The 110,000-nt window shown below is 43.3% G+C and overlaps 2 protein-coding genes and 1 long non-coding RNA gene across 3 annotated transcripts; 2 read left to right on the plus strand and 1 right to left on the minus strand.

Moving 5' to 3' along the window:
* Window positions 1-15: 15 nt before the first annotated feature.
* Window positions 16-8,041, plus strand: LOC307027161. The gene is made up of 3 exons (XR_013804560.1): window positions 16-251; window positions 7,059-7,094; window positions 7,194-8,041. It is a non-coding gene; the product is annotated as an uncharacterized lncRNA (long non-coding RNA).
* An 18,748-nt stretch (window positions 8,042-26,789) lies between these two features.
* Window positions 26,790-69,586, minus strand: LOC307027158 (isocitrate dehydrogenase [NAD] subunit alpha, mitochondrial-like). Its single transcript, XM_079695351.1, has 11 exons — window positions 69,481-69,586; window positions 65,279-65,338; window positions 61,456-61,539; window positions 60,642-60,756; window positions 58,540-58,727; window positions 55,898-56,031; window positions 50,090-50,192; window positions 38,879-38,943; window positions 36,757-36,841; window positions 32,822-32,974; window positions 26,790-27,256 (listed from the first exon to the last, which is right to left on the minus strand). The coding sequence occupies exons 1-11, from the start codon at window positions 69,505-69,507 to the stop codon at window positions 27,176-27,178; spliced, it is 1,095 nt and encodes a 364-aa protein (XP_079551477.1). The 5' UTR covers window positions 69,508-69,586; the 3' UTR covers window positions 26,790-27,175.
* A 3,862-nt stretch (window positions 69,587-73,448) lies between these two features.
* LOC307027159 (calcium and integrin-binding family member 2-like) lies at window positions 73,449-78,043 on the plus strand. Its single transcript, XM_079695352.1, has 6 exons — window positions 73,449-73,751; window positions 74,059-74,093; window positions 74,421-74,532; window positions 74,914-75,061; window positions 77,094-77,289; window positions 77,757-78,043. Exons 1-6 carry the CDS (start codon window positions 73,701-73,703, stop codon window positions 77,776-77,778), a joined length of 564 nt encoding a protein of 187 aa, XP_079551478.1. The 5' UTR covers window positions 73,449-73,700; the 3' UTR covers window positions 77,779-78,043.
* Window positions 78,044-110,000: the final 31,957 nt, after the last annotated feature.

Below are 110,000 nucleotides of genomic sequence, written 5' to 3' on the forward strand. Positions count from 1 at the left end.
TGGAAGAGAGGGGGGGGGTTTGGAGCAGGACACTTCAGAGACATGTCCTTATATCTGAGACCTGTATTATCTGCCTATAATCAGATCAATAGGAACTCTGTAATGTGATCAATAATCTCCCCTCAGCCACAGAGAGCTCCGGGTCCACCGGCTCAGACTCCGGCTGCCCCCCCTCCAGCCGGCAGGACGACGGCCCCCCCCAGCAGCCCCCCCCCTCCAGCCGGCAGCTGACCGCCTGCAGACCCCCTGCTGTGAGTACATCTTAAACATCTATGATTTACACCTACGTGACCCGCTCTATGGAAATCAGTCGGAAGTCTCAACGGCTCGTTTCAAAATAAACGTGGATCTGCGTAAAAAAAATGTTTTTCGGGGTTCGGGTGTTTGCTTTGATTTTAAATAAACAAAGTCTTGGCTTTCAGAACATTCCATCTCATTCCATCTCATTCCATCTCATTACATCTCATTCCATCTCATTACATCTCGTTCCATCTCGTTCCATCTCGTTCCATCTCGTTCCATCTCGTTACATCTCGTTCCATCTCGTTCCATCTCGTTCCATCTCATTCCATCTCGTTACATCTCATTACATCTCATTACATCTCATTACATCTCGTTCCATCTCATTACATCTCATTACATCTCATTACATCTCATTCCATCTCGTTACATCTCATTACATCTCATTACATCTCATTACATCTCATTCCATCTCGTTACATCTCATTACATCTCATTACATCTCGTTACATCTCATTACATCTCGTTACATCTCATTACATCTCATTACATCTCATAACATCTCATAACATCTCATTCCATCTCGTTACATCTCATTACATCTCATTACATCTCATTACATCTCGTTACATCTCATTCCATCTCATTACATCTGATTACATCTCGTTCCATCTCGTTCCATCTCGTTCCATCTCGTTACATCTCGTTCCATCTCGTTACATCTCATTACATCTCATTACATCTCATAACATCTCATTACATCTCATTACATCTCATTACATCTCATTACATCTCGTTACATCTCATTACATCTCATTACATCTCATTACATCTCATTACATCTCGTTACATCTCATTACATCTCGTTACATCTCATTACATCTCATTACATCTCATAACATCTCATTACATCTCATTACATCTCGTTACATCTCATTACATCTCGTTACATCTCATTACATCTCATTACATCTCATTACATCTCATTCCATCTCGTTACATCTCATTACATCTCATTACATCTCGTTACATCTCATTACATCTCGTTACATCTCATTCCATCTCATTACATCTGATTACATCTCGTTCCATCTCGTTACATCTCGTTACATCTCGTTCCATCTCGTTACATCTCGTTCCATCTCGTTACATCTCGTTACATCTCATTCCATCTCATTCCATCTCATTACATCTCATTCCATCTCATTCCATCTCATTACATCTGATTACATCTCATTCCATCTCATTCCATCTCGTTACATCTCATTCCATCTCATTCCATCTCATTCCATCTCATTCCATCTCATTACATCTGATTACATCTCGTTCCATCTCGTTACATCTCATTACATCTCATTCCATCTCGTTACATCTCATTCCATCTCATTCCATCTCATTACATCTCATTCCATCTCATTCCATCTCGTTACATCTCATTCCATCTCATTCCATCTCATTCCATCTCATTCCATCTCATTACATCTGATTACATCTCGTTCCATCTCGTTACATCTCGTTACATCTCGTTCCATCTCGTTACATCTCGTTCCATCTCGTTACATCTCGTTACATCTCGTTCCATCTCATTCCATCTCATTACATCTCATTACATCTGATTACATCTCGTTCCATCTCATTCCATCTCATTACATCTGATTACATCTCGTTCCATCTCGTTACATCTCGTTCCATCTCGTTACATCTCGTTACATCTCATTCCATCTCATTACATCTCGTTCCATCTCGTTACATCTCGTTACATCTCATTCCATCTCATTACATCTCGTTCCATCTCGTTACATCTCGTTACATCTCATTCCATCTCATTCCATCTCATTCCATCTCATTCCATCTCATTCCATCTCATTACATCTGATTACATCTCGTTCCATCTCGTTACATCTCGTTACATCTCGTTCCATCTCGTTACATCTCGTTCCATCTCGTTACATCTCGTTCCATCTCGTTACATCTCGTTACATCTCATTCCATCTCATTACATCTCATTACATCTGATTACATCTCGTTCCATCTCATTCCATCTCATTACATCTGATTACATCTCGTTCCATCTCGTTCCATCTCGTTCCATCTCGTTACATCTCGTTCCATCTCGTTACATCTCGTTACATCTCGTTCCATCTCATTCCATCTCATTACATCTCATTACATCTGATTCCATCTCATTCCATCTCATTCCATCTCATTACATCTGATTACATCTCGTTCCATCTCGTTACATCTCGTTCCATCTCGTTACATCTCATTACATCTCGTTCCATCTCGTTACATCTCATTCCATCTCGTTACATCTCGTTACATCTCGTTACATCTCGTTCCATCTCGTTACATCTCGTTACATCTCATTCCATCTCGTTACATCTCGTTACATCTCATTCCATCTCGTTCCATCTCGTTCCATCTCGTTCCATCTCGTTACATCTCGTTACATCTCGTTCCATCTCGTTCCATCTCATTCCATCTCGTTACATCTCGTTACATCTCATTCCATCTCATTACATCTCATTACATCTCATAACATCTGATTCCATCTCATTCCATCTCGTTCCATCTCATTCCATCTCATTACATCTCATTCCATCTGATTACATCTCATTCCATCTCATTCCATCTCGTTCCATCTCATTACATCTCATTCCATCTGATTACATCTCATTCCATCTCATTCCATCTCATTCCATCTCATTCCATCTGATTACATCTCGTTCCATCTCATTCCATCTCATTCCATCTCATTCCATCTCATTACATCTCATTCCATCTCATTACATCTCATTCCATCTCATTCCATCTCATTCCATCTCGTTCCATCTCATTACATCTGATTCCATCTCATTCCATCTCGTTCCATCTCATTACATCTGATTCCATCTCATTCCATCTCATTACATCTCATTACATCTCATTCCATCTCGTTCCATCTCATTACATCTGATTCCATCTCATTCCATCTCGTTCCATCTCGTTCCATCTCATTACATCTCATTCCATCTCGTTCCATCTCGTTCCATCTCATTCCATCTGATTACATCTCATTCCATCTGATTACATCTCATTCCATCTCATTACATCTCATTCCATCTCATTCCATCTCATTACATCTCATTCCATCTCATTCCATCTCGTTCCATCTCGTTCCATCTCATTACATCTGATTCCATCTCATTCCATCTCGTTCCATCTCGTTACATCTCGTTCCATCTCGTTCCATCTCGTTCCATCTCGTTCCATCTCGTTCCATCACGTTCCATCTCGTTCCATCTCGTTCCATCTCGTTCCATCTCGTTCCATCTCATTCCATCTCATTACTAAAACTAAAAAGGAAATTCAACACAGGACTAAAACTAATATAAAAATAGTTGACAAAATGAAAACTAGTTTATATACACACACACACACACACACACACACACACACACACATACACACATACACACATACACACATACACACATACACACATACACACACACACACACATACACATACACACACACACACACAAGCTTCCCCCAGACCAGTAATCCAAAAAAAAATATCTTCCCTCTGTAGTATTTTGATCATTTGCTAATAACCAATGAGATCGATGGATTCCAGAGAGGAGGAAACTTTGAAGGCCTTTTTCTCAGAATGATGACTCGGTGACGGTCACTGTCGTGGCTTCCTTCCTTGTTTTTCCATCGAGCCACTAGACGCCTCAAACAGACCGTTCTAACTCGTTTCCTTAAATGACTCACAGTGTGAAGTGCTGCTTGGCCTCCGATGGTTTAGAAGATGTTGCGATGTGTTTGCTCAAAATAAAATAACAAACTTTTGCACATGCAACAAAGAAAATAGGCCTTTACGATATTCAAAAGAAATAGGCAGAACTCAAATAAAACAACAAACAACTTAGTTATTCTTTCTTTCGTGATAATGCTTATAACTTCACAACTTAAAGGGTACTTGTACGGTTTGTGTGTTCGTGTACGGTACGAGTACGTTACGGTTAAAAACTGTTCCTCGACGGTAGTAGATACTGCAGGAGCACAGACACTCTCTTCCTGTTGCTCTCAGAGAGTTACTTCCTGTTGCTCTCAGACCCTCACTTCCTGTTGCTCTCAGAGAGTCACTTCCGGTTGCTCTCAGACCCTCACTTCCTGTTGCTCTCAGACACTCACTTCCTGTTGCTCTCAGAGAGTCACTTCCGGTTGCTCTCAGACCCTCACTTCCTGTTGCTCTCAGACACTCACCTCCTGTTGCTCTCAGACACTCACTTCCTGTTGCTCTCAGACACTCACTTCCTGTTGCTCTCAGACACTCACTTCCGGTTGCTCTCAGACCCTCACTTCCTGTTGCTCTCAGACACTCACTTCCTGTTGCTCTCAGAGAGTCACTTCCTGTTGCTCTCATACCCTCACTTCCTGTTGCTCTCATACCCTCACTTCCTGTTGCTCTCATACCCTCACTTCCTGTTGCTCTCATACCCTCACTTCCTGTTGCTCTCATACCCTCACTTCCTGTTGCTCTCATACCCTCACTTCCTGTTGCTCTCAGACACTCACCTCCTGTTGCTCTCAGACACTCACTTCCTGTTGCTCTCAGACCCTCACTTCCTGTTGCTCTCAGACACTCACTTCCTGTTGCTCTCAGACCCTCACTTCCTGTTGCTCTCATACCCTCACTTCCTGTTGCTCTCAGAGAGTCACTTCCTGTTGCTCTCATACCCTCACTTCCTGTTGCTCTCAGACACTCACTTCCTGTTGCTCTCAGAGAGTCACTTCCTGTTGCTCTCATACCCTCACTTCCTGTTGCTCTCATACCCTCACTTCCTGTTGCTCTCAGAGAGTCACTTCCTGTTGCTCTCATACCCTCACTTCCTGTTGCTCTCAGACACTCACTTCCTGTTGCTCTCAGAGAGTCACTTCCTGTTGCTCTCAGAGAGTCACTTCCTGTTGCTCTCAGACCCTCACTTCCTGTTGCTCTCATACCCTCACTTCCTGTTGCTCTCAGAGAGTCACTTCCTGTTGCTCTCATACCCTCACTTCCTGTTGCTCTCAGACACTCACTTCCTGTTGCTCTCAGAGAGTCACTTCCTGTTGCTCTCATACCCTCACTTCCTGTTGCTCTCATACCCTCACTTCCTGTTGCTCTCAGAGAGTCACTTCCTGTTGCTCTCATACCCTCACTTCCTGTTGCTCTCATACCCTCACTTCCTGTTGCTCTCATACCCTCACTTCCTGTTGCTCTCAGACACTCACCTCCTGTTGCTCTCAGACACTCACTTCCTGTTGCTCTCAGACCCTCACTTCCTGTTGCTCTCAGACACTCACTTCCTGTTGCTCTCAGACACTCACTTCCTGTTGCTCTCATACTCTCACTTCCTGTTGCTCTCAGAGAGTCACTTCCTGTTGCTCTCATACCCTCACTTCCTGTTGCTCTCAGACACTCACCTCCTGTTGCTCTCAGACACTCACTTCCTGTTGCTCTCAGACCCTCACTTCCTGTTGCTCTCAGAGAGTCACTTCCGGTTGCTCTCAGACCCTCACTTCCTGTTGCTCTCAGACACTCACCTCCTGTTGCTCTCAGACACTCACTTCCGGTTGCTCTCAGACCCTCACTTCCTGTTGCTCTCAGACACTCACTTCCTGTTGCTCTCAGAGAGTCACTTCCTGTTGCTCTCATACCCTCACTTCCTGTTGCTCTCATACCCTCACTTCCTGTTGCTCTCAGAGAGTCACTTCCTGTTGCTCTCATACCCTCACTTCCTGTTGCTCTCATACCCTCACTTCCTGTTGCTCTCATACCCTCACTTCCTGTTGCTCTCATACCCTCACTTCCTGTTGCTCTCAGACACTCACTTCCTGTTGCTTTCAGACCCTCACTTCCTGTTGCTCTCAGACACTCACTTCCTGTTGCTCTCAGACCCTCACTTCCTGTTGCTCTCATACCCTCACTTCCTGTTGCTCTCAGAGAGTCACTTCCTGTTGCTCTCATACCCTCACTTCCTGTTGCTCTCAGACACTCACCTCCTGTTGCTCTCAGACACTCACTTCCTGTTGCTCTCAGACCCTCACTTCCTTTTGCTCTCATACCCTCACTTCCTGTTGCTCTCAGAGAGTCACTTCCGGTTGCTCTCAGACCCTCACTTCCGGTTGCTCTCAGACCCTCACTTCCTGTTGCTCTCAGACACTCACTTCCTGTTGCTCTCAGAGAGTCAGTTCCTGTTGCTCTCATACCCTCACTTCCTGTTGCTCTCATACCCTCACTTCCTGTTGCTCTCAGAGAGTCACTTCCTGTTGCTCTCATACCCTCACTTCCTGTTGCTCTCATACCCTCACTTCCTGTTGCTCTCAGACACTCACCTCCTGTTGCTCTCAGACACTCACTTCCTGTTGCTCTCAGACCCTCACTTCCTGTTGCTCTCAGACACTCACTTCCTGTTGCTCTCAGACCCTCACTTCCTGTTGCTCTCAGACACTCACTTCCTGTTGCTCTCAGACCCTCACTTCCTGTTGCTCTCAGACACTCACTTCCTGTTGCTCTCAGACCCTCACTTCCTGTTGCTCTCATACCCTCACTTCCTGTTGCTCTCAGAGAGTCACTTCCTGTTGCTCTCATACCCTCACTTCCTGTTGCTCTCATACCCTCACTTCCTGTTGCTCTCAGACACTCACTTCCTGTTGCTCTCAGATACAGAGACTGTTCAGAGATATAGATTGATAGATATATAATTAAAACTGATTATTAACTTAAAATAATTAAACAGATTATCCTCTTCTCTGAACTTTAATATAATTGTGTTTCTGTTTCTTCAGAATTCGATCGGCCCGTCCACCGTCGTCTGATCAGCTGTGAGTCCAACATTAATAACACGTAATAAACATCTGTCATTATATACATATATTCAATAACCCCCCCCCCCCCCCTCCCCGCTCTCTCTCTGTCCGCAGGTTTCTTCTCCTTCACTTCCTGAGAGCAGGTTATCTACGGTGCGTTCAGGGACTGTAGTCGGTTCGAGAGAGAGGAGCCCAGATGAACTGCAGTTTATCTACGGTGCGTTCAGGGACTGTAGTCGGTTCGAGAGAGAGGAGCCCAGATGAACTGCAGTTTATCTACGGTGCGTTCAGGGACTGTAGTCGGTTCGAGAGAGAGGAGCCCAGATGAACTGCAGTTTATCTACGGTGCGTTCATGGACTGTAGTCGGTTCGAGGGAGAGGAGCCCAGATGAACTGCAGTTTATCTACGGTGCGTTCAGGAACAGGAGCCCAGATGAACTGCAGTTTATCTACGGTGCGTTCAGGAACAGGAGCCCAGATGAACTGCAGTTTATCTACGGTGCGTTCAGGGACTGTAGTCGGTTCGAGAGAGAGGAGCCCAGATGAACTGCAGTTTATCTACGGTGCGTTCAGGGACTGTAGTCGGTTCGAGAGAGAGGAGCCCAGATGAATTGCAGTTTATCTACGGTGCGTTCAGGGACTGTAGTCGGTTCGAGAGAGAGGAGCCCAGATGAATTGCAGTTTATCGACGGTCCGTTCAGGGACAGGAGCCCAGATGAACTGCAGTTTATCGACGGTGCGTTCAGGGACAGGAGCCCAGATGAACTGCAGTTTATCGACGGTGCGTTCAGGGACAGGAGCCCAGATGAACTGCAGTTTATCGACGGTGCGTTCAGGGACAGGAGCCCAGATGAACTGCAGTTTATCGATGGTGCGTTCAGGGACTGTAGTCAGTCTGTGTAAATAAGTTAGCGTTAGCTTGTCACTTTTCCTGTGTAAATAAAGTTTATACTGACAATAAACTCGTTGTTCTCTGACGTCTGTTTTCTGATCAAACTGTACATTATTAAATACATCTAAATGATATCTACAAGTGTCTCTTGTGTTTCCTGTCCTCAAAGTGTCTCTTGTGTGTCCTGTCCTCAAAGTGTCCCTCTTGTTGTGTGTCCTGTCTTCAAAGTCAGGGTATATGCAGGAGTCCTGAAGTGAGATGGAAGACCTTTTAAGACCTCACATTGACTACAGTATATACAGTATAACTAAACAGCTTGTGATCATAATCCAGATGGAACAAAGCACAAGAGAATGAGTTGTGTGACCGACCCAATGCAAGGTTTATTAGAAAAAGAAACTATTAGAAAGTAGTATTTGATTTAGGCATTGTTCCCAAGAGATGAGACGGACCACTGAAGCCCCCCTCTCCACATGGACTCCAACCTCTCTGTGAAGGTCAGGCTTCATGCTGCTTTGTTGCTTCTGTGCTCACGCTTTGGAAGAACTCCACAGAAAACACTATTTGACCAAACTTTGGTGAGCTTCAGCGGGGTCCAGCCATATAGGAGCCCCCTCACAAATACCCAGGGTTAAATTGGGCTGGGGCTGGACGACGCTCTGACGTCATCACCCTCGTACATTTGTCATATTTTTACAAAAAACGATAAATATGTTAAGACTCCAGCGTGTCCAGAACGCAGCCAGACTCCTCCCCCACACCGAACCACCCGGTCCTCAAAGAACTCCACTGGTTCCCCGTCTCTCACCGCATCCACTACAAACTCCTGGTCCTCACTTTCAAAGCCCTCCACCGTCTGCCCCCCCCTACCTCACTGACCTCCTCATCCTCTACCAACCACCCCGGACCCTCAGATCCACCTCAGCCGGTTTGCTCTCAATCCCCAAGGCCAAACTCTGGAACTCCCTCCCCCAAGACCTCCGTGAGTCTGAGTCCCTCACCCTGTTCCAGTCCCGCCACAAAACCCACCTCTTCAACTAACTTCCTCCTGACGGCTTTTCTGTTTTGGTTTGCTTGTCTACCCTCCCTCCCAAATGTAAAGCGTCTTTGGGTTCAAGAAAAACGCTATAGAAATCAAATGTATTATTATTTCAGACTTTTCTGATTCTTAAGATAGACCACATTCAGGGTCCATATGAGATAGACCACATTCAGGGTCCATATGAGATAGACCACATTCAGGGTCCATATGAGATAGACTACATTCAGGGTCCATATGAGATAGACTACATTCAGGGTCCATATGAGATAGACCACATTCAGGGTCCATATGAGATAGACTACATTCAGGGTCCATATGAGATAGACTACATTCAGGGTCCATATGAGATAGACTACATTCAGGGTCCATATGAGATAGACCACATTCAGGGTCCATATGAGATAGACCACATTCAGGGTCCATATGAGATAGACTACATTCAGGGTCCATATGAGATAGACCACATTCAGGGTCCATATGAGATAGACTACATTCAGGGTCCATATGAGATAGACTACATTCAGGGTCCATATGAGATAGACTACATTCAGGGTCCATATGAGATAGACTACATTCAGGGTCCATATGAGATAGACTACATTCAGGGTCCATATGAGATAGACTACATTCAGGGTCCATATGAGATAGACTACATTCAGGGTCCATATGAGATAGACTACATTCAGGGTCCATATGAGGTAGACTACATTCAGGGTCCATATGAGATAGACTACATTCAGGGTCCATATGAGATAGACTACATTCAGGGTCCATATGAGATAGACTATATTCAGGGTCCATATGAGATAGACTATATTCAGGGTCCATATGAGGTAGACTACATTCAGGGTCCATATGAGATAGACTACATTCAGGGTCCATATGAGGTAGACTACATTCAGGGTCCATATGAGATAGACTACATTCAGGGTCCATATGAGGTAGACTACATTCAGGGTCCATATGAGATAGACTACATTCAGGGTCCATATGAGATAGACTACATTCAGGGTCCATATGAGATAGACTACATTCAGGGTCCATATGAGATAGACTACATTCAGGGTCCATATGAGGTAGACTACATTCAGGGTCCATATGAGATAGACTACATTCAGGGTCCATATGAGATAGACTACATTCAGGGTCCATATGAGGTAGACTACATTCAGGGTCCACATGAGATAGACTACATTCAGGGTCCATATGAGATAGACTACATTCAGGGTCCATATGAGGTAGACTACATTCAGGGTCCACATGAGATAGACTACATTCAGGGTCCACATGAGATAGACTACATTCAGGGTCCACATGAGATAGACTACATTCAGGGTCCACATGAGATAGACTACATTCAGGGTCCATATGAGATAGACTACATTCAGGGTCCATATGAGATAGACTACATTCAGGGTCCATATGAGGTAGACTACATTCAGGGTCCATATGAGATAGACTACATTCAGGGTCCATATGAGATAGACTACATTCAGGGTCCATATGAGATAGACTACATTCAGGGTCCATATGAGGTAGACTACATTCAGGGTCCATATGAGGTAGACTACATTCAGGGTCCATATGAGATAGACTACATTCAGGGTCCATATGAGATAGACTACATTCAGGGTCCATATGAGATAGACTACATTCAGGGTCCATATGAGGTAGACTACATTCAGGGTCCATATGAGGTAGACTACATTCAGGGTCCATATGAGATAGACTACATTCAGGGTCCATATGAGATAGACTACATTCAGGGTCCATATGAGATAGACTACATTCAGGGTCCACATGAGGTAGACTACATTCAGGGTCCATATGAGATAGACTACATTCAGGGTCCACATGAGATAGACTACATTCAGGGTCCATATGAGGTAGACTACATTCAGGGTCCATATGAGGTAGACTACATTCAGGGTCCATATGAGATAGACTACATTCAGGGTCCATATGAGGTAGACTACATTCAGGGTCCATATGAGATAGACTACATTCAGGGTCCATATGAGATAGACTACATTCAGGGTCCGTATGAGATAGACTACATTCAGGGTCCATATGAGGTAGACTACATTCAGGGTCCATATGAGATAGACTACATTCAGGGTCCATATGAGGTAGACTACATTCAGGGTCCATATGAGATAGACTACATTCAGGGTCCATATGAGATAGACTACATTCAGGGTCCACATGAGATAGACTACATTCAGGGTCCACATGAGATAGACTACATTCAGGGTCCATATGAGATAGACTACATTCAGGGTCCACATGAGGTAGACTACATTCAGGGTCCATATGAGATAGACTACATTCAGGGTCCATATGAGATAGACTACATTCAGGGTCCATATGAGATAGACTACATTCAGGGTCCATATGAGGTAGACTACATTCAGGGTCCATATGAGATAGACTACATTCAGGGTCCATATGAGATAGACTACATTCAGGGTCCATATGAGATAGACTACATTCAGGGTCCATATGAGATAGACTACATTCAGGGTCCATATGAGATAGACTACATTCAGGGTCCATATGAGATAGACTACATTCAGGGTCCATATGAGGTAGACTACATTCAGGGTCCATATGAGGTAGACTACATTCAGGGTCCATATGAGATAGACTACATTCAGGGTCCATATGAGATAGACTACATTCAGGGTCCATATGAGGTAGACTACATTCAGGGTCCATATGAGATAGACTACATTCAGGGTCCATATGAGATAGACTACATTCAGGGTCCACATGAGATAGACTACATTCAGGGTCCATATGAGGTAGACCACATTCAGGGTCCATATGAGATAGACTATATTCAGGGTCCATATGAGGTAGACTACATTCAGGGTCCATATGAGGTAGACTACATTCAGGGTCCATATGAGATAGACTACATTCAGGGTCCATATGAGGTAGACTACATTCAGGGTCCATATGAGATAGACTACATTCAGGGTCCATATGAGATAGACTACATTCAGGGTCCACATGAGATAGACTACATTCAGGGTCCATATGAGGTAGACCACATTCAGGGTCCATATGAGATAGACTATATTCAGGGTCCATATGAGGTAGACTACATTCAGGGTCCATATGAGGTAGACTACATTCAGGGTCCACATGAGATAGACTACATTCAGGGTCCATATGAGATAGACTACATTCAGGGTCCATATGAGATAGACTACATTCAGGGTCCATATGAGGTAGACTACATTCAGGGTCCACATGAGATAGACTACATTCAGGGTCCATATGAGGTAGACTACATTCAGGGTCCACATGAGATAGACTACATTCAGGGTCCACATGAGGTAGACTATATTCAGGGTCCATATGAGGTAGACTACATTCAGGGTCCATATGAGGTAGACTACATTCAGGGTCCACATGAGATAGACTACATTCAGGGTCCACATGAGGTAGACTACATTCAGGGTCCATATGAGATAGACTACATTCAGGGTCCATATGAGATAGACTACATTCAGGGTCCATATGAGGTAGACTACATTCAGGGTCCATATGAGGTAGACTATATTCAGGGTCAAGATGAGATCGACTACATTCAGGGTCCAGATGAGATAGACTACATTCAGGGTCCATATGAGGTAGACTACATTCAGGGTCCACATGAGGTAGACTACATTCAGGGTCCATATGAGGTAGACTACATTCAGGGTCCATATGAGGTAGACTACATTCAGGGTCCAGATGAGATAGACTACATTCAGGGTCCATATGAGGTAGACTACATTCAGGGTCCACATGAGGTAGACTACATTCAGGGTCCATATGAGGTAGACTACATTCAGGGTCCATATGAGGTAGACTACATTCAGGGTCCAGATGAGATAGACTACATTCAGGGTCCATATGAGGTAGACTACATTCAGGGTCCACATGAGGTAGACTACATTCAGGGTCCACATGAGGTAGACTACATTCAGGGTCCACATGAGGTAGACTACATTCAGGGTCCACATGAGGTAGACTACATTCAGGGTCCATATGAGATAGACTACATTCAGGGTCCATATGAGATAGACTACATTCAGGGTCCATATGAGATAGACTACATTCAGGGTCCATATGAGGTAGACTACATTCAGGGTCCATATGAGATAGACTACATTCAGGGTCCATATGAGATAGACTACATTCAGGGTCCATATGAGGTAGACTACATTCAGGGTCCATATGAGATAGACTACATTCAGGGTCCATATGAGGTAGACTACATTCAGGGTCCATATGAGGTAGACTACATTCAGGGTCCATATGAGATAGACTACATTCAGGGTCCATATGAGGTAGACTACATTCAGGGTCCATATGAGGTAGACTACATTCAGGGTCCATATGAGATAGACTACATTCAGGGTCCATATGAGGTAGACTACATTCAGGGTCCATATGAGATAGACTACATTCAGGGTCCATATGAGGTAGACTACATTCAGGGTCCATATGAGATAGACTACATTCAGGGTCCATATGAGATAGACTACATTCAGGGTCCATATGAGGTAGACTACATTCAGGGTCCACATGAGATAGACTACATTCAGGGTCCATATGAGATAGACTACATTCAGGGTCCACATGAGGTAGACTACATTCAGGGTCCATATGAGATAGACTACATTCAGGGTCCATATGAGATAGACTACATTCAGGGTCCATATGAGATAGACTACATTCAGGGTCCATATGAGGTAGACTACATTCAGGGTCCGTATGAGATAGACTACATTCAGGGTCCATATGAGATAGACTACATTCAGGGTCCGTATGAGATAGACTACATTCAGGGTCCATATGAGATAGACTACATTCAGGGTCCATATGAGGTAGACTACATTCAGGGTCCATATGAGATAGACTACATTCAGGGTCCATATGAGGTAGACTACATTCAGGGTCCGTATGAGATAGACTACATTCAGGGTCCATATGAGATAGACTACATTCAGGGTCCGTATGAGGTAGACTACATTCAGGGTCCATATGAGATAGACTACATTCAGGGTCCATATGAGGTAGACTACATTCAGGGTCCATATGAGATAGACTACATTCAGGGTCCATATGAGGTAGACTACATTCAGGGTCCATATGAGGTAGACTACATTCAGGGTCCATATGAGATAGACTACATTCAGGGTCCATATGAGATAGACTACATTCAGGGTCCATATGAGATAGACTACATTCAGGGTCCATATGAGATAGACTACATTCAGGGTCCATATGAGATAGACTACATTCAGGGTCCATATGAGGTAGACTACATTCAGGGTCCATATGAGGTAGACTACATTCAGGGTCCATATGAGGTAGACTACATTCAGGGTCCACATGAGGTAGACTACATTCAGGGTCCATATGAGATAGACTACATTCAGGGTCCATATGAGGTAGACTACATTCAGGGTCCATATGAGATAGACTACATTCAGGGTCCATATGAGGTAGACTACATTCAGGGTCCATATGAGATAGACTACATTCAGGGTCCATATGAGATAGACTACATTCAGGGTCCATATGAGGTAGACTACATTCAGGGTCCATATGAGATAGACTACATTCAGGGTCCATATGAGGTAGACTACATTCAGGGTCCGTATGAGATAGACTACATTCAGGGTCCATATGAGATAGACTACATTCAGGGTCCACATGAGGTAGACTACATTCAGGGTCCATATGAGATAGACTACATTCAGGGTCCACATGAGATAGACTACATTCAGGGTCCATATGAGATAGACTACATTCAGGGTCCATATGAGATAGACTACATTCAGGGTCCATATGAGGTAGACTACATTCAGGGTCCATATGAGGTAGACTACATTCAGGGTCCATATGAGGTAGACTACATTCAGGGTCCATATGAGATAGACTACATTCAGGGTCCATATGAGATAGACTACATTCAGGGTCCATATGAGATAGACTACATTCAGGGTCCATATGAGATAGACTACATTCAGGGTCCATATGAGGTAGACTACATTCAGGGTCCATATGAGATAGACTACATTCAGGGTCCATATGAGGTAGACTACATTCAGGGTCCATATGAGGTAGACTACATTCAGGGTCCATATGAGATAGACTACATTCAGGGTCCATATGAGATAGACTACATTCAGGGTCCATATGAGGTAGACTACATTCAGGGTCCATATGAGGTAGACTACATTCAGGGTCCATATGAGGTAGACTACATTCAGGGTCCATATGAGATAGACTACATTCAGGGTCCATATGAGATAGACTACATTCAGGGTCCATATGAGATAGACTATATTCAGGGTCCATATGAGGTAGACTACATTCAGGGTCCATATGAGGTAGACTATATTCAGGGTCCATATGAGGTAGACTACATTCAGGGTCCATATGAGGTAGACCACATTCAGGGTCCATATGAGATAGACTACATTCAGGGTCCATATGAGATAGACCACATTCAGGGTCCATATGAGATAGACTACATTCAGGGTCCATATGAGGTAGACTACATTCAGGGTCCATATGAGATAGACTACATTCAGGGTCCATATGAGATAGACTACATTCAGGGTCCATATGAGATAGACTACATTCAGGGTCCATATGAGGTAGACTACATTCAGGGTCCATATGAGATAGACTACATTCAGGGTCCATATGAGATAGACTACATTCAGGGTCCATATGAGATAGACTACATTCAGGGTCCATATGAGGTAGACTACATTCAGGGTCCATATGAGATAGACTACATTCAGGGTCCATATGAGATAGACTACATTCAGGGTCCACATGAGATAGACTACATTCAGGGTCCACATGAGGTAGACTACATTCAGGGTCCATATGAGATAGACTACATTCAGGGTCCACATGAGATAGACTACATTCAGGGTCCACATGAGGTAGACTACATTCAGGGTCCATATGAGATAGACTACATTCAGGGTCCACATGAGATAGACTATATTCAGGGTCCATATGAGATAGACTACATTCAGGGTCCATATGAGATAGACTACATTCAGGGTCCACATGAGATAGACTACATTCAGGGTCCATATGAGATAGACTACATTCAGGGTCCATATGAGATAGACTACATTCAGGGTCCATATGAGGTAGACTACATTCAGGGTCCATATGAGGTAGACTACATTCAGGGTCCATATGAGATAGACTACATTCAGGGTCCATATGACGTAGACTACATTCAGGGTTCATATGAGATAGACTACATTCAGGGTCCATATGAGGTAGACTACATTCAGGGTCCATATGAGATAGACTACATTCAGGGTCCATATGAGATAGACTACATTCAGGGTCCATATGAGATAGACTACATTCAGGGTCCATATGAGATAGACTACATTCAGGGTCCATATGAGGTAGACTACATTCAGGGTCCATATGAGATAGACTACATTCAGGGTCCATATGAGGTAGACTACATTCAGGGTCCATATGAGGTAGACTACATTCAGGGTCCATATGAGATAGACTACATTCAGGGTCCATATGAGGTAGACTACATTCAGGGTCCATATGAGGTAGACTACATTCAGGGTCCATATGAGATAGACTACATTCAGGGTCCATATGAGATAGACTACATTCAGGGTCCATATGAGATAGACTACATTCAGGGTCCATATGAGATAGACTACATTCAGGGTCCATATGAGGTAGACTACATTCAGGGTCCATATGAGATAAACTACATTCAGGGTCCACATGAGATAGACTACATTCAGGGTCCACATGAGGTAGACTACATTCAGGGTCCACATGAGATAGACTACATTCAGGGTCCACATGAGATAGACTACATTCAGGGTCCATATGAGATAGACTACATTCAGGGTCCATATGAGGTAGACTACATTCAGGGTCCATATGAGATAAACTACATTCAGGGTCCACATGAGATAGACTACATTCAGGGTCCACATGAGGTAGACTACATTCAGGGTCCATATGAGATAGACTACATTCAGGGTCCATATGAGATAGACTACATTCAGGGTCCATATGAGGTAGACTACATTCAGGGTCCATATGAGATAGACTACATTCAGGGTCCATATGAGATAGACTACATTCAGGGTCCATATGAGATAGACTACATTCAGGGTCCATATGAGGTAGACTACATTCAGGGTCCATATGAGATAAACTACATTCAGGGTCCACATGAGATAGACTACATTCAGGGTCCACATGAGGTAGACTACATTCAGGGTCCACATGAGATAGACTACATTCAGGGTCCACATGAGATAGACTACATTCAGGGTCCATATGAGATAGACTACATTCAGGGTCCATATGAGGTAGACTACATTCAGGGTCCATATGAGATAGACTACATTCAGGGTCCATATGAGATAGACTACATTCAGGGTCCATATGAGGTAGACTACATTCAGGGTCCATATGAGGTAGACTACATTCAGGGTCCATATGAGGTAGACTATATTCAGGGTCCATATGAGATAGACTACATTCAGGGTCCATATGAGATAGACTACATTCAGGGTCCATATGAGGTAGACTACATTCAGGGTCCATATGAGGTAGACTACATTCAGGGTCCATATGAGATAGACTACATTCAGGGTCCATATGAGATAGACTACATTCAGGGTCCATATGAGGTAGACTACATTCAGGGTCCATATGAGATAGACTACATTCAGGGTCCATATGAGGTAGACTACATTCAGGGTTCATATGAGATAGACTACATTCAGGGTCCATATGAGATAGACTACATTCAGGGTCCATATGAGATAGACTACATTCAGGGTCCATATGAGATAGACTACATTCAGGGTCCATATGAGATAGACTACATTCAGGGTTCATATGAGATAGACTACATTCAGGGTCCATATGAGATAGATTACATTCAGGGTCCATATGAGGTAGACTACATTCAGGGTCCATATGAGATAGACTACATTCAGGGTCCATATGAGATAGACTACATTCAGGGTCCATATGAGGTAGACTACATTCAGGGTCCATATGAGATAGACTACATTCAGGGTCCATATGAGATAGACTACATTCAGGGTCCATATGAGGTAGACTACATTCAGGGTCCATATGAGGTAGACTACATTCAGGGTCCATATGAGGTAGACTATATTCAGGGTCCATATGAGATAGACTACATTCAGGGTCCATATGAGATAGACTACATTCAGGGTCCATATGAGATAGACTACATTCAGGGTCCATATGAGATAGACTACATTCAGGGTCCATATGAGGTAGACTACATTCAGGGTCCATATGAGGTAGACTACATTCAGGGTCCATATGAGGTAGACTACATTCAGGGTCCATATGAGGTAGACTACATTCAGGGTCCATATGAGATAGACTACATTCAGGGTCCATATGAGATAGACTACATTCAGGGTCCATATGAGGTAGACTACATTCAGGGTCCATATGAGATAGACTACATTCAGGGTCCATATGAGGTAGACTACATTCAGGGTCCATATGAGATAGACTACATTCAGGGTCCATATGAGGTAGACTACATTCAGGGTCCATATGAGGTAGACTACATTCAGGGTCCATATGAGGTAGACTACATTCAGGGTCCATATGAGGTAGACTACATTCAGGGTCCATATGAGATAGACTACATTCAGGGTCCATATGAGGTAGACTACATTCAGGGTCCATATGAGGTAGACTACATTCAGGGTCCAGATGAGATAGACTACATTCAGGGTCCAGATGAGATAGACTACATTCAGGGTCCATATGAGATAGACTACATTCAGGGTCCATATGAGGTAGACTACATTCAGGGTCCATATGAGATAAACTACATTCAGGGTCCACATGAGATAGACTACATTCAGGGTCCACATGAGGTAGACTACATTCAGGGTCCACATGAGGTAGACAACATTCAATCAATCAATCAATCAATGTTTATTTATATAGCCCAATATCACAAATGTTACATTTGTCTCAGTGGACTTCACAGTTTGTGCAGAATATCAGTATGACAATACGACAGCCTCTGTCCTTAGACCGTCTGTCCTCAGACCCTCTGTCCTTAGACCCTCTGTCCTTAGACCCTCACATCGTACAAGGAAAAACTTCCAGAGAAAACCCCACAGTTTAAAGGGAAAAATGGGAGAAACCTCAGGGAGAGCAACAGAGGAGGGATCCCTCTCCCAGGACGGACAGACGTGCAATAGATGCCGTGTGGAAATTGAAAAGATAATACATTTACAACATAGGTAGACCAAATGTTTGGAAATGCATGTGTGTATAATAAGAAGATGAATCCACGAGTATATCCATCCAGGACTTATGATCCAGGACCGCAGCCACGACTCAAGATCCAGGACTCGCGATCCATGACACAGGACCGCAGGATCATCCATGACTCCGGATCCCGGCGTATATAGACACCAAAAAGAAAGAACTTTGGGGAAGCTGGGTTAATCGGAACATGAGAGTACACAGGTACAGACAGAGAGAAGGAAGAAGTAAGATGTCCCCCAACAAACTAAGCCTATATCAGCAAAACTAGGGGCTGAATCTAATCAGCCCTAACTATAAGCTTTATCAAAAAGGAAGGTCTTAAGCGCACTCTTAAAAACGGATAGGGTGTCTGCCGTCCGAACACAAACTGGAAGCTGATTCCACAAAAGTGGAGCTTGATAAGAAAAGGCTCTGGCTCCCATTGTACTTTTAGAGACTCTAGGAACAACCAACAACCCTGCATTCTTGGAACGCAATGCCCTAGTAGGCCAGTAGGGTATAATGAGTTCTTTAAGGTAAGATGGCGCCTGCCCATTAAGGGCTTTGTAGGCGAGAAGAAGAATTTTAAATTCTATCCTGTGTTCTATAGGGAGCCAGTGTAAGGCAGCCAGAACAGGAGTAATGTGGTCCCTTTTCCTAACTCTGGTTAGTACACGAGCTGCAGCATTTTGAATCAGCTGAAGCGACTTGACTGACTTCTTGGTACACCCTGATAATAAGGAGTTACAATAATCCAGCCTTGAAGTAACAAATGCATGGACTAGTTTCTCTGCATCGTTTTGAGGCAAGATATGCCTGATTTTTGCAATGTTACGTAGATGGAAGTAGGCGGTCCTTGAAATGGATTTTATGTGGGCGTTAAAGGATAAATCCTGATCAAATATAACACCAAGATTCCTTACAGTCTCACTGGAGGCCAAATTAATGCCATCCATAGTTAGTATATCTTTAGATCATTTGTTTCGTAGATTCTTTGGGCCAAGTACAATAACTTCAGTTTACAAAGTGTCTCTTGTTGTTGTGTGTCCTGTCTTCAAAGTGTCTCTTGTTGTTGTGTGTCCTGTCTACAAAGTGTCTCTTGTTGTTGTGTGTCCTGTCTTCAAAGTGTCTCTTGTTGTTGTGTGTCCTGTCTCCAAAGTGTCTCTTGTTGTTGTGTGTCCTGTCTACAAAGTGTCTCTTGTGTGTCCTGTCTCCAAAGTGTCTCTTGTTGTTGTGTGTCCTGTCGACAAAGTGTCTCTTGTGTGTCCTGTCTACAAAGTGTCTCTTGTTGTTGTGGGTCCTGTCTACAAAGTGTCTCTTGTTGTTGTGTGTCCTGTCTACAAAGTGTCTCTTGTTGTTGTGTGTCCTGTCTTCAAAGTGTCTCTTGTGTGTCCTGTCTTCAAAGTGTCTCTTGTGTGTCCTGTCTTCAAAGTGTCTCTTGTTGTTGTGTGTCCTGTCTTCAAAGTGTCTCTTGTTGTTGTGTGTCCTGTCTACAAAGTGTCTCTTGTTGTTGTGTGTCCTGTCTCCAAAGTGTCTCTTGTTGTTGTGTGTACTGTCTTCAAAGTGTCTCTTGTTGTTGTGTGTCCTGTCTACAAAGTGTCTCTTGTTGTTGTGTGTCCTGTCTTCAAAGTGTCTCTTGTGTGTCCTGTCTTCAAAGTGTCTCTTGTGTGTCCTGTCTCCAAAGTGTCTCTTGTTGTTGTGTGTCCTGTCTACAAAGTGTCTCTTGTGTGTCCTGTCTCCAAAGTGTCTCTTGTTGTTGTGTGTCCTGTCTACAAAGTGTCTCTTGTGTGTCCTGTCTTCAAAGTGTCTCTTGTTGTTGTGTGTCCTGTCTCCAAAGTGTCTCTTGTTGTTGTGTGTCCTGTCTACAAAGTGTCTCTTGTTGTTGTGTGTCCTGTCTACAAAGTGTCTCTTGTTGTTGTGTGTCCTGTCTTCAAAGTGTCTCTTGTTGTTGTGTGTCCTGTCTTCAAAGTGTCTCTTGTGTGTCCTGTCTTCAAAGTGTCTCTTGTTGTTGTGTGTCCTGTCTACAAAGTGTCTCTTGTTGTTGTGTGTCCTGTCTACAAAGTGTCTCTTGTTGTTGTGTGTCCTGTCTACAAAGTGTCTCTTGTTGTTATGTGTCCTGTCTACAAAGTGTCTCTTGTTGTTGTGTGTCCTGTTTACAAAGTGTCTCTTGTTGTTGTGTGTCCTGTTTACAAAGTGTCTCTTCTGTGTCCTGTCTCCAAAGTGTCTCTTGTTGTTGTGTGTCCTGTCTTCAAAGTGTCTCTTGTTGTTGTGTGTCCTGTCTACAAAGTGTCTCTTGTTGTTGTGTGTCCTGTCTACAAAGTGTCTCTTGTTGTTGTGTGTCCTGTCTTCAAAGTGTCTCTTGTTGTTGTGTGTCCTGTCTTCAAAGTGTCTCTTGTGTGTCCTGTCTTCAAAGTGTCTCTTGTTGTTGTGTGTCCTGTCTACAAAGTGTCTCTTGTTGTTGTGTGTCCTGTCTACAAAGTGTCTCTTGTTGTTGTGTGTCCTGTCTACAAAGTGTCTCTTGTTGTTGTGTGTCCTGTCTACAAAGTGTCTCTTGTTGTTGTGTGTCCTGTTTACAAAGTGTCTCTTGTGTGTCCTGTCTCCAAAGTGTCTCTTGTTGTTGTGTGTCCTGTCTTCAAAGTGGCTCTTGTTGTTGTGTGTCCTGTCTTCAAAGTATCTCTTGTTGTTGTGTGTCCTGTCTTCAAAGTGTCTCTTGTTGTTGTGTGTCCTGTCTCCAAAGTGTCTCTTGTTGTTGTGTGTCCTGTCTACAAAGTGTCTCTTGTTGTTCTGTGTCCTGTCTACAAAGTGTCTCTTGTGTGTCCTGTCTACAAAGTGTCTCTTGTGTGTCCTGTCTACAAAGTGTCTCTTGTGTGTCCTGTCTACAAAGTGTCTCTTGTTGTTGTTTCTTCTGTCTACAAAGTGTCTCTTGTGTGTCCTGTCTTCAAAGTGTCTCTTGTTGTTGTGTGTCCTGTCTCCAAAGTGTCTCTTGTGTGTCCTGTCTACAAAGTGTCTCTTGTTGTTGTGTGTCCTGTCTTCAAAGTGTCTCTTGTTGTTGTGTGTCATGTCTCCAAAGTGTCTCTTGTTGTTGTGTGTCCTGTCTTCAAAGTGTCTCTTGTTGTTGTGTGTCCTGTCTCCAAAGTGTCTCTTGTTGTTGTGTGTCCTGTCTCCAAAGTGTCTCTTGTTGTTGTGTGTCCTGTCTCCAAAGTGTCTCTTGTTGTTGTGTGTCCTGTCTTCAAAGTGTCTCTTGTTGTTGTGTGTCCTGTCTCCAAAGTGTCTCTTGTTGTTGTGTGTCCTGTCTCCAAAGTGTCTCTTGTTATTGTGTGTCCTGTCTTCAAAGTGTGTCTTGTGTGTCCTGTCTTCAAAGTGTCTCTTGTTGTTGTGTGTCCTGTCTTCAAAGTGTGTCTTGTGTGTCCTGTCTTCAAAGTGTCTCTTGTTATTGTGTGTCCTGTCTTCAAAGTGTCTCTTGTGTGTCCTGTCTCCAAAGTGTCTCTTGTTGTTGTGTGTCCTGTCTCCAAAGTGTCTCTTGTTGTTGTGTGTCCTGTCTCCAAAGTGTCTCTTGTTGTTGTGTGTCCTGTCTTCAAAGTGTCTCTTGTTGTTGTGTGTCCTGTCTCCAAAGTGTCTCTTGTTGTTGTGTGTCCTGTCTCCAAAGTGTCTCTTGTTATTGTGTGTCCTGTCTTCAAAGTGTGTCTTGTGTGTCCTGTCTTCAAAGTGTCTCTTGTTGTTGTGTGTCCTGTCTTCAAAGTGTCTCTTGTTGTTGTGTGTCCTGTCTCCAAAGTGTCTCTTGTTATTGTGTGTCCTGTCTTCAAAGTGTCTCTTGTGTGTCCTGTCTTCAAAGTGTCTCTTGTTGTTGTGTGTCCCGTCTTCAAAGTGTCTCTTGTTATTGTGTGTCCTGTCTCCAAAGTGTCTCTTGTTGTTGTGTGTCCTGTCTCCAAAGTGTCTCTTGTTGTTGTGTGTCCTGTCTTCAAAGTGTCTCTTGTTGTTGTGTGTCCTGTCTTCAAAGTGTCTCTTGTTGTTGTGTGTCCTGTCTACAAAGTGTCTCTTGTTGTTGTGTGTCCCGTCTTCAAAGTGTCTCTTGTTGTTGTGTGTCCTGTCTTCAAAGTGTCTCTTGTGTGTCCCGTCTTCAAAGTGTCTCTTTTTGTTGTGTGTCCTGTCTTCAAAGTGTATCTTGTTGTTGTGTGTCCTGTCTCCAAAGTGTATCTTGTTGTTGTGTGTCCTGTCTCCAAAGTGTCTCTTGTTGTTGTGTGTCCTGTCTACAAAGTGTCTCTTGTTGTTGTGTGTCCTGTCTTCAAAGTGTCTCTTGTTGTTGTGTGTCCTGTCTACAAAGTGTCTCTTGTTGTTGTGTGTCCTGTCTACAAAGTGTCTCTTGTGTGTCCTGTCTTCAAAGTGTCTCTTGTTGTTGTTGTTGTTGTTGTGTGTCCTGTCTACAAAGTGTCTCTTGTGTGTCCTGTCTCCAAAGTGTCTCTTGTTGTTGTGTGTCCTGTCTTCAAAGTGTATCTTGTTGTTGTGTGTCCTGTCTCCAAAGTGTCTCTTGTTGTTGTGTGTCCTGTCTACAAAGTGTCTCTTGTTGTTGTGTGTCCTGTCTTCAAAGTGTCTCTTGTTGTTGTGTGTCCTGTCTTCAAAGTGTCTCTTGTTGTTGTGTGTCCTGTCTACAAAGTGTCTCTTGTTGTTGTGTGTCCCGTCTTCAAAGTGTCTCTTGTTGTTGTGTGTCCTGTCTTCAAAGTGTCTCTTGTGTGTCCCGTCTTCAAAGTGTCTCTTTTTGTTGTGTGTCCTGTCTTCAAAGTGTATCTTGTTGTTGTGTGTCCTGTCTCCAAAGTGTATCTTGTTGTTGTGTGTCCTGTCTCCAAAGTGTCTCTTGTTGTTGTGTGTCCTGTCTACAAAGTGTCTCTTGTTGTTGTGTGTCCTGTCTTCAAAGTGTCTCTTGTTGTTGTGTGTCCTGTCTACAAAGTGTCTCTTGTTGTTGTGTGTCCTGTCTACAAAGTGTCTCTTGTGTGTCCTGTCTTCAAAGTGTCTCTTGTTGTTGTTGTTGTTGTTGTGTGTCCTGTCTACAAAGTGTCTCTTGTGTGTCCTGTCTCCAAAGTGTCTCTTGTTGTTGTGTGTCCTGTCTTCAAAGTGTATCTTGTTGTTGTGTGTCCTGTCTCCAAAGTGTCTCTTGTTGTTGTGTGTCCTGTCTACAAAGTGTCTCTTGTCTCTTGTGTGTCCTGTCTACAAAGTGTCTCTTGTTGTTGTGTGTCCTGTCTACAAAGTGTCTCTTGTGTGTCCTGTCTTCAAAGTGTCTCTTGTTGTTGTTGTTGTTGTTGTGTGTCCTGTCTACAAAGTGTCTCTTGTTGTTGTTGTTGTTGTTGTTGTTGTGTGTCCTGTCTACAAAGTGTCTCTTGTTGTTGTTGTGTGTCCTGTCTACAAATTGTCTCTTGTGTGTCCTGTCTTCAAAGTGTCTCTTGTTGTTGTTGTTGTTGTGTGTCCTGTCTACAAAGTGTCTCTTGTTGTTGTGTGTCCTGTCTCCAAAGTGTCTCTTGTTGTTGTTGTTGTGTGTCCTGTCTACAAAGTGTCTCTTGTTGTTGTGTGTCCTGTCTACAAAGTGTCTCTTGTTGTTGTTGTGTGTCCTGTCTCCAAAGTGTCTCTTGTGTGTCCTGTCTCCAAAGTGTCTCTTGTTGTTGTTGTGTGTCCTGTCTACAAAGTGTCTCTTGTTGTTGTGTGTCCTGTCTACAAAGTGTCTCTTGTTGTTGTTGTTGTTGTGTGTCCTGTCTTCAAAGTGTCTCTTGTGTGTCCTGTCTTCAAAGTGTATCTTGTTGTTGTGTGTCCTGTCTCCAAAGTGTCTCTTGTTGTTGTTGTTGTTGTTGTTGTTGTTGTTGTGTGTCCTGTCTTCAAAGTGTCTCTTGTGTGTCCTGTCTTCAAAGTGTATCTTGTTGTTGTGTGTCCTGTCTTCAAAGTGTCTCTTGTGTGTCCTGTCTTCAAAGTGTCTCTTGTTGTTGTGTGTCCTGTCTACAAAGTATCTCTTGTTGTTGTGTGTCCTGTCTACAAAGTGTCTCTTGTGTGTCCTGTCTTCAAAGTGTCTCTTGTTGTTGTGTGTCCTGTCTCCAAAGTGTCTCTTGTTGTTGTGTGTCCTGTCTCCAAAGTGTCTCTTGTTGTTGTGTGTCCTGTCTACAAAGTGTCTCTTGTGTGTCCTGTCTCCAAAGTGTCTCTTGTTGTTGTGTGTCCTGTCTTCAAAGTGTCTCTTGTGTGTCCTGTCTTCAAAGTGTCTCTTGTGTGTCCTGTCTCCAAAGTGTCTCTTGTTGTTGTGTGTCCTGTCTACAAAGTGTCTCTTGTTGTGTGTCCTGTCTACAAAGTGTCTCTTGTGTGTCCTGTCTACAAAGTGTCTCTTGTTGTTGTGTGTCCTGTCTACAAAGTGTCTCTTGTGTGTCCTGTCTCCAAAGTGTCTCTTGTTGTTGTGTGTCCTGTCTACAAAGTGTCTCTTGTGTGTCCTGTCTACAAAGTGTCTCTTGTTGTTGTGTGTCCTGTCTACAAAGTGTCTCTTGTGTGTCCTGTCTACAAAGTGTCTCTTGTGTGTCCTGTCTACAAAGTGTCTCTTGTTGTTGTGTGTCCTGTCTACAAAGTGTCTCTTGTGTGTCCTGTCTCCAAAGTGTCTCTTGTTGTTGTGTGTCCTGTCTACAAAGTGTCTCTTGTTGTTGTGTGTCCCGTCTACAAAGTGTCTCTTGTTGTTGTGGGTCCTGTCTACAAAGTGTCTCTTGTTGTTGTGTGTCCTGTCTCCAAAGTGTCTCTTGTTGTTGTGTGTCCTGTCTACAAATTGTCTCTTGTGTGTCCTGTCTTCAAAGTGTCTCTTGTTGTTGTTGTTGTTGTTGTTGTTGTGTGTCCTGTCTACAAAGTGTCTCTTGTTGTTGTGTGTCCTGTCTTCAAAGTGTCTCTTGTTGTTGTTGTGTTTCCTGTCTACAAAGTGTCTCTTGTTGTTGTGTGTCCTGTCTCCAAAGTGTCTCTTGTTGTTGTGTGTCCTGTCTACAAAGTGTCTCTTGTGTGTCCTGTCACCAAAGTGTCTCTTGTTGTTGTGTGTCCTGTCTTCAAAGTGTCTCTTGTGTGTCCTGTCTTCAAAGTGTCTCTTGTGTGTCCTGTCTCCAAAGTGTCTCTTGTTGTTGTGTGTCCTGTCTTCAAAGTGTCTCTTGTGTGTCCTGTCTTCAAAGTGTCTCTTGTGTGTCCTGTCTCCAAAGTGTCTCTTGTTGTTGTGTGTCCTGTCTACAAAGTGTCTCTTGTTGTTGTGTGTCCTGTCTCCAAAGTGTCTCTTGTTGTTGTGTGTCCTGTCTCCAAAGTGTCTCTTGTTGTTGTGTGTCCTGTCTCCAAAGTGTCTCTTGTTGTTGTGTGTCCTGTCTCCAAAGTGTCTCTTGTTGTTGTGTGTCCTGTCTCCAAAGTGTCTCTTGTTGTTGTGTGTCCTGTCAGGAAAGAGACACAGAGCTCAGATCTCTCCACAGTCTTTATTAATGTAGAAACAGAAGGAGCAGAATAAATAAGTTACACCAGACGACCGTTAGAAACAGATCCATCATCGAGCTATCATCAGGGGAGTGCTGGAAACTAAAATAACTATGATCAGAATGATATCTGAGTAAACTCTTGGTCGTGTGACATTGTGCGTATCTTGGTTGTGAATGTTTCATCGTGTTGGTCGACAGGAAGCTGCTGCAGGAAAACCCCCAAACACCCCGATATGGACAGGAAGCAGGACGTCTCCATGGAAACATACAAGAGATCAGGTGTTTCTCCATTTCAAACAGAAAACAATACATGAAGATAATCAGGTGTGTTCGGGGTCTCTCTGCTCAGCGGCGCCCCCTGCTGGGATCACATGTCTTGGATGCGACGGCAGATATCATCTGTGAACTCTGAACATTTAGAGTTTCCTCCGAGGTCCTTGGTCAGCACCTGACACACACACACACACACACACACACACACACACACACACACACACACACACACACACACACACACACACACACACACACACACACACACACACACACACACACACACACACACACACACACACACACACACACACACACACACACACACACACACACACACACACACACAATCAGCTCCATGGTGCAAACAGTAGTATAGTAAAATGGGGCTAAGATGACTCCCTGTCTCACCTTCTAGTCCCAGATACTGTCTCACCTTCTAGTCCCAGATACTGTCTCACCTTCTAGTCCCAGATACTGTCTCACCTTCTAGTCCCAGATACTGTCTCACCTTCTAGTCCCAGATACTGTCTCACCTTCTAGTCCCATATAATGTCTCACCTTCTAGTCCCAGATACTGTCTCACCTTTTAGTCCCTGATGGTGTCTCACTCCCTGTCTCACCTTCTAGTCCCTCTCCCTGTCTCACCTTCTTGTCCCCGATAGTTTCTCACATTCTAGTCCCTGATAGTGTCTCACTCCCTGTCTCACCTTCTAGTCCCTGATAGTGTCTCACTCCCTGTCTCACCTTCTAGTCCCTGATAGTGTCTCACCTTCTTGTCTCTGATGGTGTCTCACTCCTCGTCTCACCTTCTTGTCCCCGATAGTGTCTCACATTCTAGTCCCTGATAGTGTCTCACTCCCTGTCTCACCTTCTAGTCCCTGATAGTGTCTCACTCCCTGTCTCACCTTCTAGTCCCTGATAGTGTCTCACTCCCTGTCTCACCTTCTTGTCCCCGATAGTGTCTCACATTATAGTCCCTGATAGTGTCTCACTCCCTGTCTCACCTTCTTGTCCCCGATAGTGTCTCACATTCTAGTCCCTGATAGTGTCTCACTCCCTGTCTCACCTTCTAGTCCCTGATAGTGTCTCACTCCCTGTCTCACCTTCTAGTCCCTGATAGTGTCTCACCTTCTTGTCTCTGATGGTGTCTCACTCCTCGTCTCACCTTCTTGTCCCCGATAGTGTCTCACATTCTAGTCCCTGATAGTGTCTCACTCCCTGTCTCACCTTCTAGTCCCTGATAGTGTCTCACTCCCTGTCTCACCTTCTAGTCCCTGATAGTGTCTCACTCCCTGTCTCACCTTCTAGTCCCTGATAGTGTCTCACTCCCTGTCTGTCTCACCTTCTAGTCCCTGATAGTGTCTCACCTTCTTGTCCCTGATGGTGTCTCACCTTCTAGTCCCTGATAGTGTCTCACTCCCTGTCTCACCTTCTTGTCCCCGATAGTGTCTCACATTCTTGTCCCTGATAGTGTCTCACTCCCTGTTTCACCTTCTAGTCCCTGATAGTGTCTCACTCCCTGTCTGTCTCACCTTCTAGTCCCTGATAGTGTCTCACCTTCTTGTCCCTGATGGTGTCTCACTCCCCGTCTCACCTTCTAGTCCCTGATAGTGTCTCACTCCCTGTCTCACCTTCTTGTCCCCGATAGTGTCTCACATTCTAGTCCCTGATAGTGTCTCACTCCCTGTTTCACCTTCTAGTCCCTGATAGTGTCTCACTCCCTGTCTCACCTTATTTTCCCTGATAGTGTCTCACTCCCTGTTTCACCTTCTAGTCCCTGATAGTGTCTCACATTCTAGTCCCTGATGGTGTCTCACCTTCTAGTCCCTGATAGTGTCTCACTCCCTGTCTCACCTTATTTTCCCTGATAGTGTCTCACTCCCTGTTTCACCTTCTAGTCCCTGATAGTGTCTCACCTTCTTGTCCCCGATAGTGTCTCACCTTCTAATCCCTGATAGTGTCTCACTCCCTGTCTCACCTTCTAGTCCCTGATAGTGTCTCACATTCTAGTCCCTGATGGTGTCTCACCTTCTAGTCCCTGATAGTGTCTCACCTTCTAGTCCCCGATAGTGTCTCACCTTATTTTCCCTGATAGTGTCTCACTCCCTGTCTCACCTTCTTGTCCCTGATGGTGTCTCACTCCCCGTCTCACCTTCTAGACCCTGATAGTGTCTCACTCCCTGTCGCACCTTCTTGTCCCCGATAGTGTCTCACATTATAGTCCCTGATAGTGTCTCACTCCCTGGCTCACCTTCTAGTCCCTGATAGTTTCTCACTCCCTGTCTCACCTTCTTGTCCCTGATGGTGTCTCACTCCCCGTCTCACCTTCTAGTCCCTGATAGTGTCTCACTCCCTGTCTCACCTTCTAGTCCCTGATAGTGTCTCACCTTCTTGTCCCTGATGGTGTCTCACTCCGTCTCACCTTCTAGTCCCTGATAGTGTCTCACCTTCTAGTCCCTGATAGTGTCTCACCTTCTAGTCCCTGATAGTATCTCACTCCCTGTCTCACCTTCTAGTCCCTGATAGTGTCTCACCTTCTTGTCCCTGATAGTGTCTCTCTCACCTTCTTGTCCCTGATGGTGTCTCACTCCCTGTCTCACCTTCTAGTCCCTGATAGTGTCTCACTCCCTGTCTCACCTTCTAGTCCCTGATAGTGTCTCACTCCGTCTCACCTTCTAGTCCCTGATAGTGTCTCTCTCACTTTCTTGTCCCTGATGGTGTCTCACTCCCTGTCTCACCTTCTAGTCCCTGATAGTGTCTCACTCCCTGTCTCACCTTCTAGTCCCTGATAGTGTCTCACTCCCTGTCTCACATTCTAGTCCCTGATGGTGTCTCACATTCTAGTCCCTGATGGTGTCTCACCTTCTAGTCACTGATAGTGTCTCACTCCCTGTCTCACATTCTAGTCCCTGATGGTGTCTCACCTTCTAATCCCTGATAGTGTCTCACTCCCTGTCTCACCTTCTAGTCCCTGATAGTGTCTCACATTCTAGTCCCTGATGGTGTCTCACCTTCTAGTCCCTGATAGTGTCTCACCTTCTAGTCCCCGATAGTGTCTCACCTTCTAGTCCCTGATAGTTTCTCACTCCCTGTCTCACATTCTAGTCCCTGATGGTGTCTCACCTTCTAGTCCCTGATGGTGTCTCACTCCCTGTCTCACATTCTAGTCCCTGATGGTGTCTCACCTTGTAGTCCCTGATAGTGTCTCACTCCCTGTCTCACATTTTAGTCCCTGAGGGTGTCTCACCTTCTAGTCCCTGATAGTGTCTCACTCCCTGTCTCACCTTCTAGTCCCTGATGGTGTCTCACCTTCTAGTCCCTGATGGTGTCTCACTCCCTGTCTCACATTCTAGTCCCTGATGGTGTCTCACCTTGTAGTCCCTGATAGTGTCTCACTCCCTGTCTCACATTTTAGTCCCTGAGGGTGTCTCACCTTCTAGTCCCTGATAGTGTCTCACTCCCTGTCTCACCTTCTAGTCCCTGATGGTGTCTCACTCCCTGTCTCACCTTCTAGTCCCTGATGGTGTCTCACTCCCTGTCTCACCTTCTTGTCCCTGATGGTGTCTCACTCCCTGTCTCACATTCTATTCCCTGATGGTGTCTCACCTTCTTGTCCCTGATGGTGTCTCACCTTCTAGTCCCTGATAGTGTCTCACTCCCTGTCTCACCTTCTAGTCCCTGATAGTGTCTCACCTTCTAGTCCCTGATAGTGTCTCACTCCCTGTCTCACATTATATTCCCTGATAGTGTCTCACCTTCTAGTCCCTGATAGTGTCTCACTCCCTGTCTCACCTTCTTGTCCCTGATGGTGTCTCACTCCCTGTCTCACCTTCTTGTCCCTGATGGTGTCTCACTCCCTGTCTCACCTTCTTGTCCCTGATGGTGTCTCACCTTCTTGTCCCTGATGGTGTCTCACCTTCTAGTCCCTGATAGTGTCTCACTCCCTGTCTCACATTCTAGTCCCTGATAGTGTCTCACATTCTAGTCCCTGATGGTGTCTCACCTTCTAGTCCCTGATAGTGTCTCACCTTCTAGTCCCCGATGGTGTCTCACCTTCTAGTCCCTGATAGTTTCTCACTCCCTGTCTCACATTCTAGTCCCTGATGGTGTCTCACTCCCTGTCTCACATTCTAGTCCCTGATGGTGTCTCACCTTGTAGTCCCTGATAGTGTCTCACTCCCTGTCTCACATTTTAGTCCCTGAGGGTGTCTCACCTTCTAGTCCCTGATAGTGTCTCACTCCCTGTCTCACCTTCTTGTCCCTGATGGTGTTTCACTCCCTGTCTCACATTCTATTCCCTGATGGTGTCTCACCTTCTTGTCCCTGATAGTGTCTCACTCCCTGTCTCACATTATATTCCCTGATAGTGTCTCACCTTCTAGTCCCTGATAGTGTCTCACTCCCTGTCTCACCTTCTAGTCCCTGATAGTGTCTCACTCCCTGTCTCACCTTCTTGTCCCTGATGGTGTCTCACCTTCTTGTCCCTGATGGTGTCTCACCTTCTTGTCCCTGATGGTGTCTCACTCCCTGTCTCACCTTCTAGTCCCTGATAGTGTCTCACCTTCTTGTCCCTGATAGTGTCTCACTCCCTGTCTCACCTTCTAGTTCCTGATAGTGTCTCACTCCCTGTCTCACCTTCTTGTCCCTGATGGTGTCTCACCTTCTAGTCCTTGATACTGTCTCACTCCCTGTCTCACCTTCTAGTCCCTGATAGTGTCTCACTCCCTGTCTCACCTTCTAATCCCTGATAGTGTCTCACTCCCCGTCTCACCTTCTATTCCCTGATAGTGTCTCACCTTCTTGTCCCTGATAGTGTCTCACCTTATTGTCCCTGATGGTGTCTCACTCCATGTCTCACCTTCTAGTCCCTGATAGTGTCTCACTCCATGTCTCACCTTCTAATCCCTGATAGTGTCTCACTCCCTGTCTCACCTTCTAGTCCCTGATAGTGTCTCACTCCCTGTCTCACCTTATAGTCCCTGATAGTGTCTCACTCCCTGTCTCACCTTCTAATCCCTGATAGTGTCTCACTCCCCGTCTCACCTTCTATTCCCTGATAGTGTCTCACTCCCTGTCTCACCTTATAGTCCCTGATAGTGTCTCACTCCCTGTCTCACCTTCTAATCCCTGATAGTGTCTCACTCCCCGTCTCACCTTCTATTCCCTGATAGTGTCTCACCTTCTTGTCCCTGATAGTGTCTCACTCCCTGTCTCACATTATATTCCCTGATAGTGTCTCACCTTCTAGTCCCTGATAGTGTCTCACCTTCTTGTCCCTGATGGTGTCTCACTCCATGTCTCACCTTCTAATCCCTGATAGTGTCTCACTCCCTGTCTCACCTTCTATTCCCTGATAGTGTCTCACTCCCTGTCTCACCTTCTATTCCCTGATAGTGTCTCACCTTCTTGTCCCTGATAGTGTCTCACTCCCTGTCTCACCTTCTATTCCCTGATAGTGTCTCACCTTCTTGTCCCTGATAGTGTCTCACTCCCTGTCTCACATTTTATTCCCTGATAGTGTCTCACCTTCTTGTCCTTGATAGTGTCTCACTCCCTGTCTCACATTTTATTCCCTGATAGTGTCTCACCTTCTATTCCCTGATAGTGTCTCACTCCCTGTCTCACCTTCTAGTCCCTGATAGTGTCTCACCTTCTAGTCCCTGATAGTGTCTCACCTTCTAGTCCCTGATAGTGTCTCACTCCCTGTCTCACCTTCTAGTCCCTGATAGTGTCTCACCTTCTTGTCCCTGATGGTGTCAAAGCAGGCCTTCTGGATGTTGTTCCCGATGTCGTGCAGTCCCATGTGACGCAGCATCATCACCGCGCTGAGAATAAGAGCCGTTGGGTTCGCCATGTCGAGTCCTGCAATGTCCGGGGCAGTGCCGTGCACCTGAACACACCACAACATTTTTATATATACTATAATGTACTTGAACACACCGTTATATTAACATAATGCACCTGAACACACCGTTATATTAATATAATGCACCTGAACACATCGTTATATTAATATAATGCACCTGAACACACCGTTATATTAATATAATGCACCTGAACACACCGTTATATTAATATAATGCACCTGAACACACCGTTATATTAATATAATATAATATATATATATAATAACTAGTCCATGCATTTGTCACTTCAAGGCTGGATTATTGTAACTCCTTATTATCAGGGTGTACCAAGAAGTCAGTCAAGTCTCTTCAGCTGATTCAAAATGCTGCAGCTCGTGTACTAACCAGAGTTAGGAAAAGGGACCACATTACTCCTGTTCTGGCTGCCTTACACTGGCTCCCTATAGAACACAGGATAGAATTTAAAATTCTTCTTCTCGCCTACAAAGCCCTTAATGGGCAGGCGCCATCTTACCTTAAAGAACTCATTATACCCTACTGTCCTACTAGGGCATTGCGTTCCAAGAATGCAGGGTTGTTGGTTGTTCCTAGAGTCTCTAAAAGTACAATGGGAGCCAGAGCCTTTTCTTATCAAGCTCCACTTTTGTGGAATCAGCTTCCAGTTTGTGTTCGGGCGGCAGACACCCTATCCGTTTTTAAGAGTGCGCTTAAGACCTTCCTTTTTGATAAAGCTTATAGTTAGGGCTGATTAGATTCAGCCCCTAGTTTTGCTGATATAGGCTTAGTTTGTCGGGGGACATCTTACTTCTTCCTTCTCTCTGTCTATACCTGTGTACTCTCATGTTCCCATTAACCCAGCTTCCCCAAATGTCTTTCTTTTTGGTGTCTATATACGCCGGGATCCGGAGTCATGGATGATCCTGCGGTCCTGTGTCATGGATTGCGAGTCCTGGATCTTGAGTCGTGGCTGTGGTCCTGGATCATAAGTCCTGGATGGATATCCTCGTGGATTCATCTTCTTATTATACACACATGCATTTCCAAACATTTGGACTACCTATGTTTCAAATGTATTATCTTTTCAATTTACACACGGCATCTATTGCACGTCTGTCCGTCCTGGGAGAGGGATCCCTCCTCTGTTGCTCTCCCTGAGGTTTCTCCATGTTCCCCTTTAAACTGTGGGTTTCTCTGGAAGTTTTTCCATGTACGATGTGAGGGTCTAAGGACAGAGGGTCTAAGGACAGAGGGTCTAAAGACAGAGGGTCTAAAGACAGAGGGTGCCATATTGTCATACTGATATTCTGTACAAACTGTGAAGTCCACTGAGACAAATGTAACATTTGTGATATTGGGCTATATAAATAAACATTGATTGATTGATTGATTGATATACCTGAACACACCGTTATATTAATATAATGCACCTGAACACACCGTTATATTAATATAATGCACCTGAACACACCGTTATATTAACATAATGCACCTGAACACACCGTTATATTAACATAATGCACCTGAACACACCGTTATATTAATATAATGCACCTGAACACACCGTTATATTAATATAATGCACCTGAACACACCGTTATATATATATATTACATTACATTTACAATAAGTTCATCAGGTTTCATAGAGCTAAACATTTCAAGTGTTACTCAACTGGCTTTAGATAAGCCAGTCCTTTATTAGTATATAAGTGCTTTGTTAGTAATTCTATCTCTCGAAGTGGAGTCTAAAGAGATGCGCGACCGATAAACCTGCGAAACACACACAAAACAGGGAAAACGACCGGCAAAAGCACAGAAAAGGTTCGGAAATCATGACGGGTGATAGGCCGCGTGAGCCCAGTCATGTGGCGAAGCCCACGTGACTGCAACTCGCATGATTGATATCGGTAGGATCAATTTAGTCGCTCGCAACGCGAGCGATAACCATGCAAAACCCACACAAAACAGGGCAAAAGACGGGCAAAAGTGGCCTAAATCATGACAGTAGGTAGCCCACGCCAACCGAGTCACATGGGCGCGAGCCATCCTAGGCCGTCCATAAACATGATTGATATCGGTAGGATATTATTATTATTATTCTTATTCTTCTTCTGATTATTATTTGAATACATTGCGCGCACTTTTGACCCCCGCAACATATGTGAAAACTCAAAAATTTCGCATGCGCATCACAAGTCGTGAAAATAGCGATGTGTAATTGGTACCGGAACTTTGCGTAAAAAATTGCGTAGACCACGCCCACTTCCGTTTTTAACGTTAACTCCCCCTACTTTAACTTTCACGTAAACCAACGAAACTCGCTACGCATATCTAGGGTGCGGAGACGAGCAAAAAAGCATCTTGGAGGGGTATAAAATAACGTACAGCAAGTCGGCCATTTTGAATTTGGCGTTGGGAAAAACGCGATTTATCGCGTTTTTCGTCCTCCGCACTTTAACGAACTCCTCCTAGGGGCTTTATCCGTACGACTCCAAATTCGTCGGGTAGCTTCTCGACAAATGGGCGATCTAAAGTTATCACGGAACTTCTTTTCTTTCGCACGGCGCAGCCGTGATTTGGCGCCAAAGTTCGCGTTCGCTCGATGCTAGGCCATCCCTCGCCATGGAACACGATGATGTCATAATTCAAACTGACATGCTCAGAACGCCACCAAACTTCACATGATGATTAACACTGCGGCCCTGAACAGCTCTACATCAAATCCGATGTTACTTAATATGGTGTTACCATGGCAACGGATCCCTTGCCATAACACACGGTGTCGCTGTAACTCCAATGGACACGGTCCCATCGTCCCCCAATCTTCACTTTTATATCACCGGTGAATGCCTCAACAGCTCTACATGAAATCTGAGATCTCATCGTATGCCGTTTCCATGGCAACGAATCCCTCGCCAAAAAACACGATGTTCTGTTAACTCAATGGAAAATCGTCCAAACGGCACCAGACTTCATATGATGGGTGATGGTCAGGCCCTAAACAGCTCTATGCCAATTATGGGATGTCATCGTATGCCGTTTCCATGGCAACGCATCCCCCTCCATAAAATCCAATGTTGTCTTAACTCAATGGAAAATGGTCCAAACGGCACCAGACTTCAGATCACAGTTAATGGTCCGGCCCTCAACACCTCAATGTGACAATAGTGAGTTTTCCTCAAAAGCTGTTGCCATGGCAACGCACCCCTCGCCGTTAAGCACGATATTGCTAAAACTCCTGTTTAAATGTTCAAAAAGTGTTCAAATTTCACATGTGTGCTAACGGTCAACCCCTCGAGACATATATGTGTCAGTTTTGAGATTTCGTCAAATGTCGTTGCTATGGTAACTAAATGGTCGCCGTGAAACACGGTTCTCTCATAACTCCAGTTAACTTGCTCCAAACGGCCCAAAACTTCACAGGTTTGATAACGATGCAGCCCTCAACACATCTAGGCGTATTATGGGGTGTCATCAAATTCCGTTGCCATGGCGACAGATCACTCCCCATCAAACACAATGTTTGTGATACTGCTGTAACTCCTGTGTACGTTGTCCGATCGGCCTGAAACTTCCCACGTTTGCCAACGGCCGAGTCCTCGAGACATCTGCCTGACGTCGACGTGCGGACAACAGCCTGCGGAGCGTCGAAGACCCGCTCAATGCTGCTCGCAGCTTTAATTAATGATTATTTTTGAAAGAAAGCATTTTTAATTAGTTTTCTTCTGTGCTAAAGGTTTAATATCCAATTCATGTTAAAATGAATGTAAAAATATAAAAGTTAAATAAATGGAAGGAAAACGAACCGATTCAAAGATGGCGACTCCGTTGGCTCCGATGTTTCCGCTGGGCGTCACTCCGAGTCCTCCGATCAGCCCGGCACACAGATCACTGGGACCAACACATCAGGTGTTAGATTACACTGATCACTGGGACCGACACATCAGGTGTTAGATTACACTGATCACTGGGACCAACGCATCAGGTGTTAGATTACACTGATCACTGGGACCGACACATCAGGTGTTAGATTACACTGATCACTGGGACCAACGCATCAGGTGTTAGATTACACTGATCACTGGGACCAACGCATCAGGTGTTAGATTACACTGATCACTGGGACCAACGCATCAGGTGTTAGATTACACTGATCACTGGGACCAACACATCAGGTGTTAGATTACACTGATCACTGGGACCAACACATCAGGTGTTAGATTACACTGATCACTGGGACCAACACATCAGGTGTTAGATTACACTGATCACTGGGACCAACACATCAGGTGTTAGATTACACAGACGGAGAGAGAGAGCAGCTCCAGGGGAGTATACTACGAAGCAGGATTTTCTCTTAGCGGCTAACTTCAGGGAAAACTCTGGGTAACCTGGTCCGGAGCAGGCTAAGAGCTCAACTCAGTGAAAGCACTGCCTGCTGACCAATCAGAGCTCAGTGTGCGGAGTTTAAAGCGATCAAGTCATATTACAGGAGAAAGGAAAAACAGAAAAGCTGCCGTTGCAGGAAAGACGGCCGGCAGAAATCAGCGACTGTGTGAACGTGAACATGAATAGAATATCACCTCCCATCTTCAGAGCAATCTGACTATTAGAACATTAGCATTAAGAAAGCTTACTTAAATATCTGCCACAACATAAGTAACCGGATCAGAGTAACATTAAGTACAGTCCGCGGCATATCACATCATAATGTATCATCTCCTTATCTGAGTCAGCTGAGCCGTATCTGGCCGTGCAACACTCACAGTGTCACATACTGTATGCAGAAGGATTATTTGAAGCAACACATTAAGTTGAGGAAACACTCGAGTCAAATGTAATGAAAGTCAGATGGTGTCTTAGACGGGGCAGTGATATCATAAACCTGTTCATGTACGCATTCAAACACTTGTTCTGTTACCAGCTGTATTCACCTTGCAGGTGCAGCTATGTGGCTTTGATCCTGGATCAAGTGTTTAAGTCATGGATGTTTAAAGTTTAACTTCTTCATATGTCTAATATTATAGTTGACTTTTCATTCAGGAAGTATGACGCTGCGCTGTCAGTACGCTTCTCCATGTTTGTGATTGGTCGAATGCTCCAGATACCACCCCTTTCATGTGAACGCGCTCCTAACTAGATAGGACACGGCTGGCTTGAGTGATCCACTTGATAACCCGCGTCGTAGGACCGTTTAGCGAGAGCGCGTATGTTCTGGATTAGGCTAACCGGCTAACTCCAACATATCCAGGTTAGGTTGAACCAGCTTCGTAGTACAGGCTCCAGAACTCTCTCAATCACACACACTCAGGTTCATCTGCAGCCCTCACACACTTCTGTATTGAATACCCTACTTTGTATCTGGTTTTGGTTATTGTTGATTTGTAAATGCAACTTGTATATTTTCTACTTTTGTTTATTTCTAGTCTTTTATTTTTTATTGTACAATGCCATTTATTTTAATGCTGCTGTAACACACACGTTTACCAAATTGGGATCAATAAAGTACTTCTTATCTCTTATCTGATCACAAAGGAATCAACTGGAGCTGTGAACCTGACAGGATGTGTGATTACCTAGCAGAGCATCAGGACTGTTTGAGGCATATGATAGCTATGTGATTAACATGATGATGACAAATATGACAAGCATGATCATTTCTGACGTGGAGCTAATCTGAAGTAAACATTGAATACTGCTTTCTATTCCTCCATCTTGTGACTGAGTAACTCCCTCTCTTGGATATCAGCATGTGAAGGACACTGTTCAGGAACTAGTTGATGCTCTCTATGTGATGACTACTACCATTCTGGAGAGGATCACAGATACATGGATCCTGAGGTTCAAGCTCAAGCCGGGGACCAGAGAGAGTTTTCTAACAGTTATCAAACATATCTTTAGTGAGAGGGTTATTATTAAAGATCTGACCTGAGGATGTCTCCGTACAGGTTCGGCATCACGAGCACGTCGAACTGAGTGGGATCCTGAACCATCTGAAATATCATCAATACATCATCAATACATCTGTTCAAACCATTAACATACTGTCATTCTTAATATCTACTTTAAAGAGTCCTCTCCTGCTGATGTTCAGGTGTATATCAGTATGTAGAGTCTCTACTTTAAAGAGTCCTCTCCTGCTGATGTTCAGGTGTATATCAGTATGTAGTGTCTCTACTTTAAAGAGTCCTCTCCTGCTGATGTTCAGGTGTATATCAGTATGTAGTTTCTCTACTTTAAAGAGTCCTCTCCTGCTGATGTTCAGGTTGATATCAGTATGTAGTGTCTCTACTTTAAAGAGTCCTCTCCTGCTGATGTTCAGGTGTATATCAGTATGTAGTGTCTCTACTTTAAAGAGTCCTCTCCTGCTGATGTCCAGGTGTATATCAGTATGTAGTGTCTCTACTTTAAAGAGTCCTCTCCTGCTGATGTTCAGGTGTATATCAGTATGTAGTGTCTCTACTTTAAAGAGTCCTCTCCTGCTGATGTCCAGGTGTATATCAGTATGTAGTGTCTCTACTTTAAAGAGTCCTCTCCTGCTGATGTTCAGGTGTATATCAGTATGTAGTTTCTCTACTTTAAAGAGTCCTCTCCTGCTGATGTCCAGGTGTATATCAGTATGTAGTGTCTCTACTTTAAAGAGTCCTCTCCTGCTGATGTTCAGGTGTATATCAGTATGTAGTGTCTCTACTTTAAAGAGTCCTCTCCTGCTGATGTCCAGGTGTATATCAGTATGTAGTGTCTCTACTTTAAAGAGTCCTCTCCTGCTGATGTCCAGGTGTATATCAGTATGTAGTGTCTCTACTTTAAAGAGTCCTCTCCTGCTGATGTTCAGGTGTATATCAGTATGTAGTGTCTCTACTTTAAAGAGTCCTCTCCTGCTGATGTTCAGGTTGATATCAGTATGTAGTGTCTCTACTTTAAAGAGTCCTCTCCTGCTGATGTCCAGGTGTATATCAGTATGTAGTGTCTCTACTTTAAAGAGTCCTCTCCTGCTGATGTTCAGGTGTATATCAGTATGTAGTGTCTCTACTTTAAAGAGTCCTCTCCTGCTGATGTTCAGGTTGATATCAGTATGTAGTGTCTCTACTTTAAAGAGTCCTCTCCTGCTGATGTTCAGGTGTATATCAGTATGTAGTGTCTCTACTTTAAAGAGTCCTCTCCTGCTGATGTCCAGGTGTATATCAGTATGTAGTGTCTCTACTTTAAAGAGTCCTCTCCTGCTGATGTTCAGGTGTATATCAGTATGTAGTTTCTCTACTTTAAAGAGTCCTCTCCTGCTGATGTTCAGGTTGATATCAGTATGTAGTGTCTCTACTTTAAAGAGTCCTCTCCTGCTGATGTTCAGGTGTATATCAGTATGTAGTGTCTCTACTTTAAAGAGTCCTCTCCTGCTGATGTCCAGGTGTATATCAGTATGTAGTGTCTCTACTTTAAAGAGTCCTCTCCTGCTGATGTTCAGGTGTATATCAGTATGTAGTGTCTCTACTTTAAAGAGTCCTCTCCTGCTGATGTCCAGGTGTATATCAGTATGTAGTGTCTCTACTTTAAAGAGTCCTCTCCTGCTGATGTTCAGGTGTATATCAGTATGTAGTTTCTCTACTTTAAAGAGTCCTCTCCTGCTGATGTTCAGGTTGATATCAGTATGTAGTGTCTCTACTTTAAAGAGTCCTCTCCTGCTGATGTTCAGGTGTATATCAGTATGTAGTGTCTCTACTTTAAAGAGTCCTCTCCTGCTGATGTTCAGGTGTATATCAGTATGTAGTGTCTCTACTTTAAAGAGTCCTCTCCTGCTGATGTTTAGATGTATATCAGTATGTAGTGTCTCTACTTTAAAGAGTCCTCTCCTGCTGATGTTCAGGTGTATATCAGTATGTATTGTCTCTACTTTAAAGAGTCCTCTCCTGCTGATGTTTAGATGTATATCAGTATGTAGTGTCTCTACTTTAAAGAGTCCTCTCCTGCTGATGTTCAGGTGTATATCAGTATGTAGTGTCTCTACTTTAAAGAGTCCTCTCCTGCTGATGTTCAGGTGTATATCAGTATGTAGTTTCTCTACTTTAAAGAGTCCTCTCCTGCTGATGTTCAGGTGTATATCAGTATGTAGTGTCTCTACTTTAAAGAGTCCTCTCCTGCTGATGTTCAGGTGTATATCAGTATGTAGTGTCTCTACTTTAAAGAGTCCTCTCCTGCTGATGTTCAGGTGTATATCAGTATGTAGTGTCTCTACTTTAAAGAGTCCTCTCCTGCTGATGTTCAGGTGTATATCAGTATGTAGTGTCTCTACTTTAAAGAGTCCTCTCCTGCTGATGTTCAGGTGTATATCAGTATGTAGTGTCTCTACTTTAAAGAGTCCTCTCCTGCTGATGTTCAGGTGTATATCAGTATGTAGTGTCTCTACTTTAAAGAGTCCTCTCCTGCTGATGTTCAGGTGTATATCAGTATGTAGTGTCTCTACTTTAAAGAGTCCTCTCCTGCTGATGTTCAGGTGTATATCAGTATGTAGTGTCTCTACTTTAAAGAGTCCTCTCCTGCTGATGTTCAGGTGTATATCAGTATGTAGTGTCTCTACTTTAAAGAGTCCTCTCCTGCTGATGTTCAGGTGTATATCAGTATGTAGTGTCTCTACTTTAAAGAGTCCTCTCCTGCTGATGTTCAGGTGGATATCAGTATGTAGTGTCTCTACTTTAAAGAGTCCTCTCCTGCTGATGTTCAGGTGTATATCAGTATGTAGTGTCTCTACTTTAATGAGTCCTCTCCTGCTGATGTCCAGGTGTATATCAGTATGTAGTGTCTCTACTTTAAAGAGTCCTCTCCTGCTGATGTTCAGGTGTATATCAGTATGTAGTGTCTCTACTTTAAAGAGTCCTCTCCTGCTGATGTTCAGGTGTATATCAGTATGTAGTGTCTCTACTTTAAAGAGTCCTCTCCTGCTGATGTTCAGGTGTATATCAGTATGTAGTTTCTCTACTTTAAAGAGTCCTCTCCTGCTGATGTTCAGGTTGATATCAGTATGTAGTGTCTCTACTTTAAAGAGTCCTCTCCTGCTGATGTTCAGGTGTATATCAGTATGTAGTGTCTCTACTTTAAAGAGTCCTCTCCTGCTGATGTTCAGGTGTATATCAGTATGTAGTGTCTCTACTTTAAAGAGTCCTCTCCTGCTGATGTTCAGGTGTATATCAGTATGTATTGTCTCTACTTTAAAGAGTCCTCTCCTGCTGATGTTTAGGTGTATATCAGTATGTAGTGTCTCTACTTTAAAGAGTCCTCTCCTGCTGATGTTCAGGTGTATATCAGTATTTAGTGTCTCTACTTTAAAGAGTCCTCTCCTGCTGATGTTCAGGTGTATATCAGTATGTATTGTCTCTACTTTAAAGAGTCCTCTCCTGCTGATGTTTAGATGTATATCAGTATGTAGTGTCTCTACTTTAAAGAGTCCTCTCCTGCTGATGTTCAGGTGTATATCAGTATGTATTGTCTCTACTTTAAAGAGTCCTCTCCTGCTGATGTTTAGGTGTATATCAGTATGTAGTGTCTCTACTTTAAAGAGTCCTCTCCTGCTGATGTTCAGGTGTATATCAGTATTTAGTGTCTCTACTTTAAAGAGTCCTCTCCTGCTGATGTTCAGGTGTATATCAGTATGTAGTGTCTCTACTTTAAAGAGTCCTCTCCTGCTGATGTTCAGGTGTATATCAGTATGTAGTTTCTCTACTTTAAAGAGTCCTCTCCTGTTGATGTTCAGGTGTATATCAGTATGTAGTGTCTCTACTTTAAAGAGTCCTCTCCTGCTGATGTTCAGGTGTATATCAGTATGTAGTTTCTCTACTTTAAAGAGTCCTCTCCTGCTGATGTTCAGGTTGATATCAGTATGTAGTGTCTCTACTTTAAAGAGTCCTCTCCTGCTGATGTTCAGGTGTATATCAGTATGTAGTGTCTCTACTTTAAAGAGTCCTCTCCTGCTGATGTTCAGGTGTATATCAGTATGTAGTGTCTCTACTTTAAAGAGTCCTCTCCTGCTGATGTTCAGGTGTATATCATTATGTATTGTCTCTACTTTAAAGAGTCCTCTCCTGCTGATGTTTAGATGTATATCAGTATGTAGTGTCTCTACTTTAAAGAGTCCTCTCCTGCTGATGTTCAGGTGTATATCAGTATTTAGTGTCTCTACTTTAAAGAGTCCTCTCCTGCTGATGTTCAGGTGTATATCAGTATGTATTGTCTCTACTTTAAAGAGTCCTCTCCTGCTGATGTTTAGGTGTATATCAGTATGTAGTGTCTCTACTTTAAAGAGTCCTCTCCTGCTGATGTTCAGGTGTATATCAGTATGTATTGTCTCTACTTTAAAGAGTCCTCTCCTGCTGATGTTTAGGTGTATATCAGTATGTAGTGTCTCTACTTTAAAGAGTCCTCTCCTGCTGATGTTCAGGTGTATATCAGTATTTAGTGTCTCTACTTTAAAGAGTCCTCTCCTGCTGATGTTCAGGTGTATATCAGTATGTAGTGTCTCTACTTTAAAGAGTCCTCTCCTGCTGATGTTCAGGTGTATATCAGTATGTAGTGTCTCTACTTTAAAGAGTCCTCTCCTGTTGATGTTCAGGTGTATATCAGTATGTAGTGTCTCTACTTTAAAGAGTCCTCTCCTGCTGATGTTCAGGTGTATATCAGTATGTAGTGTCTCTACTTTAAAGAGTCCTCTCCTGCTCTGATGTTCAGGTGTATATCAGTATGTAGTGTCTCTACTTTAAAGAGTCCTCTCCTGCTGATGTTCAGGTGTATATCAGTATGTAGTGTCTCTACTTTAAAGAGTCCTCTCCTGCTCTGATGTTCAGGTGTATATCAGTATTTAGTGTCTCTACTTTAAAGAGTCCTCTCCTGCTGATGTTCAGGTGTATATCAGTATGTATTGTCTCTACTTTAAAGAGTCCTCTCCTGCTGATGTTTAGGTGTATATCAGTATGTAGTGTCTCTACTTTAAAGAGTCCTCTCCTGCTGATGTTCAGGTGTATATCAGTATGTATTGTCTCTACTTTAAAGAGTCCTCTCCTGCTGATGTTTAGGTGTATATCAGTATGTAGTGTCTCTACTTTAAAGAGTCCTCTCCTGCTGATGTTCAGGTGTATATCAGTATTTAGTGTCTCTACTTTAAAGAGTCCTCTCCTGCTGATGTTCAGGTGTATATCAGTATGTAGTGTCTCTACTTTAAAGAGTCCTCTCCTGTTGATGTTCAGGTGTATATCAGTATGTAGTGTCTCTACTTTAAAGAGTCCTCTCCTGCTGATGTTCAGGTGTATATCAGTATGTAGTGTCTCTACTTTAAAGAGTCCTCTCCTGCTCTGATGTTCAGGTGTATATCAGTATGTAGTGTCTCTACTTTAAAGAGTCCTCTCCTGCTGATGTTCAGGTGTATATCAGTATGTAGTGTCTCTACTTTAAAGAGTCCTCTCCTGCTGATGTTCAGGTGTATATCAGTATGTAGTGTCTCTACTTTAAAGAGTCCTCTCCTGCTGATGTCCAGGTGTATATCAGTATGTAGTGTCTCTACTTTAAAGAGTCCTCTCCTGCTGATGTTCAGGTGTATATCAGTATGTAGTTTCTCTACTTTAAAGAGTCCTCTCCTGCTGATGTTCAGGTTGATATCAGTATGTAGTGTCTCTACTTTAAAGAGTCCTCTCCTGCTGATGTTCAGGTGTATATCAGTATGTAGTGTCTCTACTTTAAAGAGTCCTCTCCTGCTGATGTTCAGGTGTATATCAGTATGTAGTGTCTCTACTTTAAAGAGTCCTCTCCTGCTGATGTTCAGGTGTATATCAGTATGTATTGTCTCTACTTTAAAGAGTCCTCTCCTGCTGATGTTTAGATGTATATCAGTATGTAGTGTCTCTACTTTAAAGAGTCCTCTCCTGCTGATGTTCAGGTGTATATCAGTATTTAGTGTCTCTACTTTAAAGAGTCCTCTCCTGCTGATGTTCAGGTGTATATCAGTATGTAGTGTCTCTACTTTAAAGAGTCCTCTCCTGCTGATGTTCAGGTGTATATCAGTATGTAGCGTCTCTACTTTAAAGAGTCCTCTCCTGCTGATGTTCAGGTGTATATCAGTATGTAGTGTCTCTACTTTAAAGAGTCCTCTCCTGCTGATGTTCAGGTGTATATCAGTATGTAGTGTCTCTACTTTAAAGAGTCCTCTCCTGCTGATGTTCAGGTGTATATCAGTATGTATTGTCTCTACTTTAAAGAGTCCTCTCCTGCTGATGTTTAGATGTATATCAGTATGTAGTGTCTCTACTTTAAAGAGTCCTCTCCTGCTGATGTTCAGGTGTATATCAGTATGTAGTTTCTCTACTTTGAAGAGTCCTCTCCTGCTGATGTTCAGGTGTATATCAGTATGTAGTGTCTCTACTTTAAAGAGTCCTCTCCTGCTGATGTTCAGGTGTATATCAGTATGTAGTGTCTCTACTTTAAAGAGTCCTCTCCTGCTGATGTTCAGGTGTATATCAGTATGTAGTTTCTCTACTTTAAAGAGTCCTCTCCTGCTGATGTTCAGGTGTATATCAGTATGTAGTGTCTCTACTTTAAAGAGTCCTCTCCTGCTGATGTTCAGGTGTATATCAGTATGTAGTGTCTCTACTTTAAAGAGTCCTCTCCTGCTGATGTTCAGGTGTATATCAGTATGTAGTGTCTCTACTTTAAAGAGTCCTCTCCTGCTGATGTTCAGGTGTATATCAGTATGTAGTGTCTCTACTTTAAAGAGTCCTCTCCTGCTGATGTTCAGGTGTATATCAGTATGTAGTGTCTCTACTTTAAAGAGTCCTCTCCTGCTGATGTTCAGGTGTATATCAGTATGTAGTGTCTCTACTTTAAAGAGTCCTCTCCTGCTGATGTTCAGGTGTATATCAGTATGTAGTTTCTCTACTTTAAAGAGTCCTCTCCTGCTGATGTTCAGGTGTATATCAGTATGTAGTGTCTCTACTTTAAAGAGTCCTCTCCTGCTGATGTTCAGGTGTATATCAGTATGTAGTGTCTCTACTTTAAAGAGTCCTCTCCTGCTGATGTTCAGGTGTATATCAGTATGTAGTGTCTCTACTTTAAAGAGTCCTCTCCTGCTGATGTTCAGGTGTATATCAGTATGTAGTGTCTCTACTTTAAAGAGTCCTCTCCTGCTGATGTTCAGGTGTATATCAGTATGTAGTGTCTCTACTTTAAAGAGTCCTCTCCTGCTGATGTTCAGGTTGATTTCAGTATGTAGTGTCTCTACTTTAAAGAGTCCTCTCCTGCTGATGTTCAGGTGTATATCAGTATGTAGTGTCTCTACTTTAAAGAGTCCTCTCCTGCTGATGTCCAGGTGTATATCAGTATGTAGTGTCTCTACTTTAAAGAGTCCTCTCCTGCTGATGTTCAGGTGTATATCAGTATGTAGTTTCTCTACTTTAAAGAGTCCTCTCCTGCTGATGTTCAGGTTGATATCAGTATGTAGTGTCTCTACTTTAAAGAGTCCTCTCCTGCTGATGTTCAGGTGTATATCAGTATGTAGTGTCTCTACTTTAAAGAGTCCTCTCCTGCTGATGTTCAGGTGTATATCAGTATGTAGTGTCTCTACTTTAAAGAGTCCTCTCCTGCTGATGTTCAGGTGTATATCAGTATGTAGTGTCTCTACTTTAAAGAGTCCTCTCCTGCTGATGTTCAGGTGTATATCAGTATGTATTGTCTCTACTTTAAAGAGTCCTCTCCTGCTGATGTTCAGATGTATATCAGTATGTAGTGTCTCTACTTTAAAGAGTCCTCTCCTGCTGATGTTCAGGTGTATATCAGTATTTAGTGTCTCTACTTTAAAGAGTCCTCTCCTGCTGATGTTCAGGTGTATATCAGTATGTAGTGTCTCTACTTTAAAGAGTCCTCTCCTGCTGATGTTCAGGTGTATATCAGTATGTAGCGTCTCTACTTTAAAGAGTCCTCTCCTGCTGATGTTCAGGTGTATATCAGTATGTAGTGTCTCTACTTTAAAGAGTCCTCTCCTGCTGATGTTCAGGTGTATATCAGTATATAGTGTCTCTACTTTAAAGAGTCCTCTCCTGCTGATGTTCAGGTGTATATCAGTATGTATTGTCTCTACTTTAAAGAGTCCTCTCCTGCTGATGTTTAGATGTATATCAGTATGTAGTGTCTCTACTTTAAAGAGTCCTCTCCTGCTGATGTTCAGGTGTATATCAGTATGTAGTGTCTCTACTTTAAAGAGTCCTCTCCTGCTGATGTTCAGGTGTATATCAGTATGTAGTTTCTCTACTTTAAAGAGTCCTCTCCTGCTGATGTTCAGGTGTATATCAGTATGTAGTGTCTCTACTTTAAAGAGTCCTCTCCTGCTGATGTTCAGGTGTATATCAGTATGTAGTGTCTCTACTTTAAAGAGTCCTCTCCTGCTGATGTTCAGGTGTATATCAGTATGTAGTGTCTCTACTTTAAAGAGTCCTCTCCTGCTGATGTTCAGGTGTATATCAGTATGTAGTGTCTCTACTTTAAAGAGTCCTCTCCTGCTGATGTTCAGGTGTATATCAGTATGTAGTGTCTCTACTTTAAAGAGTCCTCTCCTGCTGATGTTCAGGTGTATATCAGTATGTAGTGTCTCTACTTTAAAGAGTCCTCTCCTGCTGATGTTCAGGTGTATATCAGTATGTAGTGTCTCTACTTTAAAGAGTCCTCTCCTGCTGATGTTCAGGTGTATATCAGTATGTAGTGTCTCTACTTTAAAGAGTCCTCTCCTGCTGATGTTCAGGTGTATATCAGTATGTAGTGTCTCTACTTTAAAGAGTCCTCTCCTGCTGATGTTCAGGTGTATATCAGTATGTAGTGTCTCTACTTTAAAGAGTCCTCTCCTGCTGATGTTCAGGTTGATATCAGTATGTAGTGTCTCTACTTTAAAGAGTCCTCTCCTGCTGATGTCCAGGTGTATATCAGTATGTAGTGTCTCTACTTTAAAGAGTCCTCTCCTGCTGATGTTCAGGTGTATATCAGTATGTAGTGTCTCTACTTTAAAGAGTCCTCTCCTGCTGATGTTCAGGTGTATATCAGTATGTAGTGTCTCTACTTTAAAGAGTCCTCTCCTGCTGATGTTCAGGTGTATATCAGTATGTAGTGTCTCTACTTTAAAGAGTCCTCTCCTGCTGATGTTCAGGTGTATATCAGTATGTAGTGTCTCTACTTTAAAGAGTCCTCTCCTGCTGATGTCCAGGTGTATATCAGTATGTAGTGTCTCTACTTTAAAGAGTCCTCTCCTGCTGATGTTCAGGTGTATATCAGTATGTAGTTTCTCTACTTTAAAGAGTCCTCTCCTGCTGATGTTCAGGTTGATATCAGTATGTAGTGTCTCTACTTTAAAGAGTCCTCTCCTGCTGATGTTCAGGTGTATATCAGTATGTAGTGTCTCTACTTTAAAGAGTCCTCTCCTGCTGATGTTCAGGTGTATATCAGTATGTAGTGTCTCTACTTTAAAGAGTCCTCTCCTGCTGATGTTCAGGTGTATATCAGTATGTAGTGTCTCTACTTTAAAGAGTCCTCTCCTGCTGATGTTCAGGTGTATATCAGTATGTATTGTCTCTACTTTAAAGAGTCCTCTCCTGCTGATGTTTAGATGTATATCAGTATGTAGTGTCTCTACTTTAAAGAGTCCTCTCCTGCTGATGTTCAGGTGTATATCAGTATTTAGTGTCTCTACTTTAAAGAGTCCTCTCCTGCTGATGTTCAGGTGTATATCAGTATGTATTGTCTCTACTTTAAAGAGTCCTCTCCTGCTGATGTTTAGGTGTATATCAGTATGTAGTGTCTCTACTTTAAAGAGTCCTCTCCTGCTGATGTTCAGGTGTATATCAGTATGTATTGTCTCTACTTTAAAGAGTCCTCTCCTGCTGATGTTTAGATGTATATCAGTATGTAGTGTCTCTACTTTAAAGAGTCCTCTCCTGCTGATGTTCAGGTGTATATCAGTATTTAGTGTCTCTACTTTAAAGAGTCCTCTCCTGCTGATGTTCAGGTGTATATCAGTATGTAGTGTCTCTACTTTAAAGAGTCCTCTCCTGCTGATGTTCAGGTGTATATCAGTATGTAGTTTCTCTACTTTAAAGAGTCCTCTCCTGTTGATGTTCAGGTGTATATCAGTATGTAGTGTCTCTACTTTAAAGAGTCCTCTCCTGCTGATGTTCAGGTGTATATCAGTATGTAGTGTCTCTACTTTAAAGAGTCCTCTCCTGCTCTGATGTTCAGGTGTATATCAGTATGTAGTGTCTCTACTTTAAAGAGTCCTCTCCTGCTGATGTTCAGGTGTATATCAGTATGTAGTGTCTCTACTTTAAAGAGTCCTCTCCTGCTCTGATGTTCAGGTGTATATCAGTATGTAGTGTCTCTACTTTAAAGAGTCCTCTCCTGCTGATGTTCAGGTGTATATCAGTATGTAGTGTCTCTACTTTAAAGAGTCCTCTCCTGCTGATGTTCAGGTTGATATCAGTATGTAGTGTCTCTACTTTAAATAGTCCTCTCCTGCTGATGTTCAGGTGTATATCAGTATGTAGTGTCTCTACTTTAAAGAGTCCTCTCCTGCTGATGTCCAGGTGTATATCAGTATGTAGTGTCTCTACTTTAAAGAGTCCTCTCCTGCTGATGTTCAGGTGTATATCAGTATGTAGTTTCTCTACTTTAAAGAGTCCTCTCCTGCTGATGTTCAGGTTGATATCAGTATGTAGTGTCTCTACTTTAAAGAGTCCTCTCCTGCTGATGTTCAGGTGTATATCAGTATGTAGTGTCTCTACTTTAAAGAGTCCTCTCCTGCTGATGTTCAGGTGTATATCAGTATGTAGTGTCTCTACTTTAAAGAGTCCTCTCCTGCTGATGTTCAGGTGTATATCATTATGTATTGTCTCTACTTTAAAGAGTCCTCTCCTGCTGATGTTTAGATGTATATCAGTATGTAGTGTCTCTACTTTAAAGAGTCCTCTCCTGCTGATGTTCAGGTGTATATCAGTATGTAGTGTCTCTACTTTAAAGAGTCCTCTCCTGCTGATGTTCAGGTGTATATCAGTATGTAGTGTCTCTACTTTAAAGAGTCCTCTCCTGCTGATGTTCAGGTGAAAACAAAAGGTGAAATTCTGCCAGACTCACGTTGAGGCACACGGTGTCCAGGTACATCTCAGTGAACTTGATGTCTTTGTAGTTCTCAGCAACTTCCCGACACTTCCTGAGAAACAGACCGTCTGACATCCGCCTACACACACACACACACACACCCCTCTTTAAGCGTTTATTACATGGCTTAGTTGAATACTCGATTCTGATTGGTCAATTCAGAACACGTGACACGTTGTTAATCCAGAAGTACAGACCGCTGTCAAGGACTTATTAGCTGCTTTCACACCAAGTACTTTGCCGCACTTAGTACCCAGCACTTAGTACCCAGCACTTAGTACCCAGCACCCCCATGGAACTAAAGAGCCGATCGTGTTCACACCGGAATAAGTTGTGCAAATGAAGCCGCTGACGTCACTTCTTCTGCCGGCCGGAAGTCCCCGGAGTTGGGGAAGGCTTCAGTAGAAGCTGCTGGGACCCCCAGCAGCTTCTACTGAAGCCTTCCGAGTAAATCCCCAGAACGCCGACTCCCCCTTATCTCCACCGCTCCCAAGTTTTATTTTGTGTTGTCATAAATGAGTTTCTCTCCTTTGGTGCGCAGGGCTAATGCTAATAATGCTAATGCCAGCAAATACAATGGCGGCTTCAACATTTTATTTTTTTCCGCTGCCCGTTATTTTGACGGACAGGATCGTAACATTTCCGTCAAAATTCAGTATTACCCGTCCGCTTTCACACTCTGGGGGAGGGGGGGGGGGCGCACGCTCGTGAACTGTTGGCGCCGTGTTATGCATGCCCACTGCACCTAGCGGGTGTGCGCACAGCGTAAAGCCAAAACTCAGATGTTTCAATGGCTTGTACGGCACGGTTCGGTTTGGAAACGGTATCATTTCCTTTTTGGCCGGCATGCTTAACACCGGAGCCTCGCTGCGGGGACACTTTGGCGTCATAGACGGAAAATATTCGGTTAACGCGACCTCTGATCGGAATTAAACGGGAAAAGTACTCCGGTGTGAAAGCGCCTATTGAGCGTTGCTAAGGATCTGCAGAAAGTAGTCCTGTCGATCTAACTCCAGACGGTCAGTTCACGGCTCGCTGTCTTTAGTGTCCCGTTGTCTCCCGTCTGAGAGAAACATGGAGACCTTTCATATTCATTTACATATATTTAGAGAGCAGAGGATGAACAGCTGGTGACTGCTGAGTCCCCAGAGGACATAAAAAGACAAGAGGGACAATTGATGATATTATTGATTGTTTCTCTTGATGCTAACCCAGTATTGATGATATTATTGATTGTCTCTCTCTCATGATGCTAACCCAGTATTGATGATATTATTGATTGTCTCTCTCTTGATGCTAACCCAGTATTGATGATATTATTGATTGTCTCTCTCATGATGCTAACCCAGTATTGATGATATTATTGATTGTCTCTCTCATGATGCTAACCCAGTATTGATGATATTATTGATTGTCTCTCTCTCATGATGCTAACCCAGTATTGATGATATTATTGATTGTCTCTCTTGATGCTAACCCAGTATTGATGATATTATTGATTGTCTCTCTCTCATGATGCTAACCCAGTATTGATGATATTATTGATTGTCTCTCTCATGATGCTAACCCAGTATTGATGATATTATTGATTGTCTCTCTTGATGCTAACCCAGTATTGATGATATTATTGATTGTTTCTCTCTCTCATGATGCTAACCCAGTATTGATGATATTATTGATTGTCTCTCTCTCATGATGCTAACCCAGTATTGATGATATTATTGATTGTCTCTCTCTCATGATGCTAACCCAGTATTGATGATATTATTGATTGTCTCTCTCATGACGCTAACCCAGTATTGATGATATTATTGATTGTCTCTCTCTCTTGATGCTAACCCAGTATTGATGATATTATTGATTGTCTCTCTCTCATGATGCTAACCCAGTATTGATGATATTATTGATTGTCTCTCTCATCATGCTAACCCAGTATTGATGATATTATTGATTGTCTCTCTTGATGCTAACCCAGTATTGATGATATTATTGATTGTCTCTCTTGATGCTAACCCAGTATTGATGATATTATTGATTGTCTCTCTCATGATGCTAACCCAGTATTGATGATATTATTGATTGTCTCTCATGATGCTAACCCAGTATTGATGATATTATTGATTGTCTCTCTCTCTTGATGCTAACCCAGTATTGATGATATCATTGATCGTCTCTCTCTCATGATGCTAACCCAGTATTGATGATATTATTGATTGTCTCTCTCTCATGATGCTAACCCAGTATTGATGATATTATTGATTGTCTCTCTCATGATGCTAACCCAGTATTGATGATATTATTGATTGTCTCTCTCATGATGCTAACCCAGTATTGATGATATTATTGATTGTCTCTCTCTCATGATGCTAACCCAGTATTGATGATATTATTGATTGTCTCTCTTGATGCTAACCCAGTATTGATGATATTATTGATTGTCTCTCTCTCATGATGCTAACCCAGTATTGATGATATTATTGATTGTCTCTCTCTCATGATGCTAACCCAGTATTGATGATATTATTGATTGTCTCTCTCATGATGCTAACCCAGTATTGATGATATTATTGATTGTCTCTCTTGATGCTAACCCAGTATTGATGATATTATTGATTGTTTCTCTCTCTCATGATGCTAACCCAGTATTGATGATATTATTGATTGTCTCTCTCTCATGATGCTAACCCAGTATTGATGATATTATTGATTGTCTCTCTCATGACGCTAACCCAGTATTGATGATATTATTGATTGTCTCTCTCTCTTGATGCTAACCCAGTATTGATGATATTATTGATTGTCTCTCTCTCATGATGCTAACCCAGTATTGATGATATTATTGATTGTCTCTCTCATGATGCTAACCCAGTATTGATGATATTATTGATTGTCTCTCTCATGATGCTAACCCAGTATTGATGATATTATTGATTGTCTCTCTCATGATGCTAACCCAGTATTGATGATATTATTGATTGTCTCTCTCATGATGCTAACCCAGTATTGATGGTATTATTGATTGTCTCTCTCATGATGCTAACCCAGTATTGATGATATTATTGATTGTCTCTCTCTCTTGATGCTAACCCAGTATTGATGATATTATTGATTGTCTCTCTCATGATGCTAACCCAGTATTGATGATATTATTGATTGTCTCTCTCATGATGCTAACCCAGTATTGATGATATTATTGATTGTCTCTCTCATGATGCTAACCCAGTATTGATGATATTATTGATTGTCTCTCTCTTGATGCTAACCCAGTATTGATGATATTATTGATTGTCTCTCTCATGATGCTAACCCAGTATTGATGATATTATTGATTGTCTCTCTCTCATGATGCTAACCCAGTATTGATGATATTATTGATTGTCTCTCTCATGATGCTAACCCAGTATTGATGATATTATTGATTGTCTCTCTCATGATGCTAACCCAGTATTGATGATATTATTGATTGTCTCTCTCTCTTGATGCTAACCCAGTATTGATGATGTTATTGATTGTCTCTCTCTCATGATGCTAACCCAGTATTGATGATATTATTGATTGTCTCTCTCTCTCTCATGATGCTAACCCAGTATTGATGATATTATTGATTGTCTCTCTCATGATGCTAACCCAGTATTGATGATATTATTGATTGTCTCTCTCTCTTGATGCTAACCCAGTATTGATGATGTTATTGATTGTCTCTCTCTCATGATGCTAACCCAGTATTGATGATATTATTGATTGTCTCTCTCTCATGATGCTAACCCAGTATTGATGATATTATTGATTGTCTCTCTCTCATGATGCTAACCCAGTATTGATGATATTATTGATTGTCTCTCTCATGATGCTAACCCAGTATTGATGATATTATTGATTGTCTCTCTCTCATGATGCTAACCCAGTATTGATGATATTATTGATTGTCTCTCTCTCATGATGCTAACCCAGTATTGATGATATTATTGATTGTCTCTCTCATGATGCTAACCCAGTATTGATGATATTATTGATTGTCTCTCTCTCATGATGCTAACCCAGTATTGATGATATTATTGATTGTCTCTCTCATGATGCTAACCCAGTATTGATGATATTATTGATTGTCTCTCTTGATGCTAACCCAGTATTGATGATATTATTGATTGTCTCTCTCTCATGATGCTAACCCAGTATTGATGATATTATTGATTGTCTCTCTCTTGATGCTAACCCAGTATTGATGATATTATTGATTGTCTCTCTCTCATGATGCTAACCCAGTATTGATGATATCATTGATTGTCTCTCTCATGATGCTAACCCAGTATTGATGATATTATTGATTGTCTCTCTCATGATGCTAACCCAGTATTGATGATATTATTGATTGTCTCTCTCTCATGATGCTAACCCAGTATTGATGATATTATTGATTGTCTCTCTCTCATGATGCTAACCCAGTATTGATGATATTATTGATTGTCTCTCTCTCATGATGCTAACCCAGTATTGATGATATTATTGATTGTCTCTCTCTCATGATGCTAACCCAGTATTGATGATATTATTGATTGTCTCTCTCATGATGCTAACCCAGTATTGATGATATTATTGATTGTCTCTCTCTCATGATGCTAACCCAGTATTGATGATATTATTGATTGTCTCTCTTGAGGCTAACCCAGTATTGATGATATTATTGATTGTCTCTCTCATGATGCTAACCCAGTATTGATGATATTATTGATTGTCTCTCTCATGATGCTAACCCAGTATTGATGATATTATTGATTGTCTCTCTCTTGATGCTAACCCAGTATTGATGATATTATTGATTGTCTCTCTCATGATGCTAACCCAGTATTGATGATATTATTGATTGTCTCTCTCATGATGCTAACCCAGTATTGATGATATTATTGATTGTCTCTCTCTTGATGCTAACCCAGTATTGATGATATTATTGATTGTCTCTCTCTTGATGCTAACCCAGTATTGATGATATTATTGATTGTCTCTCTCTCATGATGCTAACCCAGTATTGATGATATTATTGATTGTCTCTCTCTCTCATGATGCTAACCCAGTATTGATGATATTATTGATTGTCTCTCTCATGATGCTAACCCAGTATTGATGATATTATTGATTGTCTCTCTCATGATGCTAACCCAGTATTGATGATATTATTGATTGTCTCTCTCTCATGATGCTAACCCAGTATTGATGATATTATTGATTGTCTCTCTCTCTTGATGCTAACCCAGTATTGATGATATTATTGATTGTCTCTCTCTCTCATGATGCTAACCCTGTATTGATGATATTATTGATTGTCTCTCTCTCATGATGCTAACCCAGTATTAATGATATTATTGATTGTCTCTCTCTCATGATGCTAACCCAGTATTGATGATATTATTGATTGTCTCTCTCTCATGATGCTAACCCAGTATTGATGATATTATTGATTGTCTCTCTCTTGATGCTAACCCAGTATTGATGATATTATTGATTGTCTCTCTCATGATGCTAACCCAGTATTGATGATATTATTGATTGTCTCTCTCTCATGATGCTAACCCAGTATTGATGATATTATTGATTGTCTCTCTCTCATGATGCTAACCCAGTATTGATGATATTATTGATTGTCTCTCTCTCTCATGATGCTAACCCAGTATTGATGATATTATTGATTGTCTCTCTCTCATGATGCTAACCCAGTATTGATGATATTATTGATTGTCTCTCTCATGATGCTAACCCAGTATTGATGATATTATTGATTGCTTCTCTCACATGATGTTAGCCTTATGAACGGCCGTCACGCTGCTCCTCTGATTGTTTCGGGCGTATTCGAAGGCGTATTCTGCGATGCGTCGACTGGCGTCCTCCGTGATCAGTTTGATGCTCTGAACCACGCCTTCCACGATCTGAGGAACAAGAGGAGAAGAAGATGAAGAGGAGGAAGAGGAAGTGGAGGAGGAAGAGGAGGAGATGCATCTGAAGAGTAACGAAAAGTGTTCATTCCAAAAAGGGAAAAACAACAGGAATGAAGACGGACTTCAAAAAGAACATCAGGGATCAGACAGGAAGTGACATCACCATCACAGCCACAGGAAGTGACATCACATCCACAGACTGCCAGCTGATCTTCAGGTTTATTATTCAGAGCGACACGCTGAGCTCAGATCAGAGGGATGTCAATCATATAAAGACTAGAAATGAACAGAAATACTTTGATTTTAATTCATATTTAAATGTCGGAGAAAAAAATAAATTTTATATTAAATTAAAGTTTGAAATCAAAGACAAACATAATTAAATATTTTCTAAAAAAGAATTTAGAAATGTAAGAAAAAAAATCTAAAATATTCTCTGAAATAAAATTGAAAACAATTTTAATATTTACTTAAAGTTGTAAATAAATACTCAAATAAGAATTCATACATTTAAAAAAGCCAAATTACACTTAAGACATATACAACTGCAACGAAAGTCACACACACAATGCAATATCCTTTTCAATTTCAAAGAACACAAATGATATACATTAATATATACAGGGTATCCGCGGGGTCTTAAAAAGTATTAAAAGTTGATAAATCAATTTAGCGAAAATTAAGGCTTTTAAAAAGTATTAAAAAGTATTAAATGGCATTTTCCAAGGTATTAAGAAGGTCCACAGCAACGACAACATGAAACACCCTTTAATTTACTGAAACGACATGTCGGGAAACCCCACAAGGCGGCCCCATGCATAGCGCGCCGTTTCGTTGCCTTGCTCCGCTCTGTGTGTGTGTGTGGGGGGGGGGGGGGGGGGAATAAACGACTACGGTAACGGGTCCCAAGGTCGGAAGACCGGCATACGCAACGCTCTGGGGGTCCAACGGCTCCGTATGTAAGACCTATATGATCATTTTCTGATAACGATGAAATAGCCCGCCTCCATCTCCACACGTCTCCTGCTGCTGCTGGGCTGTCAGAAGAGGGGGAGGAAAAGAGAGGCAGTCACCGTTTATTAAATATTATTATATTATTATACAGAGAACAGAGTCGTTATCAATTTGTTTTAAAGCTCAATAAATAACAAAGAAGACCTCTGACCGGCACTTTTCTAATTTTGTACGGAAGATTTAAACTTTAACGGACATGTTGACCGGCGGAACATTTTTTTTACGGAAACTGCAGCACGGTCCCCTCGTTCCTTGGAAGAGGCGGAGAGGTGGGTGTTTTCCATCTGCTGGTGGACTACCTGAGATATACAGCAGGAGAACACGCCGTCCACCGAGGAGAATAAACAGAAGGGCAACCATGGCAACCATGCTCCAGGTTCTTCTTCGCTGCTTTTGGTGTATTTCGGGCGGCAGCAGCGCCACTTACAGGCATGACATATGTACTACATCGTTTCCAGCATTTCCAGCGGTCTAGTGTGAACGGACACGTTAATGAATCGAATGCGTGTGAACGGAAGACTCTTTTGCGCTTGCGTATGCGTTTTACCGTATGCGTCCTCGTGGGGCCGGGGTCTAAGCCAAACTATATCCGGTCACAGAGATCTGCTATTTTAAAGTAAAGTCAACACATATCGACCCTAACTATAGTCTATATTAAGAACGAGAAAAGTCTTAACATATATTTCCTTTTTTGTAAACATATGACAAATGTGTGAGGGTGATGACGTCAGAGCATCGTCCTATGTGCCAGGGCTTAGCCCCGGACAGCCCCAGCCCAATTTAACCCCTGGGTATTTGTGAGGGAGCTCCTATATGGCATTACCCCGCTGAAGCTCACCAAAGTTTAATATATTTCATAGTTCAAAGTTTTGTCAATTGTTTTGTTTATTGGTCAAATACTGGTTTCTAATGGTTTCTGAGGAGTTTGACTGGAATGAAAGAGCACAGAGTACAGAAGCAACAAAGCAGCATACTGCATTAAACCTGACCTTCACAGAGAGGTTGAAGTTCATGTGGAGAGGAGGCTTCAGTAGTCTGTCTGCACTCTGTTTAGTTTTGCTATCTTACTATCAATATAGTAAATGTGAGGTAAAGTGTGTCGCCAATGTAACCGGTTAGAACTCAAAGTTGCGATGAGGTTTTAAAATGTATGGAAAGGGTCTTAAAAAAGGTCTTAAAAGGTATTAAATTTGACTTCAGGATTCCTGCATATACCCTGATATAATATATATATATTAGGGCTCTCAGTCGATTAAAATAGTTAATCGCACATTTTTTATCTGTTCTGAATGTTCCTTAGAGGGATATTATTCAAGTTTTGAATACTCTTAACATATGAGTGGACAAATATGCTGTGTGTGTGTGTGTGTGTGTGTGTGTGTGTGTGTGTGTGTGTGTGTGTGTGTGTGTGTGTGTGTGTGTGTGTGTGTGTGTGTGTGTGTGTGTGTGTGTGTGTGTGTGTGTGTGTGTGTGTGTGTGTCTCACCAGGTGCTCTATCCCACTGTACTCCCCCTCAGTGTTCTCTCTGATGGTCACCAGGTTCACGTCGGTGTACGGAGTCTTGTATCCCTCGATGGAGACGCACGGCCGCACGTTGGCGTAGAGATCGAAGGTCTTTCTGAGCAGAAGGTTCATGGAGGGGTGCCCGGCCGCGATGGGGGTCTTCAGGGGGCCTGAGAGAGATCAATACATATATATAAAATGGATATGTAAAATCAAGCAATCTGATTGGTTCTTAGCCGTGAGATACTGAGCGTATACCACGGGTAGACTTGTAGTTACTTTTCACAACAAGTCAGTATCCCTCCGCGTCTGAGAAAAGCTGTATACAGTTGGGCTGAAAAGCAAACTGCCTGCTTTACAAACTGAGACGAGGAAGCAGCGGAGAAGTAACGGGGCAGAAACCCTCCTTTTGACGCAGCGGTCCAGACAGAGACATCAGACGGCGACACATGTTCAGAGTGCAGTTCCTTTGGCATCAGGGCAGGGATATCTAGATACTCTCCAAGGTCTGACATCATGAACTGTGCTAATGTTAAAGCAAGCAGCGATGTTTTCAAACCTGTAATCAAAGAGGTCCTCAAAAACGCTATGGAAGCAGATCCTGCCGTTGCTACGTAGTTCAAACGGTAACAACGGACTGTTTCTGATCTGCCTGTCGGTTTTCTTTGACCCATAATGACCGCCTCACTGCACATTGTCCCTTACTTAGCTTGGACCTCCGGGGGGTCTCACTATGGAGGAGTGGATTGAGCAGTGCCTATCTCCAGAGAGCACCTAAACTACGACATGCAGAGCTACGTGAAGAGCAGGTAGACCAACTGGGAAAGTAGCACCATTCAAAAGCTTTCTGATGCGGGTCTTGAAACAAAGCAGAGACATTATGACCGTTAGTGGCCACAGGTGCGAAAGCTCTCTCCAGAGCTACTGGAAGCCCAATCTCTGGGACCGGAGAAAGTGGAGCAATATTCTCGCCACGCCAAGCAACAGCCTCGACCAACCTCAACCTATACAAGTCACCACGTAAGCCATGCTACTGATGCTGGACAGGTTTTCAGTGGCTGCACAATAAACAGCAACATACACATTAAAGTAAATAAACAGCCAAATAATGGATCAACGCTCTCTGTCTAATATGTTCGCTTGCTGTTAGTGTTGTTGCATAGCAACCACCTCGCACTATGTTTCGTGCAGAAGGCAACGGAGGGACTATTTTATTTTGAACATCATTATTTACTAATAAAAACTATTTAAATTAGAGTGTGTATTTTTCTTAGCGGTGATATACTGAGCATATACCACGCCCCCTAGCTGTGATATACTGAGCATATACCACGCCCCCTAGCTGTGATATACTGACCATATACCACGCCCCCTAGCTGTGATATACTGAGCATATACCACGCCCCCTAGCTGTGATATACTGAGCATATACCACGCCCCCTAGCTGTGATATACTGACCATATACCACGCCCCCTAGCTGTGATATACTGAGCATATACCACGCCCCCTAGCTGTGATATACTGACCATATACCACGCCCCCTAGCTGTGATATACTGAGCATATACCACGCCCCCTAGCTGTGATATACTGAGCATATACCACGCCCCCTAGCTGTGATATACTGAGCATATACCACGCCCCCTAGCTGTGATATACTGACCATATACCACGCCCCCTAGCTGTGATATACTGAGCATATACCACGCCCCCTAGCTGTGATATACTGACCATATACCACGCCCCCTAGCTGTGATATACTGAGCATATACCACGCCCCCTAGCTGTGATATACTGACCATATACCACGCCCCCTAGCTGTGATATACTGAGCATATACCACGCCCCCTAGCTGTGATATACTGACCATATACCACGCCCCCTAGCTGTGATATACTGAGCATATACCACGCCCCCTAGCTGTGATATACTGAGCATACACCACGCCCCCTAGCTGTGATATACTGAGCATATACCACGCCCCCTAGCTGTGATATACTGAGCATACACCACGCCCTGAAGTGAGCCATTGATTACATATAAAGCCTGAGAGAGATCAATATCAGTGTATTAGCTCCTCCCACCTTTCAGGCCGATCTTGCTCTGGTCCATGGACTCCTTGCAGTCGGGGGGGATCATCCAGCGCCCGCCGGGCCCTTGGATGGCCGTCACATTCCTCTCCTCCCATTGGATAGGAGCCTACACACACACAGACACACACACACACAGACACACACTTTGTATTCTGGAAACAGTATTTGGATCTCTCTGTGCATACAAACTGAAAGACTGACAATAAAGTTAACTTTGACACACAGAGACACCCCTCCACTGTGTGTGTGTGTGTGTGTGTGTGTGTGTGTGTGTGTGTGTGTGTGTGTGTGTGTGTGTGTGTGTGTGTGTGTGTGTGAGTCTGTGTGTGTGTGTGTGTGTGTGTGAGTCTGTGTGTGTGTGTGTGTGTGTGTGTGTGTGTGTGTGTGTGTGTGTGTGTGTGTGTGTGTGTGTGTGTGTGTGAGTCTGTGTGTGTGTGTGTGTGTGTGTGTGTGTGTGTGTGTGAGTCTGTGTGTGTGTGTGTGTGTGTGTGTGTGTGTGTGTGTGTGTGTGTGTGTGTGAGTCTGTGTGTGTGTGTGTGTGTGTGTGTGTGTGTGTGTGTGTGTGTGTGTGTGTGTGTGTGTGTGAGTCTGTGTGTGTGTGTGTGTGTGTGTGTGTGTGTGTGTGTGTGTGTGTGTGTGTGTGTGTGAGTCTCTCTGTGTGTGTGTGAGAGTCTGTGTGTGTGTGTGTGTGTGTGTGTGTGTGTGTGTGTGTGTGTGTGTGTGTGTGTGAGTCTGTGTGTGTGTGTGTGTGTGTGTGTGTGTGTGTGTGAGTCTGTGTGTGTGTGTGTGTGTGTGTGTGTCTCACTTTAGCAGCCTCAAAGATCTTCATCACAGCGTTGGAGATCTCCGGCCCGATGCCGTCTCCTGGGATCATAGTCACCGTCTGAATCTGTGGTCAGAGAGAGGTCAGAGGTCAGAGAGAGGACAGAGGTCAGAGAGAGGACAGAGGGAGGTCAGGAAGGGGTCAGAGATCAGAGAGAGGACAGAGAGGGGTCAGAGAGAGGACAGAGAGAGGTTAGAGAGGACAGAGAGAGGTCAGAGGTCAGAGAGAGGACAGAGAGAGGACAGAGAGAGGTCAGAGATCAGAGAGAGGACAGAGAGGGGTCAGAGAGAGGACAGAGAGGGGTCAGAGAGAGGACAGAGAGAGGTCAGAGAGGACAGAGAGAGGTCAGAGGGGTCAGAGAGAGGACAGAGAGAGGTCAGAGAGGACAGAGAGAGGTCAGAGGGGTCAGAGAGAGGACAGAAGTCAGAGAAAGGTCAGAGGGGTCAGAGAAGAGTCAGAGAGGGGAGAGAGGTCAGAGAGGTCAGAGAGGGGTTAGAGAGAAGAGAGGTTAGAGAGAGGACAGAGGTCAGAGGACAGAGAGAGGACAGAGGTCAGAGGTCAGAGAGAGGTCAGAGAGAGGACAGAGGTCAGAGGTCAGAGGTCAGAGAGAGGTCAGAGAGAGGACAGAGGACAGAGGACAGAGGACAGAGGTCAGAGAGAGGACAGAGGGGGGTCAGAGCAGTGCATGACATTAAGGATTTTGGGAGATGGCCCTGAAAAATGCCCGTGGACGAAATGGCACGAGGGGTTTGGGGGGCCTCCCCCTAGAACACTTAGATCTGTGCAGGTCTTACTGTAGATGCTGTCTGGTGCGTTCTCTAGACTGAACTATAAGATGAACCAGCACAATGTTATTCTTCATTTCACTTGTTTGTTTGTTCTTGTTTGTGTTTGCTCTCCTGCATAGCTATAAGAAATACTTAAAGAGCAGCTTCCAGGTTAAAGACACCTGTGAATAAATGTGTAGGAAAATGATGAATACACAAGTTTTTCAGAAAGATATACAGAAATATAAACTACAGTGACATCTGGCATCGTTTTAGTAAGAAATGTTCACTTCCGCATAAAAAAGCCTCGGCTCGTGACCTCCCGCGTGTGACGTAACACGGGGGACACAAGGGGGAGAGCGGCCGGTGTAACGTATTAATAAACATGGATCCCAATGCTAGTTTCGACACAGAAGACACAGAAGAAGTTGAACATGAATATTTGAATGCATATGACGGACCACAACCTTATAATGATGAGCCTGCTAGGCGTCCAAGAGACCAGGAGCAGCCAAGGGTTAGAAGAAATAACGGCCATGGGAGAGAAATGGAGCTGTGGTGTGTGGAGAACCAGTGGAGAACAGAGCAGCTATCTTGGTGAGTGACCGGCGTTAGCTACAGAATGTTAGCTAACGTCACATCACAACATTGTGAAGTTAGCTATCATATATCAGGCTATAACTAAAGTAGCATTGATAATATAGTAACGTTACTGGCAGGACTGTTGATACTGATCCATAACAGAAACTAATGCGCAAGTATCAGCCGTATCTCGCGTTACCTAATGCAACTCCACACTACGGTGCTGTGTACCGGAGGAGAGAGAGAGATACGGCTGATACTTGACGATCTGGCGGAGAAAGGTTGTGGAGCCTCCGTTGATATGCCGTTGTAAATGTCTTGATGGAAAGCAGGTGTGTAGTCGGGGAGGGTGCACAGCTGATTGCAGCAGGTGAGTGGAGGTTGAGCCGGGAGCCAGGAGTGACAGCCACCACGCACACACAAACAACACAGACAGGGGGAAACAAACACAAAGGAGACGGCTGGAGCAGTACAGCCACCACGCACACAAACACATTTTGACACAGCCGGATAATCTCCACATGTCTACCCTACTTTTATAATTTTCGAATCATAAATCTAATCGATAGATTATAAAAGGGTTTTAGGACGCGTCACTGCACCACTAGAAGCCAGCTCCATCGATCAAGCTGGCTGAAACTTTCTCTCCCTCTTCTTCTCATGCTCCCTGTCACTCTCCTTTAACTCCTCCGGTGACTTTCTTTTATTTGAAGATAGTTTTTTGCCCGGCGCTCACGGGCAAACGGGAGCCTGCTCGCGCTGGCTCTGCAGCAAACAGCTGTTTGCCTTTCACCCAACAACGACAACCGCCTCACGAAACGCTATGGTGTAGTGTTAATGAACGAAACAATTTAACTACATTGCTTGTCAAAGTACCTATACCACTGGACCATTTTATTTTTTTAAAGCAATATTTGTAGTGGCCCGAGCGGGCAAGTGGAAAGTACGTTATGCTGGCCCGGGGGGTCTAAATAGTGCTTCAGGGCCAGCGGGCCATTTATAATGTGGAGCCCTGCTCTCTGTCACTGTGCATGTGTGTAATGTGTGTGTGCAAGTTAGACGGGGCCTGCGTGTGTGACTGCGTGTGTGCCTGCGTGTGCCTGCGTGTGTGCCTGCGTGTGTGACTGGGTGTGTGCCTGCGTGCGTGCCTGCGTGTGTGCCTGCGTGTGTGCCTGCGTGTGTGCCTGCGTGCGTGCCTGCGTGCGTGCCTGCGTGTGTGCCTGCGTGTGTGCCTGCGTGCGTGCCTGCGTGTGTGCCTGCGTGTGTGCCTGCGTGTGTGACTGCATGTGTGACTGCGTGTGTGACTGCGTGTGTGACTGCGTGTGTGCCTGCGTGTGTGCCTGCGTGTGTGCCTGCGTGTGTGCCTGCGTGTGTGCCTGCGTGTGTGACTGGGTGTGTGCCTGCGTGCGTGCCTGCGTGTGTGCCTGCGTGTGTGCCTGCGTGTGTGCCTGCGTGTGTGCCTGCGTGCGTGCCTGCGTGCGTGCCTGCGTGTGTGACTGGGTGTGTGCCTGCGTGCGTGCCTGCGTGTGTGCCTGCGTGTGTGCCTGCGTGTGTGCCTGCGTGTGTGCCTGCGTGTGTGCCTGCGTGCCTGCGTGTGTGCCTGCGTGTGTGACTGGGTGTGTGCCTGCGTGCGTGCCTGCGTGTGTGCCTGAGTGTGTGCCTGCGTGTGTGCCTGCGTGTGTGACTGGGTGTGTGCCTGCGTGCGTGCCTGCGTGTGTGCCTGAGTGTGTGCCTGCGTGTGTGCCTGCGTGTGTGACTGCGTGTGTGACTGCGTGTGTGACTGCGTGTGTGCCTGCGTGTGTGCCTGCGTGTGTGCCTGCGTGTGTGCCTGCGTGTGTGCCTGCGTGTGTGCCTGCGTGTGTGCCTGCGTGTGTGCCTGCGTGTGTGACTGCGTGTGTGACTGCGTGTGTGCCTGCGTGTGTGACTGCGTGTGTGCCTGCGTGTGTGCCTGCGTGTGTGCCTGCGTGTGTGCCTGCGTGTGTGACTGCGTGTGTGACTGCGTGTGTGCCTGCGTGTGTGACTGTGTCTATGAGGGAGAAAGGAAAGCTCATTTTGGCCGCGGCGGGAAATTGATTTGACAACATAATAATCGATGTTCACGATGTGGTCATTTACGACATCGCATGGAGTGCAATCCACGATGTATCGTGTAAACTCGATATATCGCCCAGCCCTAGGTCAGAGAGGGGTCAGAGAGGGGTCAGAGAGGGGTCAGAGAGGGGTCAGAGAGAGGTCAGAGAGGGGTCAGAGAGGGGTCCTCGACTCCTCCGTGTGCATCTCAGCCGTTGGGACGTCCTTCAACATGGCGTGTCTTGATGGATTTCCGGGTCAAGTCCCGGAGGAGGGGAAGAGAGGAGTCGAGGAGTAGTATTGGGATAAGGTTTCAGAGGGGTGTGTGACCTCTGACCCCTCTGGGTGTGTGTGTGTGTGTGTGTGTGTGTGTGTGTGTGTCTCACCCCTCTCCTGGAGAAAGCAGCAGTCAGGGGTCTCGTCGCGCCCCCCACCACCTGAGACAGCTATAGAGACATGAAGAAGGTCAACGTTAACACAACACACTGTCAACAACATTTCATTATCTCAAGTCAAATCAAGCAATCTGATTGGTTCTTAGCCGTGATATACTGAGCGTATACCACGGGTAGACTTGTAGTTACTTTTCACAACAAGTCAGTATCCCTCCGCGTCTGAGAAAAGCTGTATACAGTTGGGCTGAAAAGCAAACTGCCTGCTTTACAAACTGAGACGAGGAAGCAGCGGAGAAGTAACGGGGCAGAAACCCTCCTTTTGACGCAGCGGTCCAGACAGAGACATCAGACGGCGACACATGTTCAGAGTGCAGTTCCTTTGGCATCAGGGCAGGGATATCTAGATACTCTCCAAGGTCTGACATCATGAACTGTGCTAATGTTAAAGCAAGCAGCGATGTTTTCAAACCTGTAATCAAAGAGGTCCTCAAAAACGCTATGGAAGCAGATCCTGCCGTTGCTACGTAGTTCAAACGGTAACAACGGACTGTTTCTGATCTGCCTGTCGGTTTTCTTTGACCCATAATGACCGCCTCGCTGCACATTGTCCCTTACTTAGCTTGGACCTCCGGGGGGGTCTCACTATGGAGGAGTGGATTGAGCAGTGCCTATCTCCAGAGAGCACCTAAACTACAACATGCAGAGCTCCGTGAAGAGCAGGTAGACCAACTGGAAAAGTACCACCATTCAAAAGCTTTCTGATGCGGGTCTTGAAACAAAGCAGAGACATGATGACCGTTAGTGGCCACAGGTGTGAAAGCTCTCTCCAGAGCTACTGGAAGCCCAATCTCTGGGACCGGAGAAAGTGGAGCAATATTCTCGCCACGCCAAGCAACAGCCTCGACCAACCTCAACCTATACAAGTCACCACGTAAGCCATGCTACTGATGCTGGACAGGTTTTCAGTGGATGCACAATAAACAGCAACATACACATTAATGTAAATAAACAGCCAAATAATGGATCAACGCTCTCTGTCTAATATGTTCGCTAGCTGTTAGTGTTGTTGCATAGCAACCACCTCGCACTATGTTTCGTGCAGAAGGCAACGGAGGCGCTATTTTATTTTGAACATCATTATTTACTAATAAAAACTATTTAAATTAGAGTGTGTGTTTTTCTTAGCTGTGATATACTGACCATATACCACGCCCCCTAGCTGTGATATACTGAGCATATACCACGCCCCCTAGCTGTGATATACTGACCATATACCACGCCCCCTAGCTGTGATATACTGAGCATATACCACGGCCCCTAGCTGTGATATACTGAGCATATACCACGCCCCCTAGCTGTGATATACTGACCATATACCACGCCCCCTAGCTGTGATATACTGACCATATACCACGGCCCCTAGCTGTGATATACTGAGCATATACCACGCCCCCTAGCTGTGATATACTGAGCATATACCACGCCCCCTAGCTGTGATATACTGACCATATACCACGCCCCCTAGCTGTGATATACTGAGCATATACCACGCCCCCTAGCTGTGATATACTGAGCATATACCACGCCCCCTAGCTGTGATATACTGACCATATACCACGCCCCCTAGCTGTGATATACTGACCATATACCACGCCCCCTAGCTGTGATATACTGACCATATACCACGGCCCCTAGCTGTGATATACTGAGCATATACCACGCCCCCTAGCTGTGATATACTGAGCATATACCAGGCCCCCTAGCTGTGATATACTGACCATATACCACGCCCCTAGCTGTGATATACTGAGCATATACCACGCCCCCTAGCTGTGATATACTGACCATATACCACGCCCCCTAGCTGTGATATACTGACCATATACCACGGCCCCTAGCTGTGATATACTGAGCATATACCACGCCCCCTAGCTGTGATATACTGACCATATACCACGGCCCCTAGCTGTGATATACTGAGCATATACCACGCCCCCTAGCTGTGATATACTGAGCATATACCAGGCCCCCTAGCTGTGATATACTGACCATATACCACGCCCCCTAGCTGTGATATACTGACCATATACCACGGCCCCTAGCTGTGATATACTGAGCATATACCAGGCCCCCTAGCTGTGATATACTGACCATATACCAGGCCCCCTAGCTGTGATATACTGAGCATATACCACGCCCCCTAGCTGTGATATACTGAGCATATACCAGGCCCCCTAGCTGTGATATACTGACCATATACCACGCCCCTAGCTGTGATATACTGAGCATATACCACGCCCCCTAGCTGTGATATACTGACCATATACCACGCCCCCTAGCTGTGATATACTGAGCATATACCACGCCCCCTAGCTGTGATATACTGACCATATACCACGGCCCCTAGCTGTGATATACTGAGCATATACCACGCCCCCTAGCTGTGATATACTGACCATATACCACGCCCCCTAGCTGTGATATACTGACCATATACCACGCCCCCTAGCTGTGATATACTGAGCATATACCACGCCCCCTAGCTGTGATATACTGACCATATACCAGGCCCCCTAGCTGTGATATACTGACCATATACCACGGCCCCTAGCTGTGATATACTGACCATATACCACGGCCCCTAGCTGTGATATACTGAGCATATACCACGCCCCCTAGCTGTGATATACTGAGCATATACCACGCCCCCTAGCTGTGATATACTGAGCATATACCACGCCCCCTAGCTGTGATATACTGAGCATATACCACGCCCCCTAGCTGTGATATACTGACCATATACCACGCCCCCTAGCTGTGATATACTGAGCATATACCACGCCCCCTAGCTGTGATATACTGACCATATACCACGCCCCCTAGCTGTGATATACTGACCATATACCACGCCCCCTAGCTGTGATATACTGACCATATACCACGCCCCCTAGCTGTGATATACAGAGCATATACCACGCCCCCTAGCTGTGATATACTGACCATATACCACGGCCCCTAACTGTGATATACTGACCATATACCACGCCCCCTAGCTGTGATATACTGACCATATACCACGCCCCCTAGCTGTGATATACTGACCATATACCACGCCCCCTAGCTGTGATATACTGAGCATATACCACGGCCTGAAGTGAGCTATTGGTTAAATATAGCACCTCTCACAGGTGTGTATTCATGACTTAGTTAAGTGCTTTAGTAACCTGTATACTTAGTTAAGTGCTTTATGAACCTGTATACTTAGTTAAGTGCTTTATGAACCTGTATACTTAGTTAAGTGCTTTAGTAACCTGTATACTTAGTTAAGTGCTTTATGAACCTGTATACTTAGTTAAGTGCTTTATGAACCTGTATACTTAGTTAAGTGCTTTATTAACCTGTATACTTAGTTAAGTGCTTTATTAACCTGTATACTTAGTTAAGTGCTTTATTAACCTGTATACTTAGTTAAGTGCTTTATGAACCTGTATACTTAGTTAAGTGCTTTATGAACCTGTATACTTAGTTAAGTGCTTTATTAACCTGTATACTTAGTTAAGTGCTTTATGAACCTGTATACTTAGTTAAGTGCTATATTAATCTGTATAGCACCTCTCACAGGTGCTTTGGAGCAGAAAGACTCACAGGAATCTTTATTTGAACTTGTACTGTTTCTCTCCCAGCAAGGTGACCTCAAACCATCACCTCTGTAACCTGGTCCTGGGTCAGAGAACAGATCTTTATTCAGGTTCTGTTAACTGAGAACTGAGGACCAGAACCAGAACCAGTCAGAGAACCAGTCACAGTTCATTTATTCCCATTATAACCCGTTAGCATCAGCTCTGAACCAACAGAGTTATCTGTTCTGTTGTATCACTTATATAACCCTCTCCGTCACTGCTTTACTGGTTCTTTACTGGTTCTTTACTGGTTCTTTACTGGTTCTTTTAAATGAAATGTGTTTTCAGGATGAACATATCCTCAGTTAGCCTCTGTTAGCTACGTTAGCATCAGCTGCTGTCTGAAGGACACACACTGAGCTAAGAGATGCTAACATGCTAATAAACGCAGTTAGAGACTCTCAGCAGAGCCAACACACACACACACTCCTCATACACACACCACACACTCCTCTTTGTGTTTCACACGTTTATAACATGTTAGTTAAAGCTTTAAAAACTGCTTTTACTCACCATTGACCTCCATGCGTTTCCTGCCATTCTGATGAAGCAAAGATCCACTGAAGCGAAGAGCAGTCACTCTGATTGGTATCCTCTAACCAACTCGCCAGAGATCCTCTGAAGAGAAGAGCAGTCACTCTGATCGATATACTCTAACCAGTGTTTTTCAAAGTGGGGGCCCTGAACCCCCAGGGGGCGCCAGGGGGTCACGCAAAGTTTGAGCAAAAGTTACCTTTTTTTAATTATGTTTTTAGATGTAATTAATTAATAACTGCGTATCTATCAATCTATGTGTCCTTTATGGAAGCCCATTTCCGCCACTTGAAAAAAATAAAATCCCCATGAAAAGTCGAAATAATGAGATAAAAAGTCGAAATAATGAGATAAAAAGTCGAAATAATGAGATAAAAAGTCATAATTATGAGATAAGAAGTCGAAATAATGAGATAAAAAGTCATAATTATGAGATAAGAAGTGCGCATGCGCTGCAGTGGCGCTGTCTTCAAAGGTCCCTTCATCACCTTGCTGCTCTCCACCATGCAAACGGCATCTAGTCCTAAATAAGGTAACTATTACAGGTGACTTTTGTAAATGTTAGATGTTACATTTAGCCTATATTGCAGCTAAACAACAACAATGCAGTTCATAGCTTTGACATGACCTGTTATGAACTATAATATATATGCCTATAGTTTTGTGGTAACGTTCACGCCACTAATGACAATAGTGTACAGTAGGCATACTGCTGCTGTGAGTTGTAAGCCTAAGAATCTAACCCGTGAACGTTACCACAAAACTATAGGCAATATTATTGTTCATAACAGGTAATGTCAAAGCTATGAACTGCATTGTTGTTTAGCTGCAATATAGGCTATATGTAACATCTAACATTTACAAAAGTCACCTGTAATAGTTACCTTACGTAGCTGACGCTCAAAGGTCCCTTATTATTGTTTTGTCCTTTTTGAAGAGTGTTTAATGTATGCTTGAACTTTGTTTTATTTTGTAAAAATGATAAGAGTTGTCTTTCCGGAAGTCATGTGACCCCTTGCCCCGGATGTTTATATTGTGTTTGTGTGCGGTAAAAGTGTCAACGATGTGATAACGTAATTCTTCTGCTGGTCTACTAGGCAAACACGTTTTCACTGTGTTTCATGATTGTGCAAAGAAGAGAATAAACGTGATTGTGGACATCGGTTCGATGCGTACTGTACTGTTCTTTCAAGACCAGAGTAGTTACACCTTATTTAGGACAAGATGCCGTTTGCATGGTGGAGAGCAGCAAGGTGATGAAGGGACCTCTGAAGACAGCGCCACTGCAGCGCATGCGCACTTCTTATCTCATAATTATGACTTTTTATCTCATTATTTCGACTTTTTATCTCATTATTATGACTTTTCATGGGGATTTAATTTTTTCAAGTGGCGGAAATGGGCCTCCAATATTTTTTATTTATTAATATTTTATTTTATTTTTTATTTTTTAAATCACACGACCGCCCTTCAAGCCAATGAGAATCGAGCTGCCGCTACTGAGAGTGGACCTGAGTATCTGCTCAGCTTTTGGAGCAAGTGAGAGCTAGTGAATATTTCGCTCTGCAGCTGGATGAGAGCACGGATGTAGAAAATATTGTTGTTTATATATATGAATATAAATATTTGTATTGTTAAACTTTGCAGCCAATCTTATTTGTTACAGTGTTCCGTGCACCAGGTCCTTATTCAGAATTCTTATCAGAATTCTCTGAGTTTTTATCAGCTTTGGTTCTTAAAACAGATAAAGTAATTATCGTAGGTGACTTTAATATTCATGTTGACGATGATAAAAATATCCTTACTGTTGCATTTAACTCTATATTAGATTCTGTTGGTTTCTGTCAGAGTGTAAATAAACCAACCCACTGCTATAATCACACTCTCCACCTTGTTCTGACTTATGGTATTGAAATTGAGCAACTATTAGTCGAACCGCATAATCCTGCTTTATCCGACCATTTCTTAGTAACTTTTGAAGTACTGTTCCTAGACTACAAAGCATTAGCCAAAAGCTCCTGCAGCAGAAACCTATCTGTTAGTGCTATAGCCAAATTTAAGGAAGAGATTCCACCAATACTTAACTCGATAGCATGTCTGCATGTAGGGGAGGAAACTTATACAAAATGTACACCCCCCCAAATTGATCATGTTGTTGATAGTGCTACAGATGCGCTGCGAATAAAATGAGACTCTGTTGCTCCTTTGAAAAAGAAGAAAATCAAACAACATAGATTAGCTCCATGGCATAATGCCCAAACCCGCAAAATAAAGCAAACGTCGAGACAACTTGAAAGGATATGGCGTTCCACTAAACTTGAAGAATCTGGTTTAATTTGGCATATTACTCTCAATGAATATAAGAAAGCACTGCGTAAAGCGAGAGCAGCATACTACTCTTCATTAATAGATGAGAATAAGAATAAGATTTCTTTTCAGCACTGTAGCCAGGCTGACAGAGAGCCACAGCTCGACTGAGCCTTCTATTCCCATAGCACTCAGTAGGAATGATTTGATGTGCTTTTTGAACGATAAAATTGTTACTCTTAGAAACAAAATCAATGACCTCTTGCCTTTGACCAGTATAGTATTATCAACAGCTCCCGGAAACGTAAGTTCTAATATTACACTAGATAGTAAACTAGAATGCTTTTCAGCCATAAACCTTGAACAATTAAATTCAATGATTCTCTCTTCTAAACCATCAACGTGTATCTTAGACCCGATTCCAACTAAGCTGTTAAAAGAAGTTTTTCCATTAATTAGCACTTCTTTATTAAATATTATGAATATGTCTTTATTATCAGGCTATGTTCCAAAATCATTCAAAGTAGCAGTGATAAAACCGCTTCTTAAAAAGCACAACCTCGATCCAGAGGTTTTAGCCAACTATAGACCTATTTCTAATCTTCCGTTCCTCTCAAAAATTCTTGAGAAAGCAGTCGCAAAGCAGCTGCGTGATTATTTAAAAAACTATGATTTATTTGAAGATGTTCAGTCTGGCTTTAGAACACAACATAGCACAGAGACAGCTCTGGTTAAAGTCACAAATGACATTCTAATAGCCTCAGACAAGGGACTTGTCTCTATTCTTGTCTTGCTCGATCTCAGTGCTGCATTTGATACTATCGACTTTAAAATCTGACATTTTGTAGTTACCGATTTCCAATGAGAGACAACATATAACAGTGTAACGGCTGTGTGTCGCTAAACGTTGCTATGGAAACCACACGATGTAGGCTCATGGAAGTAGTTTCGGTAGGCTAGTGGCGTGTGTAGGCCACTGGATACTTTGTGATTGGGCACGTTCTATTTGATCGTTGTTTGATCGTGGAATCAAACACGCCTATTGACCAATCAGAGAGCTTGCTCAAACCTATGTGTTATAGAATATAATATTATTAAGGCATAAGTAGCTTTCAAAAATGCTAAAAATGTTCATATTACTGTTCAAAATGTTACAATATTATAAAGACAGAAATCACTTTAAAAATGCTTTAAAACTGTTTGCTGTTGATATTACTGTTCTAACCGAAGACACAATGAATGTAATGACAAACAAAAAATAAATACAAAACATTTTTAGAAGAATAACTGATTATTAATTATTAATACAAATATATATTTAAAAAAATGTATTAAGCTGTATGATTAATTTGTCATATCTTCCATCAGAATGTACTTAAACTTTTGTCCCAAGAAAAAAATCCAATAACAAAAATATAAGGAATAAAAATATAAGGAATAAAAAATATAAGGAATAAAAAATGTAAGGAATAAAAAATATAAGGAATAAAAATATAAGGAATAAAAAATATAAGGAATAAAAATATAAGGAATAAAAATATAAGGAATAAAAATATAAGGAATAAAAAAAAGGATGTAAAATGAATCCAGGACCCCGAGGGTTAACACAGATTCCACACGCTGCACCTCCATCTGTGAAAGCCATTTCCCCCAGCAGCCCCTGAACGCATCACGCTGTCTCCCCGCACCCAGACGTAACCCTGCCTCCGTCCATCAGCTGAAAACACATCGAGGAGAGAGGATGAAGAGCAGCAGAGAGATCTGAGGAGGAAGAGGAGGAAGAGGTGGAAGAGGAAGAGGAGGAAGAGGAGGAAGAGGAGGAAGAGGAAGAGGAGGAAGAGGAGGAGGATCAGTGTGATGCAGCTCTGTGATGGGAGAGGCAGACGAACACGATGGGAAACAAACAAACAACCTTCACCGACGAGCAGCTGGAGGCGTTTCAGGTGCTGCAATATAAAGATATGAATATATAATAATATAAATATATAAAGATATGAATATATAATAATATAAATATATAAAGATATGAATATATAATAATATAAATACATGAAGATGATGCAACAGCAGCTTAGCGAGCATCTGGACATCCTGCACACTAATTAAGATGAAGAGGAGCTGATAGGAGCTCTGTGATTGGCTGAGCTGTATACTGTTAGATCAGATGCAGCTCTGTGATTGGCTGAGCTGTATACTGTTAGATCAGATGCAGCTCTGTGATTGGCTGATTCTGTGTCTGTTTGTTTACAGGACTGCACCTTCTTCACCAGGAAGGAGATCCTGCGGTGAGTTCATCCTCTAATAATAATAATAAATCATCACAGGTCACATGATCCCAACCAGCTGATTGGTGGATCCACTTCCTGTCCGGAGGTCGGCTATACATGTAGATGTTACACAGATGTGAACTGATTGAAGCGTAGTGACATCACTGTGGAACAAAGATCCTCATCAGTCCTGATTCATCGTTAAAAGTCTTAAAGGTTTCTGGCTCGTTAATATCTCGATCACCATGACGAAGGCTCACCTTTATGACCTCTCTTTTTTAAACCTGAGTAACAAGTGCCATCCCATAATGCTTAATGTCACCTTATGCTCTTCTTCTTCTGCAGATTACACGGCAGATACCGTGAGCTGGCTCCACATTTAGTCCCTCTGGATTTCACCAACAGGCCCGACATCAGAGTCCCCCCGACGCTCATCGTCAGCATGCCGGAGCTCAAGGTGCCACACACACATCCGTATCTATTTCTTTCATTTTTTAATTTCATTTGATTTTTTAATTGTATTCTTTTCTATTTTGTTTCTTTCTTTACTCATCAGAGTCAGAAGGTGATGTGAAGCTCCTGAGATCTTCACTTTGATATAAAACTGACTCCAGATTCTGAAACTGCTTCAAGGCATCACTGTCAGTTAGCATCAGAGCTATTCCTCCAATCAGAGGTGATGCGTTCAGGGGCTGAAAGATGTTCCTTAAACTGTCCCCTGTCTCCGATCCTGTGCTTCAGTCCCGTTAGATAATGATATAGTTCTCTGTGTTGAATGAAGCATCGGTATCTGTTATATGTTCTGATGAGAGGGTTCTCTGTGGTTCTGTCCCGGCAGGAGAACCCGTTCAGGGACCGGATCGTTGAGACTTTCTCCGAGGACGGACTGGGGAACATGAGCTTCAACGACTTTGTGGACATGTTCTCCGCTTTCTGTGAAACGAGTCCACGAGAACTCAAGACCATCTACGCCTTCAAGATCTACGGTGAGACCACTTAGCATAAAGACTCAGGACTCAGGACTCAGGACTCAGGGCTCTGGTCTAAGGACTCAGGACTCAGGACTCAGGACTCAGGACTCAGGACTCAGGACTCTGGGCTCTGGTCTCAGGACTCAGGACTCAGGACTCACGACTCAGGACTCAGGACTCTGGTCTCAGGACTCAGGGCTCTGGTCTCAGGACTCAGGACTCAGGACTCAGGACTCAGGGCTCTGGTCTAAGGACTCAGGACTCAGGACTCACGACTCAGGACTCAGGACTCTGGTCTCAGGACTCAGGGCTCTGGTCTCAGGACTCAGGACTCAGGACTCAGGACTCAGGGCTCTGGTCTAAGGACTCAGGACTCAGGACTCAGGACTCAGGACTCAGGGCTCTGGTCTCAGGACTCAGGACTCAGGACTCAGGACTCTGGTCTCAGGACTCAGGGCTCTGGTCTCAGTACTCAGGACTCAGGACTCAGGACTCAGGACTCAGGGCTCTGGGCTCTGGTCTCAGGACTCAGGACTCTTAGCTCTGGTCTCTGGTCTCATTACTCAGGACTCAGGACTCTTGGCTCTGGTCTCAGGACTCAGGACTCAGGACTCAGGACTCAGGGCTCAGGACTCAGGACTCAGGACTCTGGTCTCAGGACTCAGGGCTCTGGTCTCAGGACTCAGGACTCAGGACTCAGGGCTCTAGTCTCAGTACTCAGGACTCAGGACTCTTAGCTCTGGTCTCTGGTCTCTGGTCTCAGTACTCAGGACTCAGGACTCAGGACTCTTGGCTCTGGTCTCAGGACTCAGGACTCAGGACTCAGGACTCTGGGCTCTGGTCTCAGGACTCAGGACTCAGGACTCTGGGCTCTGGTCTCAGGACTCAGGGCTCTGGTCTCAGGACTCAGGACTCAGGACTCAGGGCTCTGGTCTCAGTACTCAGGACTCAGGACTCTTGGCTCTGGTCTCAGGACTCAGGACTCTGGACTCTGGACTCTGGACTCTGGACTCTGGACCCAGGACTCAGGACTCAGGACTCAGGTCAGGACTCAGGGCTCAGGACTCAGGGCTCTGGTCTCAGGACTCAGGACTCTGGGCTCTGGTCTCAGGACTCAGGAATCAGGACTCAGGACTCATGACGCTGGGCTCTGGTCTCAGGACTCAGGACTCAGGTCACGACTCAGGGCTCTGGTCTCAGGACTCAGGACTCTGGTCTCAGGACTCAGGACTCAGGACTCAGGACTCTGGGCTCTGGTCTCAGGACTCAGGACTCAGGTCAGGACTCAGGTCTCAGGACTCAGGACTCTGGACTCTGGACTCAGGACTTAGGGCTCAGGGCTCAGGACTCAGGACTCAGGACTCAGGACTGATTCCAGGTCCTCAGAGTAACCCTGTGGTTCTGGTCCAGACTCTATCTCTCTGGTTCTGGTCTTTAACCCTGTGGTTCTGGTCTCTAACACTGTGGTTCTGGTCTTTAACCCTGTGGTTCTGGTCTCTAACCCTGTGGTTCTGGTCTCTAACACTCTGGTTCTGGTCTTTAACCCTGTGGTTCTGATCTCTAACCCTGTGGTTCTGGTCTTTAATCCTGTGGTTCTGGTCTCTAACACTCTGGTTCTGGTCTTTAACCCTGTGGTTCTGGTCTCTAACACTGTGGTTCTGGTCTTTAACCCTGTGGTTCTGGTCTCTAACACTGTGGTTCTGGTCTTTAACCCTGTGGTTCTGGTCTCTAACACTCTGGTTCTGGTCTTTAACCCTGTGGTTCTGGTCTCTAACCCTGTGGTTCTGGTCTTTAATCCTGTGGTTCTGGTCTCTAACCCTGTGGATCCCTGTGGTTCTGGTCTTTAACCCTGCAGATCCCTGTGGTTCTGGTCTGTGGTTCTGGTCTCTAGCCCTGTGGTTCCCTGTGGTTCTGGTCTTCAACCCTGTGGATCCCTGTGGTTCTGGACTGTGGTTCTGGTCTTTAACCCTGTGGTTCTGGTATCTAACCCTGTGGATCCCTGTGGATCCCTGTGGTTCTGGTCTCTAACCCTGTGGTTCTGGTCCAGACTTCAACAGGGACAGCTTCATATGTAAGGAGGACCTGCAGAAGACACTGACCAAGCTGACTAAAGGGGACCTGTCCCCCGAGGAGGTCTCTCTGGTCTGTGATAAGTCTCTGGAGGAGGCGGACCTGGACGGGGACCACAAGCTGTCCTTCTCTGACTTCGAGAACATGGTATCCAAGGCCCCGGACTTCCTGAGGTACGGACCTTCATTCTACTGGACCCCTGGTTCTGGACCCCTGGTTCTGGACCGGGTTTAGATAAAAAGAAAAGAGTCCGAATTTTGCAATTGTTATTAAAAAGTCAAAATGTTGAGATTTTAAAGGTCCCCTGTTATCCTGTTTCTCATCAATATATCCCAGGTCTCAGATATATCCAGAGCCGGTCTCTGATTGGCTGAAACACCAAACAGACAAATACACAAGCCAAAACACTGTTATGACATCATAAAGTGGCCAATATCTGATCAGCTCATTTTCAGACAGGTTTTTATATAAATGGATCAGGACATCCAGGGGACGGGACACATGTTGATGTAGGAGAGACACGTGTCCCCTCTGTGTAAAGAGAGAGTCTCTTTACACAGAGGGGACACGTGTTGATGTAGCAGAGACATGTCTGAATGTTGAGAGTGATCTAGTTCTAACTTCTGTTTCTGTTCTGCAGTAACTTCCACATCCGGATATGACCCTGCAGAGATGTTTTAGAGGACGGACGTCTCACTCGGACCTGTTTCCTGTCTCCATGAAGCACAGACCAATCAGAGGGCTTCCTTCTCCTGATGTAGCCCCACCCTTTCCCCCGCTTCCTGTTTAATCTCTTATGTCTCAGCTCTTCCTGTTAGCACTAGCATCATGCTTTTTCGTTTTTTCATTATTATTTTAAGAAATAAGTAAAAATGTTGAGATTTTTGAATTTTTTGAGAAAAAGTCCAAAGTTTGAGATTATTATTATTATTATTATTATTCAGAATTTGATAAAAGTCTGTTTTCCACATTCAAGTTAAACTCAAGACTTTGTCATTTTGAGAAAATAATCAGAATTTTTCGATTTCGAGAGAAAAGTCAAATTGTGGAGATTTTGGAAAAAGTCAAAATTATGAGATTTTTAGAAAAAGGTCGGCATTCAGAGAAAAAAATCAGTATTTTGAGATTTTCTGAAAAAGTGAATATTTTGAGTTCATGTGGATACTTTATAATAACTCTCACTGACAGAAGACAAAGGTCCACAGAGCTGATATTTAGAGACAATCAGAGACAAGCTAACCTGTCAGGGTGCTGTTAGCATTTAGCTAGCACGCTGTCCATCTTTCCATCTATGTATCTGTAAACCTAGCTAACGGTGGCTATCTAGTTAGCTACCCATCTAAAGAGCTATGGAGTTGTTGTCTCTCGAATGTAAATCTGAGTTATTATTTACCCCCCATGGTTAGCCTTGCAGTGCGGACCTGTGGCTTCGTTCAGTGAGAGTCATTCTATAAACATTGTTGTTTTTGATAAATCACATATTGGTTATAATCTAATAACAACAGGTGGCACTAAAGCTGGATGAAGGGTCACTACTAAGCTAACTGATAGCTGCTATAGCACGAAGAACTAAGACATGATAGGGGACTGATGAAGCTCCACAGAGCGGGGGACATCAAGTGAACAGAGCATGAGACGTTCTCTCTAAAGACAGACCGTCCGGAGACGTCCTCTCTAAAGAGAAACGGTCCGGAGACGTCCTCTCTAAAGACAAACGGTCCGGAGACGTCCTCTCTAAAGACAAACCGTCTGGAGACGTCCTCTCTAAAGACAGACCGTCCGGAGACGTCCTCTCTAAAGACAAACCGTCTGGAGACGTCCTCTCTAAAGAGAAACGGTCCGGAGACGTCCTCTCTAAAGAGAAACGGTCCGGAGACGTCCTCTCTAAAGACAAACCGTCCGGAGACATTCTCTCTAAAGACAAACCGTCTGGAGACGTCCTCTCTAAAGACAGACCGTCCGGAGACGTCTTCTCTAAAGAGAAACGGTCCGGAGACGTCTTCTCTAAAGACAGACCGTCCAGAGACGTCCTCTCTAAAGACAAACCGTCCGGAGACGTCCTCTCTAAAGACAAACCGTCCGGAGACGTCTTCTCTAAAGACAGACCGTCCAGAGACGTCCTCTCTAAAGACAAATGGTCCGGAGACGTGCTCTCTAAAGACAGACCATCCGGAGACGTCCTCTCTAAAGACAAACAAACCGTCCGGAGACGTCCTCTCTAAAGACAAACCGTCCGGAGACGTCCTCTCTAAAGACAAACGGTCCGGAGACGTCCTCTCTAAAGACAAACCGTCCGGAGACGTCCTCTCTAAAGACAAACCATCCGGAGACGTCCTCTCTAAAGACAAACCGTCTGGAGACGTCCTCTCTAAAGACAAACCGTCCGGAGACGTCCTCTCTAAAGACAGACCGTCCGGAGACCTTCTCTCTAAAGACAGACCGTCCGGAGACGTCCTCTCTAAAGACAGACCGTCCGGAGACGTCCTCTCTAAAGACAAACCGTCCGGAGACGTTCTCTCTAAAGATAGACGGTCCGGAGACGTCCTCTCTAAAGACAAGCCGTCCGGAGACGTTCTCTCTAAAGATAGACCGTCCGGAGACGTCATCTCTAAAGACAGACCGTCCGGAGACGTTCTCTCTAAAGATAGACCGTCCGGAGACGTTCTCTCTAAAGACAGATCGTCCGGAGACGTCCTCTCTAAAGACAAGCCGTCCGGAGACTTCCTCTCTGAAGACAAGCCGTCCGGAGACGTTCTCTCTAAAGATAGACCGTCCGGAGACGTCATCTCTAAAGACAGACAGTCCGGAGACGTCCTCTCTAAAGACAAGCCGTCCGGAGACGTTCTCTCTAAAGATAGACCATCCGGAGACTTCATCTCTAAAGACAGACCGTCCGGAGACGTCCTCTCTAAAGACAAACGGTCCGGAGACGTCCTCTCTAAAGACAAACGGTCTGGAGACGTCCTCTCTAAAGACAGACCGTCCGGAGACGTCCTCTCTAAAGAGAAACCGTCCGGAGACGTGCTCTCTAAAGAGAAACCGTCCGGAGACGTCCTCTCTAAAGAGAAACCGTCCGGAGACGTCCTCTCTAAAGACAGACCGTCCGGAGACGTCCTCTCTAAAGACAAGCCGTCCGGAGACTTCCTCTCTAAAGACAAGCCGTCCGGAGACGTTCTCTCTAAAGACAAACCGTCTGGAGACGTCCTCTCTAAAGACAAACCGTCCGGAGACGTCCTCTCTAAAGACAAACCGTCCGGAGACGTCCTCTCTAAAGACAAACCGTCCGGAGACGTCCTCTCTAAAGACAGACCGTCCGGAGACGTCCTCTCTGAAGACAAACCGTCCAGAGACTTCCTCTCTAAAGACAGACCGTCCGGAGACGTCCTCTCTGAAGACAGAGGGTCCAGAGGAAGACTCTTTTCTACGTGAGAGCGTCTCCTGACCGACTCGCGCTTTGCAGACTGTCCTCTCCTAAAGTGTCCCCAGACAGACTCGCGCTTTGCAGACTGTCCTCTCCTAAAGTGTCCCCTGACAGACTCGCGCTTTGCAGACTGTCCTCTCCTAAAGTGTCCCAGACAGACTCGCGCTTTGCAGACTGTCCTCTCCTAAAGTGTCCCCTGACAGACTCGCGCTTTGCAGACTGTCCTCTCCTAAAGTGTCCCCAGACAGACTCGCGCTTTGCAGACTGTCCTCTCCTAAAGTGTCCCAGACAGACTCGTGCTTTGCAGACTGTCCTCTCCTAAAGTGTCCCAGACAGACTCGCGCTTTGCAGACTGTCCTCTCCTAAATTGTCCCCAGACAGACTCATGCTTTGCAGACTGTCCTCTCCTATGCAAGCTTTGGGTGACGTGCATGATGAGTTTGTGGTTCCTTAGTGTTCGTGATGCGTTCAGGTGCATAATGACAATCATAGATAACTGTAGTTCAGTTGATGGAAGGGCTCTCTCTGTACTAAACCTCTTCCTGCTGGTAGACACAGCTTCCACTTGTTCAACACATAATAAAAGCCTTTCCTGTTGGTGCACCATGCTTCTTGTCCCAGAGAACACTGAGCGTTCCTTTATTACAGGACATGAGACTACAGTCTTTAAAGATCCACCTTTAGCTCTGCTAGAGAGGCCTACCTCCTCAAACACCACCTCAGTCTTAAAGGACAGGGTCTGTGGGACAATTTCAACCAGAAAATAATCCTTTGTAACTCAACAACACACACCATGTGACTACAAACCTTCTGTTTCCTACATGCCTCTCCTCCGATCCTTTCACAAAGGGATTCAGCATCCTCAATAACCTCCAACACTGTCCAAATCTGCAAAGCCACTTTTAACTATTGTTGCAATAACGTTAATTAGCACAACTGATGCTAACGTGTACATGTCCCAGCAGCTTAGCCTCCAGCAGTTTCTATGAGCTGAAGACCCTGCTCTACATTTCTATCATTGTCTCAACCTGTCGGGTCACCAGACTGACTTATTGCACAACAGAGGTGTTATAGTAGGCATGTGTGGGGGGGGGGGGGGGGGGGGGGGGGGGCATGATGTCTGCCTGCTGCAGGAAGGACTGGAATGCATTCTCTTTGTATATCTGTGTATATTTCTGACCTCTGTGTTCCTACGGGACTACATTTCAAGATTCAAAGGTGTTATCGTGGCGGAGCTGGGGTGAATCCTGGCCACCCTATTGGCCACCCCAAACACCCTCACCACGGGGGCCCAAACAATTTTAGAATATTAAGAAAAAAATGTTTAATTAACCTTTCATCATTCATCAAGAATGAACATTAATAAGATGTTATATTGATAATGTACTGACTAAACTTATAATTCATTTAACTTATTTTCTTCCAAAAGTTAATTATCCAAAGCCTCTGTACACCCCCCTCTATTTACATGTAATGGTTTGGTCCTGCCTCCAAACGGCACTTTCTAGCAGAGAGTGAGAGCATGTTAGGAGCAGGGATGCTAGTACTTACGTGTGTACCATGTCTCAACGACTCACAAAGTCAGGCTTTCAAAAGAGAAAAGAAAGGAGAGAAAGACAAGAGAGAGGGACTAAAGGGCGACAGCATGTCACGCTGTGTTTCAAAGAGAAGGTGGGTGTGGTCTATGAGTGGTGGAAATGTGTCTGTTAGCTACGCGTAGTCCATTGTACAATTGTTATGTTTTTTTTTACTAAGCTGACATTAAGTACTGTTAATATCTATACAGAAAATGCAGAGGTTTTTCATTTCACTCCTCTTTTAGCTGACATTTAGTCAATGCAGGTACATGTTCAGCAGCTATTCATACTAAATCAGTTGTCCCTCCCCCTGGTGCCACGACCAACAGATCCATCTCTAGACTCAGCAGCCCTGTCCCCCCATAAGGCTGAACCTGAACCAGCTTTTCTCCCAACTGAAGGAGGTGAGCAGCATTGTGTTGAATGATATGCCACTTAACATATCTGAAGGGAGACTGAATACAAAATATATATATATTTATATATCAAAACAAAAAGCTAACATCTAATTTCAATGAAACATTTCAAACACAGTATTTTTCCACATATTTAAGTTACATTTATTTGGATGTATGCATTCATGTTTAGAATGGTCCATTCCAAAATGTTATTAAAAAGGCATGTAAACCATAAAAGATGACTATTGAGGTCTATTGTCAGGAGTGTTGGTTTATATCAAATAGTGAATTCCACTGCAGCAGAATGTTGCACGTCTGCACAGTGTTATCTGTTCACCGCTCAGTGTCAGTAAATATTGTGCAGTTAGTATTGGACTACAAGATAGAGGCAAGCCTGTATGGTAGTTATTTAAAGCACTAATGGGTGGGTTGGGTTCTGGAGGTGTGGTCTCAGCAGTGTGCTTGCTGGGCCTGGCCTGGGCCTGGTGGTGGGGCCCAATGTGAGATCTTTCCATGGGGCATCACAGCAGCTCCATTTACATTTAGACAACAGAACAGACATTTAAGAAAACCTCCGACAGGTTTCCCCTCTGACAGCGGAGGAGACAAAGGTTTCAGGTTCCAGTCTGCAGTCCTGCTCCAGCAGAGACACCTTCAGGACATTCATCCTGATGGCTCTGAGCAGCAGAGCATGGACGCTTTATAAGAACAGAGACAGAGACACTGAGTCCTGTAGAGCTGCACCAAACCTCCATCTGCTGGATCAGAGAGGAAGCTGCTGGGTCAGAGAGGAAGCTACTGGATCAGAGAGGAAGCTGCCTGCTGGATCAGAGAGGAAGCTGCTGGATCAGAGAGGAAGCTGCCTGCTGGATCAGAGAGGAAGCTGTCTGCTGGATCAGAGAGGAAGCTGCTGGATCAGAGAGGAAGCTGCTGGATCAGAGAGGAAGCTGCTGGATCAGAGAGGAAGCTGTCTGCTGGATCAGAGAGGAAGCTGCTGGATCAGAGAGGAAGCTGTCTGCTGGATCAGGGAGGAAGCTGCTGGGTCAGAGAGGAAGCTGTCTGCTGGATCAGAGAGCAAGCTGCCTACTGGATCAGAGAGGAAGCTGCCTACTGGATCAGAGAGGAAGCTGTCTGCTGGATCAGAGAGCAAGCTGCCTACTGGATCAGGGAGGAAGCTGCCTGCTGGATCAGAGAGGAAGCTACTGGATCAGAGAGGAAGCTGCTGGATCAGAGAGGAAGCTGCTGGATCAGAGAGGAAGCTGCCTACTGGATCAGGGAGGAAGCTGCTGGATCAGAGAGGAAGCTGCCTGCTGGATCAGAGAGGAAGCTGCCTGCTGGATCAGAGAGGAAGCTGCTGGATCAGAGAGGAAGCTGCCTGCTGGATCAGAGAGGAAGCTGTCTGCTGGATCAGAGAGGAAGCTGCTGGATCAGAGAGGAAGCTGCCTACTGGATCAGGGAGGAAGCTGCTGGATCAGAGAGGAAGCTGCCTGCTGGATCAGAGAGGAAGCTGTCTGCTGGATCAGAGAGGAAGCTACTGGATCAGAGAGGAAGCTGCTGGATCAGAGAGGAAGCTGCCTGCTGGATCAGAGAGGAAGCTGCCTGCTGGATCAGAGAGGAAGCTGCTGGATCAGAGAGGAAGCTGCTGGATCAGAGAGGAAGCTGTCTACTGGATCAGAGAGGAAGCTGCTGGATCAGAGAGGAAGCTGCCTGCTGGATCAGAGAGGAAGCTGCCTACTGGATCAGGGAGGAAGCTGCTGGGTCAGAGAGGAAGCTGTCTGCTGGATCAGAGAGCAAGCTGCCTACTGGATCAGAGAGCAAGCTGCCTACTGGATCAGAGAGGAAGCTGCTGCCTACTGGATCAGAGAGGAAGCTGCCTACTGGATCAGAGAGGAAGCTGTCTGCTGGATCAGAGAGCAAGCTGCCTACTGGATCAGAGAGGAAGCTGCTGCCTACTGGATCAGAGAGGAAGCTGTCTGCTGGATCAGAGAGCAAGCTGCCTACTGGATCAGAGAGGAAGCTGCTGCCTACTGGATCAGAGAGGAAGCTGCCTACTGGATCAGAGAGGAAGCTGCCTACTGGATCAGAGAGGAAGCTGCCTACTGGATCAGAGAGGAAGCTGTCTGCTGGATCAGAGAGCAAGCTGCCTACTGGATCAGGGAGGAAGCTGCCTGCTGGATCAGAGAGGAAGCTACTGGATCAGAGAGGAAGCTGCTGGATCAGAGAGGAAGCTGCCTACTGGATCAGGGAGGAAGCTGCCTGCTGGATCAGAGAGGAAGCTACTGGATCAGAGAGGAAGCTGCTGGATCAGAGAGGAAGCTGTCTGCTGGATCAGAGAGGAAGCTGTCTGCTGGATCAGAGAGGAAGCTGTCTGCTGGATCAGAGAGGAAGCTGTCTGCTGGATCAGAGAGGAAGCTGCTGGATCAGAAAGGAAGCTGCTGGGTCAGAGAGGAAGCTGCTGGATCAGAGAGGAAGCTGCTGGATCAGAGAGGAAGCTGCCTGCTGGATCAGAGAGGAAGCTGCCTGCTGGATCAGAGAGGAAGCTGCTGGATCAGAGAGGAAGCTGCCTGCTGGATCAGAGAGGAAGCTGCCTGCTGGGTCAGAGAGGAAGCTGCCTGCTGGATCAGAGAGGAAGCTGCTGGATCAGAGAGGAAGCTGCCTGCTGGATCAGAGAGGAAGCTGCTGGATCAGAGAGGAAGCTGCTGGGTCAGAGAGGAAGCTGCTGGATCAGAGAGGAAGCTGCCTGCTGGATCAGAGAGGAAGCTGCTGGATCAGAAAGGAAGCTGCTGGATCAGAGAGGAAGCTACTGGATCAGAGAGGAAGCTGCCTGCTGGATCAGAGAGGAAGCTACTGGATCAGAGAGGAAGCTGCCTGCTGGATCAGAGAGGAAGCTGCTGGATCAGAGAGGAAGCTACTGGATCAGAGAGGAAGCTGCTGGATCAGAGAGGAAGCTGCTGGATCAGAGAGGAAGCTGTCTGCTGGATCAGAGAGGAAGCTGCTGGATCAGAGAGGAAGCTGCTGGATCAGAGAGGAAGCTGCTGGATCAGAGAGGAAGCTGCCTGCTGGGTCAGAGAGGAAGCTGCCTGCTGGATCAGAGAGGAAGCTGCCTGCTGGGTCAGAGAGGAAGCTGCTGGATCAGAGAGGAAGCTGCCTGCTGGATCAGAGAGGAAGCTGCTGGATCAGAGAGGAAGCTGCTGGATCAGAGAGGAAGCTACTGGATCAGAGAGGAAGCTGCTGGATCAGAGAGGAAGCTGTCTGCTGGATCAGAGAGGAAGCTGCTGGATCAGAGAGGAAGCTGTCTGCTGGATCAGAGAGGAAGCTGCTGGATCAGAGAGGAAGCTGCTGGATCAGAGAGGAAGCTGCTGGATCAGAGAGGAAGCTGCCTGCTGGGTCAGAGAGGAAGCTGCTGGATCAGAGAGGAAGCTGCTGGATCAGAGAGGAAGCTGCCTGCTGGGTCAGAGAGGAAGCTGCTGGATCAGAGAGGAAGCTGCCTGCTGGATCAGAGAGGATGCCGTTGGCATGGCGACAGATCATTCACCATCAAGTTAGTTCAAAAATGTGCAGTTCAAATATTCTGCTGCTTTTCCAAGCCTTTTTACTTTCTTTTCTTCTCTCATCACACATTCAAGCCCCCAGTGTTCATGTGTCATTAGTGCAAATACTGTTTACAACATTCCACTATCGTACTTCAAATCTTTAATCCCCTTAATGTTATTATTATTTCAGCCAATACTTTAGCTCTCCATAACTTCAGCTTACTTTCAGCTACAGATACCATTCAAATATTGAACTATTCAGCCTTTTCAGGAATCGATGGGAAACCTTCAACTTTTTTAAAATATGTTATACTTTTTGAAATATTCAGCTTTTTAACTCTTTTTTTAACATGGAAGTCGATGGGACGACTGTTCAAATCCTCTTTTCCTACACCTTACGCCAAATGCTTCTCCTTCCACATACTTTCAGCTTGACACTTCATTCCAACTTTGAAATGATCACAGGACCTTCAGCTATTCAATTCTGATTCACATCTTTGATATCTTTTACACTTTTTCAGATATTGAATTTAGTTTGGAGCTTGGTAGAGAGGACTTTTTCACACTTTAACATTAGAGTGGATGGAGCAGCTCGTTAAGTCTAGAGTGCTTTGATCTCAGAACAGAGTGGAGCAGTGCTTACAATCCTCCAAAAAACATGTTTTAAACTTGCCATAAAAAATTAAAGGAAATGCCTCTTGAGGGCATGAAGAGACGACAAGTCCAGCTAGCTCCCAATTGATTCCCATGTTAAACAAATCTAGATCTTTCTTCAGAGCAGAGAGAAGTGCACTTTAGACAAACTGCTCTAATCTTCACACACACACACACACACGCACACACACACACACACACGCACACACACACGCACACACGCACGCACGCACGCACGCACGCACGCACGCACGCACGCACGCACGCACGCACACACACACACACACACACACACACACACACACACACACACACACACATACACACACACACACACACACACACACACACGCACTTACACACATACACACACACACACACACACACGCACTTACACACATACACACACCTACAAACACACACACCATTTTTTAATTATATTTTGTATTATTCAGTGACGCAAATTAGTCGCTTTTCGGCGCCTCCCGCTTTTTTAATGCTGATTTGGGTGACTTGTGTAATTTGTGGAGAACCGAAGAGTTTTCGTTTTTTTTTTGGGGGGGGGGGGGGGATCCGTCCGTCCGTCCGACTGACGGACAACTTCTCACTTCAATAAAGAAGAAGAAATCTAGATCGCAAAATAATTAAACAAGCGAGTGCCTGTTTTTCCTGGCCAAGGACAGGTTCCTTGAACACAACACGAGCGTAATGTGTCTTCACCGGAACGCCGCTCCAGCCCTTCAAACGTTGCAGTACCCATAAGGAGCCGTACACACCGCAGTGTTTGCGTGGCTGTGTCTTTAGTTGTAAGCACAGTGAAGATCTGTTGTTATTAGCATCTGGTTAGCTAGCTATGCTAACGAATTTAAAGAGCTTTACAGCCAGGTGGAAACAAGGGCGCCGGAAGCGGGGGGGCTTTTCAGCCCTGCCCCACATTTCTGCAGCAGCAGCAGATGCCGCGGAACTCATACAAATCCCTTTTCAATAATTCCCCTCTACTCTAAAGTCGCATCTCAAACGCGATCTGATCTGGCTGTGTATATTTTGTTATATTCAGTCTCACTGGCTTCAGGCATGTTTGAAGCTTGTAAAGGGAAGATGGCAGCTCTCACTCCACTCTGCTGTTCCTCAGCGCCGCTCCCCCTCCCTCCCGCTGACATTATGAATGTAAGGTGTATAGTAATCATAGATAACACGGCAGGGTCCGTTACAGTTTGTTTTCATCTGATTTCAAATAAACAAAGTCTTGGCTTTCAGAATATTAAACTTGTTTCGGTAAATGCAGATGATAAATACAGGTTTGAAGCTTCGGCATAATTACAAGCGGAGAACGGAGTAACTTAACGTCACAGCAGGCATAACAACAGCCGGTGTTTCCCGTGAGTGCAGTTATCCAAACGAAAATATCTTCCCTCTGTAGTATTTTGATCATTTGCTAATAATCAATCAGATCGATGGATTCCAGAGAGGAGGAAACTTTGAAGGCCTTTTTCTCAAAATGATGACTCTCAGTCATTATATCATGTGACATATTTGGAGAACCAAAATAATCCTGATATTATTAGAAAGCTAGGAATCAAAATGTGTCTTCGGGTCAATGCGACTAACCCTAAACCCCCGCCGCCCCCACCGCCGCCGTGTTGAACAGAAAGAGGCTGGTTCCGACTGCATGGAGGTTTGCTGTCGGGACATTGAGGCGGGTAAAGCTGTTCAGCTAACCATCGGAGAAGAGAAGGTACTTCAACGCAGAACGGTACAAAAACAGAGAGTGGTTCATTCTTTGCAAAACCACTAAACGATAAACTGCGATGTTAACGAGCTCATGATAACCTCATATGTTTTTAACTTAGGATCATACCTGTGATTAGTCTAGAAAAAGGTACATGTGTGCATTTTATTATAAAGTTGTGTATATTTACAGACTGTTGCAAAAACTAAGAGGCTTATAAACATCAGGTTTAAAACTAAAAGAGCTTTACAAAAAAGTAACACAATGAAAGATGTTTGGAGTTTTATTTGAGTTATTCATTTACATTTTTTGTCAAAGAGAAGCTGATTTGAAACCGTTGTTAGGCCGTTACGGCATTTCCTGTCTCTGCCGGAGAGAGGGGAGTTGGTCCCAAAGCTTGTGCTGTATTTACTCCCTCCATCTGACAGGAGGAGCCTCATGTGTCACTCCACGGAGTTCACTCCGTCACGGAGGGGGAGGGTGTAGAGGTAGGGTGTAGGGCGTGGTTTGGGATTGGGCCATACACACGCACTTTTTTTGGCCCCCCCACTTCTAAAATGAAGCGCGCCTGGGTGGAAGAGAGCTCTCTCCTGAGAGGCTCAAATAACCTCAGCTCAGTGAGGTTAAGGCACACCTTGATATGATCATTATAGTTATTAACGAGACATTAGAGACTAAATGAAAAACAGGTATAACATACTAAATGACAGTAACAAAAAAGTTGTTAAAAATAACAAGAATAGAGTTTGAAAGGGGAGTGATTTGTAAAATATCCCAAAAGAAGAATCTGCCAACAGTTCTGTTTCAAATGGGTGTTGAAAGATGTATCCATAGATCTCCTCATGTTGCTCTCAAAATGCACCAGATTGATGCTTTTAGCTTCAATATTTAAAAATAAAATCTTCCCGGGGGAGCATGCCCCCGGACCCCCCTAGAGGAGGTGAGGTCCCCCTCACTGAAATCATGTTCACATGGATAGGATACTAAATACATTTGCACACATCTTGTGTCCATATCTTTCTGTTGTGGTGGTCATGCCACGCCGTGCACGTGCATACGTGAGTCATGGTGAGATCTCTGGATTCAGAGGTTGCTTGTTCTTTGCACAGCATGAAAGAAAGGCCAAATGAATGGGCTGTGATTTTAGTTTTTTTAAGAAGAGGTTGAGTTCAATAATTTGTACGACCCTCGGAGGATGTGTAAAAATGTAAAGGAAAAATGTTTCCCCCCCCTGCTGTAAATAATAATAAAAACCCCTGATGTATAACTTAACATCTCAGTCTCTACTGATCTGAGTAAATTATAAAGAACAGTTCATTGAAGCATTCTAGCGCAGGCCTTTATCAGATGGTATGTTACGCTGTTTCTTTCTGCTTTGAATAGTTCTCTCTCTTTTCACCATACCTGTGTTTGCATCACTGATTATTATAGATATTATATTTTTATTATTTGTTTAAAGTGGACCTATCATGCTATATTTGAATAACATAGTGTAGGACCATACCTATATAAGGCATATTTATACTTTTCATTTTTCAAAATACCAAACAGATCATGCATTTTAGCCATTCCTTATTTCGCTCAATGTAACACTGTCTTTGCATCATGGGCTGATTCTGTGAGAACAGCACCATCTACAGGCCTGGCATATGTACTACAGCGTCTCCAGCACTTTCCAACGGCAATGTCTGTGGGCTGTCTCCTCCTGATTGGTGGAGTTGGCCCAATAGCCGTAGCGCCACTTCTGTGACGTCATAGAAGTGTTCAAATCTGGATCAGTCTGTATCAGATCTGTTGCAGCCCCTTTTTAAGAGATCTGGGTATGGAGGAAAATAGAGAGGGTTGTGTTTTCTGACACTTGGTGAGTTCCCTGGAACACCGGGGACACATGTTCATGTAGAAAAGACGTACAAAAGTGCATTTTGCATGATAGGTCCCCTTTAATATAATTTTAATGATTTTTGATTTGATTTTATTATATTTTTTATTTTGACTTTGATTTGTTTTAATGTTTTTATCATATTTTTAATACATTTTATTATAATTTTTATATAGTTCTTAATGTGTTTATATTTTAATGTAATTTGTATTATATTTGTATTATATATTTATGCAAACTCTTGTACCGACAGATGGCGCGAGAGGACCGGAAACCGCTCAGCTGTGTGACACTGACACCTGGTGGCGGAAAGAGAGAATGACAGCTCACAAATAAAATATAACTTTATTTATTCTATTAATATTTCATTGTTATTTTAAAGATCTGGACCCAGAAATAAAGAGCTAACACATAATACAAAAAAAATACTGAAACACTCAGAATGGAAATAAATAGCTGTTTTTAGTTTAGTTTTTTTGCTTAAAGTATAAAAATGAAATATGATGTACAGAGATAAAGTCTAACAGTGACGTGCCTCACCTCACACCACAGTAACTGGCTTGAGCGCGCTCACCAGATAAGTGCCCGCGCTAAATGAGTGGCCGCGCTCCAGCCAGTTACTGTGGGCTTACGTGAGGCAGAGCTCGTCCCTGCCTCACTTCTCATCGCTACCCGTAGTTGTAGCGGAGCTCGGCACATTTGTTGATTTTGACTTTAAAAAGCGATTGGAATCAGACATTAATCACACTTACATCACAGATCAGTGGAGACATTTTATTATTATTACTATTTAGTTTTTCTTTAGTTGTTTTTCCGTTACATTGGAGTATGTCAGGTAAGGCTCTGCTTCCCCTGACCGCACGTCGCTGAAGTCTAAGGATGTGTTTCGGTGACTACGGCCCAATCCCAAACCACTCCCTCGACCCTACCCCTCCGTGACGGAGTGAACTCCGTCTGGAGCCACACTCGCAGCTCAAGGAGGCTCCCTCCTGTCAGGTGGAGGGAGTAAATACAGCAGCAAGCTTTGGGACGGCCTCCCCTCTCTCCGGCAGAAACAGGACAGTCCGTAACTGTATGTAACAACGGTTTCAAATCAGCATCTCTTTGACAAAAAGTTTAAATAAATAACTCAAATAAAACTCCAAACATCTTTCATTGTGTTTCAAAGCTCTTTTAGTTTTAAACCTGATGTTTAGAAGCTTCTTAGTTTTTGCAACGGTCTGTAAATATACACAACTTTATAATAAAATGCACACATTTACCTTTTTCTAGACTAAGCACAGGTATGATCCTAAGTTAAAACATGTGAGGTTATCATGAGGTTGTTAACATCGCAGTTTCAGTGGATGTTTCCTGGAACTACTTGTAAACAGCTTGTTTCCTGACGGACACACACAGCGTGACTCCGGTCAGGTAGAGACCGGTCTCAAGTCAGCACCGCTGCAGACTCGCTGTTTGAGGGCTTGATAGCCCACTCCCCCTCCACACCGCTCCACACTCGTTGCTTTGGAACAGCCCTCAATATGGCGGACCCTCCGCGTGAACGCGCAAACCGAGGGGTAGGGTGTAGGGGGCGCTTTGGGAATGGGCCTACATGCCAGTTTAACACCAGATAACTTCACAATACTACACGTTGATACGTCTTTAAACTCTATATGTAGTGAACATCCGGCAAAAACTGATCACGTGGTTCTATGGTGTAATGGGTTAGCACTCTGAATCCAGCGATCCGAGTTCTAATCTCGCTAGGACCTGGCTTTTCTTTTTTAAATACACATTTAAACCGGCGAACCAGAAGTAAATAGAGGCGTCTCGCTCTTTAAAAGTAAAGCCAGAGTCACTCCACTGCTCTATGTTTTACATACTGCTGTTACACAGCGTTCACAATAAGAGCTCACACAGAAACCCTATTAGATTAAAGTGACACTGACATCCAGGGCCGCCCTGCTGACGTCACAGACTCATTACATCAATGCAATGTACACAATATCTGGTTTTTATTACTGCACACATTTTATTCCAATTATATGATATGTCTATACAGCGGACGTCCTGAATGTGCGTCTGCTGCTGTGGGGAAACTATGGAAACTACAGTTTTCTATACAGAGGACTACAACATGGATGTTTAATAAGAAGGAGGGACTCATCTAGAGACTCTGCACCGTGCTCTGATGCTGTTGCTTTATGCTTTATGAACAACAGAGAAACAGATTCTTCATGACCAAAGCTGGAATTTAAATAAAAAAGGAAAGCGAAACTTATGCTCGTCACCAGTGGCGGCCGGCCCATAGGGCGCTAGGGGCGCCGCCCCCCCCTCTTCCCACATGTTTGATTGTCATTAAAAATGTAATTAAAAATATATTTAAAAAGAATATATATATATATATATTTTTTAATGAACAAGGTAAATATTATATAGTTGGTATCAGTAAAATGTATAATCTAAAATAAAATCTTGTTTAAAATTGTTTTACGATGTCTAAAGTTACTGATAAGTCACATGTGTCCTGCCTGGCCGCAGCGTGTATCATTACCCTCTCTCGTCCGGGCGGTAGAAAGGAGCCCTCAGCCAGAGCAGCTCTAGCCAACAAGCTGACTGTTGCTATCTGTAAACTATGCCGCCCAAACATCATTTCAGCCAATCAGTCAGATCTGATGCTCAAAGGGCGCCCTGTCAGCGCCCGATGCAGTCTGTGAGTTGTTTGGACTCGTATCCAAGGTGACGCTACAGTAGTTGATGAGGATGGCTGCGTCCTCAGGTGGAGACTCCGGACCTCGGTCCCCGCCCAATTCCGTCCAAGCACTGTTCTCAAATCCTTTCGAATGGAGAAGTTTGGGAGAGAAGACCTTGGACCGGACCAACCCGATTTGTCTATATCACAGCAAGCTCATGAAAAAAACAAAAGTTATCAACGAGGCTTCTCACGTAGCTGGCACACAAGAGGCTCGGCTAGCTGGGTGCAAACAGGTAAACGCTGTCTTTTGTTTCCCATTGCTCTTCAAACAGCCGGGGACAGATACTCTGTGCCCGTGGACCGTGACGGGGAAAAATGATATGAAGCATTTGTCCGAAAAAATGTAAAAGCACGAGTGCACAAAGGCACTGCTTTTTTGTGTGTGCACAATCCACTATTTAACATGGGGGGAAAAGAGCAGTGTGATTCTCTAAGTGGCCTGTTGAGGGCATCCTCTGCCTTCCTTACACACACACACACACACACACACACACACACACACACACACACACACACACACACTATTGTATATAGTTGAGTTTTGACAGCATCCATCAAACTAGATTTCTTGCATCAATGCTGTGTTTCTGAACCACGTCTGTGTCTGCATATAATGTTCGTATTTAGTCTCCTGATTTTAAATGGGAATTAAATCATTTGAGTGTTCCCAAAGCCGCGGTGTTCTGCAGTTTGTGTGGGCCTACTGTACTTTGCACAGTTTACTGTAGAAACTATGTCCAGGACAAGGTGTTAGGAAGTTTTGGAAGATTCATAGCTAACCGCTGAAGACTATGGAGGTATTGATCCGTCTTCTCATACCTCTAACATCACCAGAAGTCATCATTTCAGGGGTCCCCCCCCCCGTGTGGTTTATTCCCTATTACAATAGCCCCACCTACAATAATTTCCACCAGCTGCCACAGCTCGTCACCCTCTCCCTCCGGTCCACATCAATACAAATGTATTTATTATAAACGTTAGTCCTTAACACCTATCACTGTGTACATCATTCAAACATCTTTTAAGAGTTGAACAAACCCCACACAGCTCAGTGAAATGTTGACTTTATTTGATAAAACTAACGTTCATATTTCTCCTTTTGATTATTGTGGTGTTAAATAAAGCTCTTTGGGAAGTGAGCACAGACTGAGGGTCACCTGAGGACAGGAGGAGGAACTCTGCGACTCCGCTCTGCAGCCAGCTGCTTTCCACAGAGATCCAAACAATGTGAGTTATTTCCATCCTTGCTGTACTCTGGGGGTCCGGGTCACGCTCTGCTCTCCCCGGGGAACCTTCGGTGGACAGAAAGCAGCCGGACTTCCCCACATCGCTGCCAGAACAAACTCTGAATACACTCTCTGAGACTGCAGCGTCCAATCAGAGGAGAGCTGGAGAGGGAGCACTGCAGAGCAACTGAGGACACACACACGCACGCACGCACGCACACAGAGACACACACACACACACACACACACACACACACACACACACACACACACACACACACACACACACACACACACACACACACACACACACACACACACACACACACACACACAGAGACACACACACACACACACACACACACACACACACACACACACACACACACACACACAGTGGACTGACGGCTTCGGGCTTTGTATATTGCACATTGTAACATACAGAGTTAAGGCTGTTACGACAGTGTTGCGACATGCTTTACGGCATGCGAGGGACGGCTCTCCTTCAGAGTAAGCCCCCCCAGCCCCCCCAGCCCCCCAGCCCCCCAGTTGTGTTGTTGCTGCTTTCTGTAATGTCATGACTTACTTTATAATAAACCTGAGTCGTGAAAGATACTCCACCCTCGATCATTCTACATGGCGTCAGAAGTGACCGATGAGTCACAGGAACAAAGTAAAGGAACATAGACGGCGGAACGGTTCAAACCCCCAGCGGACTTTTCTTTTGAGAAGCCGACTGAATGGCCAGAATGGAGGCAACGCTTTGAGCGGTACAGAGTCGCTACTAAACTCGACAAAGATGGCGGGGGAGTGCCGGTGAGCTGCCTGATTTATGCCATGGGCAACGAGGCAGAAAACATATTCAAGTCGTTCCCTTTTGCCGAAGAAGAGGACGGCGAGGACTTTGCCGTTGTGGTGGGAAAGTTCAACGAGTACTTTTTTCCGAGGAGGAACGTTATCCACGAGAGGGCATGTTTCCACCAGCGGGTCCAGCGGCCAGGGGAGAAGCCAGAGGGTTTCATCCGAGCCCTGTATGATCTATCTGAACACTGTGAGTTCGGCGCAAGCCGAGATGAGAATATCCACGATCAAATTGTTGTGGGGATACGAGACAGAGAGCTCTCGCGCTGCAGGCTGCAGCTGACGGCGGACCGAACACTAGCACTGACGATACGGACCGTCAGGCCGTCAGAGGAGGTCGCAGCACAAGTGAGTCTGCAGGAAGACACAGTGGGACCAGTACAGGAGGTGAGATTCAAAGAACAAATGGAAACCTCAACAACATCAAGGCAAGTCAAAAGACAGAAAATGGGGGGGAAGTGAAAGGAAATGTGGGAAATCCCAGCGTAGCCAGGAAGAAGGGTGTCCTGCAGCTAAAGCCACAAGTGCAATGAAATAGGACATTGGGCCAGAGTGTGCCGAAACAGCAATGGATCAGTGAATGAGGTCACAGGGGGGGCTGTGCAGGCTGAGCAGACCCCTTGTTTCTTAGGCTCAGTGTGCAGTGCAGAGGAGAAAGAGCAGTGGACAGTACAGCTCCAGGTGGATTCTACTCCAATGGAATTTAAAGCTGATGTCAGCGTCTTATGTGAGGATGCATTTCACACACTCACTCACCAAAAGCACTGAAACCAGCTGACATCCCATTGGACAGCCCAGGAGGTGAACTGCTTTAATGCTACAGTTAGTCACAAGGGAAAGAATGATTTGAAGCATGTAGTCCGTGGCCAGAGTGTCCATAACCTACTCAACCTGGTGAGGCGTGCTGATGAAGTGAAATTCACTACCAGTGAACACCTTCAAGCCTATGGTGAGCACGGCACACTCAAAACTGAACCTGTTCAAATCCAATTAAAGGATGGGGCTCAACCATATGCAGTGCATACAGCACGTCGTGTGCCCTTCCCAATGTTACAGATGGTAAACGTTGAAGTCTTCATGGATGATATCCTGGTCTATGGGACATCGACAGAACAGCACGACGCCAGACTCGAGAAGGTACCACAGTGTGTTGAGTCAGCAGGCTCAAAACTCAATAAAGAGAAATGCTCCCTCAGACAAAGCCAGCTACGCCTTCTGGGACATCTCATCGACCAGTCAGGAGTCAGGCCCGACCCTGATAAAGTTGAAGCCATACATCAGCTGGCTCCATCAGGAAACGTCCATGAGCTGAAAAGAGTCCGGGGCATGGTGAACTACCTGGGTAGGCACGTTCCAAACCTTTCCACAATAGGTCAACCACTGTACGAGCTTCTGAAGAGCAGGAACATCTGGACCTGGGGTCACTCACAGCAGTCAGCTTTTGAGAACATTAAGACAATGCTGACCACGGCACCTGTTCTTGTCTTCTATGATGTGGCTAGAGCCACAGCGGTGTCTGCTGATGCCAGTAGCTATGGCCTGGGGGGGGTCCTCCTCCAGCTCCATGAAGAGGAGTGGAAGCCAGTAGCCTACTGTTCGAGGCGCCTCACAGAAGCGGAGACACGCTACGCACAGATAGAAAAGGAGTGCTTGGCTAGCGTATGGGCCTGTGAGAAGTTTGACAAGTATCTATGTGGCTTGGATCAGTTCAGGCTGGAGACCGACCACAAGCCATTAGTGCCACTGATCGACAAACAAAGCCTAGATAACGTCTCCTTGAGATGTCAGCGTCTACTAATGAGGCTCATGAGGTACAGACCTCTAGCAGAGCATGTGCCTGGGAAGACCCTTGTTGTTGCCGACACACTGTCCCGAAGCCCACAGACACACACAAAGGAAGAGACTGGCACTCAAGAAGATGTGGCATGCTATGTAGCCACAGTGATACAGGGCATCCCAGCATCTCCAACGAGAATGGAGAATATCAGAAAAGAGACAGCAGCCGACAGTGAGCTTCAGGCTGTCATCAAGCTGGTTAGGGAAGGATGGCCTGAATACAGTCGTAATGTTCCACTGCACATCAGGGACTACACCAAAGTGAAACATGAGCTGTCGGAAGCTGATGGCTCAGTCATACGAGGAAACAGGATCGTGGTTCCGGGGTCACTGAGAGCAGACATTTTGCAGAAAATACATGAGGGACACCAGGGGCTCTCAAAATGCAGAGAAAGGGCGAATGCATCAGTTTGGTGCCGGGGCTCTCTGTAGACATTAAGAACATTGTCAACATATGCAGGAGCTGCCAGGAGCAGAAGCGGGCTCAACAAAAGGAGCCGCTCATTTCCACAGCGCTGCCTGATCGTCCGTGGAAAAGAATCGCTCTCGACCTTTGCGAACATAACAAGCACAACTACCTTGTGATTTCAGACTACTATTCACGGTACCTGGAAATACTACAACTACCATCTGCGACCAGTGCCCTTGTCATCCAGAGACTTAAAACGACCTTTGCTAGGTTCGGAATTCCTGAAGAGGTTGTGAGTGACAATGGTCCCCAATTCTCCAGCGCAGAATTCCGGGAGCTGGCACAGCGGCTGGACTTCAGACACATCACGCCTAGTCCTCACCATCCTCAAGGAAACGGTCATGCAGAGAGAGCAGTGCAGACCGCTAAGAGAATCCTTCGTCAGGAAGGTCCGCTGATAGCCCTTATGTGCTATAGATCCACTCCCTGTACTAGCACAGGAGTCAGTCCAGCAGAACTGCTAATGGGGAGAAAGATCAGAGCGACGCTCCCGACACTCGAGAAAAATCTACGGCCACAATGGCCTAACAGACAGATTGTCAAAGAAAAGGACACCAGCGAGAAAGCAAAACAAGCCTTTTATTACAACGGACGACATGGTGCCAGGCATCTACCAGCTCTACAACCAGGAGACACAGTCTACACCAAGCTCCACAACGACAAGTCCTGGAAGACACCAGCGATCGTCTCAAAGGAGCGTGTTACCTCATTAACACACAAGGAGGTGCAGTGCTGCGGCGGAACCGACTTCATCTCCGGGCAGAACCAACTTCCCGTGGCGATTTCCCAGCCTGTAAGCGCCAACACACCAGAGACTGTTACCCTGAAACCAAGTGAGGTAATGACGCATACACCAACACCAGGACGTGTTCAGACCAGGTCTGGCCATGTCAGTAAGCCGGACACTAGGTTGGACTTGTAGACAGGAGTGTTTTGGGTGTTTCACAATGACCTCTGGAGGTGGCCTTTGGGGGGGAGAACATGCATAGGGAAACACAGGACTCTGAGTCTGCTGCAATTTGAGTTCTGTTTATTGTGAATGTTATGTGATATTACTGCTGCAATGTTTAGAAAAGAAAAGTTGCATCTTGAATGTTATGTTGTAACAGCACTACTGAAGGTATTGGCTACCCATCTTTATTCACATCATCTGTGAAGTGAACCTGTATCCATAGGACACTTAGGTTAGTCAGTACGACTGAATGAACATTTGCTATCACAGTTTGACTGTTGCTTACTCTTACAGGATGATGCTGTGACTAATCTGTCAAAACTCTTTACACTTATTTCAAATTAAATAACTAAAAAAGGGGAGATGTCACATGTGCATACAATGCATACAGAGTTAAGGCTGTTACGACAGTGTTGCAACATGCTTTACGGCAGGGGTAGCCAACGCGGTGCCCGCGGGGACTAAGTCGCCCGCGGGGACTAAGTCGCCCGCAGGGGGGAAATTGGTCGCCCGCGTGCATGTTCTAAAAATAGCACAAGTCACCATGGAGCTCCGTCTAAAAAGATTATTGAATACATTTTTAATTTTTAAAATGACAATATTGAATATAACATTTTAAAAGCACACATTTTGTATGTACATATGTAAGTGAAATGGAGATTTGGTGCGTGAAATTGAACTCTGACCCCAGATAGGTTCAGAGTTGAACTCCACGCACCAAATCTCCGTTCCACCTTTAGCTGAGATAAGCTAGCATGAGCAGCTACGATCATGGGCCTCATCACCACACCGCAACACACACACACACACACACACACACACACACACACACACACACACACACACACACACACACACACACACACACACACACACACACACACACACACACACACACACACACCCACACGTTGTAGTACCTCTGTTTGACCACTAGTATCATTTATTGCATTTAATACTTAATAACAGAGTGTGATCTAATAACAGAGTGATCTAATAACAGTGTGATCTAATAACAGAGTGTGATCTAATAACAGTGTGATCTAATAACAGAGTGATCTAATAACAGAGTGTGATCTAATAACAGTGTGATCTAATAACAGAGTGTGATCTAATAACAGTGTGATCTAATAACAGAGTGTGATCTAATAACAGAGTGATCTAATAACAGAGTGATCTAATAACAGTGTGATCTAATAACAGAGTGTGATCTAATAACAGAGTGATCTAATAACAGTCTGATCTAATAACAGAGTGATCTAATAACAGAGTGTGATCTAATAACAGAGTGTGATCTAATAACAGTGTGATCTAATAACAGTGTGATCTAATAACAGTGTGATCTAATAACAGAGTGTGATCTAATAACAGAGTGATCTAATAACAGAGTGTGATCTAATAACAGAGTGTGATCTAATAACAGTGTGATCTAATAACAGTGTGATCTAATAACAGAGTGATCTAATAACAGAGTGATCTAATAACAGAGTGATCTAATAACAGAGTGTGATCTAATAACAGAGTGTGATCTAATAACAGAGTGTGATCTAATAACAGTGTGATCTAATAACAGTGTGATCTAATAACAGTATGATCTAATAACAGAGTGATCTAATAACAGAGTGATCTAATAACAGAGTGTGATCTAATAACAGAGTGATCTAATAACAGTGTGATCTAATAACAGAGTGTGATCTAATAACAGAGTGTGATCTAATAACAGAGTGTGATCTAATAACAGAGTGTGATCTAATAACAGAGTGTGATCTAATAACAGTGTGATCTAATAACAGAGTGTGATCTAATAACAGTGTGATCTAATAACAGAGTGATCTAATAACAGAGTGTGATCTAATAACAGTGTGATCTAATAACAGAGTGATCTAATAACAGAGTGATCTAATAACAGAGTGATCTAATAACAGAGTGATCTAATAACAGAGTGATCTAATAACAGTGTGATCTAATAACAGAGTGATCTAATAACAGAGTGATCTAATAACAGAGTGTGATCTAATAACAGAGTGATCTAATAACAGAGTGATCTAATAACAGTGTGATCTAATAACAGTGTGATCTAATAACAGAGTGTGATCTAATAACAGTGTGATCTAATAACAGAGTGTGATCTAATAACAGAGTGTGATCTAATAACAGAGTGATCTAATAACAGAGTGTGATCTAATAACAGAGTGTGATCTAATAACAGAGTGTGATCTAATAACAGAGTGTGATCTAATAACAGTGTGATCTAATAACAGCGTGATCTAATAACAGAGTGATCTAATAACAGAGTGTGATCTAATAACAGAGTGTGATCTAATAACAGAGTGTGATCTAATAACAGAGTGATCTAATAACAGAGTGTGATCTAATAACAGAGTGATCTAATAACAGAGTGTGATCTAATAACAGTGTGATCTAATAACAGAGTGATCTAATAACAGTGTGATCTAATAACAGTGTGATCTAATAACAGAGTGATCTAATAACAGAGTGTGATCTAATAACAGAGTGTGATCTAATAACAGAGTGTGATCTAATAACAGAGTGTGATCTAATAACAGTGTGATCTAATAACAGCGTGATCTAATAACAGAGTGATCTAATAACAGAGTGTGATCTAATAACAGAGTGTGATCTAATAACAGAGTGTGATCTAATAACAGAGTGATCTAATAACAGAGTGTGATCTAATAACAGAGTGTGATCTAATAACAGAGTGTGATCTAATAACAGTGTGATCTAATAACAGAGTGATCTAATAACAGTGTGATCTAATAACAGAGTGTGATCTAATAACAGAGTGATCTAATAACAGAGTGTGATCTAATAACAGTGTGATCTAATAACAGAGTGTGATCTAATAACAGAGTGATCTAATAACAGAGTGTGATCTAATAACAGTGTGATCTAATAACAGAGTGATCTAATAACAGAGTGATCTAATAACAGAGTGTGATCTAATAACAGTGTGATCTAATAACAGAGTGATCTAATAACAGTGTGATCTAATAACAGAGTGATCTAATAACAGTGTGATCTAATAACAGTGTGATCTAATAACAGTGTGATCTAATAACAGAGTGATCTAATAACAGTGTGATCTAATAACAGTGTGATCTAATAACAGTGTGATCTAATAACAGAGTGATCTAATAACAGAGTGTGATCTAATAACAGAGTGTGATCTAATAACAGAGTGTGATCTAATAACAGAGTGTGATCTAATAACAGAGTGTGATCTAATAACAGAGTGTGATCTAATAACAGAGTATGATCTAATAACAGAGTGTGATCTAATAACAGAGTGTGATCTAATAACAGAGTGTGATCTAATAACAGAGTGTGATCTAATAACAGAGTGTGATCTAATAACAGAGAGTGATCTAATAACAGAGTGATCTAATAACAGAGTGTGATCTAATAACAGAGTGTGATCTAATAACAGAGAGTGATCTAATAACAGAGTGTGATCTAATAACAGAGTGATCTAATAACAGAGTGTGATCTAATAACAGAGTGTGATCTAATAACAGAGAGTGATCTAATAACAGAGTGATCTAATAACAGAGTGTGATCTAATAACAGAGTGTGATCTAATAACAGAGAGTGATCTAATAACAGAGTGATCTAATAACAGAGTGTGATCTAATAACAGAGAGTGATCTAATAACAGAGTGATCTAATAACAGAGTGTGATCTAATAACAGAGTGATCTAATAACAGAGTATGATCTAATAACAGAGAGTGATCTAATAACAGTGTGTGATCTAATAACAGAGTGTGATCTAATAACAGAGTGTGATCTAATAACAGAGTGTGATCTAATAACAGAGTGTGATCTAATAACAGAGTGTGATCTAATAACAGTGTGATCTAATAACAGAGTGTGATCTAATAACAGAGAGTGATCTAATAACAGTGTGTGATCTAATAACAGTGTGATCTAATAACAGAGTGTGATCTAATAACAGAGTGATCTAATAACAGAGTGTGATCTAATAACAGAGTGTGATCTAATAACAGAGTGATCTAATAACAGAGTGTGATCTAATAACAGAGTGTGATCTAATAACAGAGTGTGATCTAATAACAGTGTGATCTAATAACAGAGTGTGATCTAATAACAGTGTGATCTAATAACAGAGTGATCTAATAACAGAGTGTGATCTAATAACAGAGTGATCTAATAACAGAGTGTGATCTAATAACAGAGTGTGATCTAATAACAGAGTGTGATCTAATAACAGAGTGTGATCTAATAACAGAGTGATCTAATAACAGAGTGTGATCTAATAACAGAGTGATCTAATAACAGAGTGTGATCTAATAACAGAGTGTGATCTAATAACAGAGTGTGATCTAATAACAGTGTGATCTAATAACAGAGTGATCTAATAACAGTGTGATCTAATAACAGTGTGATCTAATAACAGAGTGATCTAATAACAGAGTGATCTAATAACAGAGTGTGATCTAATAACAGAGTGTGATCTAATAACAGTGTGATCTAATAACAGAGTGATCTAATAACAGAGTGATCTAATAACAGTGTGATCTAATAACAGAGTGTGATCTAATAACAGAGAGTGATCTAATAACAGAGTGTGATCTAATAACAGTGTGATCTAATAACAGTGTGATCTAATAACAGTGTGATCTAATAACAGTGTGATCTAATAACAGAGTGTGATCTAATAACAGTGTGATCTAATAACAGAGTGTGATCTAATAACAGTGTGATCTAATAACAGAGTGATCTAATAACAGTGTGATCTAATAACAGAGTGTGATCTAATAACAGTGTGATCTAATAACAGAGTGTGATCTAATAACAGAGTGATCTAATAACAGTGTGATCTAATAACAGAGTGATCTAATAACAGTGTGATCTAATAACAGTGTGATCTAATAACAGAGTGTGATCTAATAACAGAGTGATCTAATAACAGAGTGATCTAATAACAGAGTGTGATCTAATAACAGTGTGATCTAATAACAGAGTGATCTAATAACAGTGTGATCTAATAACAGAGTGTGATCTAATAACAGTGTGATCTAATAACAGAGTGTGATCTAATAACAGAGTGATCTAATAACAGTGTGATCTAATAACAGAGTGATCTAATAACAGTGTGATCTAATAACAGTGTGATCTAATAACAGTGTGATCTAATAACAGTGTGATCTAATAACAGTGTGATCTAATAACAGAGTGATCTAATAACAGTGTGATCTAATAACAGAGTGTGATCTAATAACAGTGTGATCTAATAACAGAGTGTGATCTAATAACAGAGTGATCTAATAACAGTGTGATCTAATAACAGAGTGATCTAATAACAGTGTGATCTAATAACAGAGTGTGATCTAATAACAGAGTGATCTAATAACAGAGTGATCTAATAACAGAGTGTGATCTAATAACAGTGTGATCTAATAACAGAGTGATCTAATAACAGTGTGATCTAATAACAGAGTGTGATCTAATAACAGTGTGATCTAATAACAGAGTGTGATCTAATAACAGAGTGATCTAATAACAGTGTGATCTAATAACAGAGTGATCTAATAACAGTGTGATCTAATAACAGTGTGATCTAATAACAGTGTGATCTAATAACAGTGTGATCTAATAACAGTGTGATCTAATAACAGAGTGATCTAATAACAGTGTGATCTAATAACAGAGTGTGATCTAATAACAGTGTGATCTAATAACAGAGTGTGATCTAATAACAGAGTGATCTAATAACAGTGTGATCTAATAACAGAGTGATCTAATAACAGTGTGATCTAATAACAGTGTGATCTAATAACAGAGAGTGATCTAATAACAGTGTGATCTAATAACAGTGTGATCTAATAACAGAGTGTGATCTAATAACAGTGTGATCTAATAACAGAGTGTGATCTAATAACAGAGTGATCTAATAACAGTGTGATCTAATAACAGAGTGTGATCTAATAACAGTGTGATCTAATAACAGAGTGTGATCTAATAACAGAGTGTGATCTAATAACAGTGTGATCTAATAACAGAGTGATCTAATAACAGAGTGTGATCTAATAACAGTGTGATCTAATAACAGTGTGATCTAATAACAGAGTGTGATCTAATAACAGTGTGATCTAATAACAGAGTGTGATCTAATAACAGAGTGTGATCTAATAACAGTGTGATCTAATAACAGAGTGTGATCTAATAACAGTGTGATCTAATAACAGAGTGATCTAATAACAGTGTGATCTAATAACAGAGTGATCTAATAACAGTGTGATCTAATAACAGTGTGATCTAATAACAGTGTGATCTAATAACAGAGTGATCTAATAACAGAGTGTGATCTAATAACAGAGTGTGATCTAATAACAGAGTGATCTAATAACAGAGTGTGATCTAATAACAGAGTGTGATCTAATAACAGAGTATGATCTAATAACAGAGTGTGATCTAATAACAGAGAGTGATCTAATAACAGAGTGATCTAATAACAGAGTGTGATCTAATAACAGAGTGTGATCTAATAACAGAGAGTGATCTAATAACAGAGTGTGATCTAATAACAGAGAGTGATCTAATAACAGAGTATGATCTAATAACAGAGTGTGATCTAATAACAGAGAGTGATCTAATAACAGAGTGATCTAATAACAGAGTGTGATCTAATAACAGAGTGTGATCTAATAACAGAGAGTGATCTAATAACAGAGTGTGATCTAATAACAGAGAGTGATCTAATAACAGAGTGTGATCTAATAACAGAGAGTGATCTAATAACAGAGTATGATCTAATAACAGAGTGTGATCTAATAACAGAGAGTGATCTAATAACAGAGTGATCTAATAACAGAGTGTGATCTAATAACAGAGAGTGATCTAATAACAGTGTGATCTAATAACAGTGTGATCTAATAACAGAGTGTGATCTAATAACAGAGAGTGATCTAATAACAGAGTGTGATCTAATAACAGAGTGTGATCTAATAACAGAGTGATCTAATAACAGAGTGATCTAATAACAGAGTGTGATCTAATAACAGAGAGTGATCTAATAACAGAGTGATCTAATAACAGAGTGTGATCTAATAACAGAGTGATCTAATAACAGAGTATGATCTAATAACAGAGAGTGATCTAATAACAGTGTGTGATCTAATAACAGAGTGTGATCTAATAACAGTGTGATCTAATAACAGAGTGATCTAATAACAGTGTGATCTAATAACAGAGTATGATCTAATAACAGTGTGATCTAATAACAGTGTGATCTAATAACAGAGTGTGATCTAATAACAGAGTGATCTAATAACAGAGTGTGATCTAATAACAGAGTGTGATCTAATAACAGAGTGTGATCTAATAACAGTGTGATCTAATAACAGAGTGTGATCTAATAACAGAGTGATCTAATAACAGAGTGTGATCTAATAACAGAGTGTGATCTAATAACAGTGTGATCTAATAACAGAGTATGATCTAATAACAGAGTATGATCTAATAACAGAGTGTGATCTAATAACAGAGTGATCTAATAACAGAGTGTGATCTAATAACAGAGTGATCTAATAACAGAGTGTGATCTAATAACAGAGTGTGATCTAATAACAGTGTGATCTAATAACAGAGTGTGATCTAATAACAGAGTGTGATCTAATAACAGTGTGATCTAATAACAGAGTGTGATCTAATAACAGTGTGATCTAATAACAGAGTGATCTAATAACAGAGTGTGATCTAATAACAGAGTGTGATCTAATAACAGAGTGTGATCTAATAACAGTGTGATCTAATAACAGAGTGATCTAATAACAGAGTGTGATCTAATAACAGAGTGATCTAATAACAGTGTGATCTAATAACAGAGTGTGATCTAATAACAGAGTGATCTAATAACAGAGTGTGATCTAATAACAGAGTGTGATCTAATAACAGTGTGATCTAATAACAGAGTGTGATCTAATAACAGAGTGTGATCTAATAACAGAGTGTGATCTAATAACAGAGTGTGATCTAATAACAGTGTGATCTAATAACAGAGTGTGATCTAATAACAGAGTGTGATCTAATAACAGAGTGTGATCTAATAACAGAGTGTGATCTAATAACAGAGTGTGATCTAATAACAGTGTGATCTAATAACAGAGTGTGATCTAATAACAGTGTGATCTAATAACAGAGTGTGATCTAATAACAGAGTGATCTAATAACAGAGTGTGATCTAATAACAGTGTGATCTAATAACAGAGTGATCTAATAACAGAGTGATCTAATAACAGAGTGTGATCTAATAACAGTGTGATCTAATAACAGAGTGTGATCTAATAACAGAGTGATCTAATAACAGTGTGATCTAATAACAGTGTGATCTAATAACAGAGTGATCTAATAACAGAGTGATCTAATAACAGAGTGATCTAATAACAGTGTGATCTAATAACAGAGTGATCTAATAACAGAGTGATCTAATAACAGAGTGTGATCTAATAACAGAGTGATCTAATAACAGAGTGATCTAATAACAGAGTGTGATCTAATAACAGAGTGATCTAATAACAGTGTGATCTAATAACAGAGTGTGATCTAATAACAGAGTGATCTAATAACAGTATGATCTAATAACAGAGTGTGATCTAATAACAGAGTGATCTAATAACAGAGTGTGATCTAATAACAGAGTGATCTAATAACAGTGTGATCTAATAACAGTGTGATCTAATAACAGAGTGATCTAATAACAGTGTGATCTAATAACAGTGTGATCTAATAACAGAGTGATCTAATAACAGAGTGTGATCTAATAACAGAGTGATCTAATAACAGTGTGATCTAATAACAGTGTGATCTAATAACAGAGTGATCTAATAACAGAGTGTGATCTAATAACAGAGTGATCTAATAACAGTGTGATCTAATAACAGTGTGATCTAATAACAGAGTGATCTAATAACAGAGTGATCTAATAACAGAGTGATCTAATAACAGTGTGATCTAATAACAGAGTGATCTAATAACAGTGTGATCTAATAACAGAGTGATCTAATAACAGAGTGATCTAATAACAGAGTGTGATCTAATAACAGTGTGATCTAATAACAGAGTGATCTAATAACAGAGAGTGATCTAATAACAGTGTGATCTAATAACAGTGTGATCTAATAACAGAGTGTGATCTAATAACAGAGTGATCTAATAACAGAGTGATCTAATAACAGTGTGATCTAATAACAGAGTGATCTAATAACAGAGAGTGATCTAATAACAGTGTGATCTAATAACAGTGTGATCTAATAACAGAGTGTGATCTAATAACAGTGTGATCTAATAACAGAGTGTGATCTAATAACAGTGTGATCTAATAACAGTGTGATCTAATAACAGTGTGATCTAATAACAGAGTGTGATCTAATAACAGTGTGATCTAATAACAGAGTGATCTAATAACAGAGTGATCTAATAACAGTGTGATCTAATAACAGTGTGATCTAATAACAGTGTGATCTAATAACAGAGTGTGATCTAATAACAGAGTGATCTAATAACAGAGTGATCTAATAACAGAGTGATCTAATAACAGTGTGATCTAATAACAGTGTGATCTAATAACAGTGTGATCTAATAACAGTGTGATCTAATAACAGAGTGTGATCTAATAACAGAGTGTGATCTAATGACAGTGTGTGTGACCATACAGTAAATGCAATAAACCAAGACAGAGTCAGCTGTGTGTCTGTTTAGCTGTGACAGGAGAAGCATGAGGGCTAATGAGAGAAGAGGAGGGGACCCAGGACAGACCCCAGTGGGACCCCAGAGAGAAATGTTTCAAAAATAATTGTTATTCATTTCATTGTTTCTTAGAAAAGGGCTATTTAAATAGAGATCATTCTTTTGTATGATTACCCCTAAGATTATAGGTAATAGTATTTCTTTTTTTGACCACTTTCATTCTGTTTATTTATATAAACATTTTAAAAAGCAGTTCCTACATGGTTTGATCTTTATACGCTGCTCGTCTTCAAGTGGCACACTTTCTGATTTAATTTCAAATGTAATGTTTTTATGTTTGAATTAATCAAATATCCAATTCCAAAGGGAGCTGGTGAAGTTTTCTGAAATATTAAAATAAAGAGTGAACTTCCCTCCAGAGGGATCACTCCTTTTAACCAGTTAAGCCCTGAGCCTGTTTTTCAGGTTTCAGGCTCGAAAAAGACATTCCCAGAACAAATGACCATATCTTCCCTTCTAAAAGGGTTAAGTTAATAATCTTCTTTCTCAAAGTAATGATAAACCTGTGAGTTGGATGTAGAAAAGTCAGAATCAATATAGATGTTTTTTATTTTAAAGAAAATTCAGATTGAACACAGTAAAAAACTAAATGATTGTGTCCGTCCAATTTGTTTTTTACTTATAGTAAAAACTACCCTTGGATGATGGTAAGGTAGACTAAAAGCTTTAGGAATCCAAAGTACAACATATAATAAGTACCCTGTATCAAGATTGATGCAAAACAAGTGACATCTGACCTTTTTAGAGAGATTTAGCAAAAAAAACTCCACCTCTTTAGGTGATTTGGGTGGAAATGTTTTTTTTTCCGTTTCTCTGGAAACCATTGGTCGATTTTGGTGATTGACATCTCTTTCTTACCGTTAGAGCCAATAGAATCGAAGGGGAATCTCCCCACTCACACACATGGTAAAACAAAAAGGTGGGGGTTTCGTGTGCACAGTTTTGCACCAGAGTGAAGCTTTCTCTAGCTCTGACATCTGGAAACCGAAAAGCAGGTTTATTGCTTATGGATTATCAGAAATCATTTCAAAGGGACACAGACACATTAGATTAACCTATGGATTAACTTCAGCAGCGTTTTTATCGTTTTAATGCCATTGAAGACCACTTTTGACCAGAATACGCCACAGGTGAGCCATGTTAGCGTTTCTAGCTACCTAGCTCCATATGATTTGATGTCTGTTCTTGTTATTATCTCCGAGAGTTCATATAATTGAGTGATAATGAGGGTACCCCTCGATTCTGTGTCTCCTCACGATGTGAAAAGATGGGTTGAGATGTGCAGCAAAGATAAATAATAAGGTTTTGTGAGTGAATTTCGGTGCAGTCATCTGTTAGCATTTTTAGCTCGTTGCTAATTCAGAGGCTCAGCGTTAGCATTGTGGGGGGTTTTTTTGAATTTTTTTTTAAATGATCAGTTAGATGAGTTTCTTCCCGTTACATGGATAAAAAACATTCATAGTTTATTAAATGAACATGCCCTCAGACACTGTTTCCTGCAAGATGTTGCAGGAGGCCCCCGGTACCGGGGTCTCTCGGGCTTATCAGGTTAATACAAAAATGAAATATAACATCAAGATTCCTCACGGTCTCGAGAGGACAATAACTTAGAGGCGGGATAGGTAAGAATGGAGAAACCAGCTCGAGTGTTTGGAAGTACGCAGCCGAAACTAAACCGGCCCCTTCCTTCAGACTTCCTTACCTTTAATTGTTTCTGAAGTGAATGACCTACCCCACCTTTAAGTGTTTCTGAAGTGAATGACCTACCCCACCTTTAAGTGTTTCTGAAGGACCCTACCTTTAATTGTTTCTGAAGTGAATT

Source organism: Notothenia rossii (genome assembly GCF_949606895.1).
Source record: "Notothenia rossii genome assembly, contig: scaffold_71, whole genome shotgun sequence".
Classification (NCBI taxonomy): domain Eukaryota; kingdom Metazoa; phylum Chordata; class Actinopteri; order Perciformes; family Nototheniidae; genus Notothenia; species Notothenia rossii.

Coding starts and splice junctions, on each gene's coding strand:
- LOC307027158 (XM_079695351.1), bottom strand. CDS start 69,507: ATGGCAGGAAACGCATGGAGGTCAATG. Junction 36,842..38,878: donor CTGTACGGAGACATCCTCAG/GTCAGATCTTTA, acceptor TGTTGGTCCCAG/TGATCTGTGTGCCGGGCTGA. Junction 32,975..36,756: donor GAGTCGCCATCTTTGAATCG/GTTCGTTTTCCT, acceptor TGGTGTGTTCAG/GTGCACGGCACTGCCCCGGA.
- LOC307027159 (XM_079695352.1), top strand. CDS start 73,701: ATGGGAAACAAACAAACAACCTTCACCGACGAGCAGCTGGAGGCGTTT. Junction 73,752..74,058: donor AGCAGCTGGAGGCGTTTCAG/GTGCTGCAATAT, acceptor GTTTGTTTACAG/GACTGCACCTTCTTCACCAG. Junction 74,533..74,913: donor TCAGCATGCCGGAGCTCAAG/GTGCCACACACA, acceptor CTGTCCCGGCAG/GAGAACCCGTTCAGGGACCG.